Source organism: Apus apus, chromosome 6 (assembly GCF_020740795.1).
Source record: "Apus apus isolate bApuApu2 chromosome 6, bApuApu2.pri.cur, whole genome shotgun sequence".
Classification (NCBI taxonomy): Eukaryota; Metazoa; Chordata; class Aves; order Apodiformes; family Apodidae; genus Apus; species Apus apus.
This window is the reverse complement of record NC_067287.1, coordinates 29,496,127-29,608,548: the sequence shown is the minus strand read 5'-3', so window position 1 is coordinate 29,608,548 and position 112,422 is coordinate 29,496,127. Positions and strand designations below refer to the sequence as shown.

The 112,422-nt window shown below is 39.8% G+C and overlaps 5 protein-coding genes and 1 long non-coding RNA gene across 16 annotated transcripts; 2 read left to right on the top strand and 4 right to left on the bottom strand.

The window, feature by feature from the left end:
- Window positions 1-7,119: 7,119 nt before the first annotated feature.
- Window positions 7,120-29,758, bottom strand: SF3B1 (splicing factor 3b subunit 1). Of its 3 annotated transcripts, XM_051622917.1 has the most exons (25): window positions 29,667-29,758; window positions 23,782-23,948; window positions 22,472-22,573; window positions 21,673-21,787; window positions 19,755-19,834; window positions 18,405-18,572; window positions 18,012-18,246; window positions 17,040-17,252; window positions 16,528-16,649; window positions 15,722-15,919; window positions 15,533-15,634; window positions 14,634-14,813; window positions 14,136-14,222; window positions 13,734-14,004; window positions 13,320-13,465; window positions 13,085-13,231; window positions 12,783-12,908; window positions 12,157-12,378; window positions 11,732-11,914; window positions 11,537-11,648; window positions 11,329-11,449; window positions 10,795-10,926; window positions 9,688-9,960; window positions 8,960-9,176; window positions 7,120-7,750 (listed from the first exon to the last, which is right to left on the bottom strand). In XM_051622917.1, exons 1-25 carry the CDS (start codon window positions 29,692-29,694, stop codon window positions 7,592-7,594), a joined length of 3,906 nt encoding a protein of 1,301 aa, XP_051478877.1. In that variant the 5' UTR covers window positions 29,695-29,758; the 3' UTR covers window positions 7,120-7,591. The 3 variants fall into 3 exon arrangements, with proteins under 3 accessions (XP_051478877.1, XP_051478878.1, XP_051478879.1); XM_051622918.1 differs by lacking the exons at window positions 21,673-21,787; window positions 22,472-22,573; window positions 23,782-23,948; window positions 29,667-29,758 and adding an exon at window positions 20,151-21,465; XM_051622919.1 differs by lacking the exons at window positions 7,120-7,750; window positions 8,960-9,176; window positions 9,688-9,960; ... (15 more) ...; window positions 18,012-18,246; window positions 18,405-18,572 and adding an exon at window positions 20,151-20,206.
- A 788-nt stretch (window positions 29,759-30,546) lies between these two features.
- LOC127386722 (uncharacterized) lies at window positions 30,547-34,044 on the bottom strand. The gene is made up of 2 exons (XR_007889956.1): window positions 33,989-34,044; window positions 30,547-30,915 (listed from the first exon to the last, which is right to left on the bottom strand). It is a non-coding gene; the product is annotated as an uncharacterized LOC127386722 (long non-coding RNA).
- A 1,085-nt stretch (window positions 34,045-35,129) lies between these two features.
- Window positions 35,130-45,279, top strand: COQ10B (coenzyme Q10B). The gene is made up of 5 exons (XM_051623705.1): window positions 35,130-35,233; window positions 37,863-38,009; window positions 39,466-39,658; window positions 41,912-42,013; window positions 44,862-45,279. Exons 1-5 carry the CDS (start codon window positions 35,154-35,156, stop codon window positions 45,027-45,029), a joined length of 690 nt encoding a protein of 229 aa, XP_051479665.1. The 5' UTR covers window positions 35,130-35,153; the 3' UTR covers window positions 45,030-45,279.
- A 1,940-nt stretch (window positions 45,280-47,219) lies between these two features.
- HSPD1 (heat shock protein family D (Hsp60) member 1) lies at window positions 47,220-57,187 on the bottom strand. Of its 2 annotated transcripts, none has more exons than XM_051623696.1 (12): window positions 57,171-57,187; window positions 56,104-56,279; window positions 53,021-53,273; window positions 52,413-52,495; window positions 51,634-51,729; window positions 51,227-51,320; window positions 50,640-50,808; window positions 50,190-50,289; window positions 49,009-49,254; window positions 48,471-48,645; window positions 47,713-47,891; window positions 47,220-47,620 (listed from the first exon to the last, which is right to left on the bottom strand). In XM_051623696.1, exons 2-12 carry the CDS (start codon window positions 56,275-56,277, stop codon window positions 47,468-47,470), a joined length of 1,722 nt encoding a protein of 573 aa, XP_051479656.1. In that variant the 5' UTR covers window positions 56,278-56,279; window positions 57,171-57,187; the 3' UTR covers window positions 47,220-47,467. The 2 variants fall into 2 exon arrangements, with proteins under 2 accessions (XP_051479656.1, XP_051479657.1); XM_051623697.1 differs by lacking the exon at window positions 57,171-57,187 and adding an exon at window positions 56,903-57,021.
- An 88-nt stretch (window positions 57,188-57,275) lies between these two features.
- On the top strand, window positions 57,276-77,297 carry LOC127386530 (MOB-like protein phocein). Of its 3 annotated transcripts, XM_051623708.1 has the most exons (9): window positions 57,276-57,509; window positions 59,090-59,254; window positions 69,247-69,309; window positions 69,808-69,908; window positions 71,430-71,472; window positions 71,729-71,815; window positions 73,222-73,301; window positions 73,946-74,057; window positions 74,910-77,297. In XM_051623708.1, exons 1-9 carry the CDS (start codon window positions 57,507-57,509, stop codon window positions 75,039-75,041), a joined length of 786 nt encoding a protein of 261 aa, XP_051479668.1. In that variant the 5' UTR covers window positions 57,276-57,506; the 3' UTR covers window positions 75,042-77,297. The 3 variants fall into 3 exon arrangements, with proteins under 3 accessions (XP_051479668.1, XP_051479667.1, XP_051479666.1); XM_051623706.1 differs by lacking the exons at window positions 57,276-57,509; window positions 59,090-59,254 and adding an exon at window positions 67,026-67,153; XM_051623707.1 differs by lacking the exons at window positions 69,247-69,309; window positions 69,808-69,908; window positions 71,430-71,472; ... (2 more) ...; window positions 73,946-74,057; window positions 74,910-77,297 and adding exons at window positions 60,116-60,205; window positions 60,735-60,948 and having other exon boundaries at window positions 57,397-57,509.
- Window positions 77,298-77,304: 7 nt separating this feature from the next.
- RFTN2 (raftlin family member 2) lies at window positions 77,305-112,125 on the bottom strand. 6 transcript variants are annotated; one of them, XM_051623698.1, is made up of 10 exons: window positions 111,409-111,867; window positions 106,496-106,679; window positions 104,601-104,712; window positions 101,883-102,192; window positions 98,817-99,017; window positions 94,595-94,716; window positions 93,388-93,491; window positions 87,157-87,235; window positions 81,892-82,165; window positions 77,305-77,494 (listed from the first exon to the last, which is right to left on the bottom strand). In XM_051623698.1, the coding sequence occupies exons 1-9, from the start codon at window positions 111,545-111,547 to the stop codon at window positions 81,896-81,898; spliced, it is 1,521 nt and encodes a 506-aa protein (XP_051479658.1). In that variant the 5' UTR covers window positions 111,548-111,867; the 3' UTR covers window positions 77,305-77,494; window positions 81,892-81,895. The 6 variants fall into 6 exon arrangements, with proteins under 6 accessions (XP_051479658.1, XP_051479662.1, XP_051479663.1 ...); XM_051623702.1 differs by having other exon boundaries at window positions 77,306-77,406; XM_051623703.1 differs by having other exon boundaries at window positions 77,306-77,403.
- Window positions 112,126-112,422: the final 297 nt, after the last annotated feature.

Below are 112,422 nucleotides of genomic sequence, written 5' to 3'. Positions count from 1 at the left end.
CCCTCAACTGCCCCGTTTCAAGCATGTAAATCAAACTTTTGACAACAAACAAGGTGGACTAAAGAGTTCCACGTTTTAACCCTAAATCAAAACAGCAAAGCTGTTTGCTTGCTAAGAACTGTATTCTACATAATGCTGGACCAAGCACACAGACTGTAGCTCTCCATCCTCAGGAAATATATTCTGGGGTAAACAAGAAAGCACTTGAGCTAAACATAGTGGTAGCAGATACTTCAAGCAAAGTCCAGGACTGCTACCTTAAGATACCTGGAGTTTAGTTTTGGCTTCAAGCCAAATAAAATGGATGTGATATAGCAGGAAAATAATCCCATTGAACAGGAAAACCATATGAGTAAAATAATGTAAAAATGGAAGGGATTAAACATGCATGAAATAAAAAGTTAAAAATAACTGCTCATCAGTTGGGGTGTTAAAAGAGGAACTGAGCAGGATCAAGTGTTAACAACTTTTGTTTATCAACAGAAGAGCATACATTCCTGAAACAGGGCAGAATAAGTAAAAGGACCACGTGTCTTTACAGAGACATTATTTACAAGCAATGATAACAGAAATATTACAATCAGATTCATGTTAATTCATTTTGCAAGAAAAATTACAATACATTGCAGCAAAACTCTAGAGGCAGGTAACAAGGAAGCCCCAAGAAATCCAAAGGAAGCAAGAACAGAGGTAAAACCTTTAACAGATGTGTCAGGAAGTTCTTTGATATCTGAACTGCTCAGGAACTCTTCAAACACCTCCCAAATGGCAATACCTTTATTACATAGGCATCCCTCACAGCACTACCAGCAAACACCCTTTCTGGAGGCCTCTTCTCTAACCCTGGAGAAAGCCTTATATGCCTCACTTGGAAAGTGATTAAAAATAACACAAAACGGATGCAATCCAAGCAACTAGTGATAGAAACTAAAATGCAAATGTGGTGGTGATTTTGTGTGGTTTGTTTAGTTTTTTTTTTTTGTGGATTGTTTATTTTTAAATCAGTACATTCTACACTGCATAAAAAGTAAGATTTTGGAAGAGTGGATGACTGTGCTGCATGGCCTTGCAACAGCACAGAGGATGCAGAGCTGGCAGCTGACAAGCTGTCACAAACAGCAGACTCACATTTCTAACTCCAAGACAATAACCAATGTATGACAATGTAGAACTCCAGAAGTTCTGTACAGCAGGCTTTTTTCCCCAACAATTGAAACACCCATGAGCTACCCCAACACAAAGAGTAAGAAACTGTATCTGGAAATAAGAGAAAAAAACAAGGTGCAACCAGAAGCATGTGTGCAGTTCTTACTTGCACAGGGGCAAGCAAATGCATGTTGATGCTGGAAAGCATACATATTGATAACGGGAAGTTATTATCCCATCTTCAGACAGTGATTCAGAGAAAGAACTGAATAAAAATCCATGTAAAGGCTTATGCAATTACTAATTGTAACTTCCTACAAAGTGAGCGAGTGATATGCATATGGCAGCATTTTGTAATTAAACATCTTTGTTCTTACAAACTCTGCAGGAACGTTCCACTAAAATTCTACACACAAACCAACAAAATCACCACAGGGTGGTGATGCCTAGCAGGGAAGCATTTTGGACAACAATGGAATTGTTCAAACTCAGCAACCCATAAAGCCCATTCACATCTTCAGTAAAATACCAGGTAAGAGTCAGCAAAAAGCTTAGGACAAGTTAGGTTGAGTTTCTCAAATGAATCTTGGTCAGGTGCTGCCCTAGGCCTACCATACTCTGCATGTGGGGGGCTGAAAATTTCAAACAACATCCTGAAGCACAGTCTAAATCCAGACATGAAAAACTCTTATTGGAAACATGCTACCTAATTAACATACCAGGCTTTGAATCACCTACTTGAAAAATGCACACTTTGCCTTTACACCAACAAACTGAGAACATGTTTAGCAATGTGCTAGTTTGCACAGGCAAAAACACCCACACCAACAAGCATTTCTAGTCTTAATATGGGTATTACGCAGGAAGCCCAGTCTCTAGGAGGATGCTGCAAGAGGAGCTTCTCAGGGACCACCTTAAGAGTGCTTCTTGAGTCAATATGTATGAATGAATCTTCTGCCACAGAAAAGCAGTCCCCCCTCAGCTGGATGTAGCTTTACACTTGCAGTCCAACACACTTCTCTGGCCAAGCCCATGATGGTACAGCAGCTGCTGCCTGAGAGTTTTGTGGAGCTCTAATAGCAATTACAAGTGCATTGCTGTGTGAGTAACAAAATAACCCTAGAGCTTGTCACTATGAAGTTGTGTTGACCAGGTTCAAGATAACCAAACCAAGATGACTTATAAAGTGTGTTGGTTTTAGTTTTCTAGAAACCTTTAAGTGAAAGCTGTACCCAGAAAATATTGTAATTGTGTTGAATCATAACTTGTAATTCTTGCCTTACACTACTTAAGTTACTGTGGTTATATCTTTTACAATAAATAAATGAAGAAAGAGGAGGGAATAAGAAACAATTATGCCCTTGATTTTGCCTTTTTTTTTTTTAAGGTGCTGAAGCAAGATTGGCAGTATCATGTAACTGGTAACATTATTACTGCAATAACAGAAATATTTGTATGGGGCTGGATGTCGTGCACATATTGCAGTGAGACAAACATTTCAGCCTGCTTTCCTTTACACCATGTACCTTCCAACCTTGTAAGAATTAGCTCAGAACCTAATGTAACAGAAACCTCTAGCTGTATCTCAGCAGGGTTTTTAAGACATTTATTCATCATTGTCTTTGTTCTGAGGAAATACAAGATCCATGTACAAAAACATCTGCAAAACAATGCAGAGAATAATTATTTTGTATACATTTAACTTATTTTTATTAAGTGAGGAAACAGACTTTTTTGAAGGTCATTTTTTTGGTCTTAAAAACTCAACCCCAAGCCACCTGGTTTTAATTTCCTGGCATATTCCTTCTGTCTCAGCTGCATACTGTGCTAAAAACAAAGGCTTCATTCTTTAATTGTGAATATCAGATGCCTTTAACGTTCACTCTGTTGCTAGTGCCTTGGAATGTGAAAAAGCTAATATACAATATCCTCTTTTATTAGCTAAAATAATAAATGGCCAGTTCCATTCCTTTTATCAGCTGGGCTCAAGATGGACAGATCCTTGGAGACTTAAGGCTTCAGAGACAAAAACATATGGCTTTCAAAGAAAAATCATTGTATTTGAACACAGTTCTGTTCTACTGTTCTGGATGACAGACAGGGATTGAAGGTCACTACTTCTAAAGTTACCCAAGAAAAGACTGGAAATCAGTCACCTCAGACCCCTGTCACCCTGAGGTGGTTAACACCCAGCACATCTGGTCTCAATCAAAAGCCAGCAACGAACAACAGCTCGCACATTCTAAGGCTTCTATCATGTATGGGTTTAACATGGAAAACTGGTACAGAGCACCAGGAGAAGTGAAAGATGGTATTCTTCAGTGAGAAATGTAAGCTGACAAAAGAAATGGGGGAGAGTGGGGGATAACGACTTGTACAGCTCATTGAATCAATTTATTAGCCAGCTCAGTGCAGATGATTGTTTCTAATAAAGCAGATAAATATTTCTCTTTCAATGGAAAGGAACACTTAGATATTAAGGTGACCAAGTTGTCTCCTACTTGTGAAAGGAACTGGAAATTCAGAGTGAATAAACAAATGGAAGTAAACCCTAGAGATGTTCTAAGCAAGCAAATGAACAAAGAAAAAAAATTAAATCTCTTTTCATCAAGAAAACAAGCTTTCAGAAAACGTAATTATAATCACTATCACAAGAGAGAACACTGTAATTGACTTGACGCCCATTAGATACACTCTCGGGATAAACAGATCAAGTCCATTAATTTAACCCCCTCATTTATTCAAATTCATAAAACATTTGTTGCTGTTCTGCCTGCAAATGCAACTTATCCGTAACTTGCCCAACAATTTGGTCTGGGGCTTGCGTTAGGAGTGACTGCATCTAATTGGAGAATTAAGAGGCACATAGTGGTGCACTGGATCTCCTAACCAGGCTTCTGGAAGGCCTTCAGCCCCAGAACGGCTTCAGGGGGTACAAATGGGAGGAGAGCACAGGGAAGGATGCAGTATAAACCACATGGTCTTATACTTCGGATCACATTTACCTCTTCCCCTTTTTAATCAACTGGAAAAGAGATTCTGCAGTTGGTTCGCAGATGTACATTAAATAACAGGCAATCACTTTACTCACACATCAATACTTCCACATTTAGTGAAGAACCACAAATTTGAAGGCTGTTTCCCATCCAAACCCAGTCTATTAGTAACAAGGGTATTCATTACAGCAGCCTAAAGAGAGGAAAAACATGCTGCTTAGCTTGGAGAAACATGTGCAGTGTGATGCTACACTTGTTGAAACTTGATTTCTCAACAGCTGTTGCATCAAAAAGGTTTTTTTAAGTGGCTTTAAGAGACAAAACGTGTGAAAAGCAGCTAACAACTTGTATCATGTAATCTCTGGGAGTTACATGGATGTAGAATTGATACAGAGAACTTTGGTTTGGTTTGTCTGTAAAACTAGTGAACATAATCTAGGACACAGTGATAACAAACATTCTTAAGGCTTCCTAGCATACATTGTTATGACCATTCTGTTTCTTACGGTAACAAGCTCCAAACTTTGACATGTTAGAAGCTACTGCAGAGCACTGGAACAGGCTGCCCAGGGAGGTTGTGGAGCGTCCTTCTCTGGAGACATTCAAAACCCACCTGGACACATTCCTGTGTAACCTACTCTAGGGGATCCTGCTCAGGGCGGTTGGACTAGATGATCTTTCGGGGTCCCTTCCAACCCCCAAGATTCTGTGATTGCTACTACTTCATAATGAACCATTTTTCAGATAGCAGAATTCCTTTGTTGACAAGATCAAAATGTTGGAAGTCTGCTGAATTTTAAAAACTGTTACATGCAGTTTTCTTTAAAAATCATCACATCCACACTTTGCTGAATAATGACTTGAAATTCTGTCAAAAAACCTCATGCTGGGCATCAAATTTCTCTTCCTGTGAAAAATCTGTCACTCCTTAAGCAACCTTCAGGTCTTTGAAAAAAGGTAAATAAAATTTACCTTATTCTGTAATGACAATTGCCAAGGAATTTCAGGGTTATCTGCAAGCCTTTATTTACTAATTTTAACTCCTCAACTCTGCCTTGAGCAGGAACTTGGGCTTGAAGTTGTGCCCCAGGGTAAAAAGTTGTGGGGAACAAAGTAAACAAACTAGATATACTGGAGTATGACATCCGTCCATCTGTAGACAAACATGTTGCTTTTCCAGTACAAATTAAAATTAACGAATGGGAAAGTTTTTACTCTGAGGCTGTGGCTGGTGCTCACCTGCAGATTTCTGATTCTGGACAACAAAGGGCAAAATGTTTAAATGAGTGCAAAGAGTAGATCATTGCTATTTAAATATTATTAATAAATAATTGTGCCATTAATGTAGGAAAATAGACAAGGCTAATTGAATAGAAGTCAGTACTCAGATATTTCCCCCTTAATCTGCCTGTACTAAACAATACCTGGTAGGGTTGCTAAACAACATGGACAAAATTCTTCAAGAGCTGCTGTAGGTTCCTAGAAAGCCACATCAAAAAGTGTGTGACCCAGAGATGGCCTTTTTAGGTAAGAGTTCCACAGATCCACACAAGTTTGAGGAAACAAAATAAAATGGCCTATTGATGACACTGCACATAAAGAATTGTGCCTCAATACTGCTGTTTAAAACCCAGTTTTATACCAGATACTCGGAATAACAAAAAACACAAAGATAAACATGAAAGTTTTACGTACAACTATGTTGCATCAAACAGATCTCCTGCCCCTTTCCCTCTTTCTCGGGAAAGAAGTGTCTATCCTTCTTAAGAAGATTTATGAAAATAAACTTGCAAATTAAGGTGATAAGCTGGAAAGACACCAAAATGAGAACAAGCTCAAGTTGCTCCCCTCTAACTCAATAGAAATTTTTTACAATTTGACTTTTAATAAAATAACTATTTTGCTAAGATGCACCTCTAAGTCGTGAACCATCATCCACTCCTACCTGTTTCAGAGCTCTCTGTGGCTAGTCTCTCAAAATTCATGTTTTTTTCAGCCCTCCACCCTCTCTATTGGCACTTGCTTGCTCCTATCTTGCAGAACTACTGAAGATGGCAGGCTATCTGGAATACAAACAGTATTATTAAATGAGAAAAGCACTAGAATTAGGCTAGACTACACATGACTCTCCAATAGAACAGTTCAGCGATAATGACTTCAAGAAGTTCCAGCTGTTTAGACCTAATGAATTTTAAAATAAAGCACAATGTTAAAAAAACTAACTTTTTATATTTCCTAGCAAATTAGTACCTTCTTTAACAAAAGGGTGCCAACCTGCTGTTGTGACAGCGTAAGCCTTGAAAGGCTAAACAGCTAAATAATCTCACATTTATGTAAAACAGCAGAGAGAAGTCAGCTAAAAACATTGAATTGAACTTGGCAAGATGGAACTTAATCACCCAACCTGAATCAAGGACTCTCAGAACAACACACCTGACAGCCAACTACTACCTTATCTTATAAATACACAATCATGTACAACACTATCAGAATGATTCAACCCTCCGTTTTGTGTGGTTTATTATCAGATATCCAGATGTTTCCCTTTTTACTGCACACACAGAAGGAAAAAAGCCAATGAGGAAATAAAATGCTTTCTTATCTCAAGCTGAAGCATTTCCTATGTCACACACAGAAATTACTTCTTCTCAGGTGCTGAGGACATCACTTTCCAAGCCCTTTGTAGGAATTACAGCATGGCTTAAAAATACTCTTTCATAAAGCCACACATGCTGGAAGACATGCTAAATGTGATCAACATGCATAATCTGCACAACTGATTTTATACACAGCATTTACAATAAACTGCTAAACTTCCGAAAATTTACCAAGCTAATCCGTCCCCACAACCAGGATACTGCAGATGAAGCAGTAACAACAAGCAATTAAACACTACTTTTTCCATTAAAACAAACTGCAACTACTACAACCAACCAGACTGCAGCTGCACAGTTGCATGAAAAATACACACGTTAACTACAGTTTGTACATATTTCTTATTTATTCAAAAGATAGGGGATGACAAAAAGTGTTAAAATGTCTTATGCCACCTATTCATTACATAAACAAATACTTAATCCAAAGGGACTCGTTTTACAAGCCACTCTGTCCAAAAACCACACACAAATTAGTTTTTATACACAAATGTTTATTTCTCAAATAAACTTCCCCTTTAAACACAAGGAATGAAATCTAAATCTTCATAAAGATGAATCCAAAATGAAATCCCTCCAGTACATTGTAATCACTGTTTTCTTGGTCACTACTGGCTTTAACTGTTTAACATCAAAAAACAAGGACATATTTTAAAAAATCATGCTACTGGACTCCTAGCTCTGCCTCTGACCAGCTCTATACTGATCTCAAATATTTTAAAATTTTACATCAAATCTGAAGCGTTTAATTGAAGAACAGCTGTGCATTAAACACAAACAACTGAACAAAGAAGATTATAAGATGTAATCAAGTTCATAACGAATATAGGTGTTCTTTTCATCATTATAGATTCGTGGGTAATGTGATATCAGAGCATCCTGTGATCCAATGTAGATCGAATTATAAATCTTCCAATAAACATCTCTGACTTTCCTGGCAGGGTGAAACAAACCCTAGGAAACAGAAAGGAACAAAAATGTTTAAAGGCTTATGGTCTACATGTCTGTTACTGCATTTAATTAAGTTTTGCACAATTAGCACTTAAAAAAGCAACTACTGTAAACAACGCCACCTACAACTAAGACAGTACACTAGATGTATCATTCCCAATTTTTGCAACTATCTAAACTAGCAAGTAGTAACAAAATATTCTTTAGAGACACGTTTTCTCATCTTTTTTTCTGAAAGGAGAAATTCCACTGAACGTATTACTAGTTTTGTATTCTTTTAAAATAAAAATTAAAACCTGCTGCAGTATATTCAGTTGGAACTAAATCTTATCTTTGGCTCTGCTAACTGTGAATCTGTGCAGAGCACGCAAGACAGGAATACAGGAGATTATTGTTAAACCTAAAAAATAAGCAGAACATGAAAGCTCTAGAAATATATCTATATATCTATCTATATCTATCTATATCTATATATATATATCTATATATATGTATATATATAATAATATTCTAGTAATATCTGTAAAAATATACTGTGTGAGAAACTTCTTTCACCTTCTTACTAATGTCAGCATCTTTGTGCTGAAGCCCCCCCACATGAAAACACCCACACACCGACATTCTGTAATTGCAGATAGATAAAAAATGCTGTCACCTCTTCTCTACCTGACATTAATCCTTGCTTCCTGCCTGTTATCTGAGTTTAGATTCTATAGCAAACACAGCAAGAACTGTCACATACAATTACGCAAAAAGAAACCTTCAGATTTTACCACCACAAGCACATTTACTGAAGCTGAACTGACTAGCGCTGATGGTTTAAGTTCTGATCAAAGCACTGGTTTCCGGTGCTTCACTCTTACAGTTTTAAATGTCTCACAGTTTTTCTTGGCTAGCAAGAAATAATGATGATTTAACATTAAGCCTAACTTACTTATTTATCACACTTATTAGTTGTTCTCATAATCCCTTCCACTATCAATTTATTCTCCAGTCATTAACTAGTGTCCTCAAAGTTTGTGAGATGCTCCCATTTTACAAGCCTAAATGCCAGGCCATTTTAGCTAACTCCTGTTCTAAGTTACCTGCTTACTTCTACTTGAGTTCCTCAATGTAATCAGCTACCTCACTACACCAAAATCTGTTGCATATTTTAACTACTGAAGCCCTCAGTACAGAATGCCATGTTTAAAGAATACTTGGAGGCCATACCTGTAAACAATACTGCAACATTCTGCAGGGACCAATAGCAACTCTGAGGCCCTCCAGAGCCCCCATAACTGCCTGGATGACGTGAGGAGAGGTTTCAAACACATTAGGCCATACATAATTTAACAAATGATTAAGAGAATCTTCACAGCCAAACCCATAAACACCAAGAGACATATGTTGCACCACAGCACTGGCTGTTTGTCTGTGTACGAGATCCCTGCAAAGACAATAATGGTCTGTTAATAAATTGCACTTCAAAGCAACATGATTAGACAAGTATAATACTGCTTTTCAGTAACACCTTTCATGAAACCACTAATATGCAATTTTGGACAGTGATTCAGTGATTCTGATTCTGAATTTTAACCCATATTTACTGACAGCAAGAGGCAGAGTAGCAAATATTAGTAAATTTGCATTCTGATTCCACAGAAAAAGTACTAACAATAGAAATTATCAAAAGAGATTTGAATGCAAGAAGTCTTGACTCACTTCAGATGCCTTTATTGTTTCAGTCTTCAAAAGTATTACCAATGTGCGAGTATATAATCTGAATTATTTGCAGACAATGAGTTCCAGATTATGCTGGTCACTTAACAGCAAAAACGACAATATACCTATTTGCTATCACTAAGACCCAGCTAGACACTTAAAATATATGACTATAGCTAACTGTCCATGTTATATGACTATAGCTATCCATGTACCATGGATAGATGTGCACTCACCTGTCCATTAAAGCATCTTCAAGCAACGGCGTAACAGCATAAATATAATCTTTTCCCATCTCTCCAATGTATTCAAACAGGAAAGAAAGAGATTTTAACACACCATTCTGGACATTCAGTTCTGGAACTCTGTATTCATTCATGAGTGCAGGCAGCACTGTGAAAGGTGAGCACGTTTCAGCTACAATAGCAATTGCTACTGTGGTACACACTCTGTTCTGCCGTTCCTGTACTTTCAAGTTATTTAGCAGAGTAGCCAATACATCGTGGGGTCTGGAAGAGAAAACAGGTGTGTCCATGTCAGTAGATTCAGTGAGGATTCAGATAAAATTAGTTTCAAATACCAAGTGGCATAAAAACAAGGCTTTGCGCTTAAAAAAAAAGTTTAAGTAATTGGGGAACAACACAGACCATGAAACTGTGAAACAGCTTAAGTAACTGCCTGATCTTATTTTCATAACCAATACATCTTATTTTCTCTAGACTTCACTTGTTTCCTCCCTTCTGTTCTGCCTCTGGAGGACAGGAGTAGCCTCTCCACTCTGATCCCACAGGTAATTACAAACTTGTATAAAACCATACACATTGACAGAGATACGTAACGTGCTGTAGAGGTAAGCACAGTTACAGCATTCCTTGCTGTATCTGCATTCATTCAGTAATTAGTTATTTATCAATATGCATGAAGATGGGAATTTGGCTTAATTCTACAATTTGCTGACTTGCTATATCATCTAAGTGACAAAAAAACCCCTTTGCAAATCAGTCAGAGTATTGATTTGGGGAAGAAATAGATAGTGATAATTTAAATTAGAGTTTATGAAATAATAGAGAAGTTCTGAATGCATGCCACAATCTAAAAAATTCTTAAGACAACCAGCTTTTACTACCCAATTATACTCTAACCTTCCTCACCTACAAATTTAGTTCAGAAGTGCAGCACCGTATTTTAATGAAGAATAGATTACTGTATTCTCCTCCTACCAAATGGGTAGAATTAAGTCTACACACTTAACCTGTTAAATGTGGAGTATTTCTCACCAGAAAACTCAGTCATCACTGTTAGGTAACTGTGTGTAGAAGTGGATAAGCATTAGACCAACTTACCCAATAGCTTTTGCAATATAACCAAAAGTGTTCACTGTGGCTCTTCGGATGGCTTTCTTGTGAGCTTTTAATAATTCAAGCAGTTCAAAGCAGATCCTCATCCATTCTCTTGCAGAAACATATTCTGCACCTCTGAAAGAGAATAATATGAGTTCCCCCTTCAGTGATGTCAGAAGTTTCTTAAAATAAAAACACGTAAATTGCAGCACCTATTAATTTCCTATCAGAGGGATACTGCTTAAGCAGTTAACACTAGACCTTCACTGGTTAGCAGTTTACTCAAGATTTATCATGTTGTGTGCATTCCAAGTTTCCAGAAATGGATAATATACTTCTTATAAACAATTTGAAAAATAATACTATTACAATATATTCAACAGATCATCTGCTAAATATCTCAAGCTTTACGCTCAAGTTTGAGAAATATCAAGAGATATGACAATAAATACCCAGATGTCAAATCTGATGCTCAGCTTCAGCTTTTGCTACAGTAATTGCCCAGAGAAGGTCAAAAACTCTCATGAGTCAGCTTACCTGTCTGCAATGCGCCCAACAAGATCAATACAATTTTCCTGTACTTTCTCATGTCTATTCTTCAGAATAGGTGTAAGCCGTGGCAGTAGATCTTTGATTGGTGGTGTCATCTTGTGCATACCTATTGAATTCAAAGAGGGATATTTAGTTTCATATTGCCTTTTAAATTTTCTCTTGAACAGGCAAGCAATCAACACACAAACGTTACCTATAACGTTCACAATGGCCTTCAGTGCTCCGAGTATGCTGCCCAGTACTTCAGGATATTCCTCACCCAGGTACTCATACAACACAACACCCAAGTGTCCCATCAGTTTTTCCTATAATCAAGTAAAAAGATTACTCATTATTCTTATTACTACAACACACTACGGAAAATCTGGTAGGAGAAGTCCATCAGTACCTCTTGACAAGTCTTCATGACGACTGCAGTACGAGAGATGAGGTCAGCTGCCTGCTGCCTAACTTTGGCTGATTTGTTGTTCAAACGCCACAAAACTGTACCACAGATCTGTGGCAAGTAGGGCTTAACTCTCTTGCCTAGAGCATTAACCACTGTGCCAAAACCATTCAGCATCACAGAATCCTGAGTGTAAAAAAAAGAAAGGAAAATCAGACCAAAAGCAATATTCCATTTTAATGACATTTGACAGAACGTAAAATTGCTATTAAAATGCTGACATTCCAGAGCTAGTTTCTGCATTTCATTGATTAGAGCACTGACATCTGAAAGAGGATTCTAAAAATCTAACTTAGAAGCATACATAACTAACAGTGACCTAGCTTACAATGCAAGTGAACCAAGCACTAAGTAACCCTTGGCCATACCTCTGTGGTCTGTTCCTGAAAGGCGTACAGGATACCGTCAATAAGCTGTTCTTCCAGTTTATGGTCAATGTCTGCTGCCCCCAGATTTCCCATTATCTTCTCAATTGTCTCCATGACCATTTTTCTGTACTGCTCAGCCTCATCCTTCAGATCATCCACAATTCTAGAAATAATTTCTGCTGCTCCAACTTTATTTGCCAGCTCCACAGTTGTATCAACCAGCTGAAATACACAAATATTAAGTCAGCAAACGTTGTTAAAATCAACTTTCTACATCTTGAAAATACATTTCCTTTGTCTGAATAGGAGAAACAGCATCATGCATATTAAGTGCACTACGAACAACTGTTTTTACATTTAGAAATTATCCAATGTTTTAAACAACACAAATGGGATAGCTACCCCACCTTACAACTGATGTAGACTTGTATTCACAGATGTAAAATGTCTTCATAGCCTCCTAAGAACCTGTAACTATTCTAGCAATGTGACTTCTAAACCACTTACCCAAACACAATTCAGTTTCAGGACATACGAGGAAAAAATAAGCATCCAGCCTAAATGAGCACTCCAGTGTGAATTTTGTCCTACTGCAAATAATTTTCCAGTTAAGAAAAACAAAATACCTGTCTGTAATTTCTTCTGTCCAATGCCATTCTGTGTTGCCAGAAGTGTTTGAAAAAAGGTGGCAAGATTTCTGTCTTAATGTAATTTGCTTCAACACCATCAGTACCACAACACTGCTTCACAACCTGACAAGAAAAAAAAATAAATTATTTTAATTCATGGTAGGGTTTGGAGTGTTAAGGGGTTGTAGGGTGCGGAGCTTTTTTTTTTCAGTTTTTGTCTTGGGGGGGTTGTTTTGTTTGTTATTTTTAAGAAAAAGCATATATATTCAATACTAATGCTAAAAAAATCACTGACATACCTTCAACACAATCTTTTTCATCTCTTCATCAGGAGACTGGAACTCCCTGATAAGGATTAGCATGACTTCTCTGGTATAATAGTTTGCATACTCGGCATCCATGAGGGGAATCAGGTAACCAATAGCCTTCAAAAAGGCAGCCAAACCCTATTGAAATGCAAAAACATGTATCTTGTCAGCTACAGAAGGTATATATTAATTTGATTTCAAACTAAAGAATGTATTTTAGACATACCTTTCCTCTGTGTTGACGTATACCCTTCCATAAAGGTTTCAGAACAGAATCAAATGACTCAATACCATAGGGAGTCGCTGCCTCCGCCAAAGCAGCAATAGCCAAAGCACTGATGGTGCGAACTTTCTGCTGCTCATCCACCAGGCCTGCAAGAGAACAGTGTTTAGTACTACTTCTTGCGACTTCAGTTCACAACTGCAAAAACAGAGTATAAAAGGGACTAACTTACTTTCAGGAAAATTTAAGCTTTACTCCTCTGAAAGAGGCAGCTGAACTGTTTCTTGGCTTAAAAAAAACCCCAAAAACCCCCAGACAAAACCAGGACCCTACTATCACTGAGCCACACTGGAGTATAAAATTTTTTCCAAATATAAAGTGAGTAAAAAAATTTTCACCTGGGAAAATAGGACTTACCATGTTCAATAATTTCAACCAAGCTCCTGAGATGAGGCAAGATAGCACAACCCATCAGAATAGCAATCTGCTGTACAATCTTGATGCCAGTATGTCTAGCCTGCCAGGATTTCTTGCTTTTACAGACAGCTTTCAAGAAGGGTAACAGAGAAGGAATTCCCAAAGCAGAGGCAACGACAGCAAAGGCTCGAGCTGTTGTATTTCGGACGTATTCATCCATATTATCAATATCAGGTCGCATCGTGGAGATCATTGTTGCCAAACCAGCAGCCTGAAGAAAAAAAACAACATGAAACATACCCATTGTATCTATAAACAGCACAGTTAATTCTTCTGCCATGCCTATAAACATACAGCTACACGTAAGCTAACTCTGTGCCTTAATGAAGGATGGAACTTTACCTTAGCCAAGTTTGAAATAATTTCTCTGCCTTCCACTCTAGCATAGTAGTCTTCATCAATCAGCAGTGGTTCAATGACAACGAGGATCTGAAAAAGGTGAACAAACAAGTATTTCCTTTCATTAATACTTTTAGTTGTACTTCTGGCCTTGCTAAAGTCCATGGATCCAAGCTGAAAGCTTTATGATGACCAGAAAAACATTAAATCTATTATGACCTTCTTACAGCTCTTTGTCTCTAAAGGATCTGGCCCAGATATACTACCTAGATCAGGTAAGATACCTCTTCCCACCCCCCATTCTTAAATCATGACATAATGCTATAAAGCCCACACTTTGGTCACACTACAGGAACTTAAAAGTTTGGCTTAATAATAAAAATGAAAGTCAATTATGTTAAAACAACATGGTATCCTTCTCTTCCAATATGCAAATAAAATAGACATTTCTCCCAGCAATGACCAGAAAGAATAAAGATGAAACACTAAACTGCAACAGACCTTATGTACATATGGTCGGACCAAGTCATCCAGTTTGTAAAGAATTCTGTCGATGACTTTGACAAGCAAGTGACGCTCCTGATCTTCAAGTGTTGGTGACATCAGCAGAGGCAGAATCTGATTAAACAACGGCCCTGCTCCAAATTCCCGAGCTTTATCAGTAATTTGTCGCAATGCAGCCTAAACAAAACCAAACAGCCTGTCGTTAGACTAAGGGAACAATACTGAACAATTACAAACCAGATAAATATTAACCAAGTTAAAATTTAATTCATTGTAACCAGAGGCTTCAGAATACCTGCTCTTACCACTACAAAACTCTTCAACAAATTTTATGCTGACCTGTTGAAAAATGAATGAGTGAAGCAGAACACCTTGATGTTAGCTCCCAGACATTCAATTTTCAAAAGCAGCACACTCCTGGTCTCCATTTGAAAACTAGCTTATACTGCACTTACTGCATCAAGGCAGCTTGATGCTACGGTCAATTTAGAGCAAAACTGCTCAGAAAAGACAGTTAATTTATTGCATAATGAAGAAGTCTGAAATTTAGCTAAGAGCTACACTGCTAATTTCAGTGTGTGAAGGATGAAAATTATGAAGCCCTGTAAGCAAAAAGGATTACAAATTCAGTTTATCCTAACTGTAAACAGATATTGATTTGCCATGTACTATTTAGTGACTGACATTACTGCACGAAGAGCAGCAATACTGCATTACACTGATTGACAAACAAAAAGCCATACAGATATAGAGGAGGAAGAAAACAATAAATAGATATCAAAGTTTAGGAGATTATCTTACAGAGAATTCCATAGGCAGCTGAAAACTAAACCTGAAGAACAATGCAGATTTTTGAAAACTGAAATTACAAAAATGCATCTAACAATACAGCTTACCTTTCTCATAGGAGGTGTGCCATTCTTTATTTTCAGAAGTAATTTCATTATTTTTCTCTCCTTCTGTTCTTCAGGACTCAGAGTTGATTCATCAACATCAACCTAAAAATAATTCCAGACAAACAGGCATTACTACATACTCACAACAAATCAGGAAACTTTAATCAGTATGAACGAAATGTCATTTACCAGTAGTTTATCAAAGTACTGGATGTCATCTGGTTTCAGGAATGGGAGATTGCCAGAGGGCTGGTCATTAACACTCTTCATAGTCCGGTCTTCTGTCTGCATGTGGAACCCAGTCATTCCGCTCAAAGGTGTTGGGGTCGCTGTGAGCTTACGAGCTGGAGTGCGAATAGGTACATAACCAGCTGGTGGGGGAAGCACCTACAGGAGAGAGAACAAAATGTATCTTATCACAACAGATAAAAGAAGAGGAAAGCATCAAATGCAAAACATTACTAAAGCCTTTTATTTTATTTGCTTGGGGATTTGTGCGAGTGTTATTGCACACATCAGATCCATCAGCCATACAAACGTTCACCACAACAGTTTGTATTCATGTTTATCCTGTATTGACAATATTTCAGAAGAAAGCTCATTTACACTTCTGAGAGCTTGGATATCTTTATCAACAGCAAGTACACTTGCTGGTTTAGAATTTGTGCCTCTCCTCTTAAGTTTTCTACATCTGGAGTTAGCATTTTTATCAGTCTTTTCTGGCCTTGACAGGCATTCCCAACGTTGAGAAGCAGAAAAACAACTGGACTTGGAAATCACCTTTATTTTTCTGTTTCTAATGGATTTACAGTAATTCAGTAACTGAATCTAACAACATCTAGAATCAATAATCAATACTTAATGTAAAACATTCTACTGTGACAACTTGGTTTAAACTTCAAAAAAAAACCAAAAACACAACAACAAAACAGTACCTCCTAACAGGAAAAAACCCCATCATAGTCTCCTGCATTTTAACACAGATGTATTATTACCTTATATCCTTCTGGAAACATAGCATCCAATTCTTCATCAGAAAGTGGTCTGTTTCTCTCATCAATTTCCCTTTCCCAACGCCAAGCCTGCAGCTGTTCCGGAGTCATGCTCATGATATGACCTATATTTAAAAAAAAAAAAAATTAAAACAAGGTTTTAACTAAAAAGTCTTCCATATGCAAAAGGAGATGACTGATTTACTCAGCCTTAAAGTGCTTGCTTGAGCCAAAGTTTTACACAGCACTTGAAATCTGTAGCCAGTAAGACAAACTTTTAGAGCCTTTTATCAATTTTTTGCCAACGACACTGAACAAGGACATAAAACTTCAGCCTCTATTTCCATCCAGAACTGCCTTGCTGTGGGCATTAAAAATGGTAAACTGAGCATATACTGACTGTTTTCATTCAGGCAGAATATGTTAGGCAGAAGTCTATTTCAAAATACCATATGAAGGTAAATGCCTCATTTGCAGAAGTGAAAGTCAAGCCTTAGAGAATGGACTGGGCTTACCTGGTGTAGGAGTAGCCATGTTCATTGCTGGTGTACCAATTGGTGTTTTGCCAGGTGTCAGAACAGGTGTGCTGCCACCCATCTGGCTAGCAGGTGTTTCATCCCATCGTGACTTTCTTTTACTTGCTCCTGGGGTTGGTGTCTCACCAATGGAGTCACCACCTCTATCTGTACGAGGCGTCTCAGCCCATCCACTGCCATGTCCCGGAGTATCTAAGGGAAAACGAAACAACTGTTTTTGCAGAAAGCTGAACATCATATACTCCAACTACAGAATCAATATCCAAGCCCATTTTCAGTATCTCATCCTCATGCCCACAAAAATCAAGTATCAACTGAAAAAACATTAGACAAAAAGTAAAACTACTTTAGTGAATATTGAAAAGACACAGGAATTACACAAAAAACATCCAGAGAACTTCATTGTATGAACCCACATGTCATCTTCCTGCTGAATCTTAGCACAATAGACAATTTATTAAACAATAAAAAATAATTAATATTCTAGAAATCGGACAAAGTACTCCATGTACTCCCTTGATAAAAGCATTAAGGAACAGTGGTGTTTCACTGTTCTCTGACACTCATATTATGCAGATGAGAAAATGCTTCCAAAATTTTAGTTCTAACCTCTTAAAAAAAATGTATGTTTGAAAAAAAACCACACAAAGGTATCATGAAAAGCCATGAAACATTAATTCCTTTACACATTAAAATCCCAGGTTGCAGCAGTCACTAGATACACCAGAAAACTTTGATTCCATTTTTGAGCTGAAGTGCTTTCACAGATGTGAGTTAAGCTAACAGGCAGAATTCAATGCTACGAACTCCAACAAAAACATCACCCAACATCCACCACTAGATGTCAGAATATAATTACTTGTTGCCTGACTTTCTATATCTGCTCTTTACTTAAGGAAAAAAAATCCTATGCGATTAGGCATTCCAAATTTTCCAGTTCACCATAAATACCTCTTTCTGTTTTAGGTGTTTCATCCCATCGATTTTTACGTGCACTGGAAGTGGCACCTCCATGGCCTGGTGTTGCATGACCTGGTGTGTCCCGTCCAGGTGTTGCAGCTCCTGCTGGTGTATGACTAGGAGTTGGATCCCATATTTTTGAGCCTGGTGTGGCACCAGGAGTTTCACTACCCTTGGCACGCCCTGGAGTTTCATCCCATCGCAGAGAAGGTGTATGTCCAGGAGTCTGTGCATGACAAAAGCAGAAGTATTAATCTATCTCATAACGTACAGGAAAGACTGCTGGTTGCTCTTTTTCAGTAGAGCAAGGAACCTCTGATATTTAAGAGGATTAGCATTAATAATGTCTTCTATAGATAAACTGATGAACACTCAGATTATTACCTCTGCTTGATCCCAGCTGGATAATTTTTTCGGTGTAGCACCAGGAGTCTGATCAGCTGTCTGATCCCAACGCCGCTTGCGTTTTGAAGGTGGCTGAGATGCGGCTCCATTGACGACTTTAAGCTCTCCAGCTTTAGCTTTTTCAGCTAGTTGTTGCCTGATTTCCCTCTATTCAAGGGCAAAAAAGAGACCAACATAAGAAACATTTCTTAAAAAGGCCTCTTCAGACAATACCTTTAAAATACATTTTTCACGTCTATCATAGCTTTTAATGCTAATTTTTTAAAGGTTTTGCTCAAATAACATGCAATTAGCTATTGTTTTCATTTTAAGTGCATTCTCTTTTCAAATTCCTCTGTACTGACAGAGACTGTGTTTGGAGAAGCTGGTTTTAAATTGATTTCTTATAAAAGCCATTAGTAAAACAATGCATGGAGAATTTTGAAAGCCATCAATTTTTGTAACCTATATGTATGTTTCAACATCGTTATGCATTTGTTTACTGAAGTTCCACTTTGGTAAATTAAATGAGTTAGAAAACATGTTCACATGAGTTATATCCCACGACATAAAGTCCTGAAATTCTTAAAATTCTGAAATGACATTGTTAAAACAGCACACTAACCCAGACTGTTTTTCACTTATCAATGGATCCATAAACAGTAAGATAATTAAAATTATTAACTAATTCCTCAAGTAAGGTAAGTCAAGTAGAGTAAATCAATATAAATCTACAGAAGTCACTGGAACTACAAGATCTTGCTCCAATTAACAAGACGGTATTGTAGGTATTACACAAGAAATTTTATTACACTACCAGTATCTTCTTACCTATTAAAATGAATTTTTAACAGCTACAAATAAAGCATGTGCTTTTACTCCTTCCTTAATATTTAAAACCAAATGCCAACCTTACACCAATTTATAGTACTGCAGCATCTGTCACAAAAGCTTTAAGAAACATCTTTTAAAACATTCCTGTATTCCCTTCACATAGAGCTCACAAACACAAACGTCTCTGACACTGAATACTCCTGAGGGACTTAGATTTTCTCTCGTCCTCTGAAGGAAAATAAACAACAAAGAGTCCAAGTAGTGTAACAAAATCCAGATCAAAATATATAGAGGCTACTTCTCCCACCATTGTTTAAGTATTACATAGAACACATGGTTTTCAAAACTTCCATCTTTAAATTCTACTGACTTTCAACATGTGAAGAACAGGATTTCCAAAGAAAAAGACACTGAAGTCAAGACAAGAAGTCAACAGCAAGTCCACTCTCCCTTAACATGCTTTCAAAGGCTGTAAAGTGAAACTAACGTCAAGTGGAAAACCCTCCACACACTCACCTCTTCTTTTGTTAAATGCTGTTCACGCATAACATCCATGTATGTTCTGGCATTCATTTTAGGATCTGGTGTCTTCCCTCCTGCAGAAGAGAACAGCAACAGGAATGGAGCACAATGAGTACAGGATAAGCAGAAACTATTGACTTTTTCTATTGTCCTGCTCTAATATTATATTATTCCATGATCATTTAATTTTACTTTTTGATTGAAATTTTTTAAAATTACATGTATCTTATGTTTAGTCAGTTTGCTGATCAATTTAACCTGTTTGAACACAAACATAGCTACTGCAGTTTCAAACAAATATTTTAAAGCCGATATAAATGATAAAATGACAACACAGTTAAGAGTCTTCAGAAGTGATGGGTTCCTGGGTTGCTAATCCGGAATACGTACACTTTCGTGCCTTTGTCTCCATCAGCAGTTCTGACTTCAAGCAGCAGAATAGAAGCCTAGAAAATTATCTCTTTACCATTAGTAACACTTTGGAAAGATATTTATATTCAAAACATTACCTTGCGTAAGCTGTTAAATCCTAGTTGTTATCTGATTGTAACTAACTATTTCCATACCTTAGTAATGTTTAAAATGTTTTATCATAAAGACCCATTTTTAAGTTTGACAAATCTGGACATGTTTCCCAAATCCTCTAGTGTCATATTGTAAAAGGGCTTCATTAAAAAAACAAACAAAACAAAAAACCCAAAAAAACTGTTTGATGACACTTTCCCCCTCTTGTCAAGGTAGAATTGTGATTGGGAGCTGAATGCAATACAAGTACATAAACCACCACAATGATACTCACAGGTAATGGGTTTTGTATACCATATGTTGTTTTATGCTGTGCATCTTGAGTTAATTAAACTTTTAAACACTTTACAAGAAGCCCAACTTTACAAAAATAAGATTTGTCAAGAAGAACACTTTTTCTTAAAGAAAAATGTGCAGATTTGCTATACAAGTGGTATAGCATTATAATTTAGGGAAAAAAATAAGCTTCTTAAACATTTCTATGCTGAAGATGATTGCCCAATTGGCTGTGTCATTCTGACACTAGCTTTGATAGGACTTTCCTTTGGAATACTTTTTCACCATAATCTACACAGGATGTGTTGAACTGCACCCTTAAGAATGCAGACAGGACTGGCATATAGCAGTACTGCTGTAGGAAAGAAATTAAGGACAGTTAGTATGGGCCTGTGAATTCTGACAAAACATGTTTAAATCAATTACAATTAAGCAAGTAAAATAATTATTATCCCTATTAATTCATGCAGGCTGAAATTCTAAATTTGTAAAACCTGCAAAACAGCTACTAATTTTAAGCCAACAGGCACCTTACTGCCACACGTGAAACTCACTCACCTGAAGAAAGTTTCTGTCAGACCCACTATACCCCTTTTCCTGACTTGCATTCTAAAATTATCAGAACAGACTTGAACTATTAATAGTATCAAAGTCTTATATATGCTTTTGTTGCTTTTAGCTATACCACCTAAGTTTACATAGGACGGTAAGAATTAGGTGCTCTATTTTGAGAGCTAGCATTTCAAAAGCAGTAAACCTGTAAATCTATGACTTGGAATGAAAACTTTCAAGGTACTGAAAGAATCTGAGCACTCAACACACAAGTTCTTCAAAGTATAATGCACAACCCAAAACAAAATGAAAAGAGAAACCTTTAACCCTTTGTGTTTCTATGGCAATGGCTCATTATTTTCTTGTCCTTCTACCTGGAAAGAAAACTTGTATTATAAAGATGAAGAATATGGCATCTAGGTTTTCAACCAAATCTCTATAAAAAGGGGATGTTTAAAACAAAACTAAGTTTATAAGCATGCCAACAAAAATCAAAGGGCTAAAGACAATTGAAGACAACAAATTCCGTAAAGGGTATAGAAAAGTCAAAATAAATTACCATCTGCAAAAGGATCAAGACGCTCAGGGGAAATTATCATCATCCGCCTGTGCTTTTTGTACTCATCTTCCCGATCTGCAATCTTCTGAGGACGGTGTTCTGCAAAAGGATCATACTAAAAACCAAAAACATCTTGTTAGCATACATGTAAGAGGAACAGTCTGAAAAGCGTCTGGTGACCTTAAGTCTGCATTTGTTTTCAGTTTTACTAAGAAGGCCGACTTTATTTTTAATCTCAACCAGCCAAAACACTACGCTAATACAATTTTACTTCCGTAACTGGAATGTTTTTTTAAACACAGAATTTCTTATTACAAAACTTCTGACAAGAACTTGTTATTTTTAGAAGTTTATTCATTTGTTAGCTGAGCATTTAATGCTATTGAGCTCTCCCCTCTTTTTGCAGGGAGACTTAACACTACTTCATATGCTTTTAAGTTTCACAGAAAAATACTCCAAGAATATAAAAAGTAAGTGATTACATTTTCTCTATAAAAACAGAAGAAGAAAGTACATTAAGTTTTCCAGTTAATTTTATTTTTTAAGTATCTGACCTACCAAAAATATTCTGTAACAGTTTAGCATATATGCCCACATCATTTTACATGCAGAAGTGCCAGTTTTTATCACCCTGTGGAATTCTAAACTAAAGCAGTAACAAGCTTTCAGCAAAATTAAAATACCACATCCCTTTACATGCATCTTGTATTTCCAGAAGACAAAACCTGGTCTTGAAAAACATTTCTCTACCTTAATACCTACAACAGCATTGTTTATTGTGCCTTAAATTAAGATGTACCTGTTCAGAAGACTGTGGTATGTCATTAAGCAATGCCACTGGAGCATGGTACCCTGGCTTCTTCTGGCCAAGCAAACTTGTAGAAGGGTAGTCATCATCATCCTGTCAGTAAAAAGACACAGTAAATTTGTCATGCTGAGATTATATTTAGATAAAAATAATGTCACGTTAACATACTGTGATCATAGAAAATACAAGAATGGACTAATGGAATAGTTAATCACAATTTTTAGCAAGCTTTCTCATATAGCTTGCTTTACTACTCTCAAACTGCTGAATCAGATAAACCTAACCACAACATTAAAAAGACAACTCTTCTCTACAAGACTCAAGTATTCTGCAATATACTACATTGTATCAAGTATGCTATCTACACTGGTTACACAAAACATCTGTATTTCATACAAGCACTACTGATACAGTTCTCTAGTTGGCATGTGAGAACTGGTGCACAGAAATTCAAACATTTTTTTCTTAAAATCCAGGTAGATATAGAACAAAACTGCAGTAAATAACCCTATAAAAAGCTTCAGAAACAGTGAAAAATGTAGAAAAATATTACTTTTTATTTAGTTATACCTTCACAATCCCAGTGGCAACAAGTATTTAGAATGTGTAAGACATTTTGCTATCCAATTCCTCATGCTAATAGCCAGTTCTGTGCAATAATTTACAGCAACCCAAAAGAAAAACTGCTCTTAAAACTATGAACTGATTTCAGTGAGATGGAAGCTTCTAATTCTAATCAAATTCTTAGAACTCTAAAAATGACACTAAAAAAATTGACATCACTAAAAAAAAAAGTATGACAAAAAAAATCTATTAACTAGTACTGAGCTGAACATAATCCTCCTTTCTTCTAAAAATATCATTCATTCACTTAGCATGATACATAGTTGCTTATGTAGTCATGATCAGACCTCTAGTGTCCAACTGCTCCTGCAACCGAAAATGAGGTCAAATATTTAACATTAGAAATGAACATGAAGTAATCCTACATGCACGATACAGAAGGAGAACATAATACAGTGAAAAAGTTAATTATTCCAGTCAAGGCTAACACTGATTGAGTACCAGACCACAACTTTTTGCCCTCTGCTTGGGCCTACATGACTTTCAAAACACAATTCATGAAGTAAAAGCTAGACTTAGAACATAGAAGCTTCCCAGATAAGGCGTGCTTGGTCCAGAACAGCTTTAATGACAATAACCACTTTACTTCTGTGACAACTATTAAAAATTACTCAAAATTAATTCCAATGTACTTAGAATGCATATCCTAAGCAAACAAATACCTAAAAATCACTTACATCTTCCAGTTCAGTTGCTGCAATAGAAGTGACGTATCCAGCAAACCTGCTGTCACTGCCACCGTAAATTTCTTGATCATAATATCCTGTGGAATCAAGGCCTACTCCTTGTGCTTCATCAAGAGCAGGTTTTTTTCCTTGAATTTCTCGAATTTGTGCTTCAATATCTAGGGTAAAGAAACAAAAAAATTCAGGTATTTTTAAACATCCCCACAGAATGTAATATTCATGTAACCATGTACAGTAAACTGAGCTTTTACACCCAATTTCAGAGATTATCTCTTAAAGAAATCAATAAATACGATACATAAAACTGTAAAATCATGTTTATAAGCAGATTTTCCTTAGGTCGTAATATTATCCAGAACAGACTGCTTCAATTATATGGCCTAAAACAAATTATGTCATCTTGCAACAGAGATAACAGAGAAGGTACATCACAATACAGTAATTTTTCTCAACACTACAGTAACAGGACCTTTTCAACAAATGTAATCCTCTCATTAAAAAAGCCTTTCAAAATGTAATCACAAATTAACAAACCCATTTTGCTAATTAAAACAAATCTGCTCAAAAGAGTTACTGCATGAGTTGTTAAATCTCAGAACATTTAATAAAACAACACATTATTGTGTTATCTGACATACTGCAAAACTGTTGTAACTTTAAACAAATTAAAACTAAAACTCTAACATCACTGGATATAAAATCAGCAAAAATAAGTTCGGACCCGTTTCTTTTCACTTTGGCAGCTCAAACATTTACTCATGACTATTGCTGCCTGCATCAACATCTTTGAAGAGCCTACTATTCCTCTGGATAACAAAATGCTTATCCTTAAATATGACAAATGGGAGCTTTGTCATCTCTTAATTCTCAGGGTCTGACTCTAATCACCTCTGGTGGCCATCTTTTGACCTTACAAATTTGGTACTTTCAAAAAGAACATTAACTTGTTAACCCGGAAAAGAAGGAACCAAATTAAATCCCCCTACCTGCTGTAATGTAACAAGAAAATAAGTTATAATAGTTCAACTGTTTTCAACAAATGCAATTGTAATACAGGTATATTAAGATATAGCTAACTTGCTAAATATTATTGCTGTTTCCATCTGAATTTTATTTGATTCAATAGATAATTATCCATACAATGTGATTTTCAGTAGTTAACTTTCAATTGTTTTCATGGCCAAAAGAATACTCATGAGTTGCATTTCATGGCTGAAGGAACACCAAGTATCACAATTAAATGGAAGGGTTGGACTATTTAGTTTCACAAGTCCCTGCCAACCTCAATAATTCTGTAATTTGCCCTTTCCCATCTAAATATTTCCTGCTACATTAACTTGAGAGAAATTTGCCACTTCACAAAAACTACAGGAAATTTTCTTCACAAATAAAATTAAATGTTGACTACTCGCCAGTTTTTTACTACTGTTGCTCATTTATTTTTTTCAGAATAAATGTCACAAGATTCTCCCACTGGGATACCTTGCAAAAGACATTAACTTACAATATCTGCTAACAAACCTGGCAAAAATTCAGATTACAATTATTAAAAGCTAAGATTATTGCTAATCCAAATTATTGTACCTGAGACACAAATTAGCAGAAGGGTGTTTGATTTTAGTGACTTTTTTTTTTCCATGATTGAAAGACTGCAGATCAAAATTGCTTTGTTTGAAAGTTAACTGTCAGCCTTGTAAACCTACAGTCAAGGCTATCATAAACTCACTAATTAAAAAAAAAAAAGCCAACAGAAACCAAGCCAAATTATGCCTCCTGTACAAAGGAATAGTTTCTATAGAGGTAACTGAACATGTAGTTTTAACTATAAAGCAAAGATTTGTCAGGTATGAGTGAGAACAGAATTAAGCGTTCCTGTACAGCCTAAGAAAATGGCAGTTAGAAATACTGCTTTAAGCACAGGACACCTGACAGAAAAAATGCAATTCCTGCAGTGGTCTAGTAGGTAAAGGAAGAAGCAGCAAAAGTATGCTTCTAAAAATCATCAGAGTCCCATGCATAGAAGATCCCTCATAGCAGCTAATAAGGAGAATCTTGCTCCAGCCTGTTAAGAGTTTCTATCACACATATCTAGAACAGGGCAACCTGAACAGTCACTGCTGGAACATGAGAAAAGCCTTACACTGCTGGCCACGGTAACATGCTGAGCCCTGCCCCCAGGTACATCCAGCTCCCCCTCCCCAAAATCCAGCACAGCAGTCATTCCATAGGGAATTCCAGTGAGTCCAGAACTTCAGACGCTTGTTCCCCAGTATGCTACTTTCTGGAGAAGCAGCAGAAAGAAACTACTGTGGAATTAGGGATCCCTGCTTTGCCCAAGGAGGTCTCTGCTCATCCTCAGAGGCAAATCACATGGATCCTGTTTACCAGTGTCCTCTTAAGGTATTCAATTTTTGTGCAGTCTCCCTGTGGCATGGGTGTGGAAGTGATACAAATACTTTGCTCACAGATTTATTTTTTTTAGTGATTTATATTTCTTCCAAAGAGCAAAGCAAGTTCCTGATTCCTTTGGCAGCCTGCTGCAATGCAGCACTGGGGTGAAAAGGAATACCTGGTGCTTCCATTGCTACAAGGACACCGCTACTAGCACCCACTGCTTTTAATACAACAACATTGTTTCCTATTTCGAAGAAGCAGTTATTAAAAGAACACACTGGCTCTTTACTAGGCTATTAAGTCCTGCTTGTGCATCCATTGCCATAAACAACTTAAAAAAATAACCAAAAACCAAACTTACACATCTTCTGTACTGAACGACCCTGGGCATACAGCTCAGCCAAAAGAAGCAGCTTTAAGTGCTCTGCCATGCAGGATTGGTCACAGAGAGGTCTGTCCAGGTGTGTTACCGTCAAAAGAATCTAACCAAGCACTTGTGAAACTTCTGCAGCAGATGTGTTCACACAAAAATAATTTCCTACTAATGGTTCTTACCAAAGCTTTACAGACTAAGGCCCTGTTTTCATCTTTTACTTTGAAAATAGCTACTTTTACTGAAGAAGGTAAAGATCTCATTTATTATTGGCCTTCTCTTTTAAATTACAATTACTACAACTGCTTGCAGATTAAGGACCACTCTGGTTTTCTTACAGCAAGTCCTGCTGGGTTATCTATAACATAAAATAAAAGCTGCATAGGGTCTACAGGGTTAACAAACCCCCACTTACGGCTACCATAATTTTCCACCAAGGTCCATGCAGTCTCTAAGTACTAGTTTAAACTAAGCACTCTGAGGAGAACATGCACTTGCCACAAAACCCCTTTAACCAGAGGATCTAAAAGGCCTGCAGCCAGAGGTAGCCTGACTGCCAATTTATATTTAGCTGGAAGAGACTAATTTTGACATTAGGGCAGTTTACCTTCTTTGCTCTAACTGGCACTTTCTTGAAAAAATTCACACCCTATTCAACAAAGCACTTAAATACAAATCAAATTAAGAAAGAGTAATCACAAAGCTTAAAAACGCACTGCATAAAGCAAAGTACAGTCAATTGGGACAAACAAACTTCAAAGACAGAGAAACAGTAAAGGGAGAGAGAAATTAAAAAAAAAAAAAGGAGGGGGGAGGTAATATCCTGCTGATCATTCCTTTTAATTTATTTTGCTCCATTTAATATATTTTGGTATTTTAAAAGATGTGACTTGAACATCTACAGCTGATTTGAAACAGATTATATATGTTGAATAATCAAGTCAACATATCTGAATTTCAAGTGACTGAAAATCTAGCTTGCAACCAGATCATTACAGATTTCTCAAAACATATACTGCATTACCATACACATAGTTCTACTTGCAATATTTGGAGTGCAAGACATTATTCAGCATGAAAAAGAGAAAGAAGAGTCAGACCCTGTACTGAAGTAGTATTTTACAGTGTGAATATTTTCTACGTTTTCATGCCTTATTTTTACACATTTAGCTTGCCCTGTACAACTATATTTCTAACTACTTTGGTACTCTCACCCATGTTAGGGCTTTCTATTATGTTCAGAGAGCTCTTCATTCTTTTCTGAGCAAGAAAAAAATTATGCAATTTAAAAACAACCTTTGACAGCATTAAAAACTCAAGCATTTATTCAGGTTTCATAACCTGTTATTTAAAGCTTTACTTTTCAGTATAACAGAACAAAGATTTCTCCCTTAAGCCATGTAACTGAAATAATCTGGTTTTGAGACCTCTTTCAAGTTGTGTCTTGAACACATCAACCAACAAGTATTTAACAAACAGTACAAAGATGTGAAAAATCTTTTAAGATGATTTAGTAACAAACTCAATTTGGAAAATCAGTCAAGAATTGAAAAAAGCAGGACAGGACAGAACTCAGATGAAGAATCATCAAGCTGTTCAGCTAATACCTCCACTTTGGGAAAGATGACATTAGACAATCATACAGTTATACTTAATTTTGTATTTAACTACCTACATCCTCCCCCTTAACCAACCAAAATACATGAAACCGGAAGCATGTAAATATTTTTATTACAATCAATGGACGACCACTTGCTTCAATAAATAAGCAGTTTAAGTTAAAAACCCAGTAACAAAATGTATTTTATTATTAAAATTTCTTTAGGCACTAGGAGAGGCAGAGCACTGCAATGGGTAATGCTCACTTGGGTAGTGAGTATCTGTCACAGGATACAAACAAAAAATTTCTGTAATGTTACAAAATCGTTCTAGAATGTTAAAAAATAAAATTTAATTTAAAAAAAAATGAAAACATCAATTTAAGCTTTTCTTCATCAGGTCTGGAGCATTAAAGTGATGATGCCTCTCCATGTAAAAAGTTTTTTCAGTGCAAAACTTGCTGCCCCCAAAGGCCATGAACACACCCTGCCTGCCTCACAGGAGACAACCACGGCCCAGAGGTAGATTTTAATTAGTGAGTTACGGGTGCAAATTAACATAAAACAGCTGACCTACCCTACAGAGAAAAGTGAGTGAAAACCCAAACGCAAAAACGCAAAAGCAGTACAATTCTAAAAATTATTCTCCCTCGTCTGGGCATGTTTAAGTGCAAAGCAAGCCGCAGCCATTGTCCAAGAAGCGAGCTCTGCTTCCTGCAATAAAGAGCTGGCAGCGGCAGCAGCCGCCACGGCCACCTCCGAGCACCACAAAGCGCCGCCTCGGAAAGCCCTCGCTCAGAAACCAGCTTTCCTATGTAAACACCCAGGCGGCAGGAAGCCCCCGCGCTAAAATGGCAGTTGAAATCCTTGCGACCTTCTCACACGGCTTCTTCCCCTCCTGCGGGGCACTTTTCCCGGGAAGCACCGTCCACACCAGGGCACGGGCAGCAGCGCAGGCCCTGCCGGCGCCCAGCGGCCAACACCCCTGCCCGCTCCCTTCCCGGCCTCCCGCTCGCCGCGCAGCCAGGCCCGAGGGCTCGGGAAGCGGATAAACGAGCGTTACCGACACCAGGCTGCGAAGCAGAGGCGAGGCCCGGCGCGGGTTTTCCCGAGCGCCGGGAGGGGCTGGGGCAGCGCAGGCGAGGGAGCCCACGGGTGGCCCTGCGTGGGAGCGCTGCCCCGGCCTCGCTGGCCACCAGCAGCCGGGCGCCCGGCCGGGCCCGCAGCGGAGCCGGAGCGAACGGGCCCCGCGCCCCTCGCCCCCCGCAGCGAGAGCCCCGCTGCCCCGGCCGGCCCCCCGCCTCCCCGCGGGCGGGGCGGGCCGCCATGGCGGTGCCGACACCGGCGCAGACGCCATTACACGCAGGCCCGCCCGCCGCGGGGCCCCCCGGCCTGCGCCCCGGGAGCCGGGCCTGGCGCTGCCCCGAGCCGAGCAGAAACGCGACCGAAGCACCACGGCCGAGCGCACAGGCGCAGGGGGCGCCCGGCGGGTCTTCCCCGGGGTTTGTTACCTTCGTGGGTCTTCGCGATCTTCGCCATTTTGTCCACAGCGAACAACGCCGAGAGGCGGAACTGGCGCGGCCCGGCGCTTCCGCGGGGGCAGGGCGGGCGCGGCGCGCAGGCGCAGGGCGGGAGGCGGGAACGAGCGCGAGCGGGGCTGGGCCCCGCCCATCCCGTTGATGGACAGCGCGGCCAGCCAATGGCGGCGCGGGGCGGGGCGGGGGGAGCCGGGTGGTCCTGGGGCGGGACCCGCAGCCCCGCAGCCCCGCAGCCCCCAGCCCCGCAGCCCCCAGCCCCGCAGCCCGGCGGGTTCTCTCCCTCTGTGCTGTTCAGGTGGTTCCTAAGGGACCGCGTCTGCCAGTGGCCTTCACACAGGGTGAGAGGTTCGTTCTGTGCGTACCAAGGTGCCACCCCAGCGCTCCTGGTTCCTTCAGGAGAACTATCGGCCCTCCTCCCTTGTCTGGCTACAAGCTGTCTTCCTCCCATTTTAGACACCAGAAGAGGACGATGCTTCCAGCCTGCTGTGTGGACAGTCAAGCAGCAATCATCTAACATCCTACTGTTCCCTGAAAAGCTGCTGCGCAGGTACAAGTGTCTCCCTGGGGGCTGATCCCACTGGAAGGTGGATGCTCTGCTCTGTTTGCCAAGTGGCTTGACCTTTCCTTCATCTCACAGGGCAACCGTCCCAGCACCAACAGGTTAATTTCTAGATACCAGAGTAAAGCACACTACTTGCCACAAGATGGGGACATAATTGAATTCCAGCACTTCAGGCAGATCAAGGCTAATCAATATTTTAGTAATGGCTTAAAAGAGGGAACGGAAGATGTGTTTCTAGAATTGGCAAGTGACACCAAACTGGCAAATGCCACTAGCAGGTAGAAGAAGAAATTCAGAATCATCTTTTATTGATCTATACAAGAAATAAACAAAGATCAAAGAGGTGAACTTTAATAACAAAAAAACCACTACATATTGGAAGTTGAAATCAGGTATATGAAATCAAAATAGCCAAAATAATCATAAAGTGATCACATGTAGATGGCTAAGCAAAGCTAAATGCCTGTCAGCAGCACCATGTTGCTGCAGAGGAAGTGAAATCTAATTCTGGCCACTAGAAGTGACATTGCATAGGAAACCTGGAAAGCAATAATTTCACTTTATTACTTGGCACAGTCGAAGCCATCGATGGAGAACATGACGGTGGAGTTCATTTTGGTACGCTGCAGCTCAACAAAGACATGGCAAACTTGTCATGGTCTAGAAAGGAGAAGGAGGTGATCAGATATGATCTGCAGTTTATGAAACATGTCCTAGGTGGGAAAAGTCAAAAGAAATGTTTAGCTGTTCTGCAATAACTGTTCTTATGCAACTTCTGTGTTTCATTTGGAAACTATGAACTTTATTTTTCTGTCAATATATATGCATATTTCAACATCAGCGTCTCCAGTACACATCATAACTGAATGAGACTGATTCTGTCCACATGCAAAGCCCTGGAAAATCTCCCTCATAGCCAAGTGTGAGCAAGCTAATTTTTTATTCTCTTAACTTCTAGCAGTAGTAAGCACAAACCTAAGTAAAACATCAAGGCTGGCCACACAGCCTCAGTTCAAAGTTCATGATTGCTTAATCATAGAACACGTTAATTATATCTCCATAGCATAGTAATCTAATATGTAATCTTGTATAGCTTATGTATTTCCATGCAGTCTTATTGTACAGCTGCCAAGTTTCTAATCTCCTCAGAAGCTTTTGCAACCAACAAAATTGAGTCAACGTGAGAAGTGCCAATAAGGAAAAACATAAATTATTTGCAAAAAGGGCAATAAATACATGATGTCAAAACCCACATTCACTACTCACTAATAATTCCCCTTATGAAAGCTGGTAGTTCACATTACAGCTTTTTGAGGTTTGTCTTAAAAGTAAATAAAGCCAAGGCTGTGTGTTTATGTGAATATGTATGTTGCATTGATAAACTGATCTGTACATCTGTCTTTGCTTTGTATTGCTTAGCATGGAGAAGTTCACTGGACAGTTCTGCTTGTAGCATTTTAGATAACTACATGTATTTATTCAAGTGTTCCTAAGAGAGACTGCCATTTGAAGGTGCACAGCACCTTCTTTTTCTTTGTGTTATTAAACTCAAGTTCTGCTTTTCTAGAAAGATGCACTTGCACATACCCATAGGCCAAAAAAGGAGATATTTACTGAGCTGCTCAGGGACATGTGAGAATAACGTCAAGGCAGACACTAATTCCCTGCTGCAATAATTTAATGCATGTAACTATTTTAAGTAAATGTCACATGCTTGGGTTCACCATGAAGATCACTTTGCAGTAACTTTCTCTTGTTTCTTCAGCCTGAGTTCCAACTTAGGTTAGGCAGAACAGTTGCAGTATTGCATTTCTTCTGTTATTAAACAGAACTGAGCTCAGGAGTTGTGATCCCAAGGAATTTTAAAATAGTAGTTTTGGAATTTTCCACTTCCCACAGAAATGGCAGGTTCAGTGGTGAGAGCCAACAGGAACTGTGCTGTGATGAAGCAGTGCAAAAACTGCATTCTGCTTGTGTTTCTTCCCCCCCAGTTCTGCATGCTGCTCTCAGATCTCTGTCTGCCGGTCAAAGCCCTGAATATGTACTTCTGCCTTTGCCAATATCTCTGTTGCATAGCTTCCACAGGATAAGGACAGAGTAGTAATTTAGTGGGTTACCAGTCCTATTTTGCCTGCCCAAGGTCCCATCCCTTTCCCCCTGCATACACATGTGCATACACTTCGTGGAGATACCTATATGGATGGGAAACAAATTGGATTTAAGAGCCCATAAGCCTTGTATACCTGGAATTGCACCTATGTTACAGACGTGTGAAGTCCTGCTTTATGTAACAGATTGGGGTCCAATTGCACACAGCCAGCTTGGAACTGCTGCTGAAAGGAGTATCCAGCCACTTGGCCTGCCCAGCTACGCTTCTGACTACCTCCTCCCACTGATTCTTCCAAACCTTTTATTTGTATTCACTTTTCCCCCACACCCAACACTATAAAGAATTACACAATGAACTGACACACTGTGCAAAAAGCCACAAACCTGGTCTGAACTCCCAGCCCTTCAATTTACCTTAGGATCACGTGGCAGGGACAGTTTACTGACATGTGTCTATTAAAGATAAGGGCAAAAAGTCTTAAGGAGAGGAAATACGTAACAGCAGCAGCTATTTTTCAACTTCACAGAAACTTAAAAGTTTCTCACACAACATGAAAAAGAAAAAACTAGCATTAAATAAAATCTCTTCAAGTCCCATTTTTGCTTCTGCTGTCAAGATGTGGTAAGGTAGAAAGGATCCTTTTTCCACACCGAAAATCCAGTGAGAAAATAAACCACAAATAAACAAAAAACACATACACTTTGGATGATAAACTTTTTGGAGGGTCTTGAACAAGGGCTGCTTTGTCTTTTGTAGCACAGTAGAAATGTGTGTAACCTGAACACAAGCCACCCCTACTTTGTCTGTCAATGCTGGCAAGTTTAATCAATATGGCCTGTATTGTTTTGGAAAGGGGACACGGTATGAACAGAGCAGCTGGATTTCAAAACTGGCTATAAGTGAGTATGAGGTGGACAGGCCCATCAAAATCTTATGAAGGCGTAACAAGTTTAAGCCTCTGCACAACAGGTTTACAGCCAAGTACTTTATTATTGCCAGAAACACCCAGTTCACTGGTGCCATATGAAATGCAAGAAAATTCTCTTGATTTTTATGTTGTAGCTCCTAGTGAATCTACCCAAGTGGATCTGTCCTTAATTCCTAACTACATCCTGTGAATCATGTAACTTGCAACTTAGCAATCTCCCATGCTTGGAGATCATCCTTCCCAGCCTAAGTGTGTGATTGCAAGAGATTCTGAGGTATTTCAGTGGCAAGTATCATTCAAAACTCCTTCATAAACAGAAATACAATGGGTTTATTTTTGCTTTGCACTGCAGATCTTTGGCTGCCAAAGGAACATACTAAAGTAGCTTCCCTGTTCAGTCATCTACAAGAAAACAACTGAATGTATTGTGTAAAAAATACCCTGCTTTTAAAACAGGCTGACACTATCTCTCTGGTCCTTAAAATCCTTAGATGTTTTTAAGATGGTACAAACCTCATAAACAGATGTAAGATAAACCTTTTCTCATCATGGTGGGGTTACAAAAATAGCATTTAGGAAATAAAGTTCTTTTTGGTCATACAGCATGGCTCTTTCTGGTATATCAGAAAGGTCTTGCATCTCTCTGGTATTAAATATTTGGTCCATTCTTCCTGTCAAAGTTAGGAAATACAAACCTCTTTTCCAACAAGCAGGTATCAAGCAAGGTGTAAGAACTGTTATTTCTGAGTCTACCAAGGGAAGAAAAAAAAAAAAAAATTAAACAAAAATAATCTCCGAGTTCCCTCATACATTCATCATCTTGTGCTTCTCAGCACTTGATCCTTCAAGAGATTAAATCCACCAAGAAATGCTAAAGACTGTAACAGGTAACTCCAGACCCACAGAAGCAAGCTAGAACAGACACAGAACACGTTCCCAAACAAACACAGAAGCCAGCAAATACGAGCAGCTCTGATGAAAAGTGGCAAAACACGCAGATGAGATTAGTGTTAATAAGCATTTCTGGCTTTGCTGTTTTTCTCCCACATTGGAGAACACAGAGATTTTTAAAACTTTCTGGTTTTTATCAAGTTCAATATGAGGAACATGGTACAAGACAGCCTATCTAAAAATCACCACAGCCTAATGGGACAGAGCGACGAGCTGCTCCCGTTAGTTTCAACTATCCAGACTGGTGGTGTTCTTCCTTAATGAGCGGCTTTGCTAATGGCCAGGACACCCACATCATCATACGGAGGACTTCTTGTAAAAGGATGTGTCTGTGGCCTTACAGAGTTGAACTGTTACTTTGCTCAGAAATACCAATTTCCATGTATTTAACATTCAACTGCTTTAACTAAAGGAGCTTAATTTGCATCACATGTAAAATTCTACTTGCCTTTAATTGAGCGGGAAAGGGCTCATCACGCAGTTGAAGAGACACGGTTGCCAACGTGTCCCATTCTTTACCTGCCAGAGCAGTACAGGCAAAAGTTCAAACTCAGGATGCGTAGATACCACCAAGTTGCAAGAGTTACGTCAGGGGGCGAACAGCACAGCAGCGAAGTCGGGAAAAGCGCTGAAAAGCGCGGGTTTACGGACATAGGTTCCGTGCCAGCCCTGATGTCACCCCCGGCACGATCTGGCCGCACCCGGCAGCGCTGCCCGCGCGGCTGCCACGCGCGGCGCGCGGCGCGAGGCGGCAGCACGTGGCGGGTGAGGCGCGGCTCCTCCCCCCGCGCGCGCCGCGGGCTGTCTCGTGACTGCCCCCCCGCCGCGGCGCGTGACGCGGGCCGGCGCGCGGCTATAGGTCCGGGCGCGGGGGCGCGCCGGGCGGGGCGGGCGGCGCGGTCCCTCAGGATGGCGCGGAGCGGGCGGGCACTCGGTAGGGCCCTGGCGGGAGGGCTCGCCGCCCCGCCGCCCGGCGCGGCCGCTGTCAGGTACGCGGGGCGAGGCGGAGCGAGCGCGGGGGCGGCAGCCGGGACCCCGCCGCCCCGGCTGTCCCGCGCTCACCGGGTGGCCGGCCCCGCTGGAGCCCCGAGGCGCGGCGGGCAGGGCCGGTCCCGGGGGCGGGAGCAGCCGCCGGGGGCGCGCAGACCCTCGTTACGCTCCGGAGCGAAGGCGCGGTCTCCAGCCCGCGGGGCCGCGCTGGGCGAGCCCCGGGGAGCGAGGGCGCTGCCCCGGGACAAGCTGGTGGCTTTGGGGAAGCCTGGGGTGGTTTAGTGGAGTCTTGGATTGAGGGGAAAATCAATCACTGGGAAAGGCGTTTGGTGTAAGTGAGTGGTTGCAACCGAAGTTTGAAAATGTTAGTAGTGAGAGCTGCAAGAGACTCGGCAGCTGGCGTGAAGCGGGGGCAGGCTGAATCCAAAATGGTGCAGCACGTTGTAGCCTTGGTTGAAGCGGGGTGTGCTTTGATGCCTTGCAGTCCTCATTTGTGTAGATCCTGGAGGGGCTGCCAGGGCGGCAGACCCCTCGCTGTGCCCAGGAGCAGACTTCAAGGACTCGGGCGGTAAATTAGTCTCCTGTGCTTATTCAGACTGAGATGCTAATGAGGAGACTTGTTAGCAGTCATTTTTGGGCATGTGAAGAGCTGTCGACAAAGGATTTGAATGAGATCAGCTCATGTCTCGCAGACCATAAAACAGCCCTAAGATATCACTCAACTTATGGAAGTAACAGTTGAGATAACAGTAAACGAAATTCCTCTGGCAGTCTGTGTAGTCAGGAGTTCCAGATCCCTTGTTTTTGTTTTTCAAAAATATGTTAGTCTTTAGGCTTAGAAAATATTGTGGCTATTAAAAATAATCCCTGACTATAGATCACTTAGGTGTGTACACCTTACAGCAGAAAATGCTTCCCTTTCAGGTCAGGGAAGTCAAGTGATACTGTGATCAGTGCCTAAATGTTTAGAGAGAAAGCAGCAAGTGGCAGGAACTGAACAATGCCAGTAAGAGCTGTGTGAGTGGGAACAGTTGTAGTACTGTCTGGGGATAAACACAGAGGTCATAGGTCTGTCTGAACTCTAGTATGGACTTGGCTTTTCTTCTGTGGCCTTGATCGGGTTCACAAAAACATGTGTGATGTTCCACTGAAATCCATGTTTTTGTGATTTCCTGAAGAGGTAGGCTTTCCTGAACTGGGACTAAGCCCAGCACATTCTCACTGTGTCTGTTTTTCTTCAGATAAAATCTGGAGAGAGATGAAGTTTCACCATCTTTGTTAGCATTACAACCTCTCTTAACCTTGCCTTCCTAGGATGGCAGGATCATTGTGAAATGGATATTGTCTTACAGCAGATAAAAGATTATTTGTAGAGATTGTTTTTCAGCCTTGTAGCTGAAACAAGTCTAGATAAAACTGTATGAAACAACAAACTGGCATAGCATTACAGTAAAAAAAAAAAAAAAAAAAAAAACAACAAACAAACAAACCAAACAAAACAAAGAGAAGAAGCCTGGGAGCTCGTTTGGACTGTGTACTATTCCTAGCTTCTGATGAAGAAGGTAATTTAAATTAGCTCTCCAGAGTGAGGTCTGATCGAAACATTTGAACACTTTCTATGAATCTGGTTGAGGCAGCTACAACATACTGGCACCCTTCCAGCATTTCGCTCACAGCAGTGCTTTTCCTTAACAGTCTTGTCCAGTCTGTGTGGAAAAAAACAGACTTGAGATACAGTTGCAAACATTTGCAGAGTTTGTTGTCTAAAGAGTTTTAAGGTCGACCTACTGTCCTGCTTGTTTAATTAGAGAAAGGACAGTGAAAGACCCAGGTTGCATTTTAGCTTGTGTTTGTACAATCACTGATCGCACATAGTGGCATTTTTTACCTCCTGGTCTCAAAAATCAGAACTTTTGAGGTAGCATTTTGTGTCTTAACTGACTTAATCTAGGCAAAAATCAATAACATAGCAGAACAATCCTAATAATGACAGTGAATATTTGTTAATTTTAGTATAGATATTCATAGAGAACACTGAGGTGCAATCATATTACTAGCATTTTTAAAGGTAATTTGTTAAGGCTTATTTATGAAAACATTGTGTCCAAGGTTTTGCATTATGTTTTCTGGAGGAAATTTTGGAAGCTGGGTAAGTAATGCACTTTCTGAAAGGACCTTCAAAATGAAACTCTCCTTAGGAGGATGGCAGCAGAGGGCTTACAGCACAGCTCAACTTTGTATCTGCAAGTGGAGCCTTCTCTTCTTTGCATTCCAAAAGTGTAAAGTATTGCAGACTATGCCTTGATTTTGCTATTAAGCCTGTTCTGCAAATGAAGTGCATATGAGGCTTGTACATGAACTCAGGCTGCCATGGAGCCAATGTTTAAAAAGGGCCTTTATATTTTACTCTGCCAATTACCTTTCTTGAGACTAGGGGCTATTTTTAGTCTCTCCTAAGGGAGGAAAGAAAAAAAAAAAAAGTCTCCCTTATGGTTTTAATAGTTTCTACAAGCCTTTGTTTTTCCATCTGAGCCTGGCATTTTCTGGAATGCTTTACAACAGATTATCTCACCTGAATGTGTTGTTTGTTGATATGAAATGCATCTAAAAGCATTTTCACTGTTTCAGGCACTTGGCTTCCTGTGGTATTCTAATGACCAGAATTTCTCCTTTGCAAGTACCTGTAATGAGCCATACCTTTTCAAGAACTTTCTTTGACATTGCTGCACCACTAGTGAATAAAAGAAAAGAATATTCTGAAAGAAGAATTATAGGGTTTGTATTGAAGTGTGGAAAGAGACTTTATGTGCTTATCAGTTTTGTGTTTGCTGTAATTAATGCAAAATACCGTAAGTTCAAAAACAGCATCCCTGAAGACACATGCCCCTATGACTCTGCCCAACTGGAGACTAGAAAGGAGTTTTGACTTTCAAAATTTGTAGAGAATGGGCTTTTTCAGTCTGGAATTGAATACAAAAAATGTACGAACCCAAAACTCTTGCTCAGTAGAAAGAAACAGCAGAAATAATCCTATTCCATGACAAAACAAAACCAACCCTGAAAGGGGAGAATACACTATTAATTTCTTCTGGTGAAATGGGAATAAACCAAGAGCTGTGAAAGCTCAATTTGTTCCCTTCTGTCCCAAATATGTGCTTACCTTACGTCGTCCTTTTAACTTCTCAAGATTTTCTTCTTTCTCTAAAAGAAGGAAAATAATTAGTTGTGTGATGGAGAAACATAAGCACTTTGAAAACATTTTGAAATCCTGTTTGCCTTATTAAAGCTAGTGGGAAAATTCCAGTTGACTTGGCAAGACTGGGATCTGTCCCCAGTCCCTGGTCCACAATCGTATGAACTACTTCTGTATTAGCATTATTTTTTTTACTATGTTTAATGCTCAGTTAAATGATAGTTCTTGAATTATGCAACAGATTTTGCACAGTCATTTAAAAAGAGCTGTTGTCCAATAGCACTCACTGTGGAACGTATGCCTCATTTTAGACACATGGAATTAGGCATGTGCTTGAACCCTTCTGAGTCAAAACTAAAAATTAAAAATCATGGCTCTGTAATTTGCCATGTTAGCACAGAATACACTAAAATGTTGCCATCATTCTTTAATGTGATTTCAATATCCTGCTTGAGCAGGGGGTTGGACAGGATGACCTCTAGAGGGCCTTTCCAACCTCAGCCATTCTGTGATGCTGTGAGTTTTTGCCATTTTTTAAATTAAGCTTTTTTATTTGGGCTGAAATAAGGAAAGTAGTGTTTCTCTATTTAAATAAACCTAATGAAATATAGTACTTTAGTTTTGATACACCTTTTCTTGGTAGCCATAAAGTACGGATTTTTCATGTAGAACATCCAAGATCTACCCAAAAGAAAATACAGATATACTGGAAAGAACTATTTTTCCATGTGAAATGTAGGCATATTTGCCTGATACTGCAGCATGTAGCAGACACCAGGTTCACTGTTCACTGACTTCACTGCTGCGTGTTGTGTGGTACTTTGCTTCTTTATGCAAAGACTTCTACCAGTGTATTACTTTCTTCTCTTTAATTACCAAAGCTGCATTTTTCATTTCCGAAAGCAGTGGTAGTGCTTTCAGGTGACTGTGTTCACCTTCCAAACTGCCTATGCCATTCATACTGTCTTTGAAACTTTGAAATACTGAATTTGAAGTTAAAATACCTTGTAACTGTAGTGTTCATATTTTTGTTTCCAGGTATTCTATGCAGGAAATGTATGAAGTTGTTGCTCTTGTGGAGAACTACAAACTATTTGTACCTTGGTGTAAAAAGTCAGATATCTTATCAAAGCGCTCTGGATACTGCAAAGCACAGCTAGAAATAGGATTCCCTCCTGTAGTGGAGAGGTACACATCAGTTGTTACCCTAGTGAGACCACATCTAGTTAAGGTAACCTTTTTTTTCTTTTTTCTTAGCTGTAACTTCCTGTAACCTTTGCTTGTTGAAATATGAATATTCCAGGAAGGTCTTGCTTCAGAACAAAACTGATGATGCAAGTGCTTTGTGTGGCTCAAAACTGGTGTTACTTTTCTTTAAAGACTTAGGTTAACTGCAGAGAATTTGAATGGGCTATTAAAACTTAAGCTGCCAAATGAGGGGGGGAAGTGGCAGGAATTGCTTTTTAATTTTCTTTTGCTGGAGAAACTAGCAGCCATTAATGAAGATTTTGTTGTTGTTAGAATCCTGTCCAAGCCTCTCTAAATGCAAAACTAATACTGACTTAAAAGTTACCTTTGACAACGTAGCTTCTGATGCTTTAGCAAAATTAGTATTTGTCATTGCTTTTCTTCTGACAATTTTACCTAGCTAATGCAATAAGTCTTAAGTGTATGGTCTGCTGAACAACTTGCTACTCAGGGTATTGAAGAGAAGATATAAGAGTAGATTGGATTTGAAGTTCATTTTTTAGAATTAATTTGTTCAGAAGAAAAGCTGTTGTATTTCGCCTTTCACCCTTTTAAGAGCAGTAATTAAAAATGTCAAGGAAGAAAATTTAAATTGTCTGGATCTTCTGACTAGTCTGCCTTATATATTCAACTCTGTTTTGGTTAGGAACAGCTCAGAACAGATTCCTTGCAGCAAAACTGCCTCTCCCCTTCATGTGTCAAATCTTAACTCTTTTTTTGAGTGATTAGTGGAATTATAACACTTGATTGTTGCTCCAGATAATTGTTTGGATAGCCTGTTGCACTGTTATTTTCTAGGCTTCCTCTTAAGAGACATTGCTCAAAACAGACATTGGGTTTCTTAAGTAGAGGGGAGACATGAATTGGAAAGGGAATGTGCAATGTGCTTTTATTCAAGGTACTTATTATTCTGGAAAGAAAAATCTTTCTCCCTTTCTAAGAACATTGAAGAGCTACAATGGAAAATCTGCATTTTACATGCTGATTGCTTTTCCTTTCTGCTCTTCCTTGGCAAGACTGGCTTTTTGCTTTCATAGCTGTAAGATTGGCTTATCAACTCTTTCCCCCTCTAATTCACTCAAAAGAGAATTTATTGTCTCAGAAAAGACCGTGAAAGTAGCGAGAATAACTTTCTTCGTTTTTTCTCCTACTGAGACTTACTAGCCTTTTTTCTGCTGGGATTATTTTTCCATGGCAACTGTGTGCTTGGACTACCTCACTGTCCTCAGAAGTAACTCCAGGCACAGGCAGTGTGCAGGTGGTCTGGCATAGCAGGCTACTGCTGGTCACAAAATGAGCACCATTTGTTGCTTATTGTAGCAAGACTTGAGCAATGGGAAAAACAGAGGGTAGCAGCAGCTCCTGCCACACAGGAAGGCATGGAGAGAGTTCACTACTCATAAGGCTGGGAGTAAGGGGGACACATTGGCACTTTTCCCAATCTTCCTGCCCTTTTGGCAGCAACAGGAAAAGCAAGCCCAGCTCTTTGTGTCTCATCTTTCCTGTACTCCTCCCCTTTCTGCCTCAGAAGTAGCAAGGCACAGCACCTAATTCCTGGGCAGGAAAACATAGATATTTTTGTGCTGCTGCTGAGTCTTTGAGATGGCTTACCTTAGCACAGCTTTCAAACCACAAGCAACACCTATTCACCAAGGGTAGTCCTGTTGGAGCAGAGCTGCTAGTGGCAACAGTAAGACCTGTGAAAAACAGTTATAGAAATATAAATTAAAAAAATAGTGCTATTATGTATGTGGATGTTTTTGAAATATGTATTTTTCAATCTTTTTCTATTATACATTTTGTGTTCAGGATTTCTTTGATGTGAAGCATTCCTGTAGCCCAAGACTTAACAGTCCATGTACCAGTATATGAAATACTCTATATGTCATGAAAAAAAACCCACAAACAAACCAAACTAGTAAATATCCATATCCTTTCCTTAAAACAGTGTTGTTCCAAATTCTGGTAGCACTAGCATTATTTTGATGTTCTATGCATTATGCTAGAAACCCATTTTATGACTCCCAACACAGGATTTTTTCCTCTCCTTTAAAAGGCATTACATTATTTTGCTTTAAAGGACATTGCAAATAATATCTTATGCTGGCTGCACTATAAGAATAACCATGCTGTGACCTGCACTGTCTAATAAAATGCAAATGCAAACTGCAGTAATATCAAGTTGTCTCATCTGTAAAAGCCTAATTGTAGCTTAACTTTTTAAACTTTGTTCTAGGCATCCTGCACAGATGGAAAACTATTTCATCACTTGGAAACAGTGTGGCGTTTAAGCCCAGGTATCCCTGGTTACCCAAGGACATGTACATTGGATTTTTCAGTAAGTATTGTAATTAAGACTACCAGATGCTAGGAACAGGGCATAGGAACATTATCTTCAAACTGTGCTTTTTGTTGGTGTGGAGGTTTTCTTGTTTATTTGTTTTTAATGGTTGGTACTAGTTTTTTTAAACATGCATGCACGGAAAACCAGTTATCATTAGCTTTAGGCACTACTATATTTTTTTCTTGTTTTAACAAGCTTTACCACATGGAAACCACTACATTGTCCTTTAGAGATAGGAGTCTTCTGAGGTGTACAACTGTCATGAAACAGTCTAGGAATGGTATCTCTCACCATACAATTCTAACCATGCTGAAGTTTTTAGACAGTCAAATACAAAAGGAGAAACACTAAACATACGTTATTTCCTTTAATTACTCTACAACCTAAGTGCTCTTGGTAGCAGAAAGTAGGTGTTCTCCCATTTGTCCTCGTTGGCCTGCAGCTTGGTCAGTTTATTTTCCTGGCTTCCAGTTTTACTCTTTCATGTAGTTTAAGTCTTCCTCCTTTCTTCTATAATAGGCATATGAGATTTTTGGTCTTTTACTCTATGAGGGGCTATCACTGCAGCTCAAGAGTATTACTCTTTAATACCAGTATCTGATTTAGCCTGTTACTCCCAGACAAGATTGTTTTCCACGCAAGCTATTGCTTTTCCATCTCTTCAGTCTATCATCACATTTCTATCTTACATTTTCCAGCATTAAGAGTAGGTGGTGCATGGAGCAGGTAACTAAGTGGGGGTTTGGAACAGGCCACAAAAGTACACAGAAATGGGTTGATTCCTGCTGCATCTACTGGGATAACCTGCTTTTAAAATTATGTAAATAGAAAAAAGAGCTTTTGCAGCATTTGTAAAATGGCGTGTTACTCTCACTGGGTTAATAACTTTCAGCTTATTCTTGTATCACACTTTATGTATTTCCACAGTAAAAATGAATCTATGGGCACTCAAAAAAATACATTTCTCATAGGATTTGCCAATGGTGTTCACATGTTATTTGGTCAAGGTATTTGAATTTCTCTGGGCAAGTGCCAGTTCCTGCTGCTTACCAGTACATAAGTTAGCTTTTAACCCAAGCTGTGCATCAGTTGAGAAAACCTGAATTAGCAAGTGTTTAAACCCTGTAATCTAAGTACTGAGTTTGTAGGGAAAACTTTGTCCCATTCCTCCTCTCCCCCAAAGCTCTCTTGACATTTAGGTCAAGAACTTCAGTTTAAGAGAGTCCAAACTGGACTTGAAACAGACATTTTCACTTTATTGGGGAAATACTGTCAATGCTTCTGACTGCTAACCTCATCCTGAGGTAGCAGAAGCATGTAGACAGCTGAGCTGGGGGCTGCCTCACAAAGGCAAGACCTGAAGGCCTCTTGTCCTTGCTATTTACTGACCTGCTGTGTTACTTGTCTTGGCCTGTGCAGATAGGGATGATAAATATTTCACAACAAAATTCTCAGACCATGCTGTGCAATTATTAATATTCAAGAGAACCCTTTGATTTCAAGAATGCTTGTTTGCTTTAGAAAATGTAATTTGCGTTTTGGGTTATGCTGGTTCCCTCAAGCTACTGTATCACTGTGCTGCCAGCCTGATAGAGATGGAAGCACACCACCATTTTTATCATCTGCAAACTTTGGGGATTACTGTACCTCAGGTGTTTAAGTAGTTACTGATAATGATGCCAAACTCATTATCCTGGCTCTGCAGAACACTTTAAGTGCTTTAAGTGACAGCTCTCAGACTTTCAAAAGGCACAGTCTTTTTACTGATGCCTGAGGTCATGCAAATGTAAATGAAGCTACCGTTAAGGTCCAAGTAGTTTAATTACTTGTGCTACTGTTTCCAGTTAATATGCATTACTCATAAGCAACTTGAGAGAAGCTGTATTTGCTCCATTTGTCATTTAATTGGCCAATTTCTCAGGAATGACAAAAGTACTTAAATCTCAATCCAAAACACATGCTATAGCAGGAATGATGATAAAAATCACAGAAGAGCAACCTATTTATTTTCCTGGAAAGATCGTAATCATTGCAGGAAGCTGCATATTCCAAAACAATGTGATTCCATAGCCATAGGGGAGTGTTATTTAACTACAGCAAGGCCAGCACAGCACAAAAGCTATCTAAGGCTATTTGACACAGAAGTGGACTTTTCTTTTGAGGGTGGAGAGAGAAAGCAAACTCCCTGCTAACCAACTGCTGCAGAAGTTTCAGTTTAACTGCAAGACTCAGTAGCTAAAAATAAAACGTAGAAGCTTGGTACAGAGGACTTCACCAGTGTGTGTACACTGACACTGCTGGTGTTCAGGCAGGAGATACAGCGCACAGGAGCAAACTTGTAGCTTTTGTCAGTAAATTGCTACAGTTACCAAGATGGAAAGACATTTAAAATGTTGTTATTCCAAGCTGCTTGTAAATGTCTCTTGGGTTTGCTGCAGCTTACCTGTAAGTCAGCTGTCTTGCCATGCAGAATCTTCTTATGCCAACTTCTGTTGCACAGCTGAGCTCTGTGTGCACATAAGTAAGTTAGTGTTTGCCAGGTTTTTTTAATTATCTCAGATATTTTGTGTGTGTTTTCTGATGCATCTTTTGTTAAGTAAAAAAGATAGTTCATCTAAGTGGAAATTATTACTTCAGAGAACTGAACAAAATTCTTCTTCTGGTTGGAGAACTCAGGGAGACAGTTCTCTGGCCAAGGAAGAAAGCTTTTTGTTACAGACATGCTCACCCCTTTTAATGCCTTACTTGCAGATCAATTGGAGATCTTTAATGAAGTTGTGTGCAACAGCATTTTACCACAATAGATAAAGGAAAAATAATTATTCTTTATTTTCTTAAACAGGTTTCTTTTGAATTTCGTTCACTTCTACACTCAAAACTTGCTACGCTATTTTTTGATGAAGTGGTAAAGCAGATGGTAGCTGCCTTTGAAAGAAGAGCATCCAAACTCCATGGCCCAGAAACAAGTATACCTCGGGAGCTAATGCTTCATGAAGTTCATCAAACATAAGAGAAAATTCTAACAACTTCTGTTACGAACTTGTTTATAGCTTTGTTTGTACAAGGGGTGCCATGCTGCTCCTTTGGGGCATTTATTTATTATCTGAGCTTTGTGATTTCATTCTGTACAAAACACACCCATTCAGCCAGATCTATACAGAATGTTCAAGCTACAATCAACTGCAACTTAAACTGTTATGAGTGACAGACACTTGGCAGCTACTCTAACACAAGGTATAAACGTTTAGAAACTTGCTAAATGGCTTGTGTAGTCACAGTGTTAAGTTTTGCCTTCTCCAAGCTATTGTTTTTTCATCATTGTAACATATTAACTCAAGTTTATTAGTAATGTGAATGTAACTGAACAGCCAATTCTGGCCAAGGCGAAGGAAACTGACGTTCTGGCTTTGGGGAGGATGAAGTTTGTCAGGTATTGAGCAGCAGCTGTTTTTAATCCAAGTGGATGACAGGAGTCTCCAGCTGCTATTAAACTCTGACTAGGAACTGCAATAGAAAAAACAGCCTGAACACTTCTGAGTTTTTAGAAAGTGGAAGGGGTACATGTGAGGTGAGGAGTACTGTAAGCTGAGTGCAGCAGTTCTAGCTGCAGCCCATGGGCATAAGCTGCCTGGGCTCTGGCCACTGGCAAGTTCCTAGTAACGTTTAGCAGCCTGAGCTTGCTGACCTGCCACTTTTGCACATTGTTAATACATCATCAGCTTCCTGTTCCAACACAACTTGAAACCAAGTAATTGTTACCCCTTTGAGAGCTAGGACAGGGATGCACAACACTGTACCACAGCACTGCCCTCCCTGACAGGAGGGAACACTATGTCCTCCACTTACTGCAGACAAGCACACCCAAAGCCAGTCATCATTAGCATACAACAAAGGTAAACCTTAGTTCTCAGGTTTTCAGTACCATACTCCATTTAATTAGTATGATGGTACTAGCCGTCTTGACTCAATTTTCAGTAGTTCTTATGCCTAACATGAATATTCCCTCTCCAGTCTGAAAGAATGTGCCTTGCATTAGCAGATTTCCTTACTGAAATTAGGTGAAGCTTCAGGTCAGGTGTTGAAGCTGGTCCTTTCTCCAAAGCATCTGTCATCAACATGGCTACTACAGAAGATTGTGTTAAATAGCACAGGAAGGTGAAGAACATGACAAAGACAGACTTGAAGCAGTTTCAGACTATTTACATAGTTTTCCAGAAAAAACAATTCAAATTTCACAGATGCTACATGTGAAGGATAGTTATTATTAAAGGCAGGAAGCTGGGGAAAGTGACAGCTGGATTAAGAGGTCAGTTTTACAGCATTGAGGTTGTAAGGAGCTTTGTTAAGACAATCAGAAAAACATACACGTTTGGTAACACCACTGTCTTGAAGCTTGGAAAACAGCTCAAAACCAGGCAGAGAAGACTTTACACATCAATGTCATCAGCTGTGTCAGAACAGTAGGTGGCAAATGAAGCTGTAATTTTTAAGAGTAAAACAGTATCTAGTGCAAAAGAATAAAAACAAAATCCTGGAGCCCATTACTAGAATGCTGGAAGACAAGACTGGAAGCCTCAAGGCAAGGAGGTAACCATGTACTACAGCTGAACAGAAGTATTTTAAAACCCCACAACCTTTATCTCAGCAAAGCCTGACTTACCTGGTTCTTACCCTCAGGGTACTTTCCCTCCTGCAGTAGAGGGATGCTCTAGGCCTGTTCCAGCTCACAAAACAAGCCGTATAAATGTGGCAAAACAAAGTCAGTGCCCATGCCTTACTTGCATAGCATTGTTTATAGTGTTTCAAAGAACTGTAGCATCAGTTCAGCTTAGGTGTTTCTTACAAAAATTCAAGTAACTTGTATTTCTGAGAAACATTCTCAACAAAGGAACATTTCCTAGCGGGAGCAGTCTCAGATTTCTAGTAAAACTTTGAAGCAGGAGGCTGTAAAGGCTCTCCTGTGACTATGGCTTGGTGTGCAGATGAATAAGGTGATACATTTTGTAACTTTTGAGCAGTTTATTACATAAAGGTCACATAACTGCATATTTGCCTACTTTGTACATAATTGTCTAGACTCACGCACAGTGGCTTCCAAGTTCTTCCTAGTACTGGCAAGCACCAATAAATTCTGAAACAGAATATCAAGTGCCTTAATTAAGTTTAAATCAGGACCTTGGTGTATGGATCTTGCACCCAGTTATCAGGAATGTACAAATGTCTTTATTCAAAAAATACAAAATAAATTATCTGTAGGCATGGACAATGACTGTAAACAATTACACGTGTGTTAAATGAAATCCAGTAACTGATGGTTACAGTGATTCTTTTAAACACCACCCTCACTTCAGTCACTATCCACCCTCCTGCACTGATACCTGTGTTTGTTGGAAGTCAGAACTGTCAGTCTCCAACAGCACAGCTCATGATGCATCCCCATCCCAGGAATTAGAACATGCCACCTCCCATCCCTCCTCCCATCCCACCCATTCCTCCCATTGCCGGCTCCTTTTCTTCTTTGGGAATTTCAGTCACCACTGCTTCTGCTGTTGATAAGAGAGATGCAACGCCTGCAGCATCCATCAGCGCAGTTCTCACAACCTAAAAACAGGGAAGAAGTAACTTAATACCTGCTGACTGTCATGTGAGCTGGGAGGAAGGAAAGCTGAAAATGGAAGACTATTTTAGGTTACCTTTGTTGGGTCTATGATTCCTTTTTCTACCATATTTACAAAGTCCCCAAGCATTGCATCATAGCCAATTTCTGATGGACTCTGCAGGATTTTTTCAACTATCAATGATCCTTCAACACCTGCATTCTTTGCAATAGTCATGGCTGGGATTTTCAGTGTTCTCTTTATTATTTCAATGCCTGAAAAGAAAAGGATGTTTAGAATCACATCTTCCATACACTACTCCTACTGCCAATATGTGCCTTCATCTGCTGCAGATCATCAATAAGAAAAGGAAGAACCCTGAGCAGGAACAGAAACCATTTTTATCAGTTCCAGAGAAAACATTTCTCTGCTACTTGACGTTTGTCAACAAATGAAATCTAAAGGATATTCACTCACATTTTGGTTTTACTTCTGCAAAAGGTAGTAAAGAGTACTGTCACATGGCACAAATCCTTTATCCATTTGCTTTGCCACACAATCTCTTAAGCTTTCTTAGATTTTTATGTCTGTTTGCAATGGCTGTCAACAGTCAGCTTCTCCTTTAAAGGCCTGCAATTCTTTGCAGGGGGTACTAATGCTTTTACTGCTACTGATTCTTTCACATCCAGGTCAGGGTGGCAGTGACAGCTCCATCCCTCTGCAAAGCAGAGACTGCCATACCAAGGGGATATGAGATTCTCAAGATAAAGTAACTAAACGCTCACTAAAAGCCTCAGGACAGAAAGAAGTCTCTTCTCAACACCTGCACACAAACGTTCAAGTACTTTACTTACCAATTTTCTGATCTTCATTGGCTGGAGCTAAGGCATCTAATGCTGGAATGCAGCGAAGCAACGCACAGCCGCCGCCCGGAACAATGCCCTCCTCCACGGCCGCACGCGTGGCGTTCAGTGCGTCAGTAACTCTGTCTTTCTTCTCGTTCACTTCCACGTCACTCGTGCCACCAACCTGCAGTAAGTGAGCCACATGTCAAGGCCTGCACAGGGAGCCTGGGTGGGAGAGCAGTGATGGCAACAGAACTGCTGCTGCAAAGTTGAAGAGCCACCTTAAGCCATTAACTGGCAAAGCACCAAAACACAAACCCGTGCCCTCCCACACCTGCAGCGTTCTCTTCTACCTCAGCACTCAAGAATCCTAAAAATGCCATTGTAGTTATTACTTCATCAAGTCCTTTATACCAAAGCACAGCACTGTTAGGAAGCCAAGCTCCCTACCCAAATCAACTGCTAAGACTACAAGACACACAGTTGTAATGTAGATCAGCAATGAAGGACTGATACTGCCCCTTTCCCAGGAAGTTTAACTTCTCACCTTCAATACTGCTACCCCATCCGAGAGTTTGGCCAATCGCTCATTCAGTTTCTCTTTCTCATATTCACTTGTGGTAACTTCTAGCTGTTCAATAATTTCTTGAATGCGTTTTTCAATTTGAGCCTTTTCACCCTTCCCCTTTAGAAGCATGGTGTCATCTTTTGTCACAATGACCTCTCCAACTTTACCAAAGTCATGAGGCTGAACATCTTCCACATTTAGGCTCAAACCCTCTTCTCCAAACACCTGAAACAAGTTACATGAAAGGTTGGAATTCACAGCTTCTCCAGACACTAACTTTTTATGTATAGACAGTAAGAACTCACAGAGCAAGCTACCAGTGCAAAACAATCACACTACTGCAGCCAAGTTGAATAAAACTCTTCCCTTCTCCTAACAGAGCCCAAGCACACAGGTACCTCACACAGGCCCTGGCAGAACAGGCAGCTCCCAACTGCTCATTTCTGACAGATTCATGTAACTCACTGATCCAAAGTGCCTGGAAATTAGAGCTGTGTTACAGAGTCCTTCCTGTATTTTGAGAAGTTATGAATATTGACAATAAAGTGACTTCAGAATAGAGTTTGCTGAGTTTTTTACTTTGTACTCCATTTGGCTTAAAGATTAAGTTTTATTTCATTAACTACCTCTGGATCTCAGTATCACAATATAATTTTGAAGTGTGTACAAAAGTCACATAAAGGGACACTAATGTGCACATCAACTATTGGAGAAGTTGAGTACAAAATAAGATTTCCCAGTCTATTCCAACCAATTATATTTGCTATACTCAAGTCTGGGCAACTGAGACACAACTGTTTTCATAAGGCAGCAAGAAAGCTTGGCTATTTCTCAGAAATGTACTTGAAATTCCTCCTTCCCTTTAATGACCTAAATGCTGTAAGAAAACTATGTGTAACTTCAGTCAGTCAGAAGAACCTACGGCTCATGGTTAGTGCTCTTCTACACAGCAATATCAGTATCTGCATTGTAAAAAACCAAAAAAACCAAACCAAACCAAAGATTCAAATACTAGTCACTGTGACACTTCAGCAAAAAAAAGGATAAAGCCCGCAACACAGGAAATACCCATCATGGACCTAAAATTAGACATTCCTTTCCTCCTTCAAAACCATTAGCATTTCTTAGCGCAAAAAATGCATGAAAACATTGTCACTTACAGCACCACCAGTAGCAATTGCCATATCCTTAAGTTGGTTTTTCCTGTTGTCACCAAAACCTGGCGCTTTTACAGCAACAACCTGAAGACCAACCTTCAGTCTGAAGAGAAGAATTCAAAGATAGCAACATTAATGGCATGTGTTCAGAGAATGAGTCTAGTTACTAAAACCAGTTATTTCAGTGCAGCTCTTACAACCAAGCAATCAAAGAGACCTCTACCAACAGAGTTGATTTTGCTCAAAATCTAGTTAGGAAACAACTGAAACTGTCCAAACTGATGCAAAGTACAGCTACATACAGAAGCTGCTGTTTCTTTCGTACTGGGAAGAGAACATACAACAGTGCTACACTGTATGAAATACAATTACCTACTGTTGTATACATTCCTTTAAATGGTTGAAAACGCAAAAAAACCCAATTTGTTTAAACATTTGGATTTTAAGCCTCACCTGTTCAAGACTAGAGTGCTGAGTGCTTCTCCATCAACATCTTCAGCAATAATGACCAAAGGTTTGCGCTGAGCATTGGCAATTTCAAGAGCAGGAACTATGGACTGTACACTAGAAATTTTCTTTTCAGTGATTAAAACATAAGCATCCTGGAACTCACATTTCTGCCCTGGAGAAACAACATGCATTACCTGAACAATTCAATTATAAAAACATATCAAGCATAGTCCTAAAGAGCTACTTCGGAGAAACTGTTTCACTTTTCAACACCATTGGGAAAAAAAAAAAAAAAAAAAAAGACACATTGTTTTCTCCAAACTCCACTTGCAATTCTACACGGTTCTGGAGTGTTGCAGGGCCAGCCTGATGTTAGCATGGGCACTGTCCCCACCTAGTAGAGAAGAGAAAAACCCCCCAGACTCCCAAGCTTTTACCAAGAGTTAAAAGTTTTTGATGCAGAAGAACCCCCCCTCCTATTCATTGTGGTACACGGTGTAACAGACTGTAAAGTCTTTATAACAGGTGCTGTTATTTCTAAGCTACAAGAGCCACTGTAAGGTATTTGATATAAATTATTGTTAACTCACCTTTGGTTGTATTAATAAAATACGGAGAGATGTATCCCCTGTCAAATTTCATACCCTCAATGATTTCCAATTCATCGTTTAGAGTTTTTCCATCCTGTTTAAAATGCCAGAAAGTCCACATTAAAAAACCCAATTTACTACCAAAAGCACTAGTTTCAGCATACTATGCACAACAGAATGAAATGCTTTGCACGTAAGTTTTACGTGCCTCCCTTCAAAAATAAAGGGATTGCAAGAGGGAACAGCAATCAAATCCTGATCTAAAGGAGCTGGGGAGGGAGGAATTATGGTAGGATACCTTATGTGTGCAGCAGCAGCAGCTACATCACGTGGCACAAAAAAACAACCCTAACTGGAGAAGAGAACGGAGTGCTTTGCACCTTGTCCAAATGTTGGCCAGTTCTCACCTTGACAGTGATCACACCCTTTCGTCCAACTTTCTTCATTGCATCAGAGATTATATTGCCAATTTCCTGATCGCCATTTGCCGATATCGTGGCAACCTGAAACAGTAAACCATTTCCCCTCATTTCACCATACATACAATTTGTTGCCTCACTATAAAGAAAATCAGAACAACCATTTTCAATTCCCACACTTCCAGACAAGACAGGGCAGCTGGCTGTAGCACACCCACACCAGGACCCACAAGCTCCATCAGAAGTTCTTTAGCAGCTCAAGTACTGTGTCAGATCCCGTGCTCCTGCAGCACGGACAGACCACCTGCATCTGCAGCCATGGGCAGAAATACACTGTGAGGCCAACACACCTAGTGCCTGAAACACAGCTGGGCACCCACCTGAACCTGAACCCCCCTCAGCAGGTCTGCCACACCCTGAGAAGTCTGCCAACACCTCCTATCCACAGACACATCTCTCATCTCATCAGTTCTTCCCAAGTACACTAATTTATGTTTTAGGACCACATTTTGGAATGAAACCTGAAGATGAGGAAAAGTACCTACTTGTGAACTCACTTCTAGCAAGTGTAGTTCAAGGCAGAATACTGGTAGTATTAAATAACTCCAGAATATGTTTCATTGGAAACAATTTCATTTTCTTAATCTTGATATATAAAGAAAAACACTCAGCTGTCACACATGCACAACCTAACTTCGTACACCTGATTTCACAAAACTTTTTCTGAAAAACAGACATGTAAACTTAGTTTAATTTTTTTGTGTTACCTGTGCAATTTCTTCTGGAGTTGTAACAGGTTTAGACAGCTTCTTCAGCTCAGCTATGATGGCATCGACTGCAAGCATCACGCCTGAAGATGAATGGAATACTTGTGAGTGAATGAGGTGTACAGCACAGAAAAATACCCCAAGCCACTAATAGGACAAGTTCCAAACCAAAGTCCATGTCTCAAATACTCATCAAGTTTGCACATTTATAACCAAGAGACTGGCAGTTCCAGTTCCACAGTGTCATTTGCGTACCTAGTGATAATTTTTTGCAACTGCATTACATAGTCATGATCAAAATTTGACACATTAATTTACATGGCACCACTGAATTCATATACTAATCAGAAATTAATTAAATGCAGCGATGGCTTTAATTGGAGTTTACCTAGGACAAATTAAACAAGGTAACTGCATATAAACCAGTAAAATCATTTAAAAAAGAATTTTTCAGAGTAAGTAACATAATTGAAACAAGTTTTCTACACGTGCTTCATAGAAATTTTTTTGTGGCTCTTCAAAGGAGACTACCTACTCCAGAAGCCAGTCAAATTTTGAATGTGGAAAGACAGTGATTAAATATTGAATAGAAGGGCAAAAAACATTACCCCTCCTGATTTCTACTGGATTAGCTCCTTTGCTGATCTTCTCAAAGCCCTCCTTGGCAATAGCACGTGCAAGTACTGTTGCAGTGGTGGTACCATCTCCTGCTTCTTCATTTGTATTGTTGGCAACATCTTGAACTAACTTGGCTCCAATATTTTTGTATTTGTCTTTTAAGTCAATTGCTTTTGCTACCGTCACACCATCTTTTGTCACTTTGGGACTTCCCCAGCTTTGTTCAATAATAACTGTTCTTCCCTAGAATGACAAAGAAGAAATATGACATCAATGCCACATAATCCACAGCAAGTTACTTGAACAGTTCAACTGAAGATTAAAATAATTTTGATCAGCCATAGCCGAAGAGAAACATCCCCTTCCACAGAGCTTTCAGCTGGAACTTTTTTCAAGCACAGGCTTTACTCAAGTTCTGCAAAACTGAAAAAAATACTCAAAGTTTCATAGTTTCATAGAATGACACTTTGTTCCCAAGCCATAACGCTTAATACCACAGGCTCAGAAGTTTGTAACTGAAATCATACTGCCCTTAGAGATACAGTTGAAGAGATTCCCTCCAACACTGATCTCTTCCCCTAAAATTCAAATATAGCAACAAACTGCACTGACTTTGCACAATTTCCAACAAATCACAATAAAAAGTTTGTGATCAAAAACCAGTAATACAAAGCTCAATGAGTTGCATGTTCTGAAAAAAATTAACAAAAGCAGAAAATTATAAACTTCATAAGTGACTACAAAAAGAGAACAGAAAATACTTATTAAATCTGTGTTAATGTGTTGCAATAATTACTCAAAGGTTGCAAATTTACAAGCTGCTCTTCTCTTAGCCTATATTTGCACTGAACTAAAAGGCTGGAATATCCTATGCACCATATACAGACAGTTAAATTGGGCAACTATGGACTGCATGGGGAACACAGGGCAGATGATGCATCTGCACAACAGAATTGCTTGTTCCCCGATGAATTCAATAACTGGAATAGCTGCTGCAATCAATCATGTCCAGTTCAAGCTGGAGGCAGCAGAAATGCAAGGAGCCACCTTGGTCAGCTGCTGCCCTGAAACTCTTCAGCTACCCCGACAGCTGGAGCTGCTGGGAGAGGGGAAAGGAGAGGAACTGCCTCACCTCACCACTGTCACTCCTGGCTGACCCTGCACAAGTCCCTTCACCTGGTCTGTCTGCTCCAGGTTTCTCCTGGGTGACACTGCCATAGCTGATGGTGTTCCCGTGTGGCTTCAGCTCCAGCCAGAGGCTGGATGAGTGCCTAGCATCTGGCTAAGGACTCCCACAAAGCAGCTACCACTGCAGTGCACTGTGGTCCTTGCTCCCAGACCTCAATGATGCACCTAACAAGGGATTCCTGCCGTGCGGGAGGCTACACTGCTTCCCACGTACAACTAACCCTACAAACTGCAAAGGAAAGGTTAAAGCTTCAGCTACTAACATGGAACTTGTGAAAGAGCTGACCAATTGTACCAAAATAATGCATAATCTGACTTCTTACAGCTACTTCATTTGACCTGCACGTCTCCTAAATCTAAACGTGGCTCCAGAGTAAGAAAAGTCTCTCTAGAGGATCCTACTACTGCTAGGTTCCTCATGTAGCCTCTCCTTGTTTTGCCTAATTTAATTTTCTATTTCAACATGGTCAGATTTAAAACATTTGTTTGGTAGCTATGAGGAGAGCAGCACAACAAAATCCACTCATATCTTATCACATTAAAGAAGAATTTGTACTCAACAAACACTTTTTATCTGTTTCTAAAAAAAAAAAAAAAGGAACACCACCAGCAAACACATGCATTTTGAACGGCCCTGCACATCAAGAATCAAAACACTCACATCAACTAGTTCTGACAAAGTAATCATCATGTTGGCAACAGTATCAAAAGATTGCATGAGACTGCAAGCCACATTTCTCTAAACACAGAACAATGCCAAAGGGAACTTTCCTCACCAGAGTGGCATTTCTCAAAAATGCTGAAAGCAGAATCAGTCATCACAGTACAATCCCTGAAGTTATACAATATAGGGAGAACAGCAGATAAGGTGAGAACACTGGAACAAAAATCCTATGAAGTTACAGTGAATTGCATCAGGAACTGCCCTTTAACCAGTGCATTAGAACTATGCTTGGGCATTTGCAAAGTAGCCTCATTAAAAAAAACAACAAACTGAGTTAAATTAACTGACTACACTTAAACTTTGTTCCTTTATGGGAAACAGCCACGGTTTGCTGACACTGTTCCTGAGCTTTTATCTGCTCAGCATATGGAATTTTTGCCTTTGAATAAAGCTAATAGCACCAAAAAAGTGCAAGAATGAATGAGCTCTACAGATGCCAAGCAGCCTCAGAACTACCATGCATATGCTGTTACTTTATGGAACAGATATTCCTACGAGCCCACAGAAAATCAGTGCCTCTTCCTTAAAGAGGAATCTCATTTCAAGCCTTACTGCATGTCGCATGACTATGCAGAATACAGTAGCTAGATTTCCAGAAGACCTAGAATTTACAGAGAACCACGCACTGTACTTTGTCCTGTAACCAACATGAATGAATGCAACTGCCACGGAACTTCAGTTAAGACGATATCATGTACCAATCATCTGAAAACACTGCACTTTCCATGTTGCTTTAACTTTGTTAACACCAAAAGAAAGTGATAAAAAACTGTAAAACAATTTAGACAAAAATCACATGAACCCAGCTCAGGATACACATATAGTTAATGTAACTAGTTCACTGTTACAGGCCATCATCTGAGCCATGGAAATCAATTATGCACATTCCCATAACCTCCAACCTGCTTAAACAAATATGCTGCATCTTTCAGTGGCCCAATGAATTACAATCTGTTAGCGTGAAAAGCACGTGCGTTATTATCACGGCTGAGGTGACAAAACCGAGAAGACGCCTGCTGGCAGCAGCCTGTCTGCACACCTTTGCGTGGCAGGTCTGCAGACAGCTACCACACAGCTCTACCGAGGGAAAATCCTTTTCTGCTGCGGTGTTTTCAACCAAGTAGAGAAGGCACATCCAACAAATGTAAAACCTTCCATTACCTTCGGCCCCATGGTGACAGCTACAGCATCTGCTAGAAGATCTACTCCTTGCAGCATGAGAGCTCTAGCGTCTGCCCCAAACTTCACATCTTTTGCGTATGCTCGTGTCAGGTGCGGGGCGAGTGCTCGGGACACGGGCCTGATCTGACGGAGCACTGTCGACAAACGGAGCATGTCTAGGAGATGAAACCCGGAGGAAAACAAAACCGTTACGATTTTACACAGCCGCTTCCGGAATGAACGACGGGAGAGGGATTCGGGAAGCAAAGCAAGTGACTTTTGTATTTCTGACTGACAGAAACGGAGCCGCTGCGGGTGCCGGGGCCGGGCAGCCCGAACCCTCACGGCGAGGCCCGGGCTGCGGCCGCTCCCCCGCAACTCCCGCCCGCGCTCCGGGGCAGGAGGGGAGGCGGCGCGGGCCCCGGGGCTCCCAGGGCCGGGCGGGCCGAGCCCCGCACCGCGCGTCCCTCCCCAGGACAGGCACGGCAAGGTCACGCGCCGCCCGCCCCCTGCCGCCGCCCGCGCGCGCTGCACCGCGGGGCCGCGTGCCCGCACGGGCCCCCGCACGGCCCCCCCGCAGCCGGGGCCTCGCGACCACCCGCCCCCCCTCGCCGCGCGCGGGCGGCTGCGGGCGCCGCGCGCCCCAACGGGCCTGGGCGGTGGCCGCGCGGGCGCCCCTGCCTCGCGCCGCGACCCCCGCAAGCGCCGCCACCCCCGCAAGCGCCGCCACCCCCGCAAGCGCGGCAAACCCCGCAAACCCGCCGGGGCAGCGCCTCTCGCCGGGCCAGGCCGGGCTCACCTGCGGTGGCGTGGGGGTGAAGCAGCGGGCGCTTCCGCCGTCCGGACCGAGAGCTGAGCGAGCGGGTCTGCGCGCAGCAGCGGGAAGGCGCTGGGCACTCACTGCCTCCGCCCCGCCCCCGCAGGCGCCGGCCCATGTGCAGCCCCGCACCGCCGGCCCGGGAACCAGCATAGCCGCCGCGGGCCCGCCCCTGCGGGAGGAGGCCCCGCCGCCCGCTGCAGCTGCCGCCGCGCCGCGCGCATGCGCGGCCCCCGCCGCCATCACCCACCCAGGTTCCGGGGCCGCCAATTCCAGAACCTTCTCGAACGCTCATGCTCGCTGAAGGTCAAAGGTGAGCTGACCTCACTTCCGGGTGGGGGTCCGAGCGCGGTGGCCGGGGGGCTCTGCGCAGCGGGGCTGGCGGTACCGCCGGGCTGCCGCCCGCCCGCGGGCCCGGGGCGCGGCCCCGGGGACAAAAAATCCGCGCGGGTGTAAAGCTGCCCCGGGCCGGGGCGGGAAAGCAGGTTCCGCCCCGGGGCGGGGCGCCGGGCGGGCATGCGCAGGCGGTGACCTTCCTCACGTGCGCTGGCGGCCCGGTCACTGCGGCGGGGAGCGCAGCGGCGACATGGTGAGTGCCCGGCACCGCCACCCGGCACCGCCACCCGGCACCGCCACCCGGCACCGCCCGCGGGCCCCGGGCGCAGGGACAGGCCCCCGGCCGCGCCCGAGGCGGGACAGCCTGTCCGCCGCTGGCGGGGCCTCTGGGCATCCCGCGGCCGCGGCGGGGTCCCCTTCGCTGGCTGCGGGATGGCGGCGGCCGCCCTGTCGTGCGGGGGGCCGTGCCGAGCCGCGGGAAGAAGGGAGGGAGGGAGGGAGGAAGGGAGGGAGGGAAGCGAGAAGCCCGCGGCCGCGGTGTCCGCCGCCCCCCCGGGGGATGCCCGTGGCGGTCCCGTAGCGCCCCAAGGTCACGCAGTCACTGGGGTGCGAAGGGCTGCACCGGCAGGCGCGGAGGCGGCGGGGAAGTTGGGCTCTGCCTTCCAGGCCCTCCAGCTGGCTGTTCTTCCCTGCCCGCGGCAAGGGGGGAGTGTCCCGCAACGGGGAATGCGCCGGGCAGGGCAGCGCCCGCCGGTGCAGGCCCGCGAGTGACACCTCAGGCTTCTGTGCCGCACTCATCTCGTCTGTGCTCTACAGACCTTTCTGGGCCATCGTACACATAACATCTCTCTTTAAACAGCGGATCAGAGCCGTTATCTGTACACAATGAACGTGCTCACAGCAGCCTTTTCTCTCTGGTTTTTCATAGCTGTGCTAGTAGCACTAGGTGGGGACACACACATCTTTCATGTACTGTCTTTTGTTCATGCTCTGCCTGTAACTTTATTTTCTCCTAATTTTAAAGTAAGTGTGTGTGTGCGTGGATGAGCCCCAGGAAGAAGGCACGTGGGTGCCAGTCCCTGGTTTCTAGTTTCTGAGTGTGGGCTCTGGGTACCTGTCCAGTGCAGCACCATCTCCATGTGACTTGGCAAGCTGCCATCTCTTTCCTTCTCAACCAAAGCAAGTTCCATCTTCCTGACCACCCCCTCTTGGGATTCGGTGCTTGCATTGATATAGCAGTTTCTTTTGAAGTTGCTGTCACTTTGTAAAAGCCAATACAAGTAACAGCACTCTTGCATCAAGCTTCAGACTTGGGAGGCCATGTACCATGAAGTGAAATGCTGAGGTTTGAAAGCTTCTGAAAAATACTTGGGGGTACCTGGCTAGACTTTTGCTTCTTTACTGTAAAACACTCCACTACATTAATAAAAATTCAGTTGCCCCAAGAGGTCCTTAATCATCATTAAGGACCTCTTGTGAACTGAAGAAATACTTTGCATGTAATCAGTAATTATGCTCACCAAACTATAGTAACCAAAAGGTTTGGGGTTAAAATCCTATGGAGTTTTGGAGCTAAAGGGTTTACTCCCCCAGCTGGAATGCATCATCTGCAACTGAGCTGTTGGGATTGCCCAGCATTTGCTTGTGTCTTTGGCAATTTCTGATGCAATCAAAGGTGACATGTTTTGTACTATTAAGAATAAATGCTCAGCACTTTGCTTAAACTATTAATTTCTCTCAAAAGAGAAACAGCTTATTTTTTTTTTTAAACTTTTTTTAATTGCAATTTTGTCGTAATGTTCCTTTTGTTACAATGTACAATTACTTCCACAGGCAGGAAAAGCATTTAGGAAGTTTCTTCCCCTCTTTGATCGTGTTCTGGTTGAACGATGTGCAGCTGAGACAGTAACCAAAGGAGGCATCATGATTCCAGAAAAAGCCCAAGGGAAAGTGCTACAAGCAACGGTAGTAGCAGTTGGCTCTGGAGCCAAAGGAAAGGTAAATACCCCGAAGCGTTACATTGGGGTAGAAGGAGTAATGGTGTGGTGGTAGCTGGAATATTGTAAACAGAAAGGGATGGCTAGAGTGTAAATGTAGCAATAGATCACAAGAATGGATGATGGCAGTGAGTGAAATTGAAAGGATCATAAAAAGTCTTCACCAAAATGCCAATGGCTATGGGCTTCAGCATTGGAAGGGTTTCTTCCCCACCAAAGGAGTGTTCAGTTAGTAGCAACTGGAAAACAGGTTAAATATTAACTGGGGCATGTTGACTTGGACTTTTTCTTTACCATGAGTCCCTCTATACATACTATGCTGCTTTGTCTTGGTATCTGATTTTCAAAGCATTATATTGTGAAACTGTGGTAATATTTGACTAGCATGCCAATAGTTAATTTATAATACAAATAAATAATTAAACATTATCCAGTGTTTCTATACAATGATTTGCAAGCAACAATGACCATTTGATCAAAGTAACAAAAATGAGAAGGTACTTTTAACTGGCACTTGGGAGTAATTACCCTTGGCTGTAGAATATGGAAGTGTACTTTCTCCATTTTAGAAAGGGGCTTCATGGTCTGTCACTTAATTTCTTGGTTTTCTTGGGTATTTTTTTATTTAAGTGAAATCCTTTTCAGTATGTCAGTCAAAGAGCTCACAGTTCTATTTACACTCAAAATTAAAAATTAATGACATTCAGTCATATATAAACCTAGTTTCACTGTAGAATGAAAATACAGAATTGTTGTGGTTTCTTGATTGTTATAGTTGGATGGTTCATTGTAGTTTGGACTAAATTCTGTTACATGTGTCTACATTGTGGAAAACTAATGATTATATTTTTTTCTCTTTCAGAATGGTGAGATTCAGCCAGTGAGTGTGAAAGTTGGTGAAAAGGTTTTGCTACCAGAATATGGTGGGACGAAGATTGTACTAGAAGATAAGGTACGTTTCCCAACTTTCTGATTGCAAATTAAGCTGGTTCCCAAAATGTCACTGTCAGTGATAAATTCTGTAGTTACTTCATAGTTTTAGCAGCATTCAAGAAGTGCAGTTGTTCGCATTTGAATAGGAGCAGCTGAATCCAGCCACCTTCTGGTATGTGAAGTACTTGTTACCCTTGGCAGGGTGGAAAAAGTGGCTCCCTATGCCAAGCATGTAGTAGAGGGAGCCCTAAAAGGCTTTGAAATTCCTGGGAGTATCCTTGCTTTTATCAAGGAAAGCTTGCGGAATTGTATTATAACGGTTCTTGCACTTCTTACTACTGAAAAAAGTAATTTGGTAGCTTTGCCAAAGAGTATCTTATAAACCAAAAATATTATCAGGAAGTCAACATGTAAGGCTAGTCTTGGTTAGCTCACTTTGGATTTTGTACTCCATGAGTGTGGTACCCCTAACTTCAGAACAGGCAGTATTTGCCAAACAACTGAGAGACAACTGATGTGACATGTATTAACACTGCTTTTATTTGCAGGACTACTACTTGTTTAGAGATGGCGACATTCTTGGGAAATACGTGGACTAAACTTGTTGCAGTATCAGTCATCCATTCCACTAAAATGCTGAAATTTTCTTTCATCATGTAAATAATGTCCTTTGTTTTATAATAAACAGGCACCGAGTCTCTGAAATAACTTGTGATCTCACTGTAATGATGGAACACAAATAAAAACATGTACAGTCAGAAATCAGTTGCTCTTGCTTGAGTTCCATTGAACAGTGAAATTCAGATGACCACTAACCAGCCTTAATTATTCCAAACGACACCATTTTATATCCGTATCCCTGTACTGAGAATGTAAAGGTCTTTACAATAAACTTCTAAAACTATTCTACTTCTGTCTCAGTTTCTGCTATTGCTCAGTGAAACTGAGTCCCAACTGTGTAATGAACTAATCTCTGAAACAAAAACTCAATTCTAGTAATAATGTTTTTTCCCTGAACTTACATGAAGTTGGGAGATGAGTGTAAAATGGTTATCACACAGATGCAGTGACGTAGGGGAGTTTTGGCTAGCTCCCTTGTACATTGAACTTTATCTTAAGATAACAGGGTTTTTGGTGTGGTTTTTTTTTTTAACTCCTTGAGTAAGACACTGGTACACTGCAAGATTATTGCATACAAACCACCCTGCCATAAGCAGCCTGTCCCACAGAATCTAACCTGTGCTAGAACAAAACAATACAGTTCACAGATGAAGCAGGTAAGAATTACCATGTGGGTTTTTTTTTCTCTCTCACTGATTTTTGCCACTTGGTCAGAATTGGGGCTGATACTGATCCTAAAACCAACTTCTTAACTGATTTCTACACTATCTCAGGTCAGATCTACAGTTTTCTCTAGTAGAAAGACAACTTGACAAATTTTATTTCCTTTATCCTTAATGCAGTGTTGTTAAATAGCAAGACAATTTACTAAAGTAATGCTGAAGCAACCAAAATTTTGTATTTGTAACAGCCCTATCTTGCCTTGGAAAAGGATTCAAGGTTGTTCATGTGGGAGTACACAAATCTGCACTTGATACAGTGTGTTCCTAACGATGCCTTCAGGGCTGGTATGTGTATACTCATCTAGTGCAGTCTAAGAACATGCACGGCCTTGAAATGTGTTGATATAGTCTTAGCTGAAATAAATCAGTACATGATTTATTGCTTCTGAAACGTTAATAGCAGTAGTTAAATGGAACTTCCTCATCACATCAAAGCTGTTAAAAATCAGCATTGCTATATGTACTATAAGCCTGTTCTGGAGATAACTGGAAAGGACTAGTGAAAAGTATTTTTCAGAACTTCACTAGCTGCAGGGGAGGACTTCAGCTTGGACATATTGGGAAATGCCATGTATTTTCTGCCAGGGCAGTTTTGGCTCCCTCCCTTCAACAGCTAAACTTCAGCTCAGAAGTGAGCTGAAGCCACTTTTTCACCTAGTTCCCAATTATCCTCCAGCTATTCCATTAGGACCTACTTTTGACAATCTTGGCTGTAGTGCCCTTTGCTCCAGATAGCTGTGGGGTTGCTGCTTGCTGGCTGGTTGCCACCTACCTACTTTGGAGCTGTAGGCAAACCAAGCAAAAGTTACACCATTCAGGGGGTTAAACTCCAGTGAACTGAAATGTTAACAGGGAAGAAGCTAAATAAAAAATAAATGCTTTAATATAAAAGGCCTAATTAGTGAAATCTGCCCTCTGGTAGTTTTACTTTGGTAGTTACAGCAGTACACTTTGTAGCTGAAATTTAAGATTATCACACTAATAAGTCTCTTGAAAGACAAATGATTGTGTAATGAAACAAACTCACTGCAAAGCATTATTTTCTATTGGAGCAAACATGCCTTTATCTTCCATGATAAGGCAGTTACTGTGGTGTAGTCACATTCCAAAGAAGTGAAGGTATTTAATATATTTGCAAACTACTTAAGGAAACCAGACAGTATCTCAGTGAGAAAAAGATGCAGTAGGAATCAGCTTCCAACAGGGTAACGTGTAGGCCTGACATTTAAGTATTTCTTTAAATACTATCTATTAGAAACACACTTTACATCAGACCTCCCCACTCACAGCAAATAATTTCACGATGTTTACAGTTCTTGTTTTTGAGGAGACACCACAACCCCTGGGGCTGTGATCTGAGGACAGGTCACCTAGAGGTAGCATGTACCCCCATACTAGCACAGCTTTCCCCCTCCCCCGGGGGTGTGCTCCTCAGCCCAGCCAGCTCCCTGCCCAGCAGGGTTACGCTGAACTCACAGCATACCACGGGGCTCTCTCTCCTCACAACTCTATCTCCAGCCCAGGCTTTCAGTCCCAGCAGATTTGCAGCAGCTTGTTATGTTTATTTAATAAAATATTTAGCATGGCTGTATCTACTAGTGTTTACATAACTGATTCAAAAGAAAAGTGGCATTTTCCTGAAAGCTGTCATGGAAATAAGTAATTACTGAATGTGGAGGGGGAGGGGAAGAAAAAAAAAAGCAAAAAAAAAACCAACAAAAAAACACTCCTAGGCCAATTCAAAGGGAGGCCATGCTTGAGCATCTGGTGGATCAACAGACAGAGAACATGTTATTCTTGCACCATGAGGCTGTCACTGCAAGCAAGGACAAGGTGACCATTCCACAGCCAAGGTGATGCTTCTGCTGGTACTGTTTTTTTAGTCCATGACTGCATACCAAATTCTATAGCCTTCAGGTGCTATGGGGGAGGACAAAAGCCAAAAGCCAATCACAAATGCTAGGTCCTTCCTGTGTTGCTCCTGTAGGAACTGAGCCCTCTTTATTCCACTCTAGACTATTTCAAAGCTCAATTTTTAACAAAAATGTTACTTATTGCCATTCCTTCTTTCTTGGGTGATGCAGGTCTTTCCAGCCTTTCCTCAGGCTGCCTGAATCATAAGGAAACAAGAGAGGCTCCATCTGTTTTTCCTACTTCTTAACATTAAAGAACAGCTTCCACTAGCAGCAGCTATTCTGTTTTCAGAAAACCTTTATTGTCTTGCTTAAGTTATCCTGCCATATTAAGAAAAGGTTGAAACTTTAACACGCTAGTAGAGAAGAAAGGAAGGCCAGGTCCCTAAGAGCATGGGAATAGTCAGTAAGATTTTTGCTAAATAGTCCACTTTTCACTGTTGAAGGTCATGAGACAATGAACACCACGTGAAAACCAAAAAGTGAGATTCCTGTTGATCAGATATTGTTTAAAAATAACATGAAATCCAACCCCAAAAAAATATAGAATGAGCAGCTTCCAGGAATAAAGACTTAATTGTCAAGGGACAATATAAGTGACCTACAGACTTTAACATCTTTATTAGGAAACACTGCAGATTTATTTAATTTTTCTGCAAACCCATGAGTGAGCTGCAGATTGAACTAACAGATACTTATTTATCTCTGAGAGGTATTTCCTCACAGCCAGATTTCTTTCCATTTTAGAAGGAAGATGTCCATGAAATAAATGTCAGGGACAAATGCAAACGTCAAATCCCCAGCTCTTCTGTCCTTTAGGTATCAGTTAAACCTTGAATATGATGATAGAAAGAGAAAAAATAAAACCAACAAAAAAACCCCACAAAGGACTTAAATGGCTATAATTTCTTTAATTTGGGACTCATAGAATATTAATGTTGGACTACAGCTGCTCTAATGAGGTAAAAGAACATTTATACCCATCATTCTAATACACCAATTTATCCCAATGTTATTAACCTTTTCACAGTTTCTTTAACAAACTTCTAGGAAGGGCTGAATTTTGCCGTAAATCTCTAACAGCTAAGGTATCTGGGGCAGGAATGCTGACCAGGAGTAAAAAAGTTACTAATGTAAACTGAACTGGGTGCCTAAGGTTAGGAATGCCACCTTCGTGTTACAGTGTAACATGAACGGAGCTGCGCTTGCTCTCAATAGAAATGGCTGGTTAGCTGAGAGCGGGCTCGGGGCAGGAGATGACACTTCCATTTCTCATGACACACACATTGTCCAGCTTTCAGCTCCAACCTGGCCTCAAGAACAAAGCATGATCCTGGTCATAGCATTGCCCAAGCAATATAAGTTTTCAAAAGACACCTTGCTTTCTGATAGGAAAACCTAAAGATTTTCAGTTTTCAATCCAGGTATGTTTCACCTACTCTTACTCTTGGTGGGAAGAAGGAAGAGGCTTTTACATGAGGAAGCACTTGTTATTTAGAGCAAATGAACTGAGTGGGGGAAACCACACCTAGCATTCACTAGGTAACGCAGTGGAAGTAGGGGCAGCATAATCTATCGGAGAGCAGTCTTGAGGAGAAGGATTTGGGGGTGGTAGTTGATGAGAAGCTGGACATGAGCCACCAGCGTGCGCTGGAGCCCAGAGAGCCAGTTGTGCCCTGGGCTGCATCAAGAGAAGTGTGGCCAGTAGGGCCAGGGAGGTGATTCTGCCCCTCTACGCTGCTCTGGTGAGACCCCACCTGGAATACTGTGTACAGCTCTGGAGCCCTCAGCACAAGAAAGATACGGATCTGTTGGAGAGGGTCCAGAGAAGGGCCACCAAGATGATCAAAGGCCTGGAGCACCTCTGCTATGAAGACGGGCTGAGAGAATTCGGGCAATTCAGCCCGGAGAAGAGAAGGCTCCAGGGAGACCTTATAGTGGCCTTCTGGTACCTGAAGGGGCTACAGGAAAGCTGGGGAGGGGCTTTTCATCAGAGAAGATAGTGATAGGACAAGGGGTAATGGTTTTAAACTGAGAGGGGAGATTTGTTAGATATTAGGAAAAAAGTATTCCCTATAAGGGTGGTGAGGAACTGGAATGGGTTGCCCAGGGAGGTTACTGATGCCCCATCCCTGGAGGATTTTAAGGCCAGGCTGGATGAGGTTTTGTGCAACCTGATCTAGTGGCAGAGTTTCCTGCTTATGGCAAGGGGGGTTGGAGCTTGATGATCTTTAAGGTCCCTTCCAGCCTTAATGATTCTATGATCAGGTACCAGTGTTCTCCAGTTCACAGGAAACAACACACAACTACAACCAATTATTTATGATTGTATGAGGGTAGTTATCTCTGCCTTGTTACTCCATCATTCTTACTCACAGAGAGAAGCAATTCACACTTACTTACCCATCCTGTACTCCTACCATCTACTCCCTAGAAACAGTGCACCTTAAAAAAAAATTTATTTTCACTTATCCTACAGAAATAACATGAGCCACTCTAGTCTTCCAAAACATCTAGTTACTTGTAACAGGGACCTATCTATCAGCAAGCTATAAGCCAACAGTGCCTTTTATGTTTTCCTCTCAAATACAGTCAATGCTTGTAACAACTGACTTAGTAAACCTTGAAACTCAAGCTAGCTCTGTTTTCCATCAGCAAAGCAGTCCGTGACCTCTGCACACCAAACTCACAAGTCTGTCTACCCTGCCTTTGAAGACCTAGAAAGGCTTTATGCCTACTGTGTTTGAAGCATTTTGCCTACGATCACTGTTGTTGTTGGGGTTTTAATTAATTATTGTTAGCATTAACAACTATATATCTTTAATATAGAACTTGAGGAATTTTTAGGAATTCACATCCTCGTGGTTTATATTGTACAAAATTGCATGGACGCAGTTGTGTTGTACAGAGACTTGTACAGAGCAAAGGAGGACTGACCTTGTGGGCGAGCATGCACAGTCAGGTGCTGACAGAGGGACAACTGATGAAATGGGATGAAATCTGAAGAACGCATTTTCTCAACAGCCAGTCAGCTCGTTCATCTCTGGAGACTTCATCTCACAAAGCGAACAACTCTGCTCACGGCTGCAGCCCTGCCGCCGAGAAACTGCCCTCACGCTGCTGCTCGAGCTGCCTGGGCAGGCACCGAGTGACCTGCGGAGAAAGCGCCAGGGACAGCCATGAAAACTGTCCCCCCGCGCCCGCCTGAGGGCGGTGGTGCTGCCCCTCAGGAACGCAAGGCCCGCAGCAAAGCCCTGCGCTCGAACGAGCCCCCAGCCCGCCCCGGCCGCGCACGCGGCACCGCCCACACAGAGGCCCGAGCGCGGCGGGAGCGGCCGCGGCCTGCCCGGCCCCCGGCTCCGCCAGGGGAACGGCTCTCCCGCGCATCCCCGCGGCCAGGAGAAGGACCGCACGGAGTGCGGCCACACCAGGAGGAGAGGCGGGCCGGGCCGGGCCGGGCAGGCAGGGCAGGGCAGGGCCGGGCAGAGGCTCCGCCACTTCCCGCCGCCACCCGCCTCCTCTCGCGAGACGCGCCCCGCGGCTGTTCCCGCTCGCGCCGCGCGGCGGCCGTTGCCCGCCGCGGCTGTTCCGCCCTGACGCCTCCCCCCCCCGCCCCGCCCGGCGCTGCATCCGGGTCCCGGCGCGGGCGCTATGGTGATGGCGGAGGGCACGGCAGTGCTGCGGCGGAACCGGCCGGGCACCAAGGCCCAGGTGAGGCCCCCGCGCCGCGCGGGCCGCCCGCCGCTCTCGCTCGGGGACGGGCATCGCCGCCGCCGGGGCGCCGGGCCCGCCCGGCCGCTGGGGCGTCGCCCCCGGGCTCGCCGGGCCTGTCGGGGCCCAGCTCGGGCCGGCGAGGCGGGCGGGCTGCGGCGGGCTTGGCTGGGCTCGGCTCGGCTCGGCTCGGCTCGGCGGTTTCGCTCTGCTCCCCGCGGCCTGGGCCAGACCCGGCGGCGGGCGGCGGGCGCAGGCCGGCGGGCCGTGGCGGCGGCTGACCCGAGGGGCCTTGCCCGCCGGGCCCGGGCACCGGCTGCCGCTCGGGTTGCCGGCGGGCCGAGCGCCGTGGGCCCCTGGGGCCTCCGGCTCCGGCTGGAGGGGCGGGTGGTGCCGCGGCGGCCGGCTGCCGGGTCGGGCTGTCACCGGCGGTGCGCGGCCGGGACATCCCCTTGTGAGGCCATCGGTGTGAACAGCGGGAAGGTGCCTCTTCCCAGGTCTTTGCCTTTCTTCAGGGACAGGGCTCTTCTAATCCGTGTCAGTGTATTAACGTGCTAAACACAAAATCAGCCGAGTGAGATCACCCAGAGATCATACGAGCAGGCTTGGGCTGGGAGTTGTGCGCCGTCAGAGGCGATACCTGCCCTGTTCGTGTGGAGGGATCAGTCATCCTTCCCTTACATAAGGCGCCTCCTCTCCGGGTGAGGCCGGGCGGCTCGGGCGGCTGCTCGAGATCAGCGTGCAGTTCCTTCTGGGCTTCCAAGGTCGTCTTGGAAGAGCTCCCTCTCAAGCACATCAGCTGCGTTTTTTAGATTGCTTCAGAGATCAAATAATCTTCGCTGAGGCCTTTGTGCAAGACTTTCTCACTCTGCTTCTGTGAGAAGGGCTCACGGTCAAAAATTGAGCAGTGCATGACATAATGTTGTAGGAAGATGTATTTGTTTTCTCCTGTGCTTTGTCACAAGGTACAATCATTACACAACCCTGTCAGTCAGTTCATTCTGTATCTGTTTAATCTATGAACGAAATGGAATGCCTGGCGTTTGATAACTCTGGGGTATTCTGAAAAACAGAAGCCTAGATTTGGTAAAATATTATAAAGTTCATGTAGGCTGAAGAATTTTGTATGTAGTGATGCAATCACGTTATTGTTTTCCAGCTGAATTTGGTTTAATTTTGGATGACACTGGTATATCTATTAATTATGTAAGTACAATTACTTAGTGGTGTTTCAGCTCTGGATATTCAGCCCTTTCTCTAGTGATGACTGTTCTCTTAACAGACTGCTAAGCTTTACAGTTGGAACGTTTTCACTGAGTCACTGTGTGTGCCAGGATGGCTGTGGGACACTGATGTGCAGTATCTCTGAATGATGAGAAGGAGTAGCACTGCATTTAAGATGTGAAAAATGCAAAAAAAAGGAAATGCCTGTGTCTGGGACTGTCAAAAGAGTTTCTCCAGATGTGAATTGCAGCAGAACACAGCTGGATCTGAGGTGGAACTTAGGAGAGTTTTATCAGTAACAACAGACCATCGTGGGTAGCAGAGCTGGTAACCATCCAGTTCTGCAGCACACTGACCATGTCAAGGGAATGTGGTACCAAGTTAGGCCAACGTTGCCTTGTATTATCTCAGTTTAGAGACCTGTGTACTGTGTTAATACTAGAATATACTGGGATTTTTAGTTTTATAACCATTGTTTAATGCTACTCCCTACAGACCTTGCTGCCCCGTTCTTACATGGTCTAAGGCTTGAAGTGGGGGCTATATGCAAATATCTCATTTAAAAAATGTGGACTATATAGGTGCTAAAGCACAATGTGGGGAGAGATGATGTGTGTAGTATGCCAAATCACACAGAACTTTCATTTCAAGATGTCCTGCTATTGTGAAATTAGGAGCACAAGTCCCATTTCACTCTGTTCTTGCCAAGATTATGTGCTGTTTCTGGTAAGATCTAGCTTCCTGGAATTGTATAAACTACCTCTACATCTATTTTCCTGCATGTTCAAGCCTAGTGTAGGTTGTGTGCTTTTCTTCTTCCCCTTCTGTTTTTGTTAAATTGGTTTAAACTTTTTTTTTTTTTTTAACAGGATTTCTACAATTGGCCTGATGAGTCCTTTGAAGAAATGGATAGCACATTAGCTGTTCAGCAGGTATACTTTCTGTGAAATGTTGTTAGTAAGTTCAGTTTCCCAAGTTTTGTATTTTGGTAAAAAAATAGGGAACAAGGCATGCTATTTATCTGTTTAGAATGTTGCTGCACAAAAGTGAGTTTTGTAAGCACCCTATGTATATTAAAAAAATTGTGATTATTAATTGTATGCAGAAATTGCTACAATTCCCACGTCTGGTTTAAACAAATCAGATTTAAGAAAATGGTGGTGTTTTCTGTGGGCTTCTTTTGTTTTGAGACAGATGTGGTAAAAAAAGCTGTAAAATTTACCCATTATTTTACTTTTGCTAGTTGAGGAAAGGCATTTTTCAGCTCTGGCAATTTTTGTATCAGTTTTCTTATCCTGCCCACCTTTAGTCTGTCAATCACCTCTTAAGTAAAGAGAAAAATCCAGTCCTTCAAAGATAGAACATCTTAAATACACCATCCTATTACAATCACAAAAAGATCTAGATGTATTTTTTCCCCCCTCTCCTAGTATATTCAGCAAAACATAAGGGCAGACTGTTCCAACATTGACAAGATCCTTGAACCTCCTGAAGGCCAGGATGAAGGTGTCTGGAAGTATGAACATTTAAGGTAAGAATCCATCCTTTGTCAACACCATGTCTGGATTCTACTTTTTTTTCACTGATGGTGGCAGTGCATCTTTTTGAATGTGACAGATTGCAAGTAACCCAGATGAAACTTCATATTTCTCCTACAAAATACTTTCACACTTTGGTATTAATTATTTTCTGAATTTCTTGTTCTTTCTGAAAATTTATAATGGGCTCTCATCAGGCGTTTTTGATGTTTTTTAAGAAAATGATTGTACCTCACTTCAAACATTGTATTAACGTGTTTTGAATATGAAAATACCGTCATGAATTTCCACAGCATATTCTTCTAGTATCATCAGTCCTTCATCTCCACTCATTAGCTATGTGATTTCTGGATGCTCCCAGGTTTTTGTCTGAAACTTACAGGAAAAGAGCTGGGAAAGCAAGAGTACCTGTGTTTTACAGTTCTTTTTCTAGCTGTAGAGAAACTCAAAACATTTTGTCCTTCTCTCAGTTTGTTTTCTGCAGTATAGTAACTATGCTCAGTCTAGGTGGTTTGTGCCTGAAAGTGTTTTCCAGATGTAGTGTAGGTTTGCACCCTGTTAATCCTTTTTTTCCCCAGCATTATTTTACTGTCTTTGTGTCCTGATTTTTGTTTTCTACATTTGTCTTCTAAGTCATCCAATATACTTTCAGGAAGAGGAACTACTAAGCTACTCCCTAGATCTATATATCCTGATCTTTTGCCTCCCATTTTGTTTTTCTCTCCTCTGGTCTGGAATAGTTTTAACAGATGCAGCGAATCCTCAAAAGAGGTAAAAGCATATACATAAAATTGCAAAAGACACATTTTAAGAATTTCCCCTGTTCTTTTCACATACACCAAAAATCACTGTAGATTCATAGAAGTGACTTGTCACTAAATACTTACCACTTTTGGAATATTTATTCAGATTTTTCCTATCAGATGGAGGGGTGAGTTCTCTTAAAGAATTAATGCAGTCTCAGGTGTGCTCTAGAGAAAGCAGCATTTCTGGAAGTCCCACTCTGTTATTGATCTGTGGTGGGACTTGAGCCACTTCATTGATCTGGAGGAAGTATATCTTAGGATATCTTAGAAAGATCCAGCTACTTAAACTCAATTTTCTTGACACATTCTTCGTTACATATTTTAATTTGTATTTGTGAAATAGCACTGTCTTCCATAGCAAAGTTGGTATCTTAAACGTTTCCAATGAAGAATTTGTTAAGCCTCTGCTGTCAGGTAAAAATAAAAATTGTTTTGCTGAGTAAAAAAACCTATGCTGGTGGGCATTCTGTTTCTTTGAACTTGTAGCCCTTTTATAGTGTGTTAATTCCTAGCCGGTTGCCTTTCCAGGTGTGACATCAGCTGAAATGATCATGTTCTGATGTATTTTTTCTACTGTACAAAAACAATTTAAAAAATATTAAGAGTTCTGTGAAGGAGATCAGAATGTATAACCTTGTTTTTTATTGGATTATGCCAGTGGGAAACAAATTGTGGATACTGATGCTTCTGTGTTCAAATTTTTTTTAGACAATTCTGCCTTGAGCTCAATGGACTAGCTGTCAAGCTTCAGGTAATTCTTTTCTTGATATTTTTGTATTGTATCAGGGAAGACACTTTCTTGTATTGTAAGATGCAGAGTTTGCAGAGCTGCTTCTAAATTTATACACATAGAATTAAGCAGTGGATTGAGGCAGAGTTTTGTAGGGTTTGAAAGACTTCTGGCAAATAACCCTTTTTGGTGGGGGACAGGGCAAGAAAGTGATTTTAAAAGATCAACTCATTTTTGCTGTTGTGTGGTTTTCATAACCAAACAATTGTTTTAACAGAGTGAATGTCACCCAGACACGTGTACTCAGATGACAGCAACTGAACAGTGGATTTTTCTTTGTGCAGCTCATAAAACTCCCAAAGAGGTATGGATGTATTTTGGAAAACTACCCCTATTAACGTAGGATTTTCTTTAAAAGTCATATGTTCATAGCGACACTGTGGTAACTGGCTTCTCAGTCAAACTGAAAGTTTCTGTGGGTTAAGAACATTACTTGAGGTTTCCTTACAAAAGAGCAGGTGAAGCAGGAAGGAGCTTTTTATTGCAGTATTGGAGATTTTGCACATTTCCTTATTTTCTCTCTTAGTTTGTGTTGAGACAGCCTAAAACTCAATGGAAAAAGGTACTTGTTTAACTGAAAGAAGAGTACATGCTGAGAGCAGGCTGTCCTCTTCATACTTTGGCTTTGGTCCATAGCACTAGGCATATAAGCCTGGCACTAAGTGCACGTGCATGTTCTTAGGGAAGTTACTCCTAAAAGGTGATGGAGTCATAAAAATATTTATGCTGAGTGTGTTACCACCATGGCAGTAGATTGTCTGCCAAGTGCCCAACTACTTCAGCCTTTGTTCAGATCTCCTATTGAACCACTAGGTAGTTTTTCCCCTTCAGAAGACATGTCTCTGTTGCTGTTGGTTACAGCGATAGCGCATCTGCCTTCTTTCCCACTCCTTCCTGTAACTCTCCTCCCCACTCAGCATATTGGCCTGCAGTAAGTCTGTGGTGCATGGCTAGGCTGGAGGACTTCAGGCTGTTTTTTATCTCTGAACACACATAACTCATCTCCTGTTTTCCAAATCAGCAGTAGCTGTCAACTAATGGTGAGGTAGTGAGTGATGCAACCTTGAACTGGTGACAGAAACAGGCAACTGAGAAGTCTTCCTGAAACTGGGGAATGGCAAGATGGGCAGATGTTCCTGCTCTCACTTGTCTCAGTTCATCTCTTCTTCCTTCTTCTCTACATGTACTTGATTGCAGAGCCAGGTCTTCACACATTACATACATGGCTACACTAGTGATTTTGTTTTTCTTTGCCAAGATAAAAAGCATTGATGTACTTAGATGCAGGATGCTTTATGGTGGTTTTTGTTTGTTTTTTTTTTGTTTGTTTGTTTTTGGTAAGGTGTTAATTTAGGCTGCAAAAGAAAAGTCTGGCAACTTGACTGTGGGGGAAACAAACGACCTGTGAGATAACGATGGTCTTTCCTTTCAGTGTATTTCCAGTATGTGTTCCTATTGTACAGCTTTACTTCAGGAGATGCATAAAGTTCATTACTCATGTAATCACATTTCCATGGTAACTTATTTCTTGAACCAATTTAGATGGGTTGTGAACCAGAAGAAATGGCTCAAGGGAAGCTATGCAAAACTCCTGGGAATAAAACTGTACTATGATGTTAGAAGCATCAGGAAACAAGATTTTTTTTTTTCCAAAAAAGTTAGAGGTGATGTCATGCACACACCCATACACATGCTTGTCTCTTTTTGCAGTGTCCTGCTATAGACTACACCAGACACACACTTGATGGAGCTGCATGCCTTCTGAATAGCAATAAGTATTTCCCCAGCAGGTAAAAATGATTTTGTTTTGGGAGCAGGGAGAGAGGGAGGGAGAGAGTAGGTGGCACCTAAACACTTACGAAGCAGGTGGAAACATGTAACTTTTTTTTCATGGACTATCACTGAAAACATCAGAAATCCTGCAGCATGTGTCTCTTGTTGGTAGAGCTGTTGCCACTTGTAAGGCCAGGAAGAACTTCTGCCTACTTAAATAGTTTGCCATTTACTGGAGCTGATGGCTGCTTTTTAGGTAGAAACTGTTTTCCTAGTATCTCTTGCTGTTATGGGGCTTTCACTGGAGTAGTGTCAACCTAAATAACAGGGTGGCCTTTAGAGAGATGCAGTGACACAAAGGACTTCAACACTATGCCACTGAAAGTCTTCAGAAGACACCACCAATCTACTGTGGGACATCAGTGAACTGATTATGTTTAATGACAGACAAAACTGGTTTTGTAGTCAGAGTACAATTTTTAAATATGGGATATGCACCAACATTATCTTCCTTGCTAAAATAAGCAATTCCAGACATGTATCTGCAACACTCAAGTCTAAATTTCAGATGTAATTACTTAGGGTAGTTTAACAATCAGAATTAATGTAAACAGTAGTAATTTCAAGAGACCTGTTTTAACCTTTCTCCTGGTGCTTACAGGGTTAGCATAAAGGAATCCTCTGTAGCCAAATTAGGATCAGTGTGCCGAAGGATTTACAGAATATTTTCACATGCTTATTTTCATCACCGGCAGATATTTGATGAATATGAAGTAAGTATTCAAATTATATCTTGAAAGAAGGGCATGTACCCAAGTTACAGCTGTGTTGCAATTGTATTACATTTTCTTTTAATTACACAAGATGATCTGTGTTTGAGTGAATTACTGATTATCAATTGTAGGAAATTTTATAAATTAATTTTCATTTTTATAAAACTTAAGTTTATCCAGTTTCTGTTTCTCTTTGGAATAAAAGGTCAAGATTTGAGTTTCTGTACAAACAACTCAAATCCATCTTGTTTTAAAGATTCCTGAACGTACTAAAGCGCTTAGTAGAGTTAGTGCCACTTATGTATATGCTTCCTGTTTGCATGTTACACAACAGTTAAGGAATTATTTTAAAAACTGCAAAGAAGAAGAGTTACTGGAGCTTGTACACCTCCAGTATCTTCCAACTTATTTTTGTTTTTGACAGAAAAGAACATACAGGAATCTTTGCCAAATCCCACATAAGGTTGCTGAACTGCTATGGAGCAGTTGTGCCCTGTTTGGTTGGGGATAACATACAGGAGGAGTTGCACAATACCTTAAAATTCTCTTTTAGACAACAGATCTGGACTACATTAGTACTTGAATATATTCTTGTCCAAGTGCTGTTGAATTGATCTGTAACTTAAGCCTGAACTTCAGTAGGGATTTTGGTTAATTGCAGTAACTATAAGCAAGCAGTAAAGATGTAAAAGTAGTAATGTAACTTTATAATTTAAGCATCACATCTCTTTTCTAAGATATGTAAATCTAATGAAGCAATTACACACAAGCAGCATTTTTGTAGTATGTTCTCTTCACATGTTTTAAATATTCCTTCTGTATATATTGTCTTTTCCCTTTTTTCATCTCCAGAATGAAACTTTCTTGTGTCACCGGTTCACTAAATTTGTGATGAAGTATAATCTGATGTCAAAGGATAACCTGATTGTACCTATTTTGGAAGAAGAAGTGCAAAATTCAGTGTCAGGGGAGAGTGAGGCATGATGGGAATGGCAATAGAGAAGCCTGTATTGATATAAACAAAACATTAATTACTGTATATATCAGTATAGACACTTTGATCACCTATCTGCATAGCTTTGTTAGTATACTTTTTGTATGCTGTGTGCATTGCCTTTTAATATGGGAAATACTTTAAGTTATTCATGGGCTGTATATTCATCAATGTGGCACTCATGGTTTTCAAATAAAAGTAGTAGTATCTGTTTATAATGCCTGTTAATAAAACAATTTACAGTTCTCTAAAATTGCTGCTAAACAATCATTGAATCACAATCCTGAACATGAGTCTGATTTGGTGGGAAAAAAGTGAGATTAAGATTTCACAGCAAGCCATTTTTTTAATGCAGTAACTGTATTAAGTCTTAGTTCAATGATTATCACCTTAAATATGTAGTTTTGCAGGTAGTTTCTTGCAATGTAGCTGATTCCTAATTTAGCTTGTATTTTTTTTACGATGGCTTTGAAGATTTACTTTTGGATGTGCATATTCCTGTATGTGTATATCCAAATACTAATAGCATCTATAGTATTAATACCAAAAGGACAATTCCACTATGCTATTGAATATATATATATTCTTCAGATACAGCTAATGCACCTTCTGAACTTGTTTTTTTGTTACCAGTGGAGGTTAGTGTACAGCAGGGGAACAGGTTCTGTCCTGTGAAGGCAGACTTCTGCTGTTCTGTAGTCCAGTCCACAACTTCTCCAAAGAATAACTGGCAGAGAAGTCAGTGGCTTATACCTGTGCATATTTATGGCAACTGCTTACAGAGTATACCTCATAAATATTCATGTTACACTACATAACACACTAGCAGAGTCTTTGCTTATATTCCTAGTAAAACACTAAGTACCTGAAATACTGAACCTGATTCTTTGCAACAGCTAATAATGTTTTCAACGTATGTTGTTTTTCTTTATTCACCTGAATGACATCCTTTGACAGAAAGATTTGGATTCATGCTTCTGTTCCCTATGTTTATTTCAAGTTGTGTTTGCAGATTTGCAGTAACTGACAGTTTCCATGAGTGCTGCATAATTGTGTCATGTCTAGAACTACAGAATTAAATGTTTTAGAGATGAATATAGCAGACAGTGCTAAGCATACAGGAATGCAGGGTCTAAAAACACTAGCAGTGTTTTTACATTAAATGAATTCTGCTTAGCTGTTTAAGAAGTTAGCTGGTTGTTTCTCTATGTGGTTGCCAGGGGCACTTTATCTCTTTAAGCAGGTCAGAATGGGCTAACTCAGATAGTTTCTGTAATTTACACTGTTTTTTACATTATACCTACCTGGAAAGAAGGGAGTCCACCTATTTTTAATAAGTCTTTTTTCATAATATACTAAACATGCCTTAAGTTCTATTTTTCCTTATATGAATCAAGCACACCTCAAGCAACAGTACCACTGGGATATAAAGGGGATTTGAACAATGAGAAAATAGAGAGACTAAGCTTAATTACTTAAACAGCTGTATCCTTCAACCAGCTCTTTTTGTCTCATGTTTATAATTGTATTTAATTGTCAGCAGGGGAATTGCATGAGATGTTGTCTGAGTGAAAGTAGCTTTAGTTACTGTCTATACACTTAAATGTAACTTGCCTTGTAGAGACCAGGTTCTTGATTTTGACAGATATCTTGAAGTTTGTGCTGCAGGTAGGAGGGCTGTATTCTGGAGGTAGCAAAAGGTATGTAGTTTAGTTACAGTCAGCTGTAGGACCGTCCATGATGTGTTTTTTGGTACAGTCAGTCACTCTATGTGCTTCTGTTGGCCACAGTGACTGAGACAGGCAAAACATGTAACTGCTGTTGCTAATTACATTTCCTCTACATAATCGAAGACAACAACACAGTGCTTGGGTCTGCAATGAAATTTTAAACTTTTCTTCCTCTTAATCCTTCAAGAGTTTCACTGCAGAACAAAATGTGTGAAGTTTTAATCCTGTTTATTCTCAGATTTGCACTGTAAAGTTGACTTGCTGTACTAAAACTGATTTTATATAAGGCCTAAGTGAAACACTGCTTGTATTTTCCCTTGCTGTTGTTTACATGAGTACTGTGTACACAGATGTGCCTGAATGGTACCATACAACTTCAGTTAACCTAAACGAACCATAGATTTGTCTAATAAATATTAACAGGTTTATTTAGACTCTACATAATAGGGAAAACAAGACTGTCTTTCCATTATATTATGTAAAAAAAGATAAAATTAAACTTTATCCATACCACTATATTTTGGTAAGTGATTCTCATTTTTCATGTTGTCAGAGAATCCAGGCAACTGAATGCATCCCAGAGAAAGTTCAGTGCTCTTCCATCTCTGCTGAAGTTGTATTTCTTCTTTCCAAAGTAAAGAAAGACATTACTTGTTAGCATCTTGAAGTCAGACCTCAAATCTATACATCTCTCAAATCAGAAAATGGTGGTTCTACAATTAAAAAGGGAGATAGAGAAGAGGACCTTCCAGATAGCAAAATAAGCACATTGGAACAGCATGTCACAGATACAAGGGCATATTGTAAGCAGGAGAGAACTTTCATCTGACTTCTTAGTCACTGAGGTTTTTCCTGATCTTTTCCCTTAGTCACTGAGCTTTCTTGTCCAATGTTGTCAAAGTTTATCTGCTTAAACAGATCAGAACACATCACCAGACAAGTTCCCCTAAACCACTTTGTCTCTTTCAGGTTATACTCACCTTGAGGTCAGGAATGTTCACTTCTTCAATTCATACCAGTTGTCTAAATTCTGAAACAGGAATTTGGCTTTGAAAAATGTAAATCCTAGCCAACTATTCTCTAAACTTAGCCATAGGGAATTGTCAAGACAGCAACCTGCACTTCTTACTTTCAAAAGATTACTGTACTAAGAAGAAGGAAAATCTAATCAGCTTTTAATGGATGACTGCAAGTCTAACAAGCTTTCCCTTGTGACCTGTACAGACAAGACTGCAAAAAAGTCTAAGGGAAGGTATATACATTGACCTAGCCCACTTAATGTCAGTGTGAGACAAACAGAAGAAACTAGTAGCTGATTTGTTAAGTGCTTTTAATGGTGAGAATCTTCTTATCAAATATAGAAAAGATCTTAGCTTAACAAAAATAGTGTTTTACAGAGCAGAAACAGAAGTTAAGCAGCAGTGTATTGCAGTTGACCAGGTATGTACATAAACTGTTGTGGCAGTTACGAGCAGGGCACAAAGTTTGTTTTACAGTGGATTGTTCCTCCCTGCTTATGAACACTAGGAAAGTATTTCCTCTCCAAACAATTTAAGAATCAGAAAGTATAAACAGTCTTTTGCAGACGTTCACAAACAGCATTTGTTGCCTTCTATCTCTTCTTAATAGTTGCAGGGCATTTCTGCTGTCATTTACAGGTAAGTAAATTACAATTCAGACCCACAGGCTCCTAATAGAAGCCTTGTTATTGAATAATTTACCTAATTTTGTGCCAGAAAATGCATCCATGCTTTTAAGTTTGATTTGCAATTCTTTCAATAAAAACATGACTATGACATACATTGCAGTAAAATGAAAACTGAACAGTGTGTATGTGCATTATATATATAAATAATACATATATATAAAGGAGCATTAAAAAAACAACAGGGTTACTCTGACAGCTCTTCTGATTTACCAACTTAGTTATTGGATGTTGCTGGTCACAACACTAATAAAGGCATACTGTAATTTTCTAGTTTGTGTAAGACCAGGTGATGAAAAAAGCAGCTTAAACTAGAATCACCTAAGCCCAAAATGCACCCTTCCCTTTTTACTTTTCCAGTTAAGATATAGTTGGCTTTCAGAATTTTTAACTACAAAGAAATAAACAGATTTTCTGTTATTTGCTTTAGAAGCATTTTTAATTATTTCTGTTTCAGCATCCATGCCCTAGGGAGATGGGTGGTTTATTCTGTCTTCTTCAACTAATGTGTGAAGTCAGGTAACTTTTGCAGTCTTCACACAGGCTGAGGAAACAATTTACTCTGATTTCTGAAAGAAAGCCCTGCAGCAGGAATACTCAGCTACATGCCCACCAGGCACAAAGCACAGGTGCTTCCAGTAATCTGTAGAGTAGGATAAGCATGCAGTCACTCAGACCAGCTTTCGTATCTCCAGCAGTTTCTTCTAGGTTAGTGGCTTTTAGAGAGAATTGAGCAATTTTTACATTTTTTTTTTTCCCTTTCAGGAATTTTTCAATGACCTCTTAAATCCCTGTTAGCTTTACACACACCATCCAGCACCCAGGAGTTCTACACTTAGCTGAACTGGTATCTTTGTTTCAGACTTGCTATTTACCACTTCCAGGATTCCCTTGAGTTCCTGTATCAAAAAAGAAAGCTCAAGAATTTACTCCTTCGGTACCCTCTCCATGCCACTCACTTTAGATACCTGTCTTGGCCCCTGTTCAGGTTTGCTTTTCCTGCCCCGTCAAGAACTGCATTTTATTTTTTCCAATGCAGAGCCTAAATGTAACTTAAGACACCTGGGGTGAAAGACACCAGAGTGCCAGAAAAAAAAACACATCTCAATTCATGTTCCTACAGCATGGGCAACTTCTCATACTGTGAGACAAATGGCATTAAACAGCTGTCCTTAACTATAGAGGAACTGCTGAGTGGGATCAGAGGAAACAATTTCACATATTTACATTAATTAAAAAGACTAGAAAGACATTTAGAGGTTTGCAGCACAGTCAACCACTGTGACACTCAAAAGCAAGGACTAAAGCACATTATAACTGTGGGCTACTGAACCAGAATATGGCTTAATTTTAAGAGCAGCCCTTTTTGCTAAGCAAGTGTGGATATGACCATCTAAACAACCTGAAGGTGCATAAATCTATGGGGCCTGATAGGATTCACTCACAGGTCCAGAGGGAGCTGGTGGATGCAGTTGCTAAGCCTCTGTCCATCATATTTGATATTTCATGGCAGTCTGGTGAGGTTCCTGCTGATTGCAAAAAAGGGAACAAAGCCCCTGTTTTTAAACAGGGGAAAAAGGAAGACCCAGAAAACTACAGACAGGCCAGTCAGTCTCACCTCTGTGCCTGGCAGGGTCATAGAGTAGATCCTCCTGGAAGGTCTGCTAAGGCACATGGAAAATAAAGAGATGACTGATGGCAGCCAACATGGCTTCATTAAGGGCAAGTCATGCCTGACCAGTCTGGTGGCCTTCTACAACAAGGCTACAGAGATGGTGGCAGAGTGACATCATCTACCCAGCTCAAGCCAGGAACTTGATCTTTAAGGTCCCTTCCAACCTTAATGATTCTATAGTATTGTGGAATCCATCCAGAGCATACTCAGTATCTACCCTTGTTCCAAATCAATCTCCCTTGTGCACATCCCATTAATCATAAAGGGAAAAGTTATGTTAGAAACATGCTAACATACTGAATTTTCTGCATTTTCAACAGCTGATACTGAAAGATCTCAGTAAAATTACTCCTTTTATCTACTAGAAAGGTTAACTGCATTTAATTTAGTACTTTATACATTGTATCTTGTTGTATAAATATTTGTAGTGCAGTTTAGGATTCACTACTGTCAGCCATCTTAATCAGGGATACTGCTTTATAAAAGGTCAACAGCTTCTTTGATGTACTTAAAAATGCTTTGACTTGAAATATTCAGAATTCCTAGGTTTTCCATTAGCTTGTGTGACGAGCAGGTATAATTTTGGCTTCTAAAATGAACTGAAAAAAGCAGATTTTATGTATAGTCACATTTATCTTCTGAGATGCATTTTTTTTTCCAGCTTTTTCTCTGTAAAATGTAATTTTACAGCAGCAAAAAACCAAGCCCTGTTCATGCCTCTCCCCACAGAGCCGTACCAGTGTTAACCTCCCTGAATACAAGCAGCTACTCCCAAGGGTGAGGGTGGAAGCACAGCAGCTTCATCCTTTTCTCTGAACATTCTTTCTGGTATTTGATGCAGTTGAATAAACTTTACCCAGTGAGACACATTTAGCCAAGACATTTTTATATATACGTTAGCATATTTGTGTATAGTCTAATATTTCCTATTAAGTGCGGTCTACTTCCTCCCATATATTACAGCATCATTGTGCACCTCTGCTGTCAATGGTTCTTAGTGAGTTTCTCCAACTAGTCAAGAGTGCAAGTTATCTTCAGGGTGGTGAGTGGTTCTTAATTTCCCCTTGTAAGTATGAATATCATTATACAGGCTATATGCTTGGATAGCTTTTGGCTTAGAAGTACAAGGAACCCTGCTAAAACCTGCATAGATTAAATTAGATTACAGGAACAAGTGTCTGCCTACAGCCTCTAGAGGTTTTCTGTACATACCAAGTCTGAATGTAGCTTAAATTCTTAACACTCTAATGTAAGACACATTTCTCTTGCCTTGAGTAAACTCAAAAGCCTAGTAAGGTTAAAACTTAACAGCCACATAAGTTCATTCTTCTTTTTTCACCCCACCAATATATACAACACCCTTTAAAAAAAAACAAACAACAAACAACATTCCTCCAGCTTGTGGAAAATAAACATCCTCATTCCTTTCTCTCTTACACAATTCAAACTATCACTGTTTTGCAGCATTTGCTTCCTTGCTTGTCAAAAGCATTAACAAGTTAAGAGAGCACCCAGTCATGTAGTTATTCTCTTAGAGGCAGGAAAACAAGTTATTTTGCAGTAGTATTATTACTACAGTAGGATTAACACAACAAATAAACTAACAAAAATACAAAACAAGTCTAGGAAAACTCATAGGATTATACCAATGCACTTAAAGTAGTATGATTTAAAAAAACGCAAATCAAATGTTTGTGTCAATTCTGTACATGTCCATCTGATGCACTTACTTTATTACATACATGTGACCTGAGTTACTCCATCTTCCTGGTCAAATTGTCCATCATCCAGTTCCCTTAATACTCCATCACTGCTGCTGAATCCTGGAAAGCCTCCATATTGGGAGGATGCCTCCTTGATCCAACATTGTTTAGAAGCAGATAGGTGAAACTCATCTGGTGCTTGTCCAATTTCTGCAGGGCGAGAAGTAGCCGTGTCTAATCCAACACTTCTGCTGGAGACTCTGCCTTTTTCCTCCCCAATATCTTGTCTTAGGGATTTCTTCTGAAATACAATAGAAAGTTGATGGAAATGTTAGCTTATTTAAGGAAAAAAAGCCAAACCCTTTGCAGTGAGTCATGCATGGATTTAACTTGAGCTGCATTTTAACATAAGGCAGCATCTAACAGTCCAGTTTAAACTATGAAGTACACTGCAGAAAAACCTCCAACAGAAATTTTTGTTCTCTATAAGCTTCAGAAGAGACAAAGAAGATAGAAGATGTAGTCAAGATTCAAGAAAGTACAAACAAATGCCAAGAAAAAATACTTCAATAATGCTTGGTTCTTCTGAACTACTTGGCAAAATGACTTACAAGTCTCAGGCTACACTAGAATCAGCTGTTTGAAGAAAGCACGATTTCTGTGCCTTCTGTACATGTCTAATGTACCCTGCCTGATGCTTTCTGCCACATGGCACATGCATGGGCTGCCCTTTCTTGTGCTCTGCAGGGATGAATGCTTGAGGGTGGCACAGATGCTGCTATCAGCCTCCTCTCAGCTGCAGTGCCCCCTCTGCCCAGAGGGGTGGTTCCCCCATCTCCAGCTACCACAGTAGCCATACACAGGCTCACTCTCCTTTAACTCCCATATTCATGTGCCACCACGTACAATGTCTTGCACTCATCTGCAAGCTGCTCTGAACGTGAGTGCATGTCAGTCACAGTTCTGTCTAGGAGCTTCAACAAGAGTGTAATATTTTATAAAGATGTGATTAGGAGCCATTGACATAGATCGCTTTAAGAGTGTCATCTGACCACTTCACAGGACTGAAGATTTCCCATGGATCCATCTCATGGCAGGACTAGAAAGCTTTCCTATCTTTCCAGCTCTGCCCATAAAGGCCTTCAGAGGCTTCCTCAGAAAATGGCAAGTAGAAGTTAGCAACTGTCGTGTAGAGCAATCGGAGAGGAAGAACTCAGTATAAATACAACCTGACATTAATACTGGGATCTCCTGACGTGCTTCTTGCTGAAGTGATGGCTGCCAGTGCAAAACAAAAAAGCAAGCAGACTGATTTACACAAACAACAGACCTATCAGACTATGGTAAGGACTATGCTGAGGCATCACAAATACAGAAAAGATTTACCTTCTTTTAGCATCAGGAGCTACCTGTGGTACCCGAGTACCTGTGGTGCTCAGAGCTGTGATGATGCAGCACCTTCAGAGGCAGCACTGGTGCACTGAGTCCCAACAGCAGGACATGGTCAGAAAGGCACAAGTGCCCTGGCTGCCTGCCTGGGACCCTGCTGTCACAGCATGAACACTGCTAGAGCAGGAGATGCTCTGCCAGGGGACACAGCACTGTCCACAGAAGGAGAACATCTAGCTAAAAAGGAATCCAGCCTCAACACAGAGCTGCATTTCAGTGAACAAAGGACACAACCACTCTTGCAGGGTGATTTGCACAAATGCCAACACCTTAAAAACTAAACCACCCTACAACTGTTTTTGCCATGCCCAGGCAAGTTCTGTGCCCTCCTTTTATACATTGCTAAGTTTTTCTCAAACCCTTTTGAAACAGCACTCAAACCCTTGTGGCTAAAGGAAATTTATTTAGGGAAACTGTCACAGGAGACACTGGAAAATTAGACTATGGGGTGGTGCCTCAGGAGAAACAGAAGGAAATTAGCTTCACCTGAATGCCATAATAAAAGGATGGAGAAGTCTGCTCAGGGGAAATAAAGAGGAAAAAACCAAAACAGAAAGCCCTCAAGCACTGTGTGGTTCAATCTTGGATCTCCATCTCTGAACTATTTCTTAGGAAAGCAAAAAGTATGTGATAAACAAAGAGGCCACTGTGACAGTATAGCCCTTCTAATCCAAGAGGCCTTTGAACCATTTTACATAAATGATAATCCAGGTCATAATGCACAAATTATGACCCACGAATATCCAAGAAGGCAGAGAGATGAGCTGTGAGGACATAACACAAACACTCCTCAGAAAAGACAGCCTGTGGAAATAAGAGACAAGGTAATAAAGGTTTTTCCTTCAATTCTCACTGAAGCAAAACTTTTTTAAAATAGCAATGCTAACTTCAACAACAACAACAACAAAATTAACATGCTAAGTAGACAAACAATCAGTACCCAGTGCTGCCATTCTCCAGAGCACAAGCCTCAGAGGTCTAACAGCTGGACCTGCCTGTGGGACAGAGTTCCTGCCACAGCCAGACCCCACTGTGCTGTGGAAAGCCAGAAAGGGATGTGATCAGAGCCCTAGGGGACTGGTACTGAAGTGTTAGAGGATGGGGCTGCTTTCTTACTAAGATCCAGTCAACTTGTTGGTTTCATATTTTCACTTTCATAGGTAGCTTTCTCCTCAAGGGATTAGAGTTGCAAACATGCCAAGGATATGTATGCTTAACTAAACTAAGGTGCAATTTTTTAACTTAAAACCTTTTAGGTATTTTTGTGCTTAAAAAATGTTTTAATTTGCAGACGTAACACTTGTTAACACCTTTAATGTAATTTGAACATCAATGAAAATATATACAGTACAAATGCAAATGCAGATGACATGTCCAACAACAGAGCAGCAGAGGAATTAAATGTTTTTAATATGTTTCTAAGGGCTTAATAAACTTGTACAGGTGAGTGGTCAATGTCCAGGGGGCATTTTTAATAAATGTATTGAAGTTCCTAGAGCAAAAGTTAATGCTTTCAGATTTTAGTAGCTTGTTTTACGCCTAAAATCTAGCTCCTCAACGCAAAGGTAGTGTGACATTCTATACCAGTCAGGTATTACTAACAAATTTAAGAATCTAAGTTGTAATGAAGCTGTCATATGCTGTTTGCCAATTCAGACTTCTTGGTAAAAAAGCCCACAACAACAAAGTAGTAAAAAGATGAACATTTAGGGGAAAAACAACATTACTGGAAAAACAAGGAAAATATTACTCCGCTAAAGGTTTCAGCTTCAGCCTGAACTACCTATTTATCCCATGCTAAAATGACCTCAGCATACTGAAATTTCCCAGTGGAAAAGTATAACACTCACTGGTACTAAGACAAGACATTCAGATATTAAGTTTGTTCAGATTTTAAACACAGTAATCCTGATGTAAATAGCTACAAATAAGCCATTTGTTTACTTCTCATATGTTAATGCTTAAATCAAAGGTTTCCCACCACCACCAAGTCAAATAACTACAAAACACACAATTTTATCTTTATAAACTAAAGCTGATCACCTTACAACTGAGTGAGAGAATACAACCTGTGAGCTTAATGCTTCCTATTTTTAATTTAAACTGTGTCTCAAAGATCCTTCAGTTCCTCAGACTGAATGTTTTTACAGAACGGGTCTGTATTACAACTCTTGGCAGAATCCAGTCTTAACCACTAACTTTTGTCATGCAGTTATGCTGCCTTTTAAGAGATACCTATAGTTAGAAATAACACACCTTGCCAAGGACAGAGTATTCGTATCAGGAGTCCATGTCCTTATTATACAGAGTATTAAAACAAGTAGTGAAGCATCAGGAAAAGTATTACCTTATTTGATGACTGATATAACACGGTTTACATATTTACAACATTGATATGAAAAATTATGTTCCAAAACAGGCATTCAGAAATATATTAGGAACAACTGTAAAGACTACCAAGTCAGGCATGAGATCAGGGTCAGAAGCTTTCAAACGCTGAAGATGCTCAGTACATAGGGAAACTGAAGGGAAAATTGTAGGTGGAGTTGGCAGGCTCTAGAAGAGGGTATGAATGGAAGAGGAGATTAAGACATTGGCAAGGGAGACTACACAGAACACCGAATAGAAAAAAAAATCAGGAGCTCAAATGTTTGCAAATGAGGAAATAAACTATAGTGTACAAAAACTAGATGGGACTTGAGATTGTAGTAGAGACAAAAAATAAAACAGGACATTAATTGTGCACATTGAATGCAGTTTTTCCAGGCATGGAAGTAGTAATTATCAGGGGACAGTGAGAAGGAAGCTAGGCTGAAGATAAGCAAAAGCCTGGAGAAAAACAAAAGAAGACAGTGTATTTTAGAAAAACTAAGCAGAGGAAAATACAGATGACTGTTAACAGTGTGGAGAGAAAGCAAAACAGACAGAGAAACATCAAATATGAACCCAAGACATCTAGAAGCTCATGGAACTATTTATATAGACAAAGAAAGAAAAGACTAGTTCTTACTGCCTTCTAGTAGTCTGTAATACCATGAAAGACAGTTTATAAAGTTACTACTTTGGGGCTGGACATGAGTGAAAACATCCATAGTTTTCACAGCTGCTCAAGACTATCACAGTAAAGCCAGGTTGATTAGAAAAAGGTGAAATGACCATTGAAAAACACAAAAAATCCACCATGGGATAAGACCTGGCAAAGGAGAGCTCACCAGCTCATCCTTCTCTGGCCACACCAGGATTTACTATAGCACTACACAGGTGCAGTGACAGTTGTGACCTTGACTCTGAGCAGAATGTGGCGAAACTACCAGCTACTTAACCCTCAAAGCACTTTCATACACCCACTACTACAGGAGCCTCACTCACAAGCAAGAAGGAGCTGAGGTCCACCTGCAGGAATTACAAATCCTCTTTCTGTCACACATTTTCATGCAGCAACAGCCAACATCCCTTGACTCCATTAACCTCCATAGTATAAAATCCCTTGCACAGATTGACACTGGTATTTTTCTAAAAGGGTAAAAGTAGATGTTTTTGAAATCAAAATAAAATGTTTTCTTTTTCATGTGCAACAGATCCAGGATTTGTATCAGAACATTAAGACTTCTAAACAAATACTCACAGCATAGCCAATCTCATTCACCTGATACTTCTACTACTTAAGAGCTACATGGCTGATAAAAAAATAACATACCAGTTCAGCAACAAAAGCCCTCCACAAACTTGAACTGGCTTTGAGTGAAACTCTCTTCTGCTACTTTTTCCCAGTAATTTTGAAGTGTAGTTTGTTTCTGTGAAATACCAATTTCTTTATATTAATACCATAAACATGCTGCTCACCTCTGGTGTCTGGACAGCAGAATTCCACACAATAGGTCTCTGAAGAAAAACAACTTGCTTTGTGGCCAGATTTCCTTCACTAAAATGTAAAGAAAATTGTTTTAATATTTTTAAGGCAGTAATAGTCACTGTAACATGTTCATACCTTTCAGAGCCAACTCTTAAGCTGTATGCGTGCAAGTCCATGAGTGAGGATAGACTACCAAGTATTAACTGGTTTATTAATTCCTAACCAGTTCTGTAATCACATGTTTTAAAAAGCATAGAACTGGGTTAAGGTGTTGCACAGAAAACAGGTATAGAACAAAAATTTGTATTACTATGATAGAGTTATTTAACATATCTGCTTTTGGAAATTAATCAAAATCTGCACCTTTATGTCTGAAGTAAAATTCTTTCATCTAATCTTCATTATCAAATATACAGCAATACTAAAAAAAATAGGCCAAATATCATGAATGAATAGGCCCAATCATGATATGTTGAACATCAATATTCAACAAATATCTCAATACTTGGTGGCAGGAAACTTGGGAGGTAAAATTCTTTACTGCTAACTAAGAGGTGTTTTCTAGTTGTAACCCAAAACGTACTTGACTCAGCAGGATAAGCTTGCTGTCTCACCAACTACGGATAAAACCACTCAGCTCAGTTTTTAAGCTTTACATCCACAACGAGATAAACAACACTGGCCATTTTGTACATGGGAAATATATGCATAGGAAGGACATAAAATATATTACTAAGATAAAGGAACAAGAGGAACTTCAGTTTTTAGTCCTGGAACTTTTACAAATGTTGATACTGTTGTGGTAGATATAACTTAAAGAAGCACTGTTATATTTTTTTCCTAAGTAAATACTTTCAGGAAAATAAATATGAAGAGGTGAAGTTGTTCCTCAGGAACCAAACTAGATGCTACCGATATGACATTTCAGAAATGTTATGTTCTTTTAGTATTGGTGACATCCTCTTGAAGGCATCATGTTTATTCTCATCACCTTTCCCTCAGACATACAGGTCAGCACATAAATTGTACTACAAAGTCCGACCCTGTGGTACTGAAAGTGTGAGAATTTCAAAACCAGAGCCCTAAGATAGGAGAGGAAAAAAAAAATCCTGTGCTTTTCTAAATATCAGCTACTACATTTTGATAAATTCTTCCCACCAAATCCTACTTCTGGGCAGCCTGCAACAAGATCTTAATGCATTCTAAGGAAATACACTGAAATACTTTGGAAGAAGGGTGACTACAGATCCATGAGTAGGCTAAAAGACAGTAGCAAAACAGAAACACAAAGAAGACCTGTAGTGAGTTCATTTAAGTATCCATGATTCTACCTATTCTATCATGACACATTATTAATACACATAACATGACAGAAAACTAATAAAGTGATGTAAGCTTGTACTTTCATATGGGTACATCACAATCTTAATAACACAAATGAAGCTGAGAGAACAGATTCTTGTTTCATGCTAGGGCTAAGACTGATAGAATTAATTTATACTTCACATAAGTGACTTGCTTCAAGAAAAAACAGGGATTAAAATTGTTCCTATGAGATCAGGAAGAGCTTTTTAACAGCCTGCCCCAGCAGAGCTTCTAGAAGTAAGTTCTGAGAAAGTACACAAGACAGACTATTCCCAGCACACTCAGCTACATCTGATCAATAGCCAGTGACGATGGTTTTGTGATGGTGTTTGGCCCCTCACAATCTTCCTTTCAGTCCAGCTGAACTCAAGTCATGACATATTTGCATGTCTTCCCTGGATGAGAACAGGCAACTACTTTAAGCTCCAATTTGTGGAGAAAACAAGGAAGCAAGGAGAATGACCTCACTTTGTTTTCTGCAGTAACAAGGTTTTCTGTTCTGAGAGTTCCAACCTCACTATCTGCATCCACTAAAAGAAAATGTGTTAGAATTTTATGTTACGACAAGGAAATCAGCAGTCCTGCAACCTTATTCCACTTGGCTAGTTACCTCTCCCTGCCTCAGCTCTGTTTGGATGATACCAACTGGGAAACCTGTCTCAAGTGAGAAGGCTGAGCACAGTCTCTGGCACGGGGAAGAGCCTATAGCTTACTTTGTAACAGTTTCTGCATTCCCTCCAAGCAAAGACAAAAACCCTATAGCTTGTACAAATTCTACTAGGGCAGAGAAAGGACACGATGGTGACCAGACAATAAGTCTGACCTGATTAAAATGCCACACACGACAAAGCAGCTATGAGCTTAATTCACAAAGAACTCAATGACAGTGGGATTTCCACAGAATTTAAATGAGAAAAAGTGCTTACAGCAAACCACTCCATAGCTTCCCTCACATTTCAACGACCCCTCTTTGCCTCAAAAGTCAGGGCATTTTGAAAACTTAGATTAAGTAGTTTGTCAGGATGAGTTAATAAGCACCAAGTGCATGTTTTTGCACTGTTTGGCTGCTGGCTTTCCAGCGCCTGCCTTGCCCACTTCCAGGGACTACAGCAATCAGTGAAGGGAAACACAGGTCACTGCAGAGTAAGGCTGCTGGAGCCTTTTTCCTGTCTCTTCTTCTAAAAGGGATGAAGAGCAACAGAGACTCTTTTGTTTAAAACATCAGCCATTTGCTTGTCTGCTTATGCTCTATGGGCAATAATTTTTTTTCTTATTACATGCATGTAGTTAACAAGTCCCCCAAAACACTGGCCAAGCCAGAAGCTAACCAGGACTGCCAATAGCTCCTATTTTTACTCATCTATTTTTTAATGCATGGACATTTTATACACAAAGCCCTTGGATTTAAGGGTAGACAAGGTTTTCTGGAAAATGAACAAAAGGACCAAGATAAATTCTTTTCACTCATTTCAGGTTTTTCCACTTCCCAAAATACAATGTTTAAGTCTTCTGGAACTTCACAGCATCAAGACTTTCAGTTATGACACAGATACCAGCTCAGGACAGTGAGTCTCCTGGTTTAAAGGATCTGTTCAGTCAAAGATTAAAACAACTTTAGAAGTTACTTGAATTTTAGACCACCGGCATATATTAAATTCTACAAACTCATGATAAGATCATATTAGTAACTGCAGTAGCACTAAGTTATCAGCAAAGTATCTTCTAAAATATTTTTTGCACTCACTAGATTTAAATCCTAAGAGGACTTGTAATTTTATCCTTGCTATATAGATTCTGAACTTCGCATAATTCCTGTCAAATTCTTGTCTTGAAGACATTTACCTAGTTAATAAGAGTTGTACGTAATGAAGGAGGCTCTTTAGGTCACAAATATTAGTGTAGATCTGTTTTGTATTCTTTTTTGGTCTATTTTTTCAGAAATTTGTTAACATTGACTATTAACAAAATTTACATGTCCAAGATACGGATGGATACAACAAACACTGCAACATATGCACTTTTTTTCACTGTGTTTTCTCATAACCCTAGAAAAAGAGAATCACTGACAGAAGAGGGGAACTTCTGAGGGTTATATAGTATGCTGACCAAAAAAAAACATCCCCAAACGACACAGTGCTCATTTTTCAAACACTGCACAAAAAAGCAACTCTGTGTTTCAAGAATAGGAAACATCTACTATTGCTCTATTTGTAACAGCAAAGATAACATGCCTCAAGGAACTGTTTCCTGCATCCAATACCATTGAGCCCTTGTAGCAGACCTACAGACTGTTGTCCCTGCCTGCCACAGGACAGTGATCCATTGACCCTCCAAACAGCAGGACATTTTACGGAGAGAAGCAGATTTAAAAAAGGAAAAGCTTCAAACAACAACAAAACCATACAGGAACAGACATTACAGCCTGATGTTTTAAAAAATGTTTCAAATCCTAACCAGATGAAAACCAGAAAAGGAACACCAGTACATGACAGCCCTGTCCCACCCCAGAACCTGCTAGCCTGTTGGTCACTCTCTTGGTCTGCAGACAAGTCGTGGGTCTAACAGCTAGGAACAGATCACTGAGTATCTGAGATGAGTGAAAGTTTTGCAAATAAATTAGGGTAAAAAGGAAAACAGATTAGAGCAAAATAAAGGTGAATGAAAATGGAGAGCTGGCTGCCCTGCCAACATTTGATTCTTAGAATTTTCTATATAGACTTTATTAAATTTATGTTTTTAAAAATAAATAAGACGCTTATTTGCCAGATTGTCCAAAACGTTGCTTATTATTCAGTGTGTCTGAAGCCTGTTAATATTCAGGCTGGGTTTGAGGCCAGAGCTCCAAGTCTGGAAAAAGAACAGCTGTTCAGCAACATAAAATGTCCTTTACTGAGACATCTAACTTGCATTCCTTGGATAATCCACCACCACAGTAATGGTATCTTTCATATCAGACACACAGTAACCATCCAGGAATTTCTTCTCCTCTTTAAATACCACCATCAATGCCTAAAAATAGCATTTATCAATCACCACTTAGCCAGTCAGGATAGAAACACATTTCTTCTTGGGGGTTGGACTAGATGATCTTTTGAGGTCCCTTTCAACCCCTAGGATTCTATGATTCTTTTTTGGACTAGAAATTCTTAATTCCTAATTAGGAATTCTTGTTCATGGGCTTTTTCTCTTTTACAAGAAAATTAAGTTGCTGTATATTAAATACATGACATGTACATAAAACATGAATAATCTTATCCCTTCCAGAAGTATCTCATAAGCCACACTAGGATAACAAATATTACTCAATTCATGCAGACACCTCCCATACCCTTCAGGCCAGAAAACAAGGATGGGTACAATTACACTCCTTGTGGGATAGAGGAGGTTTGAGGCTAAAACATCTCTCTCATTCTATGACTCACAGTGCACCATGACTACTAAAATCTCTCTCCCCCATTGCCTACTCTTGTCCTTCAAGAGGTAGATCCAGATCTTGAAACCTTACTCTCAATCTCTAGATTTGGCCAAAGATTCCACCTGTTTATGAAAACCAGGCTTGGTGGTTCACAGACCCTTAACAAGTCACTAGCTAATCCACTTAAACTACAAAGTTTTGTTTCAAGAAATTAAAGGATAACCATTTTGCTTCATACTGTGAAAATTGCTTTTCTTGGGATCAGGAACTTTAGAAATTAAGAATTTCATAGACTTCAGAAGAAAACAAAACAGAGACCCTTAAAAAAAACAATACCAGAACACACCATATTGTTTTATCACAGTTTCTTCTGGTTTTGCATTTTACCAGTTGGTTAAAATAAACTATTAAAAAAAACCAAAACCACCATAAAAATCAACCATCAACACGTATTTCTTGACCAGAAAAACCTCCTTTTCACATGGGTGAGTTGATTTAATTAAGTCAAATCACTTGAACAAAATTCCACTTTCTTGGAGCAACTCTCATTGAACCTTTCTATTCATATCCTTTTTCATGCTCTCTTTATTTAATATAGCAAGGTCTGGATCCAAAGATTACAGAAATCACCCACTCTTTCCTTGATCCTTAACAAGCCCTAAACCATGCCTCAGTATATTTGTTTTCAAACCCTGGCAATCTTACTCTAACAGGAGAATAATTTATAAAAGTGTATGCTTAATCTCATGTCCAACTTGCCATTTTTGATACTGTAAAAAAAAAAAAAAGACAGTATTTTTTTGTTAAAAACAGAAAACCTGGAGCCTTGTAGGTGATCCATATCTGCCATTTAACCCTTCGTATATAGAGCCCCCTCAGTAATTTAAATTAATATTACAGTAAAAGAACTGAAATCCAGTAGCTCAATACTATATTTCAACTACAACATAACATCTACATTACAGAAGGAAACAGTCCAATAACTTGCCAGATTAGCACATTCTCCTCCCTAATTTGCAATCAATACTGCATGATTGTCTTGTGGCAACATGACTTCTTACATAGTTTAACTGAGTCATTCACCAAGTCCCTAAATCAGGGAAACATTTCAACGCTTGCTTAAACTTGAGGCATAGGAGTAACCCCATTGCTGAGAACTGGGTATGTGACAAAAAAGCACCCTAAATAAAATCATTAATATTTAGATATAAGCAATGTATTTTAAATTTAGGATTACTGGTCTAGTTATAAACTTGCTGAAGTCAGCAGTCCTAAAACAATGTGGTAAATTAGATTCCATCATAACGCTACTTACCTCTCAAATTCTATATGCAAGTAACACAGTTAGCAGTTTTTTCCTTTTACATTTAAGCACACAACTAATCACATGCTAATACCAAAATGCATACACCAAAAATGCTGTAATCCAGTATTTGGGTACCTGTCATGTCGTACGACGGGTGTAGGCAGGACACAGGTCAGGAGCCATCCAAACTCAGCCAGCGTGTGCAATAAAGGCCCATAATCTGTTTTAATTTCACACCCCTACATTAATAATTATAAAAAGTAGTAAAGAGACTCCGCACAGGTTTTATTTGCATTTGTACACAAATTAAAGCAACTCTCACTTATAATGAGATAATCCTTTGAGGTGACATTGAACTGTGTTGTCTGGTGGAGATTCACTATTTCAAAATGAAAACAATTTGAGAAGTTCAAGAGTACATAAGATGAGGAAAATCAACATGAACTTTTATGAGCCCTGATTCAGCAGGGCAGTCAAAGCACATCATACTTGTTCAACTGGTCATGTTGCTAAATTAATGCCTAAAACTTCTAAACACCCTAAAGAGGTGTCTCAGTTGACATGTTTAGGTATTTACTTCCCATCTGAATAACAAGCATTTCACCTATCTACAGAAGTTTTGGTGGTTGTTTTTTTATTTGCTTGGGTTTTGGTTGTTCTTCTGGGTTTGGGTTGGTTGGGTTTTTTTTATATACAAGGTCTTAGTTTTATGCTGTTTCTTTTCATTTTGATAAATGTATTTCTCGTTGAGTATTTCAACAGTAAGCCTTAAATATCCTCCAACAATGATTATTTCAGATGTCATTAATTAATGCCAACAATCTTATAACATTAAAATATTTTTAAACCTTAATTTTATTGCTGTACCATGCTCCAGTACTGCATGTAAATTTATTTGGAAAAATCAGGTTTTTCATATTTAGCAGTACAGTGTTACTAAGAATATACATTAGAAAACGGAACGGAATGAGTTCACTATAAAATTGTCTGTTCTGTTTCTAGTTTTTGCTATTTTCTTCCCCTTTTTGTTTAAAAATACTTCAGCACTTTGTCAGTAGAGCTGCACTTACTGTCTAAGTTGATTTGGAACACATACATAAAACAAATTACTTGGTGGTTGTATTTGTTGGTGTGAACATCTGTAAATGTTAGCCCTGCAGCCTGTTTTTTATGCACATTAACAGGCCACAGGCCTGACTTTTTTTATGACTCAGTTTTAGATTAGTTTATGCAGGTGGCTTAATTAAATTACGCATAATATTTATCAAACACTGGTACTTGTAAGGAAAACCAAAGAAAACTAGAAATTGGAAACCATATTGCTAAATAATCAACAGTTTACCTCAATGACTGTCCATTGTTCAACAACTATTGCATCATTTCCTTTCCTGTTAGAGCCTGGAACCCCAGCACCTTCTTCTTCATAGATAAATAATCCTTCTAAAGATTTGGGCAAATAGTCCCCTGTGAACAAAACGACAAAAACTGAAACCAAGTTTAGGCTGATACCTTAGTGAGATGTACACATGGGCTTGTTGGGCTTGTTTTTTGTCATTGAACAGTCCTCTAAAACTGAGACAGCAAATAACTCAAATTTGTAGTTATTTCTGCATCTAGTTGCTGTCTGATGAAGTATGCAAGTCACATTATTCAAAACTCTCTATACAATCTGAACTAGGAAGCATTTCATGTTCTCAAGAGCATGAGCCACTTCTAATTTCCTTTATTTGACATTTCAGCTGCAGCAGACAGGCACAAACTCTTTATTCAACTCCAACACTATATGCCTGACAATCTGTGCCTGTGGGTTTGATGCAAGAGAGCAATAGGGTAAGTGAAGCACCAAGTGCAAAGCCTAGCTGCTCTTGCTTAAATACATACACGGCCACAGGAAGAGCCTGAAACAGAAGTGATTTTAGGAAGATTCCTGATGGGAAGGAAGTTTCAGAGCACAACTCTGACTCACTTGTCAAACCCTGGCAGTATCCGTTTGGCTCAAACCAAAGATGTGCATCAAATATTGGTTCCTCTTCTGATCTTGCTTCTCTTAAGAGCCATTAGAAAGCCTTCTGTGCATATGTACCTTGACAGCTGACTATCTTAAACTAAATCTGAACAGTAAAATTATGTAATCCTCATAATATCAGATGTAAATCCTCTCCAATATTGCACAGAAAGATAAAGAGATTATTATTTTGTCACAGCTTCAGGGAAGGCAGATGAACTTAACTCCTACCAAACAAAGAAAACTTGCAATATACAACTGGTCTGGTTTTAAAATTGACCAGATTGACACCAAAGTTGTGTCACATAAGCCAGGAGTGCCTGTTTTTTGAGCATGCTTGCTAACGTACCATAAAACAACCACTATTTATTCAAACTATTTTTTAGTATATTGCAGGCACAGATCTATGAAGTTCAAGTTATGATTATTTACATGCTAGCACATGTATCTCTTCCACACTTCTGCAGAGACACTGGACATAGCTTAATTTTAGCTTACACCTAAATATAATGTGATTGTATGTGGAATTAAATATATGGCTTCCGACTCAAACGTGCATATCTGCACAACTCCTATAATTAATAAATATTCAGTCTTATAAATTAACAGACTTCGACATTTTTTTAGTACTCAGACACCTAAAATGGGCAGTCCACTTATAACATGTTAGAATATTTCTTTCTCTATCACTGTTCAAACAATGACAAAATACATTAAGACTTGACACAAGACACCTTCACTCAGCAGCAATTTGAGACAAAATTAATTCATAAAGCACATCACACCAAAATCACCTCTACTGAAAAAAAACTGCATGGGCAGCTAACTGGTTCATCTGCTCCTTCTATCAATTACAATAGTGTATCCTTGCTTAAAAGTGCTGCATGACAGATAAACCAGAAAAAGCAAAAATACTGCCACAGCACTTATAATCTTAGATACTTCTATTATAATGAGAGCCTCCAAGGCAGCTACAAATGGAGGAAAGATTACAGTTATCCAAATGGTTGCTAAAAGAGAGCTTACCTGGATTATTTTTATGACTGCAACCTCTTTTGGCAGCAGAACATTCAAGTTGGTAGTTAAGAATTAACTTCATTATTTTTGTTAAAACTTCCTCCTACCTTAAACTGGGTATTGAATTTTGATCCTGGTAGAAAGAAGGTTCTGCTGAGTCTGCAGAACATCTGTAGGGTGCAAACCAGAGGAGGAGTTCTGCAGCTGCCTGACTTGTATTGAATATTTTCATTAAAACAACAGCTAGAAATTGCTCATTTCACTGAAACTGTGTAAAAGGGCAAGTACTGCTAGAGACAACTCACACTCTAAGAGCAACAAACAAAGCTGAGGTCAAGATGACAATTAGATGTAGACACAGACATACAAGAAGTAATTCTAGTAAGGAGTGCAAGGGCTTATATATTTTCTCTCCCCCAATAAGCATTTTAGGTTTCCCTCTGTTGGATGCCAAACTTCTACCTGGTTATAAAACTCTCCGATGTTCACCTCAAGAACAAACATTTTAGCTCAAGAATTCAGTAGCTGAAACAATTTCTTACTGTGGCTAGAGACACTTGATCAGCTGCAAAATTCCAACCACATAGTGAGCTGTGCCTTTCCATATATCTAGTTTAATTCAGCAGTATCCCACCAACGAGTAACTAAAACACATACCACTCAAGTCAGGCTGAAGCAGAAGCACCAACTGCTGCAAAGACACAGCATGAAATCCCTAAATAAGTCATAACCTGGGTATTAGAGATGAAATAGTCATTCACAGAGGAGAACAGACATATACTAGGGAATGAGAAGACTGCAAAACTGTTGTTGGACAACAGCTGCTAAGATTAATTTCAACAGCTGCCAAAAACACCCCATAGTCAATTGTAACGTATCATAAGGGAGCTGTTTTCCAGCTCTAAAAAATCTGTACTGAGAACTAGAAGTCTGATTTCTCACCTCTTCTCCCTCCAAAGGAAACTGTCCTTCAACTGACTTCAATAGATAGGAATTACAGTTTCAGAGCAAAAAAGATGGTCAACACAAACTGTGCCATTAGGCTGTTTTTGTGCACAGATGTGCAGTAATTCTACCCTCCTTGTAAAATTAATGCAAGAAGCAGATGTCAAGTGACTTATGAAAACCACTTCAATACATTCTTAAGTTAACTACTGCACTTGATCATCAGCCTGAGTACTGTAACAGTTGCCTAGGTCTCTGAGACCTTTTCAACAAACTTTTTACAAGACTTTTCTCTGCCACAGCCCTGAGTTTTGCTTGCTTACACTGAGCTGCCATAAATAAGCAACTCTAAAGGAACACCAACAACTTAGTACAAGATATAAACAAATCTAACTGAAGTATCACATTAGTGAAGTAAAAATTCTGAGTCTGCTATCAAACACCATTAATAATAAATATGTCAGGCTCTCTTTGTCTGTTCCCCTTACACTACAGTTCAATTGTTTTCTTTGCATTATTTTCAATTTATTGCAGAACAGTGATTACATACTATATTTTTTTTTTTTACAACAACTCTAATTTCTGGTCAGTATACTTCAGGCAATAAAGTTTCTCCTGCTGCCAGCAGTGGCACAGCACTGTCTCACAGCTCTGCCAAAGGGCAAGAATTTGGGCTCAACAGGATATGAGCCAACGGCCTGGGCCAGAGATGGCCCTGCTGATGTTGGGCTTGTGTCTGTTCATCAGGAGGATGAAGGACAGGCACTCTGAAAGAGGTAACAGGATCTCTCCAGGATACAAAAAGATTGCACTGAAACTGGCAGGATAGACATGAATGTCAAAATCCTGTGGCCTGAAGCTCTATCATTGTAACAATCTGAGTGTTAACTGAGTCGACAGATTCCTGCAGAAGTGCAGGAAGAACCAGGGAAGATGCCCCTCCCAGCTACATGAATCGGTCCTGGAGGATCAGCCTAAAGTCGAGGCAAGGACAAAACCAGATTTCTCTACTCTCTGCATATGTTCACATCTGATCAGAGCAACCTGCAGAAACCTATTGAAACTTCAGGATCAACAGTTGCATTGTAATGCAGTTTGGTGTTTTGGAAGAAATTCTTAAACCCAGCAAAGAGTTGGAGAAAGGAGTCACCGAAAGTCTGCCTAAAGTTTAATAGTACAGCAAGCACAGTGGAAACTCAAGGTGCTCTTTTGTCTCATTAGAAATATTCAATACAGTGCAACACAGTATCTAAATTAAGCAGCAGAATATGTACATCAGGAAAACAAGTATCTAATGATAAACAACCACAAAAACTAGCACAAAAGGTCTGTTTTGTTATATTGGTACACTACTGTCCTGCTTTGGAAATTCTTAATTGGATAAAACAAAGCAGAATTTTCAAATTTTCAGAGCCGTAACTGCTCAAAAATAAGTAACTCTTTTTAGTTATCAGATTCTTAACATTTAAAATGAGTACCTGAACATGATTACATATTGCTCTACATCCCAAAAAGCAAAACATTATCTACTTTTCAAAAATTATGTAGTGAAACATTAGCAAGTAAAACCTTCATGATATTCTGGGACAGTACTCACCTTTAGAAGTCTCCCAGTGTACAAAAGAATCAATTAAGGACAATCCTTGTTTGTAATAAAATGTGGTTAGTTCTAGCCAGTCTGCTTCCAGTGTACTAATAATGGGCCCCTTTCTTGTTACCTTCATAGACAAAACACCTTCATGATAGGTCCAGCAGGCAGAATCATCATCAAAAACATTGAAGACTGTATACAGCTTGTCTGAAAAAAAAAAAAAGAAAGAAGAATGAACCTCTGGAAGACAGTGCCCCCCCCCCAAGAAGTTAAAATTATCCTCCTCCCATTTCAACATGGCTTTCTAGTTCTAAGCAACAGTTTAAAGAATTGTTTCCTGATGTGACTACACTCAGCTTAAGCTTGGGTTGTCACTAAACCCTTTAGGTAGCTGGGTTTTGTGTAGAGAATATATATTACAGCTAAGAGAAAAGGTCAGTGGAAACTGGCTTAATTTTTGCTACTCATGGAAGTTCTGCCTACCAATATTTGGAATTACTATAACTGAAGATTCAGGACAATCTTCTAATTTTTTAGATATTAGGAATGCCTTGTACAGTATTGATGTTTACCTATTATTTTCTGACTATTACTTAAGTACCGGTATAATTAATTGCCCATTGGGGTTTCCCACACAATAACTGATGGTGTCTGTCTCACTTTAAGCACACAAAACCTTTGTCCTCAAATGCTTTTTTTACCTAGGCATTAAGACAGCACTGTTTCAAAATCAGTCATAAACAAGCATTCATAAAAACAGTAAAATTCTTAAGTCCACACCATTCTAGGAAAATACTGGTGAGAAGTCTAACTTCTAGCTATATAAATGCATCCTACAAATGTACTCACACATCTCACTGCTGTGGTGAAATACAAAGCAGCTGCCAAATATGCTTGCAGATTCTTTAATACTTCAACATTTGAGCAGCCTAAATAAACACAAACCTCTAGAAAGCAGTATTCACATTGCAAAAACAAAGGACCTTGGTTTAGATGACCCCACTTAATATATTAGTCCCTCTAGGCTCCTGAAATATAGGGAGATTTCCGAAGTAGGATTTGGACTGCCAGTAGTCTGACTCAATCTCTGGGAGAACCCCTCACTGTCTTGAGAAGTGTTACCCTACCCCACTGCAAGTAACATCAGCTGTCTGGAAGAAGGTAATTTAAGGACAACATTTTTAACTTCATCAGTAAAGAGATGACTCCTTTCTACACAGATTTATTTCATCACCTCCATGACTGGCTGTATTAGCATAAATGAGTTTATCCTGACAAAAGTTAACTTCCTTGCCTATATTCTAAAGCGAGATCTCTTGCATTTGTTCTTCAGAAAAAAATAATCCAGTTTCTCAATACACATGAACAATAAAACAGTTCTATTAAGTTTGCCTCTGCATGCCATGTATTTATGAATAATCAAAATCTCTACCTTATGACCCCCAAATCTAAGACAACTTGGCATCTTTTGAGCCAACCTAAACAGAAATGGCATACTTCAGTAGCAATACACACCTACATGCACATAAAATTTCCTTGGAAAATTCACATAAATGTTTTTTTAAAAGGATCGCTACATACAACATTTACAAAGAAAGGTGGTTAAGTTTCCATAAGTTTTGTCCTAGGAACTCAAATTTACTGAGTATTTGACTAGTAGCAGAGAAGCCTGGCATATTACTGCCAAAGTTTTTTGGAAGAATTTCCCAAGAATAATGCATGTAAGAGATGCAGTGGTTGCTGATGTACCTGGTCACATCAGTCTGCATGAACAAAGAACTAAGAGTTTTGTTTTCTACTTCCAGGGTTTCTATTCTGCTACTATAACAAACTCCTTATTTCCAGCTGTAAGGGAAGAGTTAAGCTTTACAGACCATCCTATAACAGCTCAGCATGTTGTACAAGCACTGCTTTAATTTAAGTGTTGAAAACAGGGAGTGCCTTGATTATCTCAGTGCTTACAGTCGTTATCCCGAGTCTACAAACTGTGTGCTTAACTCTTTAACAGGAAAGTGAAAAAGTTGCTTTTCAGGACATATAAACAAGATCTGGAATAACCTATTATGTCAAAATGAAGCTTGATATTAAAGTTTCATGCTGCCTACACAACACTATCTGGCATTAGTTCTCACGCTTTAGATTACTTCTTCTTTTTCACCTTTTCTTCCAAACAAACCAGGATGTCTTAATGCTTCAGCACCAGAAGTCAGTGTTTCAGGACATCACATAGACTACATAATCTCAGATTCTACTACAGCTACATTTTCTACCATCCCACCCACATTTTTCAATGACATTTTTCCTTCCTATGCAACTCTTTAATGGTTACTTTTCTCTAGTGTAAATTCATTTTGTAACAATTACCCTCTTTGATTTCATAGTCAATGCATTAATTTAAGTGAACTCTTTCAGGATGCTTCTTGAAGGCATGTTAACCAGAAAGAATCCATTATGACCAGATTTGTTTGCTGTACATTATATGAGTTGCCTAGAACCACATAAAATTACAGCTCTAGCTGAAAAGGGCTCTCTGTTGTCTGTTTTGGAACAGACAGGAGAACTGAAATCATAATGTATCCTTGGATCTCCATTACATGTTTGTGATTTAATATTAAGAATGAGAACCAAAGGCATCTAGGAAAAGAGGTTTTAAAACAACTGCATCTTTCTAAAAAGCATTTTTACTGCTACACGTTATACACATCAAACAAAAAAGCTGTTTCCACCATTCTAAAAATCAGAATTACAACAAGGGTAATTTTTCTTGGTTTGTTTAGGTTTTTTCCTTTTTCTTTAAATTAAAAACTAAAATTTTAACAGTATATTTTGTAATGTTCTATAGGGAAACTCAAGTATCATTTTAATGTATTACCACAGTTCACACTTACATACAGCAGACAGTATATATTTCTTCTGTTTTCTCAACTGAGAGCTTTTTTAGAAATATTATGCTTTTAAGATGCATCTTCCAAAACCAGTATGTGATACAATATAACATGCTGATTTTTTTTCCCCATTATCTTTTTAAAACAGTTCAATAGAATCCTGCAATAAACAAGCAGCATTTATTACCATCTCCTTTTCTTGGTTTAACAGGGCTGACTTCTTTTCCAAACTGGAAATCTGCATCCTGTAACAGACTGCTTTCTCCTTGCATTTCCTCTTCTATCCCACTTTCAGATGAGTGACCACTAAATGTCCCTTCATTCCAGTTTTTATAGTTTTCATCAGAATTTTTTCTTCCGTGTTCCCTACTTCTGCTCAGCATTGATTCCAGCTCAGCACTTCCATCTGTGGTCGTCCCATTGCAGCCTTTAGGTTGAGGAAAATGTTGTGTTACAAATCCCACAAACTTCTTTCCTCTTTTAGCAGCTTCATTAACCTATATTTACAACAGAAATTTATCTGAAAAGTGATTTTAGAAATGCATGCATTTTTTTTTTAAAAAAAAACCCTTAACATATACACATTCTGTTTAACCAACCTGCTCCTTTCCAAGGACCTAAAGACACAACACTGTAGTACAGAAGGGTGGCTTGTCTTTGTACACTGCCCATGTTTCTAAGTCAAGGGATGTCTTCCAGCACATCTTTGAACTCAGGCCAAGAAAGGCGGCCAACATTAGTACTGATTTCCTTTACAGTGTACAAAATCCTTCTTTTAGAACAATTCTTGAGTATTCTACTTGCTGTGTCATAGTCCCAAAAAGTATATTGGTGTAATACACAACCTTGTTTCTCTAAATGTGGGATATTAGTCATAGTAGAACTACTGGCCACTAGTACTGCAGAAGCAACTACACAGTCAGCATTACTAACACGGTGCTCAGGACCATGATTTAGTGGTGCATCTGACCGTGTTCTAGATTAATGGTTGGACTTAATAATTTTCAAGGTGTTTTCCAACCAAAACAACTATGATTCTATTTGTCATGACTTGTTACTCCCTGGATCCCTTAGAGGCTGCACAGCTTTGCTATTACTGACAATAATAAGGGAGCAGAGAAAGGAAGGAGCTAGAAGCAAATTAAGCCCCTCTTAACTCTGCTTTCAGCCAGTGGTGGGTCTTCTCTGCACTGAAGGCTCAAAATAAAGTGCAGAATGTGACACCTGTGGGACTTGACTGTTCTTGAAGAAAGGGTTTTTCTTGCTGCGATAAGGAGTGCTGCCATTTAGGAAGGTGATTCCACTGCCATCTTGTGCTATGAGCTCCCTTGTGCAATCAAGTCTTCCCAAGAAAACAGAGAATCCCCAGCCCAGAAAAAAGAAATCACTCAGTAAGTACTGGGTTAGTGATGGCAAAGAGAGAGGGATCTTTACCCAATTAACTCACATGAACTGTTAATCACCAGAGTCAATAACACTCCATAAGCTGACAACTACAATCCCATGACAGACTGAAGTGTTATTATCTACCACCCTTACGTACGTGCAGCAGTGATACAATCTGCCAATCACTCTGATTATACAGAGCTGCTGCTAAGACAACCAAAATAATTTTCCATGTGACATACAAAAAGAGAGGCAATATGGCAATATTTTTCCTGAAATGCCACAAAGTCTTATGGGTGCAGATTTTTTCTTTTAAAGGTGACTTGTAGAGTCAGAGTTGTCAGGGTTGGAAGGAACCTCTGAAGATCATCTAGCCCAACTCCCTGCTAGAGCAGGATCACCCAGAGCACATCACACAGGAACACGTCCAGACAGGTTTTAAGTATCTCCAGAGAAGGAGCCTCCACAACCTCTCTGGGCAGCCTGTTCCAGTGCTCTCACAGCCAATAAGTTTTTTCTTATGTTTAACTTGAACCTCCTATGCTCCAGCTTGTGCCCATTGCCTCCTTGTCCTATAACTGGACACTGAAAAAGAGACTGGACTACTGGCCCAGTCTAAAACACTGGGAGCACTGTAAAAATTTTCATGTACTACTTCTACTTTGGTTTTGCTTGCAAGACAATCACTGCTAATTTCAAGTATATCTTTCCTTTAAATGTTTGTCTAGTAGGCTGTACAACCAACCTGGCAATACATGTATAATATAAATGTGTAGTGGAATCCCATTTTATATTTGAAACACTTGAAAATTTCAAAACAAGTCGTGGAAGTCTTAAACAACTCTGTGATAATTTCAAAGACCATTAAAGAGGCCCCAATATGTTTTTTTTGTCTACTTTTCTTGGCAACTAATGTAAAAGATATCGCTCTAACTCTTGTAATAACAGCAGCTTCCTGTTTCAGTAAGTCTTCAATTTTGCAGAGGAAGTTGAACACAAAAAGAACAAGAACTAGAGCTTACATTCCAGTATAAGTTTAGCTTTCTATAACTACGTAACATTTTCAAAAACTGTGCCAAGTATTTAATTCAGTTACTGTGTATTTTATAGTTCTCTTAAAGAATGAAAAATATTCCTTAGAAATTTAACATGTTCATTAGGAATACCTTACTTAACCCAGAACATTAAACTTCACATTTAAAAAAAAAATGTATTCAATTAAAAGCTATCATACAAGCATTTTATAAAGACCAACTGACTGGACCTGATTATGCTTTCAGTAGCTTAAGTGGCCAGTCTCCCAAAGCTTTACAGGGCTTAGTACTAAGTCCCAAACTAGGAAAGGCTACTACTGAAGAACAGTAACTCCTTTTGCATCAAGAAGAGATTCTGTAGTACCTACAAAATAAGCCCAGGTTAAAACTCAAAACTAAAAATAAAATAAACAACCACTACATATAATATAGATCTGTAGGAGAAATAAAAATTTGAAGGTAAGTTTGAAAGACCCCTCCATTACCTTTTCTAACAGTTCTTTCACTACCTCATTTGTCAGTGTTTCAGACATTAAAGGACATTCCTCAATCACCAGCCGGGGGTGCCTTCGTCCTCTGGGTGCTGCATGCTTCTGGCTAGAACACAGAAAGAAAGCAGTCTTTGTCAATAGCTTGCTGCTATCTTGGGCAAATGCTTGCATATAGAACTCTTTTTGGTATAGTTATGAATTAAATCCTGGCAATGTCTCTTCATGCTTTTATTTAGAGCTCTTTTTTTGGCACTTTACTCTGTTTCTTCCAGAAAGGGGCAAGTACTTGGTACTACAATGGCAGGGTAATAATATTAATATTTAAGAGCAACTTCATCTGAAGACAGACATCTTTTGGAAACTGAGCTTTCTGTACAAACAGCCACGCTTTTGTAATAAACCCCAAAATCTGATAATACAAAAAAATACACATTTCAGCTAGGAATATAGCAAAATGAAAACAGATTCAGTTTTGTAGGAAACACACTATGAATATATCTTAAGCCAGTCAAGTTACTATTGAGATAACAATATTTGGAGTATATCAAAAACAGAATGGTATTTTATTTGACCCTTCCTTCACACCAGCTTTTGCTCTGGAATGAAACATCAGTGAGGCACACCCAAATATAAAAGGTTACTTTCTAGACAGTAGTCGGAAAAGGTGTATTTGCCTGTAGGTATGTAGATCACCTGGATAGGAAATTGAGAACCCACACCAAACAGTTTAACACAAGGTCTTGTCCTTCACCTATTCAGGGGCCTAAAGGTTCAAATCACAACTCCATAGGATTCCACATCTACGAGGATAAGCTAAGTTGTGGGAGATGTGCACTGTCCGCATCAGCTTTTAAAAACCTCAGCTCCAGAGAGCAAGCAGTCTGCTTTTCTTACTCAGCCACTGACCCATGTGGACACCACTCACCTTGTTTGCAGATGAACTTATCAGAATAAATTCTATGAGCAGCACACATCACTGACAACATTTGTTTAAGCAAAGCATTTGAGAAGGTCCCTCAGATGAACCACATTTTACAGACATGTTACTAGAATGGCAGGAGGTACCTTCCAACTTAAGCCCTTCCAGGCTTCCAAAAGAAAATTAAAGGATCTTTGCGCATCGCATTAGGACTCAGGAGAGAAGGGTAAGAATGACAGTTCTTAATACAACAAGAAATCCACTTTTCTGATTATTCAAAATAAGAACAAAATGTTTTAGTTTCTGCATTCAAAGGAACTAATAGTAAAATTTCTTTGTACATTTCCTTTATGATCACAAGATCATTACAATGCAGTGGAAATAGGAGTAATAAACAACATTATGGAGCTAAAACAAAACCTTGACTCCCTCAGTGTCAAAGCCAAGCTTTTGTATTCCCTGCTAACCACAGAACGATTATTTCCTTCTTATTATGAAGGAAAAATAAACTCCCTCTGACAAAGTAATTCACACTTGAAGGTCATTTTCCCTGAATAATGTTCTTATGGGCAAAGTGAAAACACAGGTTTTGAAAATGAAGAAAAAACAGACATGAGATAATTTAAAGCAGCTTGCTACTCTCCTAGTAGTTTAATTTTGTATTTGCTGCCAGTTTTAAGACTTATAAATACGTATTCAAAATAAAAGGTTAAACTAACAGTTTATCTTCCCACATACTACAATAAGCAACTTTGGATTTTTGTTTGGATATTTACTGAGGCAAAGTAAATGTTAGCCTATTGTATGCATAGCGTTAATTAGAAAACATGACTAACTTGCTCACCTTTCTAGACAGTGTACAGTTATTTGATTCTCTGTGGTGCTCATCTCAATTTGATAATAAATTATACACGTTAAGTAATACCCTTACAAATAAATTAATAATGCATGAATATATTAAAGCTGTTACCTTAATTTTAATCGTGAAAGTACAACTCGATACATGTGGCTTGCAGGAAAATTCCTTCTACGTCCAATTGGCAGTATAATAGGATGAACAGCTCCTACAACAAATCCTTTGCTATAATATTCTTCCACCTTAGATGCTATATCCAACACAGAACTGATCTTGATAACTTCTGGATTAGAGGAAGCTAAAGCATTGAAAGCAAAAGAGAGGCATATTACCTTGTGTTTATTTAAACCACACAATCATTCACAAGGTATTTACCAAAAAGCTAAACTTCTATTTATACAAGAAAAAGCAGAGTCACAGCTGATTCAACAGTATTCAACTAGTTGAAGTATGTATTTTTACAAGTTAATATGATCTATTTTAATCTATCTGGCAACACTGTTGGATCTAGCTTTGCCAAGCTAATTTAAGAGCTGCATCAACATCTAACCATGCAACAGGATTGAACTTAACAAAGCAACTATTTTGTGTAGCCGAAGTGTTCAATGTAGTGAAGCAGTATCCTTCAACTCTAACGGTGAAATAAATGCCTGTACCATTAATTTAAACCTAGAATAATTTGGTTTCCTTGATTATTCTTTTTTATCCCTTAGTGATCTGCAAATTGTAGGTTAAAATTCTAACATAGACCAAGTTCCTTTTTCCAGTAAACCTAAGTAAGCTATGTCGTGTCTCTTACTTCTAAGAGGGATCCATCCGAGCGTGCACAAGTATTTCCAACTAATAGGCAACAGCTCAGTACTACACAGCTATTGAGGGAAACTACAGATAAAGGGAAAACTTTTTGGAAAACCTTTTTCGAACAGTCTGATAGACAACTTCTGCACAGAGAATAAGACTCCTCCTCACTGGTAACAGATGATATATTCTGCTACATTAAGGTTGATGGTCAGCATTTTCAGATTTCCTCAACTCCAACTGGAATTGTAGATGCTCTCAGAGCCTCCACAAAGCAGGAAATCAATACTCATACACAGACAGTAACTATGTGCCAGCACACATTTGCCAGCAAAATTTTCATCCTTTGCAGATGTGAACTCTTATGACATGACAGCTTGGCTTAGAATTCGATGGTCATCTGATAGGTTTCTTTCTTTGCAAGACTCTCAGTGCAATTAAGACCAGTGTTCAACTTTACTAAAGGATGCCTCAACTGGAATTAAGTGACCTCTCAACACTGAGATACAAACATTTGAACCTGCTGCCTTAACTTTTCCTGTTCTAAGCATACAATTAACTGAAAACAATTAAATTAACTATTTCTCTTTTGATTCTGTAATTAAAATACATAAAAGAAAAAACAACAGATAAATGCAATGACCTAAGTCTCACCTGCCATTTTGTAAATACATTCCTTAAGAGTTAATTTCATGCTCTTACATTCTCTTATCTACCTGACCTATATCACAGGTGAGCAATAAGAAGGAATTTCAGGACTACCGAGACACAGCAATTCACAAAGCCTACCTATACTACTGGAGCCTTCAGTTTGCTTAAGTGTTGAATAAACCGAACTATAATTCTGGTTGATCATGAGTGATGTGTTCTGTAAAACATAAATGTCTATACCTCGAAATGGGTATAATATTGATACATAGATATGGAGGGCTTTAGAAACAAACCAAAAAAAACCAAAAAAAACCCAAAACCACACCACAAAAAAGCCCAGAAACTGATGTTTTACAACACTTTTAAATACCAACTTTTAGCAAAGGGAAAAAGGAATAGAGGCCTACTTTGCTTGTACTTTAAGAGCCTTAACAGCTCAGAAAACCTTTGAAGAAAAACCAGAATGTGTACTGTACTGCGGGAAGCACACATTACCAAAGACTCTCAGTAACAAATATACTGACAGTTTGTTGCTGGTAACCAGCAAACTCAACTTACTGTAAACTCTGCCATTCTCATTCAGAGACAAGGTTGTTTCACTCTCTTGTCCTACCCTATGTTTATTTATTTTTTTTTCCATGCAGACAGCACATTACAGCCTTCCCCTTCAAAGACATATTTTGTCCTTAGTAATAATGCCTCCATCCCTTGATCCCACTCTAAATCCAGGAGACATTAAGTATATATTGATTAAATTACTGCTCTACAGCCCACAAGCCAAAAAAGCAGGAATGTATGCAAGGTGATAATCACTTGACTCATTTTGCAAATGTCTTGGCTATTTTTCATTAAGCAAATTTCCGTCTTGATGTGCTGTCAACAGGTAGCCAGAATACTTTTACAAATAACAGAACCACGGCTAACTTAACTGTATCACACATTTGAAGTTCACTGTATTGAAGATTATGACAAAATAGATACTTCATACATAATTCATACTGTTATCTGCAGTGACAGGAACTTGCCAGCATTTTATCTCAATGGGCTGCATCAATACTCTTTATTTTCCTTAATAGTAAAGTTGGAGAAAATGCATAAGCATTCTGCTTGAGCAAGAGTATTTAAACAATCCCAATTTTATGGTTAAACTGACTTCATAAAATAACAGCTGTTTTTATAACTGAGATATGCCACATTACTGAGGCTGTAGAATCAGCTCCTGATGCAGAACAACCTTGATGGAACTCAAAATTTATTTTTACAGTAGGGATGAGAGTATTTCGGGGATCAGGAAGGGAGAAGCCAAAGTACAATACACTGCTGATAACTAGTTAAGCTACACAGGGACTCCAGTCAGCTAATTTAAGACTACAGTATGGTTGACCTAATTTGCGTCATGGCTTAGGAGAAGATGAAGAAACTCCTAAGGTCTCTCCAGCAGGCTCTTTTGGACTTCAAAGCATAAATCTGATGAAGCAGATAAGAAGGCATACTAAATTGAAATAATACATTTATGCTTGCTATACTTTTCTCTCAATGCAGGACACAGCTTACTATAAGATATTGCAAGGTATATTAAAAACAAATTTTCTGTTCTACTTGGTACCAGATCCAGTGGTAACAAGTTACTCAGACAAACAGAACTCTCAGATGTTTGGGAAGATCTTGCTCTGGAAATCAGCAGGCAGTGTCATGAAGACGTAACACAACTTGACAGCAGAGCGAAAACTAACTTTGGTCTAAAGTGACAGAAGGCTCTCAGTTTCATTTAGTCAAAGGATATTCAAGTAGCCACAAGTATGTGAGCAAGTTGATTGGGGTAGAAGAAAAAAGGCCCAGCATGTTCCCCCACAGTACTTGAGCCATTTCCCATGTTTCATAATGGAACAGAATTCAGAAATGCCTCCAAGGCAGTATACACACCACTTTATTCTGTATTATCTTAGCTCTAAAAATACACGTAGTTAAACCATTCTACAGAAAGACAGCTGCAGTTACAAAGCCAATTGCTTGCAGTAAGAAACCTAAAACAGTTGGGCAATTACCTGATCTCACTTATTTAGTATTCATAATGCCACAGTGAGTCCCTGAAGCTAAGCACTTCTGAATAGCAGACTAAAAAGGAGAAAGTGAATCTTTACTACTGTACTGATAGCTTATTAAAATAAGCGATGAATCTTTATTTGCACTTGTTTGATGTGCTTTTTTCCTGGAAGTCACAACCATCTTTACAATACATTATTTACACAACACTTGTAGAAACTAATTACTTGGAAACACACCAGAACTATCCAGGACACAGACTATTTAAGAACATTACATGTTCTCCAGTCTCAAAAAAAAAAAGAAAAAGAAGTTTTATTATCCTTTCTCTTAACAGTAGATTAGTAGGTAACTCATGTATTCATGTAATTCATGTATTCATCATGCAGCCTACCACTACTCCCTACTGAACAGTTTTGCTTTTTTCAAAAAGAAAAAGCCAGTGAGGAACTCTGTCTAAATAAGCAGAACAAAAAATAATTTTATATCAAATGCTCTAACTAGTAGAATGTGGCTACTATTGGTATCTTGCAGTTATTCAATAAATGGACTGATACACTTAAAATTATTACTGCAGTCCTTTAATTTAAAGTTAAAACTAACCAGAGGGCAAGTTCTGTTTATGAGAAAGTAACTGAAAATGTAACCAGGCATGCACTTACACTTCCTGCCTTTATCAAACCCTTCTAGCAAGTTAATTTACTTCAAAACCTTGCTATTAAGGATTTCCAGTGGATTGGGTTGTTATAAAATGCAAGTTACTGCAAAGTGACTGCAAAACTGAGCTGTCTCTTCTCAAAGGGCAGCCATCTGGGCTTGTTTACGTTTTCAACTTTGTGAAACAGGGAGTTGCTCTGTTAGAGACGGGACACCCTCGGGAAGGAAGTATCCCACAGAGCACTGTCTGCCTCTAGCGATGCATACAAATTTCGTTTCATTTTGCTCACGATTTCAAAAGACTATTCAACAACTACAAGTAAAGCATTTGAAAAAAACAGCTACATGAATCTCTAAGACTCTTACTAAAATATCTATCAAGAGACTGGGGTGTGCATCCCTGTTATACAACTAAGAGAGACTTACTTCTGCATAAAGTAACAATGACAATGACAGCCTTTTTTCAGAAGCTGAGTGCATCTTAAAAAATTGTTATTCAATCAGTGCTCAGGCACAGTGTATTCTCCTGAACCGGCACACTGAATTCAAACAACCATTATTCAAAGTGAGCATGGATGGCAGTATCTGACTCACAGGAAGCTAGGAAAATCTCTTAACAGTTTTTAGCCTGCTTCCTTAACAAGGACAGTTGTGTAATTTGGAGGTTTTGGCTGTTATAAATACTTCAGTAGTTTCCATTGTAATTTTTTTCTATGCAAGGACCTTCGTCATGATTTGAATTTCAAAATAAAAGTCTTGTGTTTTGGCTAGCTTTGAGAAGAGGACCAAAGATTTACTGTAAGTCAAACAAGACAGAACCAAGTTAAATCTTGCTCCTTGTTTTCTCAAAATAGTCAAGATATAAGATAAAAAGATACCTTCTAAAGTAAAATCCAGCAATACATATTCATAAGCAGAATCAGTCTTTGTTTCAACTTGTGGTCTCTTCAACGTGGAGAAGATTTTTCCAGGGCTGCTATCATCGGGGTCTTCCAGCTTTCTCAGTCCGCACCCCATGGCAAGATCTGCAAACAATTAAATCGCAGGAAAAGGTGGGGGGAGCAGCGAGATCTGTTGCTCTCACTAGAGGGAAAAAAGTAACCAAATAATTCCCTTTGACTTTGTTTTCTATTAGCCGTAAATCCAAACACAGAAAAAGTCCAGTTCCCAAGTCAACACGCGATGGTGCTTTTCATTCATTTTTATGTAGAAAGAGTAAGCCCGTGATAATTTCAAACTGCAAACTTCATGAGAGTGGGCTCGATTTCACAGCTAAGTTAGAGCTGCAACAAACTAGCAGAGATTTTCCATGCCACGTCGATTTACAGCCAGCCCCCTATCAGTGCTCTCTTGCAGAGGACACCAATAGTGCTTTGTTTGTCCTTCTAGACTGACTGGGTGAGGGGGGGCAATAGGGGGGAGAAGAACTGAAAAAGAAGTTAAGAGAGAAACTTGTCTGCAATTACTTACCTCCAGAAGTTCCACTCAACTGCAGTAGCAAGTCAGAGGGGAAAAAAGCAAGTTAGTCAGAATGAAAGAATGAGTAAAGAGCCTCAACATGGTTGGAGACGAAAATCATTTCCAGAAAGGAAGTCAGCTTCAAGAGGAAATTGCTTCTGGCATCTCAAAGGGTAGAAAAGCAAATGAAAAGCAGTTTAGTCCTTATTTTAGATTTCAATGTTTGGTTGCTATTTCCTTCCCAAAGGAACTTTCTTCCATAGGAAAAACAGCCATGAATATACTGTAATATACTGTAATAATGTAAAAATACATAGCAAAGAAAATTCTTGTCAAGAAAATACATACATGATTATAATAAGCATTACCATTGCTAAAATCAAGTTACATAATTGATTTTAACAACACCAAAAAAAGACACTGAAATATTCCTA

Bases quoted from the DNA above. Each gene is read 5' to 3' on its own strand.
- RFTN2 (XM_051623699.1), bottom strand. From the start codon at position 111,547: ATGGGGTGCGGACTGAGAAAGCTGGAAGACCCCGATGATAGCAGCCCT. The intron at 104,713-106,495 runs GTAACAGCTTTA...TCTGTGTTCTAG, and splicing joins CTTTCACGATTAAAATTAAG to CCAGAAGCATGCAGCACCCA. The intron at 94,717-98,816 runs GTGAGTACTGTC...TTTTGTTCACAG, and splicing joins ACACTGGGAGACTTCTAAAG to GGGACTATTTGCCCAAATCT.
- LOC127386530 (XM_051623708.1), top strand. The intron at 59,255-69,246 runs GTAAATACCCCG...TTTTTTTAACAG, and splicing joins GCTCTGGAGCCAAAGGAAAG to GATTTCTACAATTGGCCTGA. The intron at 71,816-73,221 runs GTATGGATGTAT...CTCTTTTTGCAG, and splicing joins CTCATAAAACTCCCAAAGAG to TGTCCTGCTATAGACTACAC.
- COQ10B (XM_051623705.1), top strand. From the start codon at position 35,154: ATGGCGCGGAGCGGGCGGGCACTCGGTAGGGCCCTGGCGGGAGGGCTC. The intron at 38,010-39,465 runs GTTTGTATTGAA...TTTTGTTTCCAG, and splicing joins TCTGAAAGAAGAATTATAGG to GTATTCTATGCAGGAAATGT. The intron at 39,659-41,911 runs GTAACCTTTTTT...ACTTTGTTCTAG, and splicing joins TGAGACCACATCTAGTTAAG to GCATCCTGCACAGATGGAAA.
- HSPD1 (XM_051623696.1), bottom strand. From the start codon at position 56,277: ATGCTCCGTTTGTCGACAGTGCTCCGTCAGATCAGGCCCGTGTCCCGA. The intron at 53,274-56,103 runs GTAATGGAAGGT...TTGTCATTCTAG, and splicing joins CTGTCACCATGGGGCCGAAG to GGAAGAACAGTTATTATTGA. The intron at 50,290-50,639 runs GTGAGGCTTAAA...TCTTCTCTTCAG, and splicing joins AGCACTCTAGTCTTGAACAG to ACTGAAGGTTGGTCTTCAGG.
- SF3B1 (XM_051622917.1), bottom strand. From the start codon at position 29,694: ATGGCGAAGATCGCGAAGACCCACGAAG. The intron at 14,223-14,633 runs GTCTGTTGCAGT...CACCTTTTTCAG, and splicing joins TCCGACCATATGTACATAAG to ATCCTCGTTGTCATTGAACC. The intron at 12,909-13,084 runs GTATGTCAGTGA...TTTTCTTGTCAG, and splicing joins TGAAAAAGATTGTGTTGAAG to GTTGTGAAGCAGTGTTGTGG.